We start from the raw sequence: 136,288 nt of genomic DNA, 5'->3' as shown, positions 1-136,288 counted from the left end.
GCCGGAGTTAGGTTTCGTGATTAAAAATGCCTACTGTAAAATCTTCTGGGAATGACTTCTAGTATTTAAAATTAGGGGTTTGATTTGTGTGTGATTTTTTTTTTTCTTCTTCTACTTCTTCTCAGTTAAATTATGCCTGTTTAAGTCTTGATGCAGTATTGGCTCATTCTGGTGTCTAGAGCCAACACAGAGGATCTGAAATGGGGAGTAGCATAAAACCTGCCTTCAGCATAAAGGATTTCTGCTCTTTTAGTAGGTGCTTTGTTAACTCTTTGAACCAATATCTTTCCGATACGTGTAACCTCTTGTCCTGTTCGTCTTTTTGTTGGCTAGAGCAATTAGATGGTTTTTTTTGGGGGGGGAAGAAAGTTCATCGTGCTCATTTCATAGGAATGAAAACCTCTCTGCATTGGTTTTATAGGGGTTTTATTAAAACTATATACCTCATTTTGGTAACTTGTTGATTTGATTTCTCGACTCTGCACATTTCTTATCGAGTACAGTATACTCAGCAGCATCCTGTTGTGATGTGAGCCACGTTTTTCACTGAGGACAGGACTGACTGTTTCCTTTTACCTCAGTGTGAGTCGTTAATCATAGGATAGCCTAGTGTAGTCTAGTCTAGTGGTGAAGGGGAAACAGATGATGGGAGGTGTCAGTAGAAGTCTTCAAAACTCTCCTTTTACATTGTTGTTCTGTAGCAGTAGTTACTACACAGGTCAATAAAGTGTGACTCAGCTGATCTGCATGCATTCACACAAGAACATGTCTGCTTGAATAGCAGCCTGAACGTCAAGAACACTTTCACTTAAGCCAGTCAACAGAAGCAGGGAGAAGGGCTAAAGCAGGTCATACATGTACCTCTCAGTGCAGACAGCCATTTAGAAATAATAGTCTCTTCTCTACTCAGGTGCCCCATCTTTACATGCAGTCGTAGAGGCTCGTTCCAGCATACACCAACTCAAACACATGTCATTTGTTGGCAAGCGAAGCCTCATTTTGTTCTTTTGGAAGCTAAATCAAGGAAAGTGTTACGCTCAGATGAGATATTTGTTTTGTACAAATAACTAATAACTCTGTCCTTCTGGCTTTTCTCTGTGCAGCGTGGTGCTTTGTGGTGAGCTGCTTTGTCCGGTGATGTCGCATTGATGTGTGTGGGGGTAATAGTTTGGCTTTGTTTTTTTTTTGTTTTTTGTTTTTTCAGTACGTCTTCTTCTCTGGTTTTGTGTACCAGCTCAGTCGTGCTTCTTGCAATGCATAAGTGAAGACTCAGACTCTGTGGTCACGCGCCACCAGCGACTCTCTACAGCTACTCTGTAATCATAGTGTGCCGAACAAGAACTAAGTCATGTCACAGGCGTTCCTGTAGAAGCAAACTGGAGGAGTGCCTCATAAATGAGCCCTTCGCCTTGGGTCACGATCCACTTTGGACTGTCATCCCTACATTTCTGGAAGTGGAATTTTCTTAGTCTGTAAAATGACTGATGGATTGCTCAGTGTTAGTCATGGCTACCACAGCCAGTGTTTGTGATAGAAACATAACATCAGAGGAACTGGTCAAATGATAAATAGTACTTGTGGGTTTTATACATTTCCACCATGTTACCATATGTGAAACTGTCAAAGCTCATAGCAGCTCTCAAGATCTCTGTAAATAAACAAGTAAGACTCTGTGTGTTTTTTGTTGGTTTGTTTTGCAGTGGTGGAAAGTAATGCACTGTTGTAATATTGTTATTTTTCATATTATTTGGACGAAAGTACACAAAGGTATCACTCAAGTAAAGATGCAAGTATGTACTGTATTTTAAATGCTATTAAGTAGATACTGTCGATGACATGAAGATGCTGCTTCAGATCTATTGTGTTCCTTGTACAGGAATTTGAATTTAAATACTCAAAAGATTCAAGGAGAAAACTTCAAAAACTTTTATTACTGACATGTGTGCTGTAAACTACAAACAACCTTTCAAAGTGATCTGGTAAAAAAAAAGAAAATGGCAAAGATTTCTCTAACTTCAGCAGAACAAATACTCTATTACACGTCTTGCATTGGAAGCACTGTTGATGTACAAATACATAACTAGTATATTTAGCATGAAAATTACCTAATTACCTAAAAAATTACTTTCACCAAAAGTGAAAGTAAAGTTATTGCATTCTTGGATTATACTCATTGATGCAGTCATGTGTGAACCTTGCTGATGGCAGCTGGGAATTGTGGGGCTATTTTTAACCACATTATGCTCCACCAGGTGGTCAATACATAATGCTATGTCAGAATCTATTAGTTGGTTATAATTTGTACGGCAAATCCTACATCTGGATAGTAACAAAGTAATCTATGAAATAATGAAGAGTAGATTCAATTTTCACAGCTTCAACATTAAAGTGAACATACTAATGCAGCAATAATTAGAATCTGCTTATCCAATAAACATTATTGTGAAAATTAATGTTGATTTTTACTTTAGATTTTTACTTTGGATACTTTTGCTTAACCACATTTGTAAATCTGAATTATTCAGGACAAACCTTTATTGTAACTCGTTCTGTTAGAATATTGTGCTTTATTACTTAAGAGAAGAAATGCAGAAGCTGGGTGGAGTTATTTTACTGTCCCAGCTCCACAAAATAACAATAATGCTAAATAAATTCTGCATAGCATAAACAACAGCCCTCCTCTGAGCCTCGGCCTGGTAAGATGCCCTCAGTTGCTTTGTGCTCCACCCTTTTCACTTGAGCACAGCAAACCTAAAGTTGTCATTCTTATATTAACCACTAGGGGGGAGTGTGGCCATTCACAGTGTTTCTTAAAGTGAAGTACAGTAACCTGGTGCCACTCCCACTAAGAGAGACTGGACCTCATGCCAGCATTGGCTATGAAATGTGTGCTAATGCATCGGTACCTCCTGGAATTTTTTAATCACATTTGCAAAATGGAAATTTGTGTGAACATTTGATCACAGTATAATCACATCATAAAAATGCACATGTTGGATAAGTGTAGGAACGGTGATACTATATCTCTGTATATACATACAGTATGTGTTTGTGCATATATAACTGCAGCTCTATCCATCTGTGTCCCTCTACCGTGGATACAAAGAAGAGAGACAGACAGACTTATTGAGGAGAGATAAGGGTGAGATGAGGGCAAAGAGTTAAGACAGGAGCACTGAGGCGACATCACATGGCACAATCCCCTGAAGAGTTAGATAAAAGCTCTCACTGAGCGACACAGGGGTCGGCCTCCCTATCTCCAGCCACTCATCACAGTTAATCAGGAGGTGAGGCTCCTCTGCAGTGATCTGAGAGGGGACACATGTGCGGAGACCCACACATGAGCACACAATATCACACACACTATGCACAAGTTTATAGACGAGCACTCATGCATGCGCCAATACTCCTTCTTCACGACACTCATCAATGCACCTGTATGAACGCGTGTTGCGTAATCTCGTGTTTCAGTCTTCCCACTGCAGAGCGTTGTAGCTCTGCGCTAGTTCAGCGTGGCTCATATTTCATTGTCGAGGCAGGAGAGTAGAGAGTCAGGTGAGGGCCGTACTAATGAGGTAGAGCTTGTTGCCTGTGGGGAAATAACTGTGTGAAGCTCTTGAATCAGCCCCATTCATTCTGGCCCTTTCTGCACCTGCCACCACAACTACTACAGCCTTCCTACTTCAGCTTCGGCCTGCTTTGTTCGCCACCGAAGAACATGCGATGTCTGACATTTCGCAGCGTACGCTTAGCTATGGATGATTTATTCACTACATGACATTTCAGTCATAGTAACTTTGCCTCCTTTCTTCCAGTGTCTTGTATCATCTTTACCAGACAAATAAACACCACAACCAACCAGTTTCTACATCTAAAAACATTATGCTAATATTTCTGCAGGTGTACTTTATGCACTGCATGGAAACCCATCTTGTCCCACAGATTATTTTGTGCATTAAGTTTGATCTAAACCATTGATCTATTTTCAGATATTGACTGGTGCAGTCTCTGACACTAACAGCATTACACTGATCACATTCACTTTGTCTTCAACTGATGCTGCTTTATATCCTCATATAAAGAGCTCCTGGTGTCTTACTGGGTGTAGGTGTTAGACATGTGGTTATGACATCATGGGTACAGGACTGGCGCATGACCTTAGCTGAATGTCATTTCATCTCTGCTGTCTTTCCTACAGCTTGCCTCTAAATAATGCAGAGAAAACAGGGGAAAATAAACTACACAGGAGTGTTATTGTAAAAAAATGTTCTTCCACATATCCTGTTCTAAGGTTGCTTAATATTCAAGTAATTTCTTTCATTTCTTTGGAAAATAAAGTAGTATTCTAATAATTTTCATGCACATTCTGCATACACGTCTAAACCAATAATCTGTTAGTTCTTGTTCCCCTGCGTTCATTTAGCCATTTTCTGAAATGATTGTAAGAAGCGGTGCTATGTACAGATAACACTTTTTCTCAGTAGCAGTCCTACTGCGGGTTACAACCTGCCAATCAAATATTCACTCAACTAAAGAGAAACGTGCCTGAAGAGGAGGCAAATGAAGCAGGATAAGGTTGAAGATAAATGAGCGACGTCATGGAGAGGGGGATTTGAGAGGACGATGGATGCAAAGGAAAGTCATGTGGAATCCTGTGTGCTTTGCACTAAGCGTTAATATGCCTTATGAAGTAGAGCACGGAGCCTGGCTGGCAGAAAAAAACAGAGAGCCGTCAGTAATGTCTGTGGACGGTCAGCCCTGACTTCTTTCCTCCCCTGGGTTCAGCGTGCTGCTCACCATTCACTGTTGACTGGCCACAATAGGACCCCAGAGGGGGAGCGACTGTAAAACTCGCTGTATACCAATTTTCTCCACTTCAACCAGGAGTAGGATGTTTTACTCCTTATTTGAAGTGAACAAAAGGTGTATCCTTCACTCCCTTGTCCAGACAAGTGAGAGCATTAAACGTGTGCTGCAGTGTTATTATTATTATATAATTCTGATTTACAAATGTGGTTATAAATAAACATGTCATATTGAAATTCTACTGTTTTTTCTCTTTCACAACTTTTGTCCTTCATTTCCATTCACTTGTATCCACTGCCCACACGATGCCCGTATGCACAGTGGGGAAAGCCTTGAATCTGGTAATGGACTGACGGCATGCCTGTCTCACTGGCTTTGCATTTGGCCAACAATGAATTGATTCAGCTGTAGTTGTGATCCAGCCATGGGACTGAAAACCTTCAGCTTTGAGTGGTGCATGTGGACTAAAGCCTGTGTGCTGCTGCCAGTGAGAGCTTGCTCAGAGTGAAATGCTGGCTCCTGGCCATCAGTCATCCAACAAGGTTTTTGCTTGCCCTTACATTACATCCAACTCTGACCTGATGTCAAAGCTCCAGGAGCTCAGATTTCTGCATTTATAACACCAGTGCTGGCAGAGTCATATAAACACAGGACACAGGTCCTCTAAACTCCAGCGAGTGTTTGTGGCTGTTAGCGACACTAACGTATGTCTTGTCAATACAAGTGACAGCTATGCTCATGTGGCTAACTTGGTCTGAAATGTGACTTACATTAAAGTTTGCTGAGCGATCCCGATTTCACTGTTTGCAATAGTCTGAATTTCTTTGCCCTTAAGTCTAGTGAAGGCTGAAGAAACACAACAGCAATAACACAAGCTGCTCCATTTACAGATATATGATAATGACAAAAAGTCATTAAGACATCCCCTGGGCCATTATAGGCTATTATTATTTTTGCCTCACTTAGTGATAATAACATCAGTAGAAAAAGAAAATCAACAACAAGGTTCAATTTCTACTGCACAAATTGAGTCTGGTATCCATTTATTAGTAAAGGATCATCAGGGTATACCAACTTAATGAAATGATATAATGTTGTTTTTATTTATTTCAATTGTATTATTACTATTATTACAATTTATTCATTTATGTTTTGCTAAATTGTGCTGAGAAATACTTTGCAGTCAGTGTTTTCTTTACACAGTGGAATCTCATGCACGTGTCGTCTTAACTTGTGTTGAAAATGACCAAAAAGTGACTGGAGTTCTGCTTTGTAAACAAATATGTGCCGAAAAATGACTCATTATTTGTCAAGTATCACACAGTACAAGGTGTTGATTGTGGCGGTGTTTGGTAGTGCAGCCTTGATAGCTGGGCCTGATGCAGGAGACTTATTTCCACATCAGTAAATGGTACAGGCTAAATCTCAGTGGGCTGAGTGACCCACTTTTCAGCTACAAGTATGTGCAAGCATTGTGCGCACACATCACACAGCAATAGGCTGTTATCTAGATTCACTCACAAGTCACTGCTAGCGTCTTGCGGCAAATGCCGGGGACGACAGCGAGACATGCCCGTCATTAATGTCATAACCTACATAACCCACAGAGTATCGAGAACATAGTCAGCTGTGTTTTTTCATAGATCTGTCAGTGTCGTTTAACTCTCACAGCCCTGCTGAAGATGTTCTGTTAGTGTTGCAGACCTAAAATAAAAAATAACAAGTCAAGTTGATAATCTGCAGCTCAAATCTAGTATTTTTGTCCAGTTTTAAGTCTGTATTTAAATGATGGACATTGGTTTTGCTATGATTCTGGCCTGCTTTGCTGCTTCTGGACCTGGACTGCTTGCAATTGTGGAGGGAAAAATGAATCCTCAATTTGTCAAGATGTCCTACAGGAAAATGTCAGGGTCTGAGACAGACAAATGGTCTGTCTCAGACGAAGCTGAGTAATGCAGCAGGACAATGACCCTAAACATTAAGGTAAATCCACTACAGAATGACTTAAAGACATAAAATCCACCTTCTGGAGTGGCCCAGTCAGTTATGACCTCAAGAAAACCGCTCACACCAAGTTCAATACTAAGAATATGGCTGAGCTAAAGCAGTTCTGTGAGGAAGAACTGTCAAAGTCCCTCCTGAACATTGTGCAGGTCTAATCCACAGCTTCAGGAAGCTCTTTCTTCTCTTGCTTTCACATGTCCTCTGATTAGACGTTAGACCTCTTCTCAGTGCTGTTTGGGGATGTACAAATTGATTGACACAGTTCTATTGTTGCACCTGCAAAGAGTCAACTTAATTAAGCTATTATCGTCACTTTTTTGGAACATCATCTAATTGTCGGTCAGAGTAAGATGTTACTAATTGCACTGTCACTGACCAGTGTGAGTGCACAGGGACCTTTACAATAATGAGATGTATGTGGTTAATCACTGTGTGCAACATGCAGTTGACCACTCTATACAGCCAATGGTAATTAAAAACTAATTTCCTTTTGCACCACAGCACTGTTCATACTGGATGAAGATGCTGTCCCCTTACAAGTATGAGTCGCCTCTCTAGCTTCCAGCCTGCAAACGCGGCCAGTTGCGTGCAAGCTGGAAACACATAATCCTAGGTCACTGCAAAGCTGGACATAAACTTTTCCTCTGCTACTTTATACACTTGACTGTTCATTTGGGAGCTCCTTGTCAAGCAACAGCCAGTTGTGCAGTTACATAGTAACATTTTATATTTGAGTCATTGTTCAAGATCCACTGAAACAGCAGTGGCCCATGCAGTCCTGAAAATCGTTTACTATTGGCCTTATTTACAAGAGAATTGCAGTGTTATCTGCATCATTATAAATATTGTTTATATATATATATATATATATATATATATATATATATATATATATATAGTAATAGTAGAAATAATGGAAGTAGTTCTCAACCTGAGAAAGCTCAGATGTTTGCCTCGCAGTTTCACAACAGTAGACCTCGACGCCATTTCAGCTCACTTGATAGACAGACACAAACATACTATATGAGTATAACCCCGAGCAAAACATCTGCATAAAAAAAGGTTCTAAAGTGGAAAAACCGTAATTGTCATTAAAGTGGAAGCCTGCTGAATTCAGAGCACTAAGAATGACGACAAGATGCTCAGCACCAAGAACAGCTGGTGCATTGTGTGGAAAAATACAGAATACGAGAGGCATAGGTTAATTACATGCTTCAGATGATGAGATTACCTATCCTGCGTTACTCTGCAACTTTTATTTTTTAAATACATTTTAAATTTGAGAGCCCTGAGGACGACCTTGAAAACAATCAGCACATGGGAGCCTTCAAAAGTTATTTCAATTTCATTTATTCTCTTCTAATTGGGAATAGGCTATTTACTGTTTGACAGCATCTGCAAACCCTAACAATTAAAACAGGGGCTGAATGAGTTGAATCATAGTTTTTGGCAGTGGTTTTCTATTCATCAGCTTTCATCTGCTGGCAATCTCACTGAGGCTTGATGCAGAAATGGCCTGGGCTTGACCCTCATTTTCTGTTTATGTTGTAAAGCCGAGATTTGGCTCCTGCCCAGCACCCTGGAGAAATACCCTGCACCTTGTTATCAACAAATCTTCCAGGGACGCTGCATTACACATCCTCTGGCTGTCCATTCCAGGTTACACTGCTAAAAGACACTGATATTTGGCATGCGCCGAATCTGGAAACATTCAGATCAGAGATGCCACGAGCACTGGCAAAATAAATTGCTTTCCTTTTCTTACTTTAGGGAAAACAATTAACATCCTGCTTGAAAGCATTTATACTAGTTTCCGCATTTGATAAATAGCATTCTGTGCATCTCAAATAATAACGAGAGAAGGCTGAATGTTAAGTGTCTCGTTGTAAGTTTGGACATAGGGTCTAAAGGCAAAACATTTTCTCTGTGGCGTGTTGATGGCTATTTGGAACACTGCAGCCTGTACATAAATCTCTGCCTCAGCCAGTTTTCACTGCAGATGTATTGGTTTCCCCCCTGACATAACCACCAAACAAGAGCAAGCATATCTGAAACGGCTGCTGCATAACACTGCGCACCACTGAGAAGAAACCAGACCAACCATAAAACCAGACACTGTTGCAAACTGTGACTAATATGTCAGTGGCAGGAAGTGCAAATTGTCAATCATAATATATTCTATTAAACTGACTTTCTAATATTATAATAGCTGAACCTGCACTGTGCAGCAATTTCTGCACATCTAGCATCTGTAAATGGCCGTGTAAAGGATTTGCAGAAGACATATTGAAATGCCCAGTTTATACCATCTCAGAATGACTTTCCAGGTGGAGACATTAACAGTATCACTGTCCTATGGGCTCTGACACACTCCCAGCCAAACAGATGACTTGTACCACAAGGCCATGAGAACACTAGCCCAGCCTGAGTGTCCTCAGCTGATTTATGATTTCAGTGCTCTGTCTGAGCTGAGATGATTATGCAGGCAGCTCCCTGGGCACCAAGCAGCATCACAGAGGCTATTAGAGGTGCTCTACCACTCCACATCCAGCCATATGGAGAGTTGGTGGACAGATGAGATTTTAACTGCCGCGTTGTGGCTTGAGTACCTCAAAGGGGCTTGGGATCACTTCTATACAGCCAGTCAGCAGAATTAAGTAGAGCACTAACACTTTACTTTCTCTTATGCAAATTTCTACTCCTAGTCTGAGCTTGGGTTTGTCACAGTACAGCCACTATCCAGTGTCTCTCCACCATGAACTTTACCAGCTCTTTGCTGAATGATTGTGTGCGGGGCCTCTTGGAGAGAACCAATCCCGGATTTAATCCATCACCTTCATGTAAATCCTCCCTGTATCTGTCATGCAGAGTGATTCTTTGACAGTTATATGTTTATTAGGACTGCAGCTCATTGGTCAGCCTACACCAATAACCTGTGGCTTAGGGGCAATCAACTAAGGTATTCTCAATGGTTCGTTAAAGGAGCCTTCACTTGGAAGACAAATGGTCCAATGCTAAAAGGCAATGAATCTCTGTCTGAACGACCCCTGTGCCCTGTCCTGAACTGTTTAGTGAAACTAACACGCAATCAAATCTCAGCACAGGTGGAACAAGGGGTTACGGGAATCCAACTCTTATTATCTCTTTTATTAGAACAATAATTGCATTAACGACATTGTGCATACATTTGTTTGTAATTTATTAAACATCTATCAGTTTGACCACAGTGTGAAAATGTTGTAATTGAAACTATACTGGAATTCTGCATATTATATTGTATTGGCTTTGTAGTGGACACATTTGATTTGCTCAGCTCAGTTGTTAGTGCTACTATCTTACAGTAGAAAGACCAAAAACATTGGGTTTTCAATCACTCTGTGTGTCGCTTAAATGTCAAATGTTGGCCCTTTGATCGGCTTTACTTCAGTTTCCTCCCAAAATCCAAAGGTGAAATGGCAACTCTACAGTATTTGTGTGATTACATTTATAAATGTTACTTATTAACACCTTTTGGGAAACAGCAGCTGTATGTAGGTTTAGTGTCTTATCCAGGGACAACCATATTGGGAACCACAAACCACCAACCCTGGGGTTCGTAGATGCCTGCTCTACGAAATGATCCATGGCTCCTGCTGAATTCATGTCTTGGCAGTGCTGGTTGACTTGTTCAGGATTTTCCCAGCACATGTTTCCGCCTTTGCTTCAAATATTTGTGAATTTGAGAAAGAAAGAAAAGCGATGTTGTGGACGTTTCCTTTTTGTCCTGCTATAATTTGAATGATCAGATAGCTAGACGTTCGGAGTTATTTTGACAGCAGGTCTCTCGGCTAACCTTTCTCAGCTTATCGTGGCCTCATTCCAAAGCATTTTATTATTGTGCAGCAGGAGCAGCCCCAGCTGAATACAACCAATATCTCTAACGACATTCTAATGTGCCATTACTTCACCAGCTGAAACAAACAAACCATCAGCCGTGCCGTCATTAACAATTCACCATAATGTTTCCTGTTGGGCGAGCTCTACGTGGCCTCGTCTCTGCAATGAAGCCTGGCAGAGTGTTTTTTTTCCACTGTGAACCAAATAGCATTTCTTTCTATCAGTTAAAACTGCACATGTTAAAGACCTTTGAGAGTAGTTTGTCTGTTTTTGTTTCTGATCGATACTATACTGTAACACCGATGGTGAGGGCAGCCTACCCTCTTTATGGCTGCAGCTGTTTTACTTTTCACGGTTATCACCAGTGAGAAAGATAACAAATTGGCAAGTACAGTATGGCTTGGCCTGGGTAAAGCTTCCGGGCTGCTGTTTCATTGAATCACACAATCAGGGGAATATCGGGGACCCTCGTTACAAGTACAAGCAACAGGGTGAATGAGATGATCTGTAACAAGGCTAAATGTAAAGTAATTGCTGCCATTAAAGAGATGGAGAATGCATGAAATGCACCATTTATTATTAAACATTTGATTGGTCTGTGTCATTATTATGGCATCAACCATTACTTTAGTTCCTGAACATCCAAGCTCACATCCACATAGAGCACAGCCACCGTGATGCTGTGACTTTCAGTCCTCTTTTTATCACCAGCTCACAGGCAACAGTGGGACAGTCACAAAAAAATTATATTTTTATAAAAACCAATTTAAAACAATTCTTAATTTTCCATTAGAGCCAAATAAATCACATGGAAGTCTACCTAAGCTTGTGTCCTTTGTCTATATTCTACTCACCTAGCCCTTAATTAGATTGATGCCAGTGGGAGCTTGTGTTTTGAAAGGCCATCCACCATCCCTCTACCCTCTCTTTTATCTAAAAACAATAAATTGATCTACTGGTTTGTTTCCCTCTCTGGGACATTCATCCAGGAATAACCAGCAAACCATGACCTTTAAATTTCCTCCTTTTTACTCCCTGTAAATTGGGCAATTCAAAAATTGAAGGTAATACTAGTTTGAAGTAATGGAACAGCTCTATAATGGTTAGTTATTAGCCTACTTCTGAAAAGAGGTAGTTGGTGACTTGAATTGTATTATTCCTTTCAGTCAAAGGGACAATTGGTTCTTAAGTCTACAAGGTGTTCAGGGATAAAACAACTGAAAGAGATATGTCAATAAAAAGACAAAGAAAATCTCAATTTACCATTTTTAGCACATATGCTTTTCTCTACTTTACAAATCCATAATGCGAGCATTTTTATGGCGCGTGTAAAGCTAACGTAAAGCCTTGATTGTTGGGTTTGTTCTCAGCAGTGGCAACATAGCAGGAAACAGTGGGCGAGCTGTGAACACAGACACAAAGCAAGCGAATTAGTCCAGGTACAGCACTGGTTTGAACAGGGCATGAGCTGTCTGAACTCGAGTGCTGGCATAACTACTTTCATGGAGCGATTACCATTTTCCCTGCCCTTCCCTGACATATGACACGCTCAAAACATGTTATCATGGCAGTTGGCGTGACTTTAATGTCCTCTTACCACCACTTAGACTCTCTTTGGCTTTCTCAGGCTCCATGTGGGTGTTCAGCGATTCTGTCACATATGGAAACTAAGACGAGTGTGACTACAGCCGGGCTGATGGTAATAATGCATCATGCAAAGGGGGGAGCCCTTTAACATAGGCTGTATACTTGCATCATTTCCTCTCTTTATAGAGATTAATGACCCGGGCATCCACTAAAGCCTATGGACGAGCGTACCACAAATCATCCGTCTTTCAACGCAGGTAAGTGCAACACATCCTCGCTTTGTAGACAATGCAATGCAGATCAGCCCAACGAGCTGTGACCCCTAAATCACCCAGTTGTCTGGCTGTGACACCGGTTGGTGTGTACACAGATTTGTTGTCTAATGCAGAAAGAGAGTTTTCTTCTTCATCTTCCATTTGCACAGATGCATGTTTAAAATAAAACAACATAATTACATCACAACTACTTAAAGATTAAATACTTTAGGAACCCCGGAGCAACTGCTGGTTTAACAAACCTACAGGTGAGTACAGTACCCACGTCCTGGCTAATGGTGGAACTAGTTAACACGTGCTAATACGATCAATCATGTTCCACTTATGATCCTTTTCGTAGAAGTTAGTCAGACACACTGTAAGATTTCACTGTTCTATTTAAATGCAACAGGGACATTACTTTGACTTTATGTTGTGTCTTTAGTTTTGAAAAGGGGAGTTTCCCAGCTGTGTCCACTCGCACACTGCAGTGTCAGTGTGACAGCTTGTCCAGGTCTCTGTCCCACTTCATCTCCCTGCGGCTTTCCCCTTCCCTCTCCTTCACTGGTGCATGGTTCTCCTTTTCTTCTCTCACTGCTTTAATAAATCAAACCAAGTGTCTGGAGAGGTGTGTGTGCGCGCGCACGCGTGCGTGTGTGTGCGTTTATGTGTAGTATATACAGTATTCGCTGTGTGAAAGATAACACTGTGTGACCTGCATGTGGATGTGCCGTCCCTGTGCCGTAGCTCCATGAACTTATATACTACGTGCTTAAATATGTGCTTTGTGTGCGTGTCCTGTGGGTGTACACTTGCCTCGCCCTCTCTCCCCAACCAATCTGACTGAGTGTAATTACAGCCCCATGTGTCTCAGTGGGCACATGGAGCCTGGTCCTCCTCCTGCCACCAAACAGGAGGAAACCAAGGGGGTAAGAGCTGCAGCGATTGTATTGTACAAGTGCAGCCGTGGACGGTACTGTGCACTTGTTGAGCACTAAGTCAGGCACCACCACAGTGGGACATTAAACTCACAGAGAGATGTCTGCAGCAACCTTTGTAATAGCATGAGGGACAGCCGCCCTGGTGTTCTGACCCTGATGGATGAGATGTTGAAATAAATCACGACCCTGAGCAGCCAACCGTTAGCATGTACTCCAGTCGGCACAAACAATGCTGTAATTGCTTCTGCTGGTTGACAGTTTTATAGCAAACACGCATGACATCAAGGGAGGGGAAAACATAATTTATTTCATTCTGCGATACAGTCATCTGGGTGTAGTTTTCAGTTGACTGCACACAGTTTCATTTTGTGGCTTTTGATTAAAAGGACGCGACTGCATCTAGAATCTGGTCACCAGATTGCTCAGAGGCAAATATATCAGTTTGATTTGACAAATGATTACATTTTAAAAACCTGGAGCTGTCCCATATCTCTATCAAGCACTTTCACATGGCCCGGGCTGCTGGAGAACGACTCACTCGACGACAGGAAATCATCTTATGTTTGATCCTAGACTGTTGGCCCTAATTAGGCTGCTTCTCGTGGCCTTTACGTAAAAGGTAAACCACTTCTCTGAGGGTTCCTTTCTGTTTTTGTTTCCTTTTCTCTCTCTATAATGATTTTTGCCTCATAAATTGCTAGAGTTGGACTACAATACGTTTCTGCACCTGTCGGCACTTGGCCGCTGTTACACAGTAAAAACAACATAGGCAGTATTTGTATTTCTTACTCATAAATCAACTGCGCGATTTCAAAGAGAGAACAAAGGATGCGGCTAGTGCAGTGAGCATCTATCCCCACTTCATCTTCACCTCCTGGGAGTCCATAGAAAGCCAGTGACACTGCACACTTTTTTCCCCTGCTGCTGCAGTTTGTGACTTTAGTGTTTAGTTAAACCTTAGAGCCGTTTTCCATTCTATCAATAGAAATGTGTATACGAGCAACAATATAAAACCTAAGCCCACTCCTACTCGCATACTTGATATTCTACTTGAAGATGGTTCTCCATGGCTGTTCAGTGAGGGCTTCACAGCAACACAACCGCCTCTCTATCTGTAAATCCAGCCCGCCAGCCCCACATTTACCGTGGACAATAATCTGTGTGCAACAATGCTTTGAGGGCGGCGAGATCTCAGTGCACTGCAGGTAGTAGGTCTGAGGGAAGGAGGGATTGAGGGAGGCGAGTCCTCCAGCAAAGCCATCTGTTCATGGGTAATTACAGCTTTGGGCCTCAGTTGGCTTGCTCTCTGCTCAGTCAGAATCCAGGGCCCCCTGACCAACCTTTACTCTAGTTGAGAGGTAAATGCTGGCTCTGCCTCCTACACTGCAGCTTCCGTGGTTTTAAGTCGGGGGTGAGCTGTTAAATACCTCTTTGGCTGACTGGACCTGAGCATGAGGGATATCTGTAAACGGAAAAGAGAAATACTATCGTCTGGCTGTGGTTTATAAGAGAGAAGAGGGAGCAGTGATAATGTCCTGCCACATTGGTTTATGTCAATATTTGACAAAATGGATTATTTACAATCATGTCTACCCACAAACCACTAAGATCCCTTCTTCTACTTTCTGTCAGGGCTAAGGTGGCACCACCAAAACCTGCCCATAATGTTTGCAGCGCCAAATAAACATCTTCGTAGCATGAGGCTGGCCAGCATATTACCTGTAAACGGCATGTGGCTTATAGGCATGTGTTGCCTCCCAAATCTACCACTAATGTGACATAGCGTCACGGAGTGGAACATCTTATATGCAGGCACTCAGCCAAATCTGCCCCAGTGACAGTTTGGCTATTAATCATAATCTCTGGAATAGAGCCACACCACCTTTCACAAGTTGCCCATTTGCACAGTGACACCGAGTATAATGGATTTTTGCATAAGTGTGTATTTATATATACATGAGTATATTTCTGTGTGTGTGTATTTGTGTGGCATTTAGGATTCAGACGGGCTGTCAGACTTGCTAATATCAGCAGTGACACTGGCCGAAGATACACAACTTCCTTGTGGCTACATGGCCTCCTCCGACCATCAATAACCTGTCAGGGATGCACTGCCCAACAAGGCAACCACAGTTTTCCCTCGTTTGTGTCCAGACTGCAAAGAATAGTGGAAAGCCCCGTGGCAGATGGTCAGAGAGAGGGTTTCATCACTTTCCACCGCGACAGAATCCCAAGCTGTTCATTCCAAACTCTACAACATGTCTATTTTCACACATTAGAATCGGAGCGTAGACAAATATATCTGACATAAGGTAAACTGAAGCGCAGTATTTTATCACATATGTGTTTGTATTATATTTACATGCTCCTAAGGACATCGAGTCGCTGTAGAAGTCATACATTAACGGTGAGTGTGTGAGTGTGTTCAATAAACACCATGACTTTTTCTTGTGACTCCATGCGACAAATGTACGAGAACACTTTCAGTGTTTTCATTGACTAACTTATTTATTTAATAGGATAGAAACTGAGTTTACAGTTTTGAAAGATGATTTTTCTCAGACTTCAGCTGCTCAACAGAACATGGTCGCAGTTGTAAGGGTTGATGGTAACATGCCTCGAAGTATCACTAAAGCATAAACCTGCACTTTGATGGTTCCTTCACACAAGTGATGCTGTGGGCACTGATTCATGTGTGGACTCAACTGATGACAACATGTTTCCGCTGTCTTTTAGTCGATCTAATTAAGACTTATATCTAAGCTCAGATATAAGAGAACTGGGCGGTGTTTCTGCACAGAATTGATCTGTGGCTTCCTCCCTATGTATTAAAGTTTCAGATTGCGTTTCTGGATGCTGCGCCACACTACTCAGTGGTTTCCACCTTTGACCTTTATACGCTGAGATTTTCAGACTCCATGAATCTTCAACATTACGTACTGTAGACACTGACAGATCTACATTTTTACCACTTTATACTGAGAAATATTCTATTTGAACTAGTTGATTACTAGTGATAATTCTTTCCCAAAGGTTTGACACAAAGTGATGAACCACAACCTTCACACGCATGTCTGCTTGCAAAGTCTGAGGCCAGTCATCATACTGTTCCCTATTTTGAAAACAGCTGGCTTATTAAACCTACCTTGGAATACATAAGAATGTGTTTGCTCTCATACGCCACATATGTTGTCTTCTTCTTTCAGGCTGGGAAGTTCTTGTTCCCTACGGATGCATGACGTCAGACAAAAGTAATCAATAATGTGCACCGATCACCAGTGATCGAACAGAATTGATGCATCACAAACAAGCTCCTTCTTCCTGTTGCTGCTTCTTTTTTCCATGTACACAGCACATAGACACAGTAATCACGCCTACTTTTGACAACAAATGCTGGGCCTAGGAGATGAATTACAAACATACAGTACAGCATAGTTTCTTATGCAGGTCACAAAATTAGCATTCATATGCAAACCTCCTGTGATAATATTTGTCATCTTACTTGTATTCTTACTGTATTCATGCAGTATTTGAACAAGTGTGAAAGGTGAATTTCCTTTACAAGCACTTGCGTCACCCCGTTTGGTACAGTGTATTGTGTACCTTTACTGGGATTTTTGATAGTGTTCTTTGTGGAATTGTGTTGCTGAATTTTCATTTTATTCGTTCATTCAGTCACTGGTTTGGTGACACGTGTTTCTATTATTTGCTTGTTATATCACATTAAATTAAACACTGATCTAAAGTGTGCATGCCTTACTTAGTAGAGAGACTTCGTGTTGCTGAAGGTTTGAAATCTTTGGCTGGTTTGAAAAAGTCCTGCCGGGAGTGAATAAGCTTTCCCCCAAGGTGAGCTCCATCAATCTTCCCCTTCACAACAGACAGCCCTCCGATCTGAAGGACACACAGAGTCCAGGTTGGATTCCTCATGTCTGTTACTCATACATCACAGACGACTGTATTATCACACAGATGGACATATTCCTGTAGTCCATAACTTCCAGATAATTTGTCCTTATCTCGCTCCTGTCATATGCTCAATTAACTGCTGCTGGATTTCAGGTTTTATTTTACTAGATGAATCCAAAGTATCATCAGTAAGAGAAATCAGTTCAGCTGCTTTCCCGCCTGACTATATACAAACACACACACACACACACACACACACACACACACAACGCGAGCACCATCATACCGTCAATTATATTATGTAGCTCATCTTGTGAGATCCTAACTTGCCCACCATTAGTTTGTCCTCAGGAATGTGCTGCAGATGACTAGAAATTCCCGGAGGTGCTGACAGTATACAAATAAGAGGTCAAGGTTGTAGAAGCAATTTTGCATCTTGGCAGCTTTACTGTAGGATGAGTCAGGTTAGTGTTTTCTTCTGTGTTCCCTTCGTTGTGGGAAGAAGTGAGCGAGAGAGAGAGAGAGACACAGACACAGTGTTTCCCGCCCTCTGCTACATTTGGCTCTTTGTTGTATGGTTTTGGTCCTTCAACTTCCTGGTTCCACTATAGATAAGCACACAGTGAGGAAACTTAACGTGAGCGGTCACGCACTCAGGATGAAAGAAAGAACTCGACTACTGAACTAAATCAGGTGGGGCAAGGGACTGAAGCATGTGGGAACTTTATTTATTTTTTTAATCATGATGCAACATCCTGCAATTGTTTTTACTCATTAATGCTGCACAGTTATCTACGTTGTATTTATTTAAAGATTTTAATAACTATAATAATATAAGTATAATTAATGTTGCAGATTTAGGGGTTAGTGATGATAAATGATCGATTAATGGGCGAGTCACTCAATTATGCTTCAATAAAGTCCTACATATACAAACTGCAGGTGATCTTATCTGTTGTATTAGATCATTTTAATATTTCGTGGCTTTGAACGACCTACACAGTCTGTGTCCACGTTCATGTCGATTGTGCCATTATAACACTGATCTGAATCATCTGTCCTGTAACTCCATTTGTCATTCAGATTGTGTATTTTTATGTAGCATGTGTCACAACATTACATCAGGGTTCGGCGTGTGTGGCTGTCTCCCCCCGTCCTTCAAGACTCATCTTAAATTAGCACATTTCTTTCTCATCCTTTATCGTATCTTGCATGTTTTTTTTTACTTGTCATAGCACAACTTGGTGAAAGAAGTTTTTTTGCTTGAAGATGGTTCAGTTCTAATAAGGTACACCACTTCATGGTATCAGTTACAACTGGGCTTTTCCGGCCAAAAAAAAAAAAAAAGATTCTTTATTGTTCCCTTCTGTGCTTTTCTGCTGATCTCTAAAACATCTTGTTCTTTCACAGCTCTATAGAAAAGATGAGGTTGACACAGATAAGTGGACTCATTGGTCTGGTCCTCTTAGCTGACCCCAGCTGAGTCAGTTCATATTGTAGTAGAGCTTGTTTTTAAAAATGTGCCCTTTTAGTGTGGACCTTTACACCCATTTCCTTAAACAATTATTTTTGATAACATAACATAACTTAACTTTTAACTGAAACTAGTTTCACAAAAAATATTGTTAGAAAATAGACAAACAAAAAAAACTTGTGTTAAAGTTTTGCCAGGTTTTGTTACACGTGCATTTCTTTCTTTTGGAGTCAAATGATGTGTCAGTGAGTAGAGCATGAAATCAAACTACATAAAACACTTGCCAAAGTAAATCCTTCATGTTTAGTGCAAAGGATTTACAGTATCTCTCCAGTATCTGTGGTGTTTTTATAAAGAATAACTAACAAAGGGCAAAGATTTCTCAGACATAAGCAGTCCTGTGTTAGATTATCTGTGCTGTGACTATAGGCCACTTGCAGACGGCACTAGATTCTTTAAGCCTCTATACAGTGGGACAGAGAGCGGGCAGCAAAGGTTACCAGCTGGACTCACCACACACTGTAACCTCTTTGGTATGTGACCACCTGTGTCACCACACGTACAGCTCCTAACACTGGATATAACACTTGTGTGCAAATGTTGTCAAACTGTCCCTCTTAAGTTCATGATTTCATTTTCTTTTTATTTCTATTTTAACTTTTGATATAAAACGCAGGAAGTCGTTGAATGTGAGGGTTAGTCCTGAATTTAGTGTCCTGACCCCCAGAATCCCCAGAAATCATAAATCCTTCCTTGTTAAAGGGAAGCTCACTGAACAATTGTTCAAAAGGACCCAGATGTTTTAACACATTTGCACATACTTTATGCACATTGAAGAAAAGTAGACTTTTGTACAATATCTCACTAAATATATTTACAAGACATACAATTCGCCATCAGTGCAATACATAGGAATGTTGCATATTTACCAAATGTTAGACTCTTTCCTTTATGAAGAAAAATAATTCCAATGACAGAAGCTGATATAACTAATGTGTAAAGTAACATGTGCAACTTTCATATTGGTTAACAGCTTCACAGGAAATAAAAAAAATAAAACTTTAGTACCACCCTATCAACAGTCAAATATTAAGCATTGAAAAAGTAATAGATCACATGTACATATATATCTCCATACATGTAATGGATTGCTTTTGTACAAATATTTTATATAACTTTGGCAGTTTCTCAGGAACAAAGTTATCGGAAAAATATGAAACAATATCAAACTGTCAGCAATGTCATGTAAGCTTGCCTTCCAAAGCTCATGTTCACAGTGGTCATTCAGAAAGGCTGGAAGCCGGTAGCCGAAAAAGAAAGAACAAAAAGCCCAAAGAAAAAGAGAACATTTCCATCCTTTCTGCCAAGACTGTTAGCACTGGAGGCTGTCATCATTGTTGTCATGGTTATAAAATTACAAACACCTATGAAGGTTTACATAGCAGTCATCGCCATTTAAGAAAACACGGTCTATTTTCAGGTTGACTTAAAATACAAACAGTTTGAAGGCAAGGGGACAGGACCCTGCTCGGTGGTCACTGCGGAATCATGGGAGAGACATGACCGAGAAGAGGACATGCACAACAGTGCTGTGTGTGGAAGAACGTGAAGCCAAAAAACGAGGGTGCAAAATGAAAGACTCTGCAACAATCCAAACGCCACACGGTCAGAAAAGGACTTACACCGGACAAAATTAAATCGAGCAAATTTCAAACATACTAAGTTCACCATAATTCATATAGGTTGGTTTTGTTCTTTTTTTTCCCACTGGTTTGGCACTTTATTGGAACAAATCTCTGTTCAAAAAGACTAAATGTTGTTGTACAAAAGGTATTTCATGTCTCATTAACATAACTCGTAGAATATAGTACTTAATAGTAAGCATACGGTAAGTAAACACTTGTACATACTGTAGTTTTAAAATGAACATTCCAACAGATGTTTTACACACATGCACAAAAACAAACAAACAAACACAGCTCTCTCGCTCTCTCTCTCTCTTTCTTTCTTTCTTTCTCTCTCGCTGACTCGCCACATTTGGGCTTCCTCCTCTTCTCTTTGGACAATCTCATTCTCCAGCCTCTATTCTGAAAGAACTATTGTTTGCCACTGCTCTTTTTCTCTCTACCTCTTAGTTAAGACAACAAAACTCTTAGTACTGCATTCTGGCTCCACATTACGACACTTCCTCCGCTGAACGCGTGTCTGTCTTGAGACGCACAAACTCTTTGGCCACCTCGTCGTGGGTCCTTTGAGAGAGTATCCTCATGATGGTGATGCCCGTTTCGTCCATGGAGATGCTCTTCACCAGGGGGTAGCAGGCGGAGCAGCTGCCCTTGTCCGCCAGCTCTCGCAGCTGTATGACCGTCATGCCGATGATGCGGTCCTCGCGGGCAAAGCAGTAGTCCTTTACTGAGACATGCAGCTCGTAGGCCTCTGGACCATGTTCATTACTTAGAACACTGGGTGAGAAGACAAGAGCAGCATGTGAGTAGGATGTGAAACCCGTGAGGTCAGACATGTTTGCATGATACAGAATCAGAAATTCATCGATCCTTGTGAAATACTACCTCAGAATTAACCTGCACAGGTAAATAAAACATTCATTTGGTAGGAATCCGTTCTGTCAAGTAGTGAGTCTCAGAAAATTATTTAAAATTTTTCACTTTTCCATTATTGTCTCACTCTGAAGATTTGCATGAGTGCAAACCAATTGCTCTTCTGGACACTGGCATTCGGCTTTGTTTGCAGCTGAATGTAAAGTGTCACTACAAGAGTCTGGCTGGGTGACATTTCCCCAGAGAGGAGCCGCCTTATTGTTCATGTGGCAGCGATGAGACATTTCACTCGTGTTGTGTGAGTGAAATGAATGTTTCTATTCAAATGAGCCATTGTCCTGAGTCAACCCTTTGCTAGGAAATTGAGGATTTAGTTACTGAAGAAACGTGAGTGTCAGCGTATTATTTCATAATTTATTTTTGGCCTCTTAGCATTTAAAGATTTGAGTGGCAATAGTAACTTTTGTGTATTGAGTGCCAGGTAATATGCACTTGCTTGTTTTTTGACACCGTGTGAAGACGTAGTGTTGCTGTGCTTGTTATGATTTTTTGTGTCCGTATGCTAAATGTTTTACAGAAATCTCAAATCTGTTTTTCTGTATGCATTTTGCTTGATTTATGTTTTTTATGTTTACCATTAACATGCCCAGGGGCTGCAGATGAACTTTAAGCCTTTTGGCTAAATCTGACATGTGTTTTTCCTAATAATTAAATATATTAATTGAACATTTGTCATAGTCTGTAATTTGTAATTATCGCTTCTTAAAATTCATATATCCATGCCAGGAGTGACTTTACAACTTTCACTGAGCACACTGATGTCACTACAACTCAATGTGAAATTACTTCAGCTTGATTCTGAGAATGACGGTGTTAAAGTGGGGATGAGCCTCAAGATTTGTAAAGCAGTCACTTGTCTTACTTTAACTGTTTCAAAGCAAAGAGCTGAGGTGCTGCTAAAGCAGCTGTATTGTATTCAGAACAACTGAAGGGATTTTGGAAAGTAAGGTTTTGCAGGTATTATTCGGTATATGGGTTGTGCAGGTTCTTTTGTAGTGTAAAAATAGCACGCTGAACACTAGGATCAAAGTATGACAGGATATATGACAGACTGATCCTGCACACTCTTTTGTGGACTGTATACAGGCACAAGTGATAACACACAATGACTGTAACATTAAAGTGAAGTAGTTTCAAACACTCCTCTCCACTTCTGTAACTAACGTGAAGGAAACTGGATTACTCACTACTGGAATGTTTCATTGTACTTTGGTGACCAATTGTTATTCTTGGTCTTGGTGCTGAATTTGCGCTTCTTGTCAGCCAGGTGTGGTCCCACGGCGTTGACCTCTACAAATGGACGGAACATGGCATTGGTCTGCCAGATGAGGTTGTTCACTGCGATCACTGAGAAATGCAGAGGAAATAATGATCAGCTATGACATACACCTAAGAAAATAAGAGAAAATCTAGGTTCCTTAAAAACAGTGTATTCCTGGCCACTTTTTTTGGGGAAGTGTATTTATCTTATTCCCACATATATCTGATTAAATGTGGATATTATGTCATATTACTGCCAGAGTAACTACAATAGAGTTTGATAGCAGAAACATTTCCACTTATCTGGAACATTAATGGTAAACTTAATCTTTGTGTCATTGCAGATAAATCACATCGCATGAGTTTCTTTTCAGATTCACCATTTTGTATTAACGTTCAAAAAAATGTGTTTAAATAAATCCAATGTGCGGGATACAAAGATACCGCCTGGTACAGTGGCACAGATAATAATGCAATAACAGTGTACAGCAACAAAAGCAACATTTTCAGTGCTTGGTTTGTATCTCTGCAATGGTTGCCAAGGGTAACTCTGGAAAATATAGAAAATGAAATCTAGAAATAGAAACTTAGAATATAACACTAGCACTTTGCTTCAATGGTTTCTCCTTGACTTAGATATTGTGCTGGCCTTGTAAGTCGCTTTGAATAAAAGTGTCTGCCAAATAAATAAAAGTAAAATATAACGCTATAATGCTTTGGGCTCATAATAGGTATTTAGTGCATCTGGTGCTGCTATGAGGGTGCAACAGATAACAATAGCTTTATCACCAAAGTTATTACAGCTCATGATGAGGTATGAAGACATAAAGCAGAGCATCGAGTGAGACATTTCACTCTAAATGGCAGAAGTCGACCTCATGGTGGCGCTGGAGAAAGGGTCGTGGGATGTGCAATGTCCTTAAGATTTGTCTTTGAGGGACATGAATGTCTGTGCAAATTTTCATGCCAATCCGTCTAAGAGTTGATGAGATATTTCAGTCTGGGCCAAAGTGGCAGATAAATTATTCAGATCTATAAATCATAAGTGAAAGGTTAAGTCACAACTTTTTATAGCCAAAGCAGGGTATATAAAAGAAACCTACAACACAACCCCAGTTGTGGTTGTGATTTTTCCGTATAATTACTTCAATTATGTCATCAGTAATTATTCAGATGATAATTCCATCATTGGCGCCTGTGAAAGGAGCTGCATGACCACAGAACAATGCTTCTGATCATGGTCCCAGCAGCGCTGTAGCACAAATGAGATTATGATGATGAGCCGTCCATGGCGTCTCTGAATAGCTGCAGGTGTGAATACACTTGAACAGAAATGACGAAAAGCATGTCTGAGTATAGAAAAACGCTCACCCTTCACGCTGACTTTGTGCTCTCCGGTGCCAGGGTGAGAGATGAGATTCACTTGCATCGACACCTCCCCCACCGATCCATTGGATGACTGACCTGGACACACACCAAAAGAGCAACAGGACAATTGGAAAAAGGCATAATGAATATCAGAGAGAAGGGAGCCGAGGCAGACAGGGAGCCAGGGAGGGAAATGGAGTGATCAGGAAACAGAAAACAGAGGGAGAGAGAGGATTAAAGGACAGAATCCAACACTGTGGGTTGCAGCTTTTTGGAAGATGAAAACCAGATCCCACAAAACACTGTGCAGTATAAACACCTTCGTGTGGCAAAACTAAAACAATGAAACCTAAGGGAAACAGTAGGGGAGCAGACGTGATGTCACCCCATGGCAGCCCAGTTGCAAGCACAGCCAGAGGTTCTTTTACATTTAGGCTGAACAAGAACAACAAAAAAAGAAACATGAAATGATGCCTGGTTTGAAGGCTGTGGAAGAGGCAGGTGGTGCGAAGTGCGCTAAACAAATCATGTTCTACAAGATGAAATCATGAAGTTGTTCAACACAGCAGAAATACAAACACTGGATTTGACTGCATTAAGGCAAGTCAAGTCAGAATGAAAAGTGTCAGAAAGAAGGTAGAGAGGGGTTGTAAAGGAGGAAATACACGCTGCACGGTTACGTCAGCGTTACAGTTTCAGTCGCACTGGGACATGTTCTTGCCAGGAAACAATTAGAATTGATTGCTGACCATGTGTCTCCCTTTGCCTGTTGCAGGGGAGCCCTGCTTATTCCAGCTGCCTTGTCTTTCAGTCAACCCAGGACAAACAGATGTTGGACACTGGAGGGCAAGTGCCTGTGTGGCTGATGAAGGGGCATGCTGATCCAATAGCTAATCAATATGTGCCAAACATGCAGCGCCTATTACAGCTGGTAATGAAGAAACAAGCCCTGTGATTTATTGTAATGATGCACTGAGAGGATGGGGGAGGCAGAAAAACATTGCTGCTGCACAATTAAGTCCTGGACTGTGAGAAATTAACACTGCTATGCCACAGTACATTTACTGCAGCTATAGGCTGAAATAATACGATGAAATAGCATCTGACGGAAGACAGAGGCGCGTTACTGTCAGTTCAGGCCGTTATGAAATAATAAACAGGCGTGCGCAGCGGCTGGTAGGCTGGGTAGTCTGAGGGACCTCAGAGAGCAGAGTGTGCATAAGATGAATGGCACATAAGAAAGATAAAGGAGAGCAGATGCAGATACAATTATATGTGGCAGTGAGGACGTCCAGAGGACTGAGAAAAATGTTAACTGAAGAACAAACAGCTATACAACCTCAGTCGGCTCCCTAACAGACAGAGAGACACAGGTATGCTCCCAAGTGCACGCTGGAATGAGCGAGTCTAGTGCATGCCGTGGTCTAAATGTGTCGCTGTCAGAACACAGCTGTTGGTGATTCAATGAAACGTGTCCACATGTGCTACATCAAGCATCAGCACATTTCCACACTGTTTACAGCCACCTCACTTGCAAGTATCACATTAGTCCACCTGACATAAAAAAAAAGACAACATGAGGGGGGGAAGGCATGGACGGAGATTTAGAAAGAAGGGAAGAAGAGAAACACATTGAGGTGTCCCAAAATAGCACACAGTGAAACGCTATGCGTCTATGCCCATCAGTGACAGCGGCGGCGCTGGTTGGGCCTGCTGGCTGCCTGGCTGACTAGCTCTCCCCTTGCCATTCTGTTTCCTGTGCCTGCCTATGCAGCGTTCTGCAAGGATGAACACACTGAGGCTAGCAGGAGTTTAAAGCTCCCTCTGGGCTGAAATCCCTCTTGAATCTCTTAGGACACCTGGAGGTATTTCCGCCTTGTTACAGAAAAAAAAAAAGTTTCATATAGAGACAGATGAACGAGACAACATAAAAGTGGGTCAGTGATGATAGAGAGAAAGAGGAGAGATGAAGCACAAGAGGGAATTCACAGATGTATATGACACATATATACATTTCTTGTGAAATCTGTCATGACAGTGTCTTTATGTGTTTCTAATGAGAGAGATCAAGAGATCAAAAGAGCATGAGAGCATTCGAGCCCTTCAGGGTATTTGATGAAGAGGCCTCAGATAACTTTTCTTATTTGTTTTTTAAATGCATTAACAGTGAAAGACACTAATGACTTATACAATGTGGGGATACATGCAATTACTGCAATGTCCATTGTGCATTTAAGCCTACAGAAAAAAGTGACACAAAAGTGAGTCAGAACAGAAATCCTGTGTTGCTGATGGGAAAACTGCACATTCTTTATGTTAAAACAATCCAGGACCAAAGTCATTTTATTTTCACATCAGCTCGACATAGCAGTAGACGCTGCAAGTGACCTGGACATAATAATCGCTCAAGCAGTATACTGTTTGGTTAGAGTACTCCAAGTGTGCAAACTGATCAGTAGCAACACAATACATTGTGAGGAAACCATGTCACCACTACAGTTAGTGAAGTGTAATTAAAATACGGTATGTTTAACAAATGGCGCCGCAGCAAAGTGCTAATGTGCTGCTGTACATTAGTATCAACAATCTGTGCTTTTTTCACAGCTCTCTGGACAATCCCACTATCTTAACATCTCTTCTTGCTTTTATAGCACCTTTCGTTTTTAGTTTTAACACACTATCCACGTGGCACAAGACGGCTCTAAACACATTTGTTTACAGTATTTGAGAGCTGAATAGAGCCCAGCTCTGGTTGCAGCTCCTTACCTTGAGAGGTTTGGGTGCATATATATTTCTTGATCAAGGCATCTGTAGGTTGAGTGTAAAGGCTAAGAGCATATTTGAGGGACTTCATATCAGGGCTCTTTTCGAGGAAGGTTTTCTTCAGCCCGTTGCCTCCAGCATGGAAGTATTGCTGCAAAAGAAGAAGACCAGCTCATAGTTATAGTTTTTCAAGATATAATAGACTTTGGAATTACTTTGGAACTTGATGGTAACCACCTTTGAGTCGACACACTAGAGCAGGTTACAGTTGGCTGAGAAACAGCCTGTGATTATGTGGCAGGATGCATTTTACAGGGAGAAGCATACACACAGAGACCAGTGAGACTGCACTTATAGTCACTCCTGTAGCCAATTACCAGGCACTTAAATGTGAAACCAGTACTTGGATGATTAATGGACATTTGTGCTGATAAGCCTGATTCTGTAGCTGAGGACAGACAAAGCTTTGCTTTCTTTTCAGATGTTGTCACCACTCCCACAGACTGAAGGTGGGAGTGTGGCCACAGACAGATCTTATTAAAAACAAGCCACTGCTGAAAATAAGTACTGTGTAATCAGTATTGGACAATAAAAATATTGTATTCTTTTGTGCTTGTTATGTGTTTTTACTAGCTCTTCCTTTATAACAAATCATAATTTTTAGGGACTAAATATGTCAAGGTGTCAAGTTGGGAAGCTGATGTGTAATTCCTTCAGATCTGTGGAGGAAACTAACAAACAAAACCCGTAGATAAAGATAGGGTACACATACTGTCTTCATCGGTTGTAGAAACTGTAGTCCTGTAGTCTGGGTGTTGGTAAATATGTGTTGACTGGTGTCAGGTCAGCACTTGGCATTGGCTTGACAAAGTAGGGGGAACTATGTCTCATTAATGACTTATGAGTCACAAAATATGACCGACATGTGTCTTTCATGAACTATACATCATCTGGTATGTCGGGGGTGAGTCATGGTTGGAGACCATCATGAGAAGGAACATAAAACATCCTACACATAATAAAAAAAAAAACTTAATTAAAAGCTAAGGGAAAGAATTCAATCTAAATATATTTTAATAACACAACGTACATACGTTTTGTTCTTCAGATAACTTTGTGTCTTTAATAAAAAAAAATAAGATGAAATAGATGGCATTTCACGGTCAACTCTCCGAAGGCATCACTGAACTGTGTTAATTGACTGTTCTCATTGTAATACTGATGAAAAGAATTCCAGCGACATGACTGATGTAAACCTGCAGGTAGTTTCCTTGGAGACAGCAGAATCAATTAGTTTCCTCTGCATTTTATGATGCAGCTTTCCCCTAGTGGCACCTCACCATAACTCTTATCCCTGTAAAACCGAGGCTTAGTCTCGAAATAGTCTCATAGTGACGCATTTCACACTTTCTTTTGCTGAGAGGTCCGGGGCATGTATCCTTATTCCGCAGTATTAATTCGATGGGTCTAGACTGGCATTGTGTCGTGTGTTTTTAAACCTATAATGGTATTTTCTCAAGCATGATGAAAGCACTCTTCTTGTAACTACTTCGCGTCTCATTAAGAAACATCACGATCTGACCACAGATTTCCAGGCTTCAAACACATTTACAGTGTTTTTAATTTAGAAAATGCTTGTGCTCATTAGCCATCCAGATGTCTTTTGCCGTACAGCCAACAGTATAACTGACACAAAACTCACCTTGATGGTGGGAAGCACAAGGTCCATGGCTGCACATTGGCGTGGAGTCAAACTTCTCGCTTCCTCTCGAATTACATGCTCCTAGAGGAATAACAGATGAAGTCAAACACTCCACAGCTGGTTAAACTGCAACACAAGTCACATTCAGGCACTCTGAATTTTAAGATGCCCCCTCAGGATAATAGTAAATGACATTAGTTGAACCATAGCACTCAACGTCGAGAATTTACTGCTTACAAAACAGCACCAGCTGTAGTCATTTAAACTGCAGTGTCTGATAAATGTGAAGTTCTTGTCTCACAATAGCATCCTAAAAAATCGATTAAATATTTATCTATATATAATCTATTTATATTTTGAAAAATTGAGGGAATTGCTTGGAGATTTCCTGATTTGTGAATTGATCACAGTATATAAATTCTAGCAGTGGCAGATTTCCCAGGCATTTTCTTTGCAGAGCATAAATGAAATGTTTTATGAAAGGGGGTTTGGCAGAAATTGAAACACCAATACAAATGCAGTTACAACTGCTGGTCCTAAACTACGCATCTTTATGTGTCTGGCCCGTTGAATCTATAAAAACCTAATCTGAATTTTTGCATGAGCTTGAAAGAGTCTTGTATATGTATGATATTGATTCACCAGGTTTGTTTAAAAGGATCTTAGAAACCTGGCAAGAAAAGAAAGGCACTTGAAATAAGGTGTATATTTTTATTGTGTCAGGATTGCACTGGCTACACTTGCACGTACACTTGATTTGTATCGACTGTGATTCAGTAATATTCCCATTTAGTGAGGACAATATTACAGTGAGCACCAAAATCATTAAAGGCTGCAGACAAGAAGAAATACTTCTCTCTAAGGAAAACCCTGCAATGGAGCTGTACAGATACAGACACTGAAACAATGACTCTCACTTTGGATTAAATTTCTTACAGTTGTTTAATCAATTTTCATTACTCGCATAGACATTTTCCCTTGATTTCTAATAATTTCAATTTATTTAATTGTAACATATTAGTGTAGACAGGTCACACTTGGCCTGCTTTATATGGCATTTGTTTGAAGGGTATTTTGGTAAATAAAGTTATACCCTCGCATAAATAGTTAGAATTAAAGTAAAAAAAAAAAAGTACATCAGAGAATATAACGATAATAACCTACATAAAAAAGAAGAGGATTATCAGTCATAATCAACCACTTTAATCCTTTAGGAGGGAAACAGAAACACACCCATCTGTGTAATGATGTATAATACAGTACCCAGATGTTACCTCAAAGAAAATCCTACACCAACAAATAAACACACATTCAGTTTGCATCCCCTGCATGACTCGGAGCTGAAATACCTCTCTGAGGTACTGTCATACCACAGTTGTTAGTAAAACCACAGTGTAACCACTGATCCATTCCAATGCTTCACTACACAGAGCTCAGGGGATTAAACATCCTCCGGTCACATCAGCAATTAGACACCAGCCTGGTTATGTTGCACTGAGCTGTACGGCACAATACAAAGTCTACAGCAGCTTACATGACCACGCTTCCAAATGATATCATTCATTCTTCCATAGGTACAAATATGATATGAATAGGTAAATATGATGTACGAGACTCACTAAGTATTGACTGAGAGTATACATTTCTGATGGTATCGTGTTTGTGTGGTGAGATATTCTTCTTGGTCCCATCCAAAAATTACCTTTAGTTTGGACAGCTGTCCCAAATCCTTGGCCGCACTGAAGATCATTTGGGCTCCCTGTTATCGGAGAAACACAGTCTTTTCAACAATGGCAAAATAGGCTTGAAAGAAAAATAGAGAAACACATACTGATAGTAACACGAGATGGGAACAAAGTCATGACATAAACTCATTACTGAAGCTGTGTTTTGAAGCTGCATCGGTTATTTTGGAAATTCAAAGAAGAGAAATGACAAAAAAAAAAACAAACAAAATGTATGTTTCCAAAGAATAGAACAAAAACTATAAATGACATATTCCTGAAAACTGCGTGTGTGCGTGTATGTTAAAAAATGACATGTTCGTTCTTCTCCCGTATGGTAATTTGTTTGGTATGAAGGAACAGGAGAGAGCTAAACAGATGGAGGAAACGAGAATGAGACAGGTGGACAAGAGGAGGGAGGTGGAGGACAGGCCAAGAGATGACAAGAGTAACAGAGAAGGGAAGGAGACACATAATTGATCGCACTCACACTCTGGTCACTCAGTGGAGGCAGAACTATTGTTCTCTCGATGGTATTCAGCACAATCTTCCATAGCTCTTTGAGGACTCGTTTCAGCACCGTCTTCTCACAAATTTTGGCAAATAACATCAAACTGCAAAGTGGCAAAACAATGGCATCAAACAGAGTCGAGTTAGTGCAAGTGATGATGTCTTCAGAAATAATAAGATCAAGAAAAGCACCTGTGATTCATTCAATACATAAAGCAGCTTTATGTTTTAATCTCACCCTATTGTGCGAGCAGGGTCTCCCAGGCAGTAGGAAGGATTTAGTATTTCCATATCATTAAGTAGATTCCCTATAATACCTCACTGGTCTCAGTGTTGCTTTGACAAATTGTTGAGAGTGATTCCCAGAGCTCAGCTCTTCTGTATCATCACTATGGTTCTTTTAGGAAAACCCCAAGAACCAAATGCATTCTCTAGATAGTATTAATTTGCACATAATGCACTTTTCTTTCTAAAAATAAATGTGAAATGGTTATGATTATTATGCAAGTGCATATATTTTATTGACACATTTGGAGGGTCTTGAATGAACTAAACTAGAATTAGAAATCAACCTCAATCTTGACCAAGTGTGATGATGAACCATCGTGAATAAATTCACCAGCTGCAGCCAACGAACAAACAAACAATTAAGTAAAGTTGAACCCGTTTTGGATTTATTATTCAACCTGGACTTCCTTTCATCTGTTTCACATGTGTTCAGTTTGTCAAAGGTGCATTGACAAACTGATTCAAACCAAGTTAATATGATATTTAAATCAATTCAGGATTCAAGATTTTTTTTATAGCGCTAGTTAACGTTCCACAAGAGCAGTTTAATTGCACATCAGAAGTCAGTGTTACATAGTTAATTCAGCCATGTTTGAACAATTGTGAACCTAGTTCATGAGAAAATGTTTTTTATTTTACATTCATAGCGTTAAGAACTACTATACAATATTTTCTTTAAATCGCCATACAGTCCAATCATCATGAGTATCTAAAAGCTGGTACTTGAATCCATCCATCCATCCATCCATTATCCTAACTACTTTTCCCACAGGAGTGCTAGAGCCAATCCTGTCATTGGGTGAGAGGCGGAGGGGTTGCTAGTCTATCACAGTGCTGACATATAGGGACAGACAACCATTCAAACTCACATTCACATCAATGGGCTATTTAGAGTCACCAATTTATCCTAATCGTAACCTAACTGCATGTCTTTGGACTAAGAGAAGGAAGCTGCAATACCCAGAGAAAACCCACACAGAAAAGACACGCAGCGGATCAGTGGATTTGAACCCAGGTCCTTCTAGCTGTGAGGAGACAGTGCTAACCACCACGCCACTGTGCCCTCTCGTGCATGCAGTATGAGCTGGTAAATACTGTTGTCATTTGAATGGTTGGTTAATTGTGGCTATATGTGCTCATTAATCAACTCAAAAACTCAGAGAACAAAACTGTGACTGTTAAAACTATTCTGACACTCTAGGGACAACACTTGAAGGCGATGGTTGATGGAGCCTATAGATTTATATAATGTACTTCAAAACAATGAATTTCAAATACTTGAGAGAGAGAGAGGTTCTTACTGGACAAAACAATTTTGCATGTTTGAGGGTAGACTCTAACCTTGCATTCAGTAGATACCCACTTTTTATCCAGAAGGTCCATAAGAGGCCGGAGGACAGTCTCTGCATCCATTGCAGCATTGCTCCCTTTGGCTTGCCCCTTCATCTGGACCAGCTCCTGGTTCATCTGCTTCACGCAGTCTTCAATCACAGGTTTGAAACTGGGTGAAGGAAAACACATTTTCTTAAATCATTCGCTCCAGGATCTATACTTTAGGCTGCATCAAAATTTAGTAGGTGCTCACACACCTGCTGGTCTTAGAAGTTAACTGAAAATGTGTTCAGACCAAAGCTGTCTTTGGTTCAAGCTGAAATGTTTAGCAACTTGCTGTGCTTATTAAGCACAGCACACAGCAAGAGTCAGTTACTATAATTCTCTGTTAACAGTGGCTTTTTTGTACACTTTGATGAAAGAACAAGACGTGAACCTTAGCGCATATTCAGATTCCATACAGACATACACACACTGCTGCTCACCTGGAGCCGAATACGCCACTGAGCTCGTCCAATACCGTGTTAAGTTTATTCTGAAGCTCCTTCAGCAGATCACTGGCCTCAGCATCCAGCTGTCAGTGGAAGACAGACAGTTACTACATCATTACATGCCGTACACTCACCAGCACTGACTAGAACTTTGTATCTCTGGAGTATGCCTCAATTGGGGTGGGCAAGTTATGGGGGAGACGACAGGCACGCAGAGTAACCTGTCTTGCTGGTGGTCTCCCACTCATTCTGTTGCCATCTGTGCCGAGCCATATTTTTAATACAAATAGACGGCTCACCTCCGTGCGCTGCAATGATGACTGCTTGCCGAGTCATGAGACATGGTGTCAGCAAGGAAGCAGACAGCAAGCGGTCTCTCAAAATGGAACATTTTTGTGGACTACTACATAAGTTAATGTAGCGAGGGTATGCTGTGAGCCAGTTATGTCTCAAGGAATATAGCTTACTATAATATATGCATAAACCTTGTGTCTACATACAGATGTTCACACACTAAAATCCCCCGACTGACTTACTATTCACAGGAAAAAAATTCACAGATGTATTCACAGCATTTATGTACCCAAGCATGGTATGCGTAGGGTTTCTGCAGAGCCATTAATATGCATGTGCATGTGATGGATGTGCAGGTGTGGCCAAGTTTGTGTTCATTCGTGGTTTTGAACATATTCCGAGAAGATGCATGGATGGTTTTTTGTGCCGTGTCCATGTTAGTGCAATTGTGTGTGTCAATAAATGCATGTGTGAGTGCATCTGTTTGTCTCAGTGCTTATGAATTATGTTTGCTATGTACAAATGTCCAAATACTGATGTTTTGGATGGGGTTGGAGAACACACTTCACTGAGGCTTAGTGCCTGAGATGGATGTGTGAGGCCAGGCACCGCACCACATGCATGGCAGATCGTCACATTAGACCAGATAAGCTTTAGCCATGGAGCAGCTCATCTCACATATTCTAATGCCGGATGGCTCAGCTGGGAAGTGGATGTGTTAACCAAGCCTTTTATATAGTTATTCTACAGAACTGGCCTCTATCTGCAGCACAAATGGAACAGATATATGCGTGTGAATACAATGAATGCGTTCACATGTGCACGCGTTCATACTTGACTCAAAGTGATTGCAGCATGGAAGAGTTTTGTCACCGAGAAAATTGCCCTCAGAGGTTAGAGGTGTTATTTTACTGTTTGAGTAACAGATAACATCTTTTCAAGTAATAGCAGAAACATGCTGTACCTTGGTCTTTTATCATTTGCCTCTGGCCTGGGGAAAGTTTTAGACTGGGCTGTAATCTCTTTCCTGGCAGCCTCAGAAATTGAGATTCTGAGGTTTTTTCAAAAACAATGTATCTTAATGGGAATGCTGGCAAAGGAAATTCACCTCGCTATTAGATACTGTAAACCAACGCATCTGTCAACTCCCAAGATGAAAACATTACATTGTCACTGTGCTACCTGATGCCCAAAGTCTAACTGAAGACTGCAGACCTGTTAAAAAGATGGTCACAGATATTTCTATGACTTGTGAAGTGAGTGAGTTCTGTGGCTTGAAAACAAAATGACACTACTAAGATAAGGTCTTAGATTAACCTGGGGATACAATGTCTAGAATCCAAAGATGAATAGACGCTGTGTCTGGTGTTTTGCACTGTCAGTATACTGCCAATATGTGAGTCAGTACCTCAACTAATACTAACACATTTAATGCACTTCACTGTGCTAACATTTTTCATTATGGCAATTAGACTTTATGCACAGGAAATATCAATTTTCAAATCTATGCAGCACCTGGCTCTTCTGTGATAGCTAGTTTACTAAACACTGACTGGCATCCAGGGTCCCATGGAGTGCACAAACTCTCCCTGGCTGACGGCCTATCAACTGCAGCACAGCTTTGCTTCCATTTGCCTGTTTCAACAGTCCAATATCTACTGGCTGGCAGATTGCTAAAACATAGTTTGTCGTAAACAGTGCCTATAAATGAAAGTTTAATGAATCAGCATCTCCAAAGTGAGAAAAGTGTATTAGCAAACAGGTTGACATCCAAAATAAAACCAGATATCAATCTGAGGAGATCAGTCCCACGATTATACAAATGTGGGCACTGTAAGAGATTAATGCTAATCTCTATTATTGGTAATGCTATGATAAAAGCTCTAGGTAATTACATTGGCTTTCTGGGAGTTAATTGCTGATAGGGAGGTATTCTGTAATGAATAGGCTCCTGTGCACACAGAAAAACTTTCACCTGAAATATGCTTCAGCTACTTAATTATTATTTAAGAGAAATTGCTTAAGATGTTTTCACAGATATACTGCAGCTTATCGTCCATTACCAGTAAATATCCACAATTAGACTTTTGGAAGGGATGTGAAGACTTGTCAAATAAAGACTTGCCTTTATTCTGCAGACAATAATGGACTGAAGGTGATTTAGGTCTAGATGTGCTGCGAGGAGGTAGCAGCACCTAAGCTGCCACAGCTGGAGGGATTTGTAACTGTTTGAGAAGCTCATTACACTTGGTTTGAAAAATCCTGTCTGAAGCATTTTGTGACTTGAGACTAGGGAATGGATAGAGATGATCAAAACCGCAGCAGGCAAGTTGGTGAGCCTCTGACTGTGCTCTTGCATAAGTAAAGAAGGGGTAACATCAGACTAAAATAAATATTGCGCTTCTAAATTAGGCATGGTTTGAGAAGTGGCAGAAATTAAAAAAAGAAGTAAGCTAAAAATAAAGATGGGATCAAGTGGGTTGAGCCACTATCCCCAGAGCGCAGGGGATGGTGAGCTTGGGCGGCCTGTCCAGAGGGGTGATGGGTAATTCAGTTTCCGTATGCTCTGTGGCACATGCTGCTGGAGGGGTTGGGGGGGGGTGAGAAGCATAGGAGCGTGAGGGGTGGTAGGGAGGCATGGGGGGAGGGGGCGTGCTTTTTCGTATCATTTGGTAAATGGCGGGAAGGGGTGTTGACAAGTCCTTAATCACACACCTTACAGAAGGACACAACCCCCTCCTCCTGGAGACAGAGAGAGAGAGCACAGAAAGGAAATGGGGGGGAAACAGAAGACACAACGAAGGAGACAAAACGCAAGGCAAGACAGGCGTTAGATACCGAAGAGAAACATGCATGTAAGTAACAAGAAGCAGTGGCGGCTGCTTCTCAGGTTAGACTGACAGGTTGACAGGGAAAATATTTAACGTTTCAAACCAACACAGATTTAGAGGACTTAACAAAATATTTAGAAAAATATCAAGGCAACACATGTTATAAACACAGGGGATTTGAAGTTGGGAAATAGTGATGGAATACAAAGGAAGTCTTTGAGGAGCTGCAGAAAACCCGAAAGGTGATATTAGCAAACTGAAACACGTCAGATTAGTCTAAAAGATGGTTAAGTACAGAACTGAGAGAAGGATTACAGCACATCATGGCTGGGGTCAATTCACTTTCACTTCATAGAAATGTCATCTGAAATGATAATTTACATAATCATGACACATCGTTTACTTCACAGCAGAGTGATGATCTGAGGACGGAGTCTTAAGTCTCCACATTAACTGGCATCAATTGTACTCAAGTGTCCTTTAGCAAGACACTGACGCCTTTGAAGTCCTGGGGACACTGTTCTTCAGCTATGCTCATGGTCTGACCTTCTGTTGGAAGGACGATCATAGCAGTACTGCTCTGTAATTTAGATATTATATGGCAAATATTTTCTCTCAATTCAATTGAAAATGCATTGCCTCCAACTTGACACAGCAGAGGACACAGATATGTACTTAGTTAGGCACAGACCTGTTTGCCTCCCATGGACTCAAACATCTTCTCCAGTTGGACACGGAGCTGCTGGATATTGTTGAGGAGGATGCAGGGCTGTAAAAGTAAAGTGAAAGTAGACTGTTTTGTACAGTACTGTGAGACACATCATAAAATAGGAAATATATCTTCAATGCTGATAGCATTCTGGAAAAAAAAAACAATACATTACATTTTCTATATAAAGTGTGTTGACACTGTACTGTACTCTAATGGTGTGTGAGCTTAGAAACCCATATGAAAATATCAGAAAAATCTAAAGGGTGATAACAGTGAAATCCATTAGTTTAGATTTCCTGACATATCTTCTATACAATGATGCAAGATTGCTGCGCAGCAACGACAGTCAGCAGGGATACATAATACAGCAGGGAGAGAAATGTCTGCACTGAATATGTCAGGCATTATCGATCCTCGGCTCTACAACAGGTTTAACAGATGACAGACATTATTCACATTGCTTTTAATGAAGACACAGTAATCCTTCAGAGTTTTCCGTCAGTCATATATCATGAACATTATCTGCTCAAAAAGCAGCTGTCAAATACACAGCATCCAAAAATTATGACAATGGTAATGTATAGCAGTAAAATTAGAATGCTGCGCCCCACAGGAGAAGGACTGGTGTTACAGGACAGGGTGAACTAATACGTGCATTGGATGTTTTATAATCGAGTGTATCAGTTAAATTGTGGCAGCTGCTGTGATATCGGTCAAAACTGCAGATAACAAGAGCAAAAGGCAGCAATCTCACAGTGAGACATAATGCTGTTTAAATAGGAATACCCCTAGGGCGCCTAAGATAAATCTGATGGTTCATAAAATGATCACAGACATTTGCCTGACAAAATTGGCATTTATCATTTTGACTTTTGAAACAGCGGTTGCCAGACGCTGATTAAAGACTTTACAAACCGTATAGCTCTAGATACTCATCTTTACTAATGATACTGCTCTCTCTTAATCTATGGTTCAGTATGTTGGGAACAAAGCAAGACTTATAGAGTGTTTTTTGGTAAATATGACTATGAAATATGAATGTCACAGTCTAACAAATATAAGATTAGGTTTGACTTGATGTAAAATTGCCAGTGGATACTGTAAGTCAATTTGCTTAAGATTTCCCTTTCTGCAACACTTGTCTCTTTAGTGCTGTCTTGAGTAGATGCATTTCATGTTTTCCCTGGGATAACTGTATTGAGCCTGTCAACACTGTAAAGAAACATCTGCCTCCTCTGCTAGTAGCCTGAGAGTTATCTCTCACTTTAACTTCAAATACCAGTGTGGATAATTAGGCCACTTACAAGGCTCTGCATTTAGTCATCTGTCACATTAAACAATGGACAGACAGCCCAGAATATACCAATGACTTTTCCCCATCAGCTATGGGTTGTGAGATGAATAATTGCATCTCGGTTAAGAGAGACAATTTGCTATTAGTGTATCAGAAAAGACAGGACAGGCCAGACATGTATGTTTTAACATTTGCATACTGTGAGTAGGCACTTACCACATTCTCCTTACTCAAATACAAAGGAAAGTCCTTAGATATGATTGCAGCGTACTGCAGAAGAACTTTGTTGATAGTCTATAAGGAGACACAGAGACAGTTTTATAAGTTCGTTTGCTTTTCTGTTTTTCAATCTGTGCTTTCACAGCCTAATAACAACATATGATCAAACTTAATAAATATATCAAAGTCTTACAATCAATGACAGGCAAGTGTTTAACTGTGAGTTCTCCTAACAGAAGTATTCAGGGTTCACTGTGGGGCCCTTCTAAAGAAACTGACCTTCGCAAAGCGGCACATGAAGTGAGCCAGAGCTTGTGGGTTCGGACACTCCAGCTTCTTGATTATCTCAAAGCTCTGGTTTAGTTGAGTGAACACGTCCACGACAGAACAGGAAAACAGGGCATGCTCCGAGGTTTGCTGGAACTGTTACAGGAAGTACAGTGGACAAACGGTCATGAGGGTAAGAGAGTATTGAAGGAGTTGGGAGACACAGAGTTGGAGGAAAATAGAAAAGAAGGAATTATACTTTAGTTGTAACTAATGTGTCTAATGTACTTTCTAGAAAAGACCTTTCACAGACAAAGTGATAGTAAGTCGTACACAGTTGATACAAAGAGCCTAAGATATCCTCAGGTTTAGACTCTGATATAGGTAAAAGCTTAAAAGTGCACAGCATCGTCACATAAATAGATTACTCAGGTGATACTTGTCAGTGTGTGTAGTACGTGCTGTGATTTGCCATCACTTGTATTTATCTGTTTTCACAATACCAATGACATGATAAATACCAAATTGTGTACATTAAAATGTTTAAACTATTAAAAATATCAGTGCATATTATGTATAGATGCAAGAATAAAACACGCCATGCATTTCTTTATTCAGATGCATTACTGTGCTGTAGTAACGTCTTTGCCAAATGTGTTCTGTGCAGCTTTTACACATTTCCCCTCATTATTTCTTAATATCCTTCTGTGCCATTTGCTGGATGTTTTGCTTCCTATTTTTAATAAGTTTTAACTCAGAGAATTTCATTCTCCTGTCTTGTGATGTCTCCAGGTGAGCAATGTTCCCCACACCTTCTTCTTATTGGGTCATTCTTGTTAATATGAAAAACGTCCTAAGTGGCTTTATTGGTTAGTTATGAAGCTATATATTGAGAAATAATTTCATGCAGTACTTACTCCATCTTTTTTATCCCTTTCCAGTGCTCCATTGAGGAAATCCATGGCTACATCCTCGTTCTCATCAAGCCACTGAATGACAAATGGCTCAAACCACCTAAAAACAAAAAGCCTTGTATCACTGAGAAGATTCAAATCCCAGATGGATGTATTCTTAGCATTTGATTCATTCCAACTGTCTGCAGCACAACATGAGTAATGGTTAATTATGTGAGAATTTAGATATGTAAATTCATTCATTCAATCATTTTAGGGAAGCCACTGTGTTTAGGGCAGATGTATGAAAAAGTATCCTGAAAATATCTGAAAGATTTCAGTGTGGTTTGGCCACAGTCATGCAGACACTGATATCAGGTTTCAGTTTGTGGGCAGATCAGTCTGCGAAGCTCAGACAGAGGACAGCAGAGGACAGGACAGGCCAGGACTGATGAGTTGGGTAAGCCCATTTGTTAGCAGAATAATAATGCTGTTCTGTCTGTTTCACTTTGCCATTTCCTTGTTTAATACAGTGCCAGAGCTCGTCCTTAACGCAGTGGATGTCCCCCCAAAACACTTTTGTACTCTGGCTAAGGGCATCTGCTGGAGGAGGAAAAGCCAATAAATAAGGTGGGTGTGGCACCAGAAAGAGACAGACAGGCAGACGAAAAAGCAAAAGCCTGTGTGTGTGTGTGTGATTGAACGAGTGAGTGAGTGAGTGTGTTTGTATGGTGTGTATGCCTCTGGAAGAATCAATCCTGCTGGATATGGCGTTTGATTGACAGTGCTGGAGAGGGGGAGGGTGAGTCATTTCTCAGATAGATGGGTAGGACTGGAGAGGGCATCATGTTCCCTGCCTGAACTCCACGTGTTTATATTGTAGCTATTCCTGCCTTGCCACATATGATTATGCATGTGCAATAGAAAACTGATACATGAAGAGATAATTTATGCTTTTTGGCTGCAAATTCATTTCCTGATCAGCTTGTTTCAAGACTTGTTGGAATAAATTGTGAGATTATCCAAACATGACAGTCAGCAACATGAAAATCAGTCTTAACCAGAATTCTGATCTGAATTCCCAATATTGAGCATTACTTTTTCCACAAGCTATAAACCACCTTCACACCCTTGGAGCTTTACTTTTGCTTTGTCTATGAAAATATTTTTTACTAGTTTTTTTTTACAAGGATTCTAAATTTTTGTTTTGCCAATGAAATGTTTTCCTCTTGGGGAGACAATTGTTCCAACTGCTTGTTTTCCAGGTAAACCGGGATAAGTGCCTAAATCCAGATGTATATATGTGGACAATATAAACCTTTTTCATATAGTAAAAAGTGTGGATGCATATGTGCATATCTCTATATGTATATGTGAGTGTGTGAAAATGAGAGGACACTTACAAAGAATACTCAGGGGGAACATCCTTGAAGGCTGGCAGTTCACGGACATACTCATTATAGAACCATTTGACTTTGAAGTGAAGATTCATGTATTCAGTACTCTTACACAGGCGGTGCTTGTCATGCTCTGTAATGCAGATTAAAGCACAATAAGAAAACGTTAACATGTATAATATCCACTCAGACCACAAGTCCAGTATACAGATAAACCTGCATTTGAATATTGAGTCAGCCCTGCAGTATCACAGTATCAAGTCTTTTGAAATACTAATTGTGTTACGCACGCACACACAGACATTTGCTAATACAGTGCTGTAAAAAATATGTAGACAGTGTCTCACACTGTGGACGTGTGTGTGCTCACCCAGAACCTTAGAGTCCTTTAGGAGATTACTGGATAATTTTACATCATCGTTATGCTTCAAACATACGATGCACATGTTGTCTTTGTTTTATGTTCGATTTTGTTTGAGGATCTGAAACAGTTTAGTATGAGATACAGGCAAAAAGACAACTTCAGGAGCGCTTCAAATATCCTTCATATGTTTTCCCAACACAGAGTCTTTCAGCACAAAAAGTACCTCAGTAACAGCGATTAATTTTAATATGACATCTGAAGGGTCTGAATTATACACAGCCTAGAGAATGAGAAATTAAAACTGAGCCAGTTATTGTGTTTAGATCTCCTCAAAGAAGAGAAGTCATTTAGTAAATGCAAACAAACTAAAAGCTGAAAAGGAGTAGACTACCATGTCAGCTGACATGGCTGCTGAGTCATTTAGTCCAACTCACTGTAGACATTTCACAACAATTAAGCATTTCCATGGGATCCCTGGAGGAAAGATGCATGGCAATGGTGCAAGAGAGGGAGAGAGGAAAAAAGAGATGTAGGAAAAGGAAGGAAGGCCAGTGAAGCAGAAACAGTGTGAGCGAAAGATCACTAAGAATAAAACTATTTTGTGACTGCAGTGATGGGTAAACTAAACTGTATTTAAACATTCCTGCAGACGGGAAAATGGCACAAAGACAAAGATTAAACAGAGCAGATGCAGGTGTGCGTCACCAGGCTCCCCAGAACCAGGTATGTTGTCAGCACTATACTATTATAATGTCATATGAACACAAACACATCTGCAGCACTTATTGTGACCCACTAAATGTTGTATGCGTATTACATGGTAAACCTCGTCATTACCCAAGGCAATCTCCTCTCTCACACCACCCTTTTCTACATCTCTTTCTCTCTCTCTCTCTCTCTTTGTGATTCTGGTGTTTTATTTTTTTCTTCAACATTTTCTTTCTCGTTTTCTTTCTACTTTCTTTTATAAAATGCGAATATACGTGCAACCCTTTTATCAATGGCACTGTGCAGATTTAAATTTTTGTTGGTTTTAGTAAAGATGGGGCAACATCTGATCACTTGAGAGAGTTTGGAGACACCTCAACAGTTAGATCTAGACAAAATTTGACAATATCTAGACACTCGTCCACGTAAGTCTTAAATAGGGCTACAAGCTACAAGCTTTCAAATAGAGTTTTTGTGTTTGTGAATTTGATAATTTACGTAAAATTTGTATTATTGTAAAAACAATGTAGTTGTATATAAATACCAATGTCTAAAAGCTATAGCATTACTCATTCAAGGGGGCGTATAGCCTACTTTTACTGGATTTAACACAATCGTGCTTCAACACATTTCATTTAAAAGTTTGATGGTAATTCTCGTGAGAAAATGTCTCTGATGCATAGACCTGTGTTACTTTTCAGCACTGCAGAAACAGTGGGTGTGAAGTTAAATACTGTTTAAGTGAAACTGGCTAGTTGCCATAGTCACACACCCTGTATCTTAACAGAGAGTCAGAAACAGAAAAATTTACTTTTTATGTTATTTTTTATGATCAGCATGCCTATCTAAGTTATCTCTTCCACTTGTGCTGTAAATACCTGATGTGATATTGGATAACTACTGTATATATTTTGACACACTGACAGATTACACATCTCAGGAGCCACACACTACGCCCGTTTAACGTTTTGCAATATGCTGCCTATTACTGATTTGAAAAGATACAATGTTCCTTGCACCTGACAATTATTTTCTTCTGGCTCACTGCTTTCATCTGCACCTAACTTTCAGATGCTTTGATGACTGAAATTTAGGTTTGCCGTACCTGGATTCACTTGGCCAGTGTTCGATAGAAGAAGCAGGCAGCTTAAACCTACAGTTATTTCATTTCAGTGACTGCCTAACATCTCAAACAGGGATTCACTGTGGTAGTGCAACTTTAAAGCTGGCACTGCAGGGCAAGTCGTATACAGTACATACAGAATAGATACACACTCCCAGTTTGTCAACCTTTCCGCCCTATGCTCTGACTTCACATACACAACCTGCCACACACTCGCGGTCACAGAGTCAACTAAAGGCAGCAGATGGAGGTCAGCTGGGAGACAGAAAAGCAGAGGTCAGCAGGTGTTTTGTGTGGTGCTGCCTGCCAGGTTCTGCTAGCTTGCTATATAGTATGTGTTTAAGTGGGAATGTGTGTCACCATTCTATCCAGACAAGCACAAGCACTGTGTGCATAACTGTACATAATCAATGTAATAAGGTTCCACTGCCCAAAATATATATTTGTTGCCGTTTCCAAAAGTAATACCTACTGCTTCACTAGAAACTGCTTCACATTTATTATTTCTATTATTATTTACATTCTCTTTACTCCCAAAACATTTCACTGATCATCCACAAAGCTTCTTTAGCCTGAAGAGGTTACCACAAGTATGCCTATAACATTTTGAATAATAAATATAAGTAAAAAGAACATTAAAAAAAAAAAACGTATTCACCCTAAAGGAGAAGGCACCATTGTCCTTCAATGAAATGGCTCATTGTGGCACCAAACATTACCATTTTCCATTCAAGAAAACAAAATCTGTGGTATGAAGATAGAAATATCTGTCAGAGCTTAAAAGAGTCTTACATTCCAGAAAAGCTCCCGTCTTTAAAAACCGTTTAGGAGTTACAGAGCTCATATTCTCCCTCTAGAAAATGAAGCACATAGAAACAGAATCTGTCCCTGAATGAAAGCAAAAGGATATAATTTTCCAGTCACTGGGCCCAATGTGATTGTTTGAATAAAGGAGAGAATCCGAGGGAAATGAGACTGCAGGGAGCAGAGTTTAAAAATACTGCAATAAAACATACACAAGCCTTCCGACTTCAGAGTGAGTCATCTGCTTTTTCTTTTTTTAGAAAATGGTTTTTAAATTTTTTATATCAACTTTCCAGATAAAATGTTGGAGTCAACAGACACTGACAAACACAGTAAGACCAGCTCTACAATGTTACTATTGGTGGTTGGACATCAGTATGATTAATATATCACTCTTTTATGAACTCCACATCCACATCTGTAATATATTTTCCTAGCTTTGCTAGCCGAAAGTGTAAAGGTGGCCGATGTGACGATCATTATTAATCCCCCATCTCACTTTTCAGGTGAATTTTTCTTTTCATGTCACCCTACCTACCCCCTAGGTTTATTTTTACTGCTATGTTAATATGTGGAATGTGTCAAGAACACATTGATTACACGTTCTTCAACAAGGACACTTGTTTCAAAATGTGCATGTTGTTGTGATTATAGCAAGAGTACTTACAGGTTGCAAAACATGCATGCAATTATCACTAACATGGATGCACTGGAAACACGCAGTTCACAAACAAATAACTCTACTCTCTGTATCTTTGTGCCTTCTCCATATTTTCAGGCTAAAAGTGGCTGCATGCGTCTTCACCTTCTTTTCAACGTGTTCACTGTTGCACTTTTAACAGTGATACGCTATGAAACCCATAACTGTTACGGGTTTGATTAAATTAGATCGTGATGACTCAAGAGACCATTTACGCTTCTTCCTTTCTTCAATCCTGCCTGTCTTTGAAACCACATAATAACAGATAATTTTCTGTTTATGTAATCATGCTAATGGATTAAGGCCTAGTGCATTTGCACCTTGCAACCCTACCCCTTGAACAACAGGAGTGTGTTGTGAAACTTATTCTCTGTCCTTCATTTGATGAGATATTTTCATTACAGGGCATTGTGATTGGCACAGCTTTTTAACAGATAATGTAAATAGCTGAGAAGGTAATGACCAATTACCACACCCATACAATTTATATTGCACTTCAACAGCACCTTTGTAAATACTATGCTGCACATACTGTACAAACAAGTATTAGGAGGGCCTGATTGGGCTCACATAGTTTACACCCACATGATCTAGCACTGAAATCATGATGTTAAAATAGGTCCCTCACATACGTGCATTCATGTACAGTATTGTTGTATGTGTGTGTGCCTTTTGTGCCCTACTGGTGGTGAACAGTATGGCCTGTCCTGAGGGAGGAGTAGGCTCAGGTCCCTTGTGAGGATGTCATCTTGTCTTATTCAGCCCAAAGGGACAGACTAATTCACAGGAGACTCACTCTCTGCCTCACTGATTTAAATGCCATGGATATTATTATGATTATTATTATATTATATTGAACTGTACTTGTTCACCAAGGCATTTTCAGACATATTTATATATATACACATGTAGGGGTGTGTGATTAGACAGATTTGCTCAAGGCAGCCACGGTCAGTACACTATAGTTATCTCTGTGACATAATTCCTTCATCATGGCTTTTGACCCTCTTCTGTCAAAGTGCCTCCTAAGCTGTTTCTGGGGGGCCTACTGACATAGCTCTGAGCCCAGGAGACATTAACTCTTCTTGATGTGACTTGTGACTCACTAAAGTCTGATCCAGTTCCAGTAAAGTCAATCATTGTTGTAACACTGGAGAACTCTCTTAAATTTGTAATTCCATTATTAATCAATACAATCACAACATACGGAAAATCAAGAAGTATTTTTATGGTTGTATAGGAGATTATCATGACTAGATGAACAAAATGTTGCAGTAGAGCACTGTTGTTTGGCAAGTGGCTGGTGTAGTGATAGTGCCAATGCTATCTCTGGCTCCTACTAGTAGTAGTAGACATACTTCAACAAAAGCGGAGCAGCTACAATCTGCCTAATCTGTCTAAGCGACACCTACTGTATAGACGCATACAGTACAAATGTATTTTAAATGGTGGTAGTAAGTGCAGAAATATTTATATGTGTGGACTGATTAATGCTATAATATACTGTACATAGAGAGAAGTTATCAGACCAGAGAATCGTGTTCATCACATTCTGAGAGTCCTTCAAGTGCTGGTTTTTGTAAACTCTGTGTGAGCTTTCATGTGTTATGCACTGAGGAGATGATTACACCGAGTCACTCTGCCATAAAGCCCAGATGGGTGGAGGGCTGAAGTGATAGTTGTCATTATAGAATTCTGTCCCATCTCCACACACGCTCTATACACTCAACTATCTCCTTTGTATTTTGTATTTTGGGCATATTATGACCTACAGGTAGACTTCCACAAACTGGCCAATCAGAACAGAGTGGAATGACATTGAAGGGGCTAAATCAAGTGAATTGAATTTAAATTGAATTGAAAATCATATTATCTTCTACCAGTGGACCCCCATAATAAAAGATAAAGCCAAAACTAAGCACAATATGAAAACTTTGAGGAAATTGCATCCTTAGTTCCCTGTGATGTATTGCGTGTTTTAGTACTTTCTGTTTGTTTTTTTTATGTTGTAGAGCATTTTAGTCAATGTCTGCTAATTTAAATGGGCTTATAAATAAACTTGACACCTGCAAACCTCAGTCCTATCTATCAACATAACAATCCATAGTATTATGTTTTGTGTAAGCCTGTAGTGCTATGCTGCAAAAAGAATTGCTAGAGAACAGACTAATTCATTAAAATCTATAAGCTCATGCTGCCACCACTAAAACAATTTCTTTCTGTGGAGTCAAAACTCCCACTGCTCAGGTACATTAATGGGAATTGAATTAAAATATTATGTTCAGTGAAGCTGTTCAAACAGGCTGAAGATTTGTTAATGGGCTGCTGGAGATCTTTAATGATAAGCTCCAGAGATCACAGCCATTAAACAGGTATAAAGTGAATCCAGAGTATGCACTATAAAACTTTACCACAGAAGTATTCTGAAGTTCAGAAGTAGCAGTGCTTTTCCCTTAATAATGAGTCATCCATTTTGCTGCTTCCACTGTGAATTTATTGATACAGTATGAAGTGTTGGACTATTTTGAATGAGGTGATGCAGAGGATTTCTTCCCTCTTTAGCAGCTAGTTACACCCACTATTTATTTGGCATTGAACTTCGGTGTGCTGGCTCCATACTACCTTACATCTGATATGATTTACTGATAGTTGAATTTAAAATATAATGGCTTTACTTTAGTCTTGCGGAATTTAAAATAAACAACTACAAGGTTGCCTTCTGAATGTTTATCATGTAGATAATAACAAGCTAGTTCCAGTCATAGCCATTTACTATCTCACATCCACCTTCTCTATGTCTCTTAGTTTATCCTCTGTCTTTCGCTCCTACAGCTTTTTGTTGCTCTCTTTCTTTCACACATTTGGCGATGCTAAAATTAGCAGCATCCATTTCTGCACCAGCAATGGCACCAAAGGCCTCCAGGAAGCAGAGGATGCATCAGAGACTTCATTAAGTAATGCACATGCACGTGTGCACACAGACGCGCGCACAGAGACTTCTTCTGTTCTCATTCATTCTTTCTTACTTGCATAACTGAACACACACAATTGTGATTTTACACTTGTGCAACTGTTCAGCATTTGTGCAACTGCACATTTCTGCAATTGTTCAGCTGTGCAAGTAAGAAAGAATGAATGAGAATGTGTGTTCTGTATGCAAACAAACATGAATGCACACAGAACACCCATACACACACAAACTGAGAAACACGTACGTAAAGCAGGATATTCTGGTCTGTCTCCTTCAGGGTGTCTCTGTCGCCCACCCTGCCAGTGCTGTGTGCCTTCTTACGTAAACAGGTCAGAACCGGAGTTATTTCCATTTGTATGAATGAGAAAGACAAACGGCAACCTGGTCTGGTTTCACTCACTTTCACTTCAATAATGTCATCCAATGTGTAGAAGGACATACATATACACACTAGAGGATGTTCATACAAGGTGCTTGTCAGTACTCAAAGTACTTCCTGAGTCTTTTTCATCATGTTTTACCAAGGATGCAAATCCTTGAATCAAAGCCTCCGTACCTGCCTTGGAAATACAGATGAATACAATCAAGTCTTGGTGTCTAGGTTTTTGGCTGTTTGGTGACTGACAGTACAAACAGTGGCTTAGTATTAGAGTAATTAAATGCCCAGTGGTTTTACTGGTTTCTTTTACATATAATTGTTCATGTCCACACATTTTCCACAGTATCTGAACTTTACAAATATACAGTATTGTGTATGCATGTCACACATTTTTCCACAATTGCCAGCAGTTAAAAATATGTTGCATTATAAGCATTTATAAGTTATTTTTTCATTTTATTTCATGAACACTGCAATAAACCATACTATACTCATACCCTTGGAATATTCAGTGTGAGTAATACAGGATCAAACAAAATGGGCTCTGCTTTCCAAGTGCATGTTTGCATCACACTATTTTGTGGTTTATGAGCTGCAATCTCTCCTTCATCAATAGCCTGTATTGGCCAAACCAAACCTAGAACTCTGACAGTCAGTCGAACAAACAAGAAATGAGCAATAATTCAAACAAATCAGTCCTCAGAGGAACATGACAGTCAAGACCTCCTCCTGGCACATGTCGCTGTGGGCAGGCAGTGAGTTACTGACAAGATCAGGCAAGAGAGAAGAAAGGAGAGGGGGTAAAGCTCAAGGAGACTGGGAAATGGTAATTTATATGTGAATGACTGCATCCATGATTCTTGTCTCCTTTACTAAGACAAACATGTTCAGGCAACACACCTAAACATACACACTGTCTTAACCTGAAGTGAGAGCTGTAAGTAACGTCCTAGGTGCATGGTCACGCACACAGCTCCTCTGACTTAAATAGGCAAATGTACAAACAGAGCTATAACTGCTTTCTATGTCTCTACAGTGTGCTGTCATTAATTTACATAAAGATACAATATGCAACTTAAGCTAGCCCTAGCAAAGACTCAATATCAATCCACTCTGCTCCGCCCAGCCCTCTCTGTCCCTGCTTAACTATGCTCTACAACCATCTACATTTACATTTAGTCATTTGGCAGATGCTTTTATCCAAAGTGACTTACAAGCAAGATACAAGGTACAAGGCAGGTTAAGCATTAGGAGGTCTTGCCTATGGACCCCTATTGCATTGAATGGCATTGTTACCACTACACTATCCAGCTGCTACTCCACCATCTACCGCAATGCCACGGTTTGAATAGCACATAAGTTGTATTATCAAATTGAAATGATTAAGAATTGTGCAAAACGTACTAATAAAACAGAAATGACTGAAATTAAATTTTATGACTGGTTAAAAAACTAGAAGTGAATATGTTCTAGTATGTAAAAAAAAAAAAAAAAAAACATTTTAAATATATAAAAACCTGTAGTGGTGTTAAGTTTGGGTATACAATTGACTGAGTTGTCTGTCAGGGATTTAATAACTGCCTGAATAAACATTTGCACAAGTGGATAGCATTTTGCTTCCTGAAAGTGATATATTGTCCCCTGGAGCTTACTTTTAGGGCAACTTTTGTTTATTGTAAAAAAAATATTATAAATTAATACACATCACTTATATTAATTTTGCATGTGAACGTGTAGCCTGAGTTAGATAATACACTTATAAAAGCAATTTAAAGACATCATGCTAATTTCATGATCTGTGAAAAATTAACATTTTTTGGATCTGCTCTTTGAAATATGCTGTTTAACACTGAATTAAACTTTTCATGTTTTGGAGTGGTAATACTTTATACACACATTGTAATAAAAACATTCATAATAATAATGTTGTGCCGGAAGCTCAGCTCTCTGCAATGTTTTAGCATCAGCTAAGGAACGAACCATTGTTCATCTGTAACACACATTATTTCTTGGCACTCTCCATTTCACTGGGGTTGGATTTTACGAAAAATCTCTTTGTTCTTCAACATTCTTCCTTGAGTACAAACTGATGAAATTTCAGGCGGTACTGCACTGTCAAATGAGGCAACATCCTTTTCATTTATCATAGGTAGATATTAAACCAAGTTAATCCCAAAATGTTCTTGTCAATTATGTTTTCCTGCTTTATAGCTGCTCACCACCTCACCACAGAAATACACAACTATGTGTGCACACACACATACCCTTGAAAACACACCTCATTAAAATGTGATGCATGGGCATATTTACATGCATTATACTACATATTCTGTATACTTCTCTGGCAAAGAGCAGAACCTATTTAAAAATCAAATAGCATGTACAGACTTGATAAGCTGCCTATATACGTGTGTGAAAGAGTGCAGTTTGCAGCCAATCTTCAATTGACCCACTGGTTGCCATAGCAACTCAAGACGGCTTAGCAAGAAAAAAGCAGCAGCTACGCGCAGATGCAGCTAAATCACCAATACGCTTGTTTGGTGCATCTCTGCCTTTTCTCTGACAAACAGTCTAAAGAACATTTCCAGTCTTTGACCTTAGTCAGCTCACCCACTTTCTCTTATTGCCTCCTCTCCACCTCTTTTGCCCTCATTATATCTCAATGTGGTTTACAGGTTCAACTTGAACAAGGCAATACATACGTACATAGAGCCACAATATGATGCAATGCATTTGCTCTAAGAATAATGTCGTAGACCCAAGCAAAGTGTGATACGGCACACAATCATTCTGTTCAGGAAAAGGTCTAACAAGGGACAAGGGAGAGAAATTTAGTACGTGACCATTGACCATGTTGTTTTGTGTACTAATGTCAAATTGCATGATTTCTGGGTAATAAACTCTGAAAGCATGGCTGCTCTTTAAAGACATAGTTTTAGCAATCTTAGTCCAGTACATCTTGAGAATTAATATTCACATGAAGCCATAGCCCAGAGTACTTCACTGCTGGGTCTTCAAGCACAAACACACAAACAGATGCACATATACAGTCATGTTGACATTCAATTAACTCCCTTTTACATTTTGCCTTGCCACTCTATACCCTGATATCCTGTGGGGTTGAGCCAGAACCCTCTACCCAAGCTAGCTCTGTAACCTTTTGGAGGCTTTTGCTGCCTTTTGGGAGATGAGCTGGAGAAAGACGGGATGGGGATAGAAGTTAAACATGTTACACATCTGTTAACAGAGAGATTTAAGATTTACTGCTTGATCACTGCAAGTCTGTACTGTCCCATATTGACCAAATCTATGTTCAAAATCTGAATTTCAATGTTAAGTTTCTATTAACACTAGGTACAACATGTGTATAATTAAATGACTGATTTGCTTTAGTTCATATTATATTACAGATTATAAATCATCTTCATTCATATGGGACAACATTCACTTTCAGTCTGCAAATTGTAGACATTTCATTTTATATTAGCATTATATATACAAATGGTGATACAGTAAGTTATATAGCTGTAATAGCTGCTGTGTAACTATAATTATTGTGTTGTGAGGTATCAAACCATTTTCCACACTCGAGTTAATGCTTCAATAGCTTTCCGAATCAAAACACAGAAATATACATACACAGAAAGACAAGTGCTGGTCTTACTGGAGCTGTGAGGACACAATTTCACTCAACACACTCCCCGTTACCCTATGAGATTGTGAGGAAATTTGATGGTACCGACTTTTTCCCATATATCCCCCCCACACACACACACAAAACCTAAGCCTAAGCAACCCATCAGTTTTTTTTTTCCTTGTGCCACTGATCAATAGTTTATCTTGATTAAAAGAAGTTCCAGTTTTGTCTGTAGTGATCAATAGAGTGAAATCAGGGAGGCGTAATCTAAATAGGCAGAAGAGCTGACCACAGCCAAACACAGTAGATAAACAACACTGTGACACCAGCCAATAAACAGCACTCACAGAGGTGTGACACAGCAACACTTTTCATGCCTCTAAATTGTTACAGATAAATGAGAGATTATCAAAAACAAATAGCCAAGTAGTAGTTAGTTGTGAAAACAATTACTCCTGTCTATATATTTCAACAGAAGGTGTGTGGGAAATTGAACTGTGGAACTCCTCCCACATTAAGACAGACATCCAAAATTTCTGGAAATGTTAGGAATCCATCTGATTGTCTGCAAGCAGGATAGTTTGATTCATTCAGGTCATTAATCTGGTGCCAGGACCCTGCTCATGCTGCACTTTAAGCAATAAGGAGTAAATAAAACAGTCAGACGTAATCAGGAATCCGGTCTAAATTCAGTCTGAATCCCTAAAATGTGTCGCTGTTTTTACACACACAAACATGCACAGATGGTGTCAAGCAAAAGATAATCGTGTGATCAGCAGCTTTACTGACCTTCCATTGCATACTTCATATCCTGGGCAAAGAGGGTCCACGTGATCTCAGCACTGATCTTGCCCACATTCAGCTCCTGTGGAAACCTGGTGGAATTGAAATGGATTCCAATCAGACTCATTTCCGTATAACGACACGCTCGACTGGATGGCGTGATGGCTTGGCCCAGCCTCAATGTCTAACAAGTGACTTAACAGATGTGCAAGAAGACATGGTTGGTGAATCTCATAATCTAATAATCCCCCGACATTTACAAACGTCGTTGAATTGGGGGCAGAATGGGAGAAAGATGAACAGGGCTTAAAGATGAGAGGAAATGCAGGAAAACCATCAGAGCAAACGAGAGTGAGAGTAGGTGGCAACCTATTTAGCAAGTAATCTGCTATTTTGAATGCCTATAGATTTTCAGTCAAAGCTTGAATGTGGAATGCCGATGGTTTAATTATCCGTATCTTCAGACAGTGATGGGAGGACATTTATTGATAGCATAGCCATGGCCGGAGAAAGGTCAATTTATCTTGAAACATTTTACTTTTGCTGAAGACCACCCTGTTTTCAACCCCTGTTTCTATTCCAACAGTAATCATCTGCTCGGTTGGGACACTCTTGCTGAATGCCACATCCATTCCTGACATGTGGCTTATTCTTTTGTGGAGCAGAGGAACAAACACTGAGACTAGAAGGCAGACTTGTGCTCCCAGTGGCAACTGAAAAAAAGAAACAATCACTGTCTCTTTCACACTGTTGCTCTCAGAAGCTTTTTCTCCTCTTTGATAATTCTTTGTTCTCATCTTGCACCACCAGCGTGCAGGCACCTACTGTGCATGCCTGTAGATGATTTACAATCTACTTCTCTGTGGTGAAATAAATTATGTTATGTGGTTTACAAACGACATGATGAGTCTTTCTGGAAATAATCTCTAAAGCTTCTTATACTTTACACAAAAACAACTGCATCATCCAATTTACAATCATGAAATAAATTCTGCAGATCAGTACCGGCTTGAAAATTTCTAGGCCAGAATACGATATAAATGTTTCCAGCACAAGCAACACGGTAACGTTTTTACCTCTGGCAGCGGCTCCCATTATTTAAAGGCAACAAGTCCACTCTTGAGCTTATTGTGGAAAAAACATTAGAGTTACTGTCACTCTGGAACTTGACCAGGGGAATGTGGAGGAAATGGGCATGAATATTGCAAATCTATCATTAGACAGTGTAGGAGAGAAAGCTCAGGGCATAAACAGAGTCTTAATAACCATCGTAAATCAGCAAGAGGAAGGAGAAAAGAACAAGGGGGAGGTGTGAGAGAGAAAAATATGCTTCATCTTATTTCTTCTAAGGCCGGCTCCACTCCATTCTCTTCAGGTTGTGTAATTTACTTGATAAGCCAAATCATCTGAAGGATGCAAACAAATACCTCACACCTCCCTCAACAGCATCACAGCTAGCGCCCCATCCTCTTTTCAACAAACAAATCTCTCATCTGTTATATAATTCAGCTAAACTGCCTTCCCTATTTATTCCTCCATACAATGGTTCACCATACAAACAAAGCATTTTTCACTGTGGTTTCTCTGGCTGCCTCACAGCCTTCGTGCGCGACATGCGAACACTATCCTTATTCAAGCCTCCACAATAAGTATAACATTTTTTTTTTTTTTTCACGAGCAAGTTGGCACGAAAGTAAGACAAGAAAAGTTTTGTTTTGCCTCGCATTTTCTATCTTGTATGATAAATAAATAAATAAAAATACAATAAAAATTTTAACAAATACACAAATATAATGAGTCATATTTTACAACAGCTCAATCAATTGCTTTGACCTGGCCTCATCATATAACAGCCTGCAGTTAAGAACCAACATCTACATATTTTGTTTTCGGTGTGGTAATTTGTAGCTACAGTAGTACAATTTGAATATATCATACACTAGTTACATACAAATCTAATTAAATTGTTTAACAACTTATGTTTAAAAATAATTGCTATCTGTTGACCACAAGTGCTAGCATAGTAACCAGCCAAGTGAATTTTAAACATGTTACCCATCATATTTATTGATAAAAATGTATAATAAAGAAGTACATACTGGTTAATCACTGGGGTGTAAGCTGTCCGGTCTTCATCTATTACAGAAACCATCAGAGTGATGACTTTTGGCCAGAAGTCCAGGTTCTTTATGGATGGACCCTGCTCCTCACGTTGAATGTCCTGCTTACGGCTCTACAGGAGAAGAAATGACGATGGTCAGAATTGGAAGGCAGTTTGCAGAGTGTGCTGCTCAGTTTTGCAAGAGATGAATTTTTATTTGTGTCCCATTTTATGCAATAGATACTTCTGCATAAGATACGCGAAGTTCCAAATGTGAGCAGATGTTCACAGTACGAGGACGATTAAACTGAGCAATTGAGGAACGTTAAATGAGAGATTGTTACCAGACTCCAACTAAGCACATATCATCCAAACCCCATTTCACATTCCCCAGGGTCAGCATTTTCTCAACGATTAAAAGAAAAACACTAATTATTGGTAGTGGAGTAGTCTGCTATTTTCATACACGAGCAATTTACAGGTAACTGTGCAAGATATGCAGTCAAAATATACAAATATACAGTACTGTAAAGCAGTTGCTCTGTTTATTGCTTTGCTAATGTTTTGCTAAAAAACAAACACAAAAAATATTTTCCTCCAGCTGCTAACAATAACAGATGGCATTTATTTTGAAATGTACAAGAAGTGTTTTTACCCACAAAACAAGACATGCTCATTTTCAGCACTTTTTGACACAGGGTTGGTGTTTGAAACGGCAGGGTGTAATGGGACAATGAGAAGCAGCCACAGAGAGGATCAGATCATGTGCATAGAGCATTTCATGGCTGGAAGAGGCATATTAATGAAGCATCTATTTATTACAACAATAAGCCCTGGAAACAGATGCTCTGGTTGCTTTCCTGCTGTGGAACAATAGGATTAAAGTTATGATGATGTTTCAAAATCAAACAGGGTTGAAATCCTGAAAATTACAATTTTAGAAACGGATCACCCTTCAGTATGTTTATGCAGGAGTGTGTGTGTGTGTGTGTGTGTGTGTGTGTGTGTGTGTGTGTGTGTGTGTGTGTGTGTGTGTATGCATGTGTGCGTATAAATCTGCTGTCACAGGGTGAAAGGTGTTGAATCCAAAACAACTCACAGACTACCATCTGCTCATCCCACATTGAGTGTGACCACACTGATCTCCAGTTCAGTCAGCAAGTGTCACAGTGCTTAACACTGCCATGAACAGGTTCCACACACACACACACACACACACACACACACACACACAGTCCTGTACATGCTGCAAAGTGAGGACTGAGTGGAAGGGCCGACAAAGTGAGAACCGGCATTTCTACTACTCCTGTCAACCCCAAAATAACATTTCTAGGCACTAGATGGCAATCTTAACCAACACACCCCATTAGATAACTCTGATCACCATGTTTTACAAAAAAAGTTTCTAACCATCTGTTTGAGGACCGGGCTGGGCACCTGAGTTGTACTGCAGATAAGTATACTGTTACTGTGGTAAGAATGGTCTATACAAATTAGTTTTTGTGTATGTACATATATGTATATGTATGTATCTATGTATGTATGTGTATATAAATAAATAAAATTCTGTAATTACAAATGTAATATGTTACAACTGATTGTAATCATCATTACAATTATTTATTTTTTTAAACATGTACTTAGTATTCAAACAAGCATCAGCATTCAGAAACGTCTGAAAGTGCAGTACAGTCCTTAGCTTATCTGTTGTAAACAGAGAAACAAATTCAAAGTTGAGTCATGGCAACTGGACTTCCTTCTGGACAGTCTTCTTCTGACTGAAGAAGCTACTTATCCAAGCTGTCCAGGAGGAAGTCCAGTTGCCATGACTCAACGTCCAGATAACTTCAGAAGTAACATCAGAAGTGCAAATTTCTAAATGTGCAGTGCAGTACAGTCCTTAGCAGCAAGAGTTTTTTTTCCTAAAAAAACAACAACAAACAGGAAAAAATTTAAATGATGCTTCCTTTTGATCTTGAAGATTTCATTGTTTGCAAAGTACTTTACGTCTTTCCATGTCCACAAATTTTGCCATGCATCGTTGGACTGCAGTCCTTTCCTCCTCACTCCAGGGTCTTGTTCCTTTTACTTTTGGAACTCCTATGAACCAAAAAACAAACTAAGTTAGATGCAGAGTTACAGGGTGTCCTGCCAAAGTGCTGGGGTCAAGCTGTCATCAGTGGTCTGAACAAAGCTGTTGTCCCTAAAGCTGAATGTGACCACCTCAGGAGAAAACCCGAGGCTGTGGTCTGCGTCTGTGTCTTTAGTGATACTTCCATAATATTTAGCTACATACTTGATTATAATGAATCTCCTATTCAAAAATGGGAATTCAAATGGAAAATGGAATTCTGCTGAAAACATGAGTTGAGTGATGGCAACTGGACTTCCTTGTTAGGTCAAAATTTTGCAATACTCATCAGGTAGACTGGAGAACCTACTTGGATGAGTCCAGGAAGTCCAGTTGCCATGACTGAACTTCCAGATAACTTTACCTAAATTACAGAATCTTCACCAACATTAATTTGTCGCATTAGCTTAGTCTCACATCTGCTACTGCAAAGTCCGCTTCACCTCATTTAAACCTTTCAATTAATAACTTATTCCTAAAATGAGTGTGATAAATATATGAGTTATGATAACCATTAGGTTGTGTCTTCTGTGTGTTTATCTATGAGTTCTGGTTCTAGATTCTGTTGTGCCTGTCTCCACCTACATCATGCATCACTGTTTACCGCTATGGTTAGGTCATCCTATCATCTCTCAATTCCTCCCTTTAGAAACTTTAAATCATTAGTTTTAGTCAAACAGTAGTCTGTCTAGCTTTCTCATGCCATGTTTCTGTTTTTATCTTGACTAGACTTGATTATATATATTACACGTATAAGCACCACCAACAGTACAGTTAGTATTGCTACTTCAAGTAGTTTATCAACTACTCTAGCAGATATTCAGATTATTTGTAACTTTAGTACAAATAAGTACTTCTACTATCACAGCCCATACCAACACTCCTGCAACAGCTACAAACATAGTAATCAAACAGCCCTGAAACATCCAACCTAGCAACTTTAATGCAACTCACAAGGATTAAGCAAATAGTAAGACTTTAGGACAATAACTCTGCAACACCATTTTAACAATGTAGTCAATCACCGTCTTGTGCATCACTCGTACTACAGTACTCTAATGTAACTACACTAGTGTACAGAAATTCATCTTATCAGTGTCATTGTGTACACTTATATGTGCAGCTTTCTTTTCCCCCTTGAGAGGGAGTGTTGTGGCAGAGTGACGCTCCTCTTCATCTAAGAAAGATAATATAACTTGTACAGTGAAAATACTAATACAAAGATTGAGAACACTTGTGTCTGGACTCACCTTTATCAACATCACCATAATTGTCGTCATCATCATCGACATACTTCCGTTTCGTCTTCTTTTGCCTCTTAATGTCAGGTTTTGTCGTTTCACATGGGCTCTCCTCTTCATCTGAGAAATGACACATTACAGTGAAATCAACTCACATAATCAATGTAGAGAGGGATAGTGGTGTGTTTCTTCTTCTGCTTCTCTCTGTTGCCTTCCATTCCACTGAGACGTGGCAGCTACCTCAGATGATATGCTGCTGCTAGGATTCCAGTGTTTAATACCAATCACAAAATGTTCAACAATCTTACTGTTCAAAACCTGGTCCTGACTTATTATTTTTCAGAGACTGAAGTTATTTCGCTCTCTGAGAGGATCACTGTACCGTTTTAAATTACACCAGCAACACTCGTTATTGTATTACTGTAGGTGACTAATAGGCAGACCTCAGTTGTGAACTTATCAAATACAGACAACATGTTACCTGCCCCACAGCAGAGTACACTGTTGCTCTGCTGCAGCTCTGGGTCTCCATTATTTCTGAATTTACAAAATCCCTACCTATAGACACAAGTATAAATGCTGTGAGCTGTGAGAACACATGGGGTGGAGGAGTAGCACCAATCCTCCACTCAAGTTTATTAATCAACCCCAGACCTAAATATTGTTTTAATTCATTTGAGAGCCTCACTCTTAGCCTCCCTGATCCTGACTGGAAAAGTCAAAAACCAGTCCTGTTTGTTATTGTGTACCGTCCCCCTGTCCCTTACTCTGAGTTTTTAACTGAATTCACAGATTTTCTATCCAGACCATCAGGCCAGGAGATAAGACTTCAACAAGGTGATGAGAACTGGAGGATTGAATCATGCTTCAACCAAAGACTTTTAACCATCAGTTTTTGCATTCTGGACATTTATGCTGTTCAACCAGCCTTATTCATCCACTACCAAGGAGTTGTGAGCAGAATGATAGTTATGATAGGGAAAGAATAAACCAATATGATTGATTTACTGTATTGTTGATTTTTATCATTTTAAACACTTATTGTTTGGTATTAGTTTTTGCTAAATCTGCTAAATAAAGTACAGTCTGCTTTATTTGTAGTGATATAAGGGTCCCTTACAGTGTACATAGCCTCTCCTCATTGATGTAAAAGACATATTGTGTGTGACTGAGCCAGGTTCACATGATGAGATTCTACTTGGTTTAGTGAAGAACCTAAAATTAATATCTCGTAGGCAGTAAAAGTATATTTGCAGCTTAAATTTTTTTCAGCAACCAAAACGACTACTACAGATACCAGTGTGGCTCCACTTGTATCTGTAGTCTCAGACTTATGCAGGTGCAAGTGCAGATGTAACAGAGGAAACACTGGGATGAAGGTAGTGAATGGAGCTGGATGAATCTCTTCACCTGAGCCTGTACCTCTGTACTGGTCAACCTCAGGCTGGCTATCGTAGACCACTTTTATGCAAGGGCTGGACTGGACTCCTGTACTGTGCCAGTTTAACAATTGTAAATAAACCCACTCATTGTCTTAAACATACCCTTGACCTTGTATTGAGTTTTCAGTAAGTATACCCTTTTTTCCCACAAATTTTGTATGCATAACGTCTGTATAAGTAATACTATGGGAGACACTACCTTTTCAAAACTGCAACCCTTTATGTTGAAAATGTTGTCTGTCAGAAAAGAGAGCCACTGAACTCCAGATATGCTGAGTAAGGTTGATACAGCAAAGGAAATGTGCTTTACAGTATACTTAACAGTGACATCTCAAATCCATTGTAATTAAACCAATATTTCTAACAGCTTCTAATAGAGCAACTTAGCCCAAAGTAAATTTGTTTTCAGAAATATTGATCACTTCTGCTTTACTTACCCCCTGCTTTATAAATCACATCTTCACAATGCTTTCTTTTGGCTGTCTTTTTTGCCCCTCAACCGGTGGTATTGTGGGGGTTTGTTCCTGCTCTCCTGTGAAAGATTAGTTTAGTAGCATGAAAGTGCTGCAAGAAAATTGATACCAATTACTGATCATTTTCTTTACATTTCTAGGACTTACCTCCATCAGTAAGGCTGTTATCTTCATTGTCTTGTCTGTCAGTTAAAGTCATCTGCTGACAGGCAGAAGATTGGCTTGGCAGTTCTGTGTCTGTTAAAACGGCATAGATTAGTATAGAGAAATGTTCACAGAATATGCCTAGCCTACTTGCACAATTATAAACATTGAGCCTCATTTACTTCTCTCACAAGATGTCTTTTAATCCAAGTAGCTTCATCACACTGATGAAGCTACTTGGATGAGTAGCAAAATGTTTCAACCTAACAAGAAGGAAGTCCAGATGCCATGACTTAACTTCCAGATAGAACTTAAAATCTGAACTGCAACAGCCTCAGATGGAATTTGTTAGATTTACATCATCATGATTTAAAGTACATTTATCACTACTCTTACCTGGCAGTCTGTCTGCAGCTGATGTCTCTCTCTCTTTGACTGCTGGTGAACCCTTGTTTGAGGTGCCATCATGTCCTTTACCTATGTAGATGTGCACAATAGGCAACATTAGAAATGTATGACATAGAAGACATAATACTCTTGCAAAAATGCACACAGTCTGATGGATCTGTTAATTAAACATATGATGATACACCAAAAACACTAAAAACTGAAAATTATAAATGAACACACCAAAGGCCACAGAGTCCAGTGGCTTCAGGCTCTTGCCTTTAAGCAACCCAGCTCCATGCTCCGTTGCAAAGAGAAGTTTTCCAATCTTGGCCACCTGAAACGTTTTGTCTGTTTGATGATAATAATCACAGTGGACTCTTATGTCATGTCCTATAAAACGAGCTACTTGCTCCAGTTCTTTAATATCAAGTTCCAAAAGCTGGCTTAAGGTAGCAACATGCTTTCTTAATTTTGCTGACGTAAGGAGCTTTGGGTTGATTACTTTGCTCTCTGCAGCATACTTCCTTAGACAGTCACAGCCACGAATGTTGGTTGCTGTGGCAAACCTGGCAAATAGAAATGGATTTTTTTCAGTTACGCTGACTTGACTTCGTTTTGTGATCAGGAAATCAAGAGAGGATTTTGTGCGCTCAAGGAGAAGAATGGGCACTTTTCTTCCTCTCTTTCCACGTGTCACTATCTGTGTCAGCCTATGGCTCAGTTGTTTTTCCACAGGTGTCAGGGTCTCATAAATGTCTTTATTCACAGGGCCAGTGTCTGCATTTAGATATGTCTCCAATGTTAAGCGTGATGCTTCTCCTTCTCGCTTGTTATTGAACACTATTATTTGGGCAAGAAGGCTCTCACTCAGCATTTTGTATGTTGCTGTGCTTGCATGCTTGCTTAATTCTGCTTTAGCCCCGTCCTCAATTTTTCTCAAGTAGTTCTGCAGAGTAATAACATCCTCTGTCAAAGATACACACTCTTGAATGTTCCACCTCCGTTGTTCCATTGTGGTATGAGCACTAGCAGACTCACTTTTGATGTGAGATGTTACATGATCTTGCTGCATAGTATGAATGACCGTTTGAATTCCTTCAGATGATTTTGTTGTTGGAATGAGTTGTGAGGAAACTTTTTGTACTCTTCTTCTTTTACCTTTTTCGCTTACCCCTTTCCTACTGCCACAGGACTTTTCATGTCTCCAGAGTTCAGTCCTCTTGAACATTGCATAGCAATGTTGACATGGCAAGTAGTCTTTTACAGAAACTTTCTTAGAGGGGCCGTTTCCATGTCACTATCTCACCATCTCCTTCTTCAAAAACCTTAACATTATGTTGCCAGTCACCCTTATTGCGAAGGGACTCTATTAGAGTCTTTCTTTGTTTGGAGCCAGGTGGGAAACTGATGGCATAGGCAACATCAGTTTCATCCTTGTGTTTTCTTTGCAAATGTCTAGCTATCTTCAAATTGGCCTCTTTACAGTATAAACAATAGTGGGTTTTGTGCCAGACTCTTCCTCCATCTTTTTTTTTTATTGTTTTCACAGTTATTTGTGGGTTATTTTTCTTCCTTATTTTTGATTGCTCAGTTGTCTGAATTGACGTTGTTTTTGCTTGGCCCTTATGACCTTATGTTCACTAGATAAGGGAAAGTCTTTTTCTAAATCACTGTGGCCTGAGGAACCTGACATTTCTGGGACCACCTCATCTTCATCAGAGGATTGTGTGGGTAATTGTGAGGGGTAGTAATCTTCATCAGAGCCACTGTTGCTTGATGACAGTAACTGTGGTTCCATTTCCTCATGTTTGCTGCATAAATCCTCCTTGAAAAATAAAAGACAGAAATCAAATTATTTACCAACCAAAACAAATTTACATTCAAAAGTACACAGATAAAACCTCTATTTAAAATAGGCTGCAACATATTGATGTCATATCACTGTGGGCACAGTTAAAGTGAAGATAATTTGGACACTGTGTTGACAATAACCATGCTTAGTTTATGTGCATTAAAACAGGACAGTAACCACCACCCATCGAACAAGCATGCAAAAAAAAGCAATATTGATACGTTTTGCACTCTTCCAGAAGGTTTTACACAAACAGCTCATTATTATGCAAATAGTGAAATTTTAGGATGAAATTTAACTGTATGTAGCACAACTGGTTATTTTATTTCACCCTAAATTTTTTTTAAATACCTGGAAATATTTTGTAAAAGTAGTAATTCTGAGACAAATGAAAAATGTCATCTCTCTTAACAGTGGAACTATCAGGCAGTGGTGACATCAACAGCAGAATCAGGATGACAGGATAGGAGGAATCAGTGATATTGACGGACGTCTAATCAATATGAAATATATTCACCAAGCATTATGATGATTAAGGTGACTATGCAGAAGTGGACATTAAAGCTTTAATTTAGTTTTATTTAGTTCATAAATAAGTCCTAATCATGTTCTATATGGTACTTTTCTTTTATGAATGGTTTTAAAGAATCATTTAGTAATAGCCCTAAAGATACCCACCCCTAAAGCTGGTTAATGGCTTTTCCCAGACTCTGGGAGGATGAGCAAATTACTGTTGAAATCCCTTTATTAGACCAGTGTTAAATTGTAATTACTGTTTTTATGGCTTACAGTGTGACATTAGATACTATAAATTGTGCATTGTCAAACACTACACGTTACATGACAAGGGAACATATATTGGCTATAAACAATATGTATCAGCTTAATTAGCACATGCAACTTTTTTGCAAGCAACCTTGAATTACAAGGTCTATTTATGCACTGAGCTAAATATTAAAATACACTGCTTCCCACACACTGCATCTATGTGTCACAGGTGATACAGTTTTTCTCTGCAGTTAATGCTTATGCTAATGCTTTATTTATTAACATGCACTATTACTAATTAAACCACTTTAATTGTGTGGCCATGCACGACGTGTTACTATCTCACGTCATGTCTACGTACTGTAACGACTTTGTCCACCAGCCTTCTTCCGTCATCATGATACTGTAACATTAAAGGTTGCATGATGACGGTTCGTATGTTTCCCCTCTCACACAGGCCATGACGGACACTGTCGTCTGCTCTTAACATGCACCGCTGCCTGACCACACAGCCATTTTTATCTTTTCGCCGCAACTCTGCATGTTAATGCAGAGAATAACTGTATGTCACGTTATGGCAGCTAAACCTGACGATTAATCCCCGGTTCACTTGCCTCCGCAACCGTGGAGGGTGACAACAAATAAACTGCGGTCTGTTACACCACTATCTGTCATAAGAAACTTCATCAAATTCATTCAGTTTTCTCGTCTTAAATTAAAAACCACCCGGGCCTCGACAGTTTACCGTTCCCTTTCTGATTCAACGCATTTCACCGTGCGTCACCGTTCAAGCTAGCTCTCGTTATGTCCGCGACGTAATGTTAATATTTTAATGTTGTTTTAAAAAAAACTGTACAGAAGAATAATCATTTAACAGTTTTGTCTGCTATCACACAACACAACGCCGCTATAAGGCCTCAAATAAGCGCACAGCATTTATCTTAACATCATGTTTTTAGTATCAATAAACCAAAAGTACATACCTGAGCTTTTTCAAATCTTCGTTCACATTTGTCGTGGTGAGTCCGTAAATTTCCAGTTCTTTTCTTAAATCTCTCCATCACTCCGGTCTCCAGTCTCCATCACTCCAGTCTCCAGTCTCCGCTCTCACACTCGCTGCTCGTCTGCTCCAAGTTAAAGTTCGCACCTGGCTGCTAACTCACGGAGCGCTCTGATTGGATAATTGGCTAATGGGCCATTCAGTCTGTGGGGGGACGGGAGGGGGGGGAGCAAACTTCTGCCTAGTAACAGGGGCTGTTGTGTGAAGGTTCTGTGACAGGCAGGAGTCACAAACCAAACTTCAAAATCAGTATCAGACTTTGAGGGATTTACGTTTCACACTTCCACTCTTACAGCTCCACTTCTTAATGCATGTGATAATTAACTATCACTACAGATTTACACGAGATGTTACATAAAGACAAAAGGAAAAAGAAAATGAAAATATATATATATATTTACATCCCTAATCCAATGTTATGTAGAAAATCTTATGTAGAACATCCTCAGAGCTTATTTTTGAATTCAAAGTCTCAGGTTTCATGCAGGCTGTAAGAGCTGCACTTCTGCTCCAAGCTGAACTTTCCACCTTGCTGCTAACTCACGGAGCGCTCTGATTGGATAATTGGCTAATGGGCCATTCAGTCTGTGGGGGAGGGGAGCAAACTTCTGCCTGGTAGCAGAGGCTGTTCTGTGAAAGTTCTGGGACAGGCAGGAGTCACACAAACCAAACTGACAGACTTTATGGCATCTACATTTCACACTTCCACTCTTACAGCTCCACTTCTTAATGTGTTTCTTAATTAACTATTAATATTGCACCATCTATTCCATAAAATAAAATGGAAAAAAAAATAATTAAACTACAAAACAACTACAGATCCTTTCCAGCTCTGAAAGTTAAAGGCCAGATTGAGGTGCTTTGGACATGCTCTGAGGAGAGATTGAGAACATTTGGATGCAATGTTGGAGCTGCCAGGCAGAAGGTCTAAAGAAAGACCAAAGAGGAGATATATGGATGTAGTGAGAGAGGACATATAGTTCATTGGTGTAAAAGAAAAGAATGCAGTGTTGGAGGTGTATTATAGTAATGCCATAAGAATTAAAAAAAAGAATCATCCTATTGTTATTATTTCACCTGTTTCTTAGCTACATAGGTGAAGAGGAAGGGAGGCAGAATTGTCCTCTGTGGTACATGTGTAATACATGGAAGTCTATGTGGTTGGTGATGCAGTCATGTCAGTCCATCAGTGATCATGAAACTCACAGAGAGTCTTCCAGTTTTAAAGCATTACTGCAGGGCAAACCATCTATTCCATAAAATAAAATGGAAAAAAAAATAATTAAACTACAAAACAACTACAGATCCTATCCAGCTCTATTACAGCGGATGGGAAATGTTTGTGACCAAACACCCAAAGACACCCCAGCACAAAAATTTGGCAGTGCAGTGATCAAAAGTATGGTTTACAGGTGAAATAATAACAATAGGATGATTCTTTTTTTAATTCTTATGGCATTACTATAATACACCTCCAACACTGCATTCTTTTCTTTTACACCAATGAACTTCATGTCCTCTCTCACTACATCCATATATCTCCTCTTTGGTCTTTCTTTAGACCTCCTGCCTGGCAGCTCCAACATTGCATCCAAATGTTCTCAATCTCTCCTCAGAGCATGTCCAAAGCACCTCAATCTGGCCTTTCACTTTATCTCCAAAACATCTGACATAGGCTGTTGACAGTTCCGTGTCTTTGTATTATTAAAGATGACCAAGTGGTGGAAGCTAAAGAATGAAGAAACTTGCGAGGAAATCAAGCAGAAGTTTAGACAGGTTCTTGGTGGTCAGGATGAGCTTCCAGATGACTGGGAAACTACAGCAGAGGTTATCAGGGAAACAGGTAGGAAGGTGCTAGGTGTGTCATCTGGAAAGAGGAAAGAAGGTAAAAACACTTGGTGGTGGAATGAGGAAGTACAGGAATGCATCCAGAGGAAGAGGTTGGCTAAAAGAGTGGGATGTAGAAAGGACTGAGGAAAGTAGACAGGAGCACAAGGAAGTGCAGTGTAGAGTGAAGAGAGAGGTGGCAAAGGCGAAACAGAAAGCTTACGATGAGCTGTATGACAGGTTAGACACAAAGGAAGGAGAGAAGGACTTGTACAGGCTAGCTAGACAGAGGGATAGAGATGGGAAGGATGTGTAACACGTAGGGGTGATTAAGGACAGAGATGGAAAGGTGCTAACAACACAGGAGAGTGTACAGAAAAGATGGAAGGAGTATTTTGAGGAGCTGATGAACGAGGAAAATGACAGGGAAAGAAGGGAGGAAGACGTGGATGTTGTGGAGCAGGAAATAGCAGAGATTGGAAAGGATGAAGTTAGGAAGGCTTTGAAAAGGATGAAGAGTGGAAAGGCTGTTGGTCCTGATGACGTACCTGTGGAGGTGTGGAAGTGCTTAAGAGAGACAGCAGTGGAGTTTCTAACCAGTTTGTTCAATAGGATTCTAGAGAGTGAGAAGATGCCTGAGGAATGGAGGAGAAGCGTTCTGGTTCCGATCTTTAAGAACAAGGGTGACATGCAGAACTGCAGCAACTATAGAGGAATAAAGTTGATGAGCCACACAATGAAGCTGTGGGAAAGAGTAGTGGAAGCCAGGCTTAGGAAGAAGGTGGAGATTTGTGAGCAGCAGTATGGTTTCATGCCCCGTAAGAGCACCACTGATGCCATTTTTGCTTTGATAACGTTGATGGAAAAGTACAGAGATGGTCAGAAGGAGCTGCATTGTGTCTTTGTAGATTTAAAGAAGGCGTATGACAGGGTGCCGAGGGAGGAGCTGTGGTACTGTATGAGGTCGTCGGGAGTTGCAGAGAAGTACGTCAGAGTAGTTCAGGATTGGAGTGTGGAAAAGAGGTAAAGAGGCGAGTGCAGGCAGGTTGGAGCGGGTGGAGGAAAGTGTCAGGAGTATTGTGTGACAGAAGAGTGTCAGCAAGACTCAAAGGAAAGGTGTACAAGACAGTGGTGAGACCAGCTCTGCTCTATGGGTTAGAGACGGTAGCAGTGAGAAAGAGACAAGAGGCTGAGATGGAGGTAGCAGAGATGAAGATGTTGAGGTTCTCCTTAGGAGTGACCAGGTTAGACAGAATAAGGAACGAGTACATCAGAGGGACGGCTCACGTTGTCTGAGTTAGCAACAAAATCAGAGAGGCCAGACTGAGATGGTTTGGACATGTTCAGAGGAGGGATAGTGAATATATTGACTTAATTTCTATGGGAAATGCATAGAATGGAATAATGGTTAAAGAAAATCTGTTTAAACCAGTGAATCATGTATGTATTTATGATTCTTACACATTTACTGTTCATGTACTGTTCTTTGGTTGTGTAAAGCTGCTTTGCGACAATGCCAATTGTAAAAAGCGCTCTACAAATAAAATTTAATTGAATTGAATTTTAAAAAATCATTAATCCCAGGATGACATGTTATTCCTGTTACAGTTGAAATAAAAGGAACAGCAAACAGTACAGATTGATGGCCACACGCAAAAGGGATCTCCTGTGGTTCTCTGTGGAGCACTTAATGTTGATCAACTGTTTCTCCTCTCTCTAGCCAACACACTGTTACAGACCCACTCTTAAAAAATTGCATTCAAATAGTCTTTCACTTGGACAAAATACTTAGGAGCATTCATCCAGTTCACTCTTGCAGCGGCAATGTTTTTTTAGCGTTTCAATATCAGAAGAAATCAATAGTCCAGGAAGTGCACCAACAATATAGGCAACTATCAAATATAGTAAATATGTGATTGGCTAAAGCTATTATGATTTTATAAGAATTTAAATGATTTACTAAGATTAATTCAAATGTATATCATAATTAAATAACAGATTGTCACATGTTTGTTACTACTCCACTATGGTGTATTTGGGTTGAAAACTTTTTAAATTTTTTCATTAATAGATCCTGGGAAATATAATTTCATGTTATCATATCATATCATGATATTATAAATAAATTCAGAGGTAAATTTAGATCAACTCATTCTTCATTATATATCTTCAGACATGCGTTTACTCTTCCTGGAAACCTAATAAATATGCAACTTTTAAATTTTGCAGACAGATTCACTATTTACAGAAAGTGTTTGATACCGTTGTAATTGACATAGATTTGCCGCGATTTGAAATGGAATGCAGCCCAGTTACGGCGGACTGTCCAAACAGGAGCCGAACGCACCCATAGCACTACGTCACACTGACGGTGCCCTCCGCTTTTCACACACAGATGTGAAATTGTAAAACTATTAGCGAATTCAGCTTGATCAGCATAATCACATCGTATCACCGTTTTAATTTTATGTGTTATGATGTTGTCTATTAAGATCTTTGCGTTCTGTATTATAGGCAGAGTTCCGCCCTCTCCATGTTTATTATTAACCATGTACGATGCACATTGTTAATCACCATGACTACATTTGACAAAATGAATTAATCTGCAGCTTAGCAAGTTTAATGACTTGTCAAAGACAAAGGCAAAGGCAGGGGATGAACATAAATCTAACTATGAAAACGCGGTCTAGGTATTGACTCGCCGCTAATAAACATAATTTAAAAAAGTATACAACTGATGGTCATCACATAAACTCACAGTTAGGTACCGACATAATTACAATTGCAATTAATAAGCCATCTGCTTTTTTCTTTTTTAGATCGCGAGAGTGCAAAAGATTAATAACTAGTAATTTCCCGTTTACAAATGTCCCGTCGCCGACAGAAATGCGTCTACATGCGCTCGGATATTTTACACCATAACAGAGAAAGGTTTGTGTCCTGGTGTCCTATATATAACGGTCTGCGACGGCATTTACATCAGTTCCCAATCATGTCTTCACCTGCGCTACAGGTGGAGGCATTATTGGTGAACTTATATAACCTACTTTCCAGATCTTAATATGCAGACATCTCCGTGTCTCAACATTTGTAGCAGCCACAGCGAAACGCACTAATTGATTTTTATTATCATCCACTCTGACACAAGACGTATGTTTAATTAACACTATGACAACACCTGGAACAATGCTGCGCTACTGATGTGCACCGTAGTCTACGGAGCGCGCATGCGCATAAGAGAGACAGCGAGAGCGGATTGGTATTCTAAGTTTTGTGTGCAATTACACTTATACCTACGATATGATTTGTTCTGATACCGACTCTGCTATTATACTATGATGATATCACATATTCAGAGTTAATCTAGCGTTTAGCTGTGTCCTGGAGCTAGCGAATTTGTTTTGTCAAGTAGCTGCCCGTAAATAGCTCTGCAACAGGAAGCGGTACAAAATAAAAGCACAGCACCGGAAACCCATTAATTTCAAAGTAAAAGATTTCTTTGCCTTTTAATCATGAGCAGATGCAGAATCAAGGTTTATTCGTAAGTATATTGACAGACACAAGGAATTTGGTTCCAGGTGTTTGTGGCTCTCAGTACAGGCCAATATAAACACTGTTCTTTAATTATAGACAAGCACTACACACTACATATACAGTAGTATTCAACATTCAATAACTATACAGTTAGTATAGTTACAGATTAAACAAATAATCTCTCTCTCTTTTCTTTCTTTCGAGAGGTTTCTTCCATTAAAAGGAAGTTTTCCTCTCCACGCCAAGAACTAGAGCATGTTGTGCCAAGGCGGACATCACCATTTTAATTATATGTGTAATGATGTTGTCTATTAAGATTTTTGCGATCTGTATTATAGACAGAGGGGCTTCTTGGAAGTTCCGCCCTCTCCATGTTTTTTTATTAACCATGTACGATGCACATTGTTAATCACTATGACTACATTTGACAAAATGAATTAATCTGCAGCTTAGCAAGTTTAATGACATGTCAAATACAAAGGCAAAGGCCATTTTGTTATACAATGTAGACCACATGAGTGCCAGTAGCTACCTCAAGCTCTGCCTCCTGTCTTCTCTTCAGAGCCACTGTCTCAAAGCTGTACAGCATCGCTGATCTCATCTCCGCCTTGAACACCTTTTCTTCCATTGTCGTTGACACTCTTTTATCACATCAACATGGGGTCTTACTATTACAATAAAATTGATGTGAAGCAAACATATAGTGGTCTGCTGTGCAGAAAAATGTAGGTGGCAGACACTAACAGGTTGAAATAATTAATCTAGATGTGGAGCTGGACCCTCTATGTGTTGTAATTGAGAGCAGTATGCTGTCCAACCTCTTTTCAATCCTGGACAATCCTTCTGACTCACAGCAGTGTGCTTCTGGACATAGAGCACATTCAGCCAGAAACTGATCAACATGAAGTGTGCCACGGGAGATCCTTTTTGTCTGTGGCCATAGAACTCCTGTAAAACTCCTACCCCTTCTGTAAGATGGAGGTGAACTATCATCAGAATCAATATTTATTCATATATCACACATTGTTTATTCATATTCATTTATTTATCATATTTGTTAGCATTTTACCTAGATTTATAATTATTGACATATTTCCATCCATCTTTACATATTTTGTGTATATTTTGTCTTTTTTCTATTGATGCCATTTTGTATTTGTGTTGGTGTGAATCTTTTCTGGTTGTAGTTCCTTTTCTTTCTGTCTGAATTGAGAGCAACTGTAACAAGACAAAACAAATTCCCTCTGGAATTAATTTTATTTTTAAATCTTGATAACAAATAACACTTTCTCTCTTTAAAGAATGACAGTTTTGATGACACTGTTCAGGCTTTTAGGGATACAGAAGTGAGTTAAATTTTAATACACAAGGCTTATTAACATGTTAAAAGCTATATATATGGCTATACCTCTAAGCTCACCTTAGTAGCACAGAATTACATACTAGGTGTAATATCACATTGGGCCATAGGGGTCGCCCTAGAGCAAAAGCGGCACAGAGTTACATAATAGGTGTAATATCACGTTTTTGACGATATGGGTCGCTCTAGAGCAAAAGCGTGTGAACAGACAGGTATAAAAATCTCAACTTGGGACTGAAGTGAGGACTTTGTCTAAAAAAGAGAGGGTGGGTTTAGGGATCAATTTTAATACAAAAGAAGCGAGGACCGGCTAAAATGTCCTCACTCCCCAAAAATGTTCTCACTTTGTTGGTTAAAAACCCGAGCTGGTTCTCACTATGTAGTAAGTACAAACACACACACACACACACACACACACACACACACACACACACACACACACACACACACACTTAGCTATACTTACAGATCTGTATCATACACACCCATGCACTTATATTATGCACCCTGACACCGACAAATGTTATAATACTATCTATAAGCACTTCTGACCGGTAAGGATGTATTTCTGAGGATAAAAACTGTGTGAAGAATGAAATACGTTCAGATTAGTTACTGAATAATTTAGGTTGAATTATTTAACAATCTTGAGCATACAGATTTTTTTGTGCAGCCCACAGAGGAAACGTTGCAGGGAGAGCTGGGGAAATGGAAATGCAACACAAGTCCATTTACAGTATAATTAATCCAATATTTAGAATCTCTTTGCTTCCTGCTACAATCAAATGTCTGATGATGTTGAGTTTTGTTTAAAATGTTTGGGGATACAGAGCATGCAATATTGCAGACACTGCAGCTGGAGAAGCTTTGGAATTTAATCTCACATAAACAATAAACATCAGGCTTACAGCTGACTCTGTGACAGCTTTAATCATTTAGGTCTGGTGCAGCAAAAGTTAAGTCTATAGTATCATTTAATGGGTCATGGAAAGAGATGACTACCAACTACCAGGATCCAGCTCAAGAATATTATTAATCTCAGTACACTCTCAATACACTACTAATACCATCTTCAGTCATGTTTGCTATGTAGTAAGACATAAGAAATCCACTGGGTTTCACTACATTGGAAACAGGGGGATGCACTCTGAGCTTAATGTAAACACAATCAAGACTTAAAGACTGTGTTGGGACTTGCAATTCTAACTAGATCTTGATGCATGTTAACGCAGGATGACATGTATCCAAAGGATGTAGTATGTGCTACAAGAACCACTGAATTAAGGCAAGCAGCATCAGAGTCACATTTTCTTGGTACATTAATTATAAAATAATAATACTGACATTAATAATGGCCAACATATGAATTTAGATCAAAGCTAGCAGCCTGCAATTCATTTTGTCCCCTAACCCATAGTTAGAAATTTGCAGTAGAGATGCTCAGTTCAAAGAACAAGGCCTGATATAAGTGGTTTGAGCCATCAACTGAAAATGGCCTTTACAGCAGATGAGTCAGCTATGAAAGACCTGTCTGTATGTGTACTTATATATATATATATATATATATATATATATATATATGTGCATGTGCGTATGCTGGACTGTATGCATGTATAAAGGACACTGAAGGTGGTGCCATTCCTAGTAAATCTGCTGCAGTATGCATCCCAGTAAACATAGGCTCCCTTTACCCATCTGTATTCACCTCAAGTTGGTACAAACACATTGTTAAAGGTGATTAAGTAGCCTGCTCTCTTTCTACAGTCCACAACACACCCATGGGCTTCATTCTCCCATACCAGGAAGTGAATACTATGCTGAACTAAGAGGATAGTAGAGTTTAGCTATTTCCAATACACATGTTGGGGGTAGTTGCAGCAACATTCAAAGAGTAGCAGCCCATCTCTCCTCCAGAGGGAAGCTAGCTAGTGGTTTATGTTTATTGTTGAGCAGTTTCAGTGCCTGTGTGGGAAACAGGCATTAGCATACGAGGGGATACTCATCAGTTCTCACAATGTGACACAAATTACAGAGTGTCTGATTGAATGATCCTCTCTCTGTGAATGTGATCAAATTCCCAAGAGAAAGAGCTATGGGTAGAACTGAAGCTGTTGTAATGCATTTTAAAGAGTAATGAAACAGGTTGTACTGTATTTGTAAATATTATTCTTTAAACAAAGTTAAACTGACCATTTAAGTATTTGCCACTGGCAAATATCTAATCATGTCAGTGAATTACTAGCTTAGTAACAAGTAGACAAGTCCTCAGGACCCCTGGGGCTCTTCCCACAAACATGCACAGTGGATCTCTGCCTGTGTTGACCAGCCTCCCTCTTTAAATCTAGATTGTTTTTATTCTTCTGTCTACTTATGCATTAATATTTGCATAATGCATATGCATGTCTGAATATATATGCAAATGTATGGTCTGTGCACCATCATTGCCTTTTTCATTTACAATAGATGAAACAAAAGAAAATGATGGTTGATTTTCCCTTTTGTTTTGTTTTTTTCATGATTCCTTTGCCCTCTTTTCATTTCCCCGTTTCTTACATTTTAAAATCCCCCTCTTTCTGCCAGGACTTAAGGAACTCCTAAGCTAGATTCCCCTCTCCCATCCCTCCCTCAGTCATTTTACACCCTGGCAGAAGCAGTGAGCTTTGTTGTTGTGTTATGCAAGATGCCTCGTTGTAGCCGGGGTATTTCACTGCCTGCTTGGCCACAGTGTCAGCTCTTGTATCGCCACACTCAGTCACTGTTAGCAACTGAAGAATTGGGATCTGAAATGCTACCTAGTGCATTTGAACATAATTTATTGTCACAGTGAGGTTTTCTTTGGGGTGAAGTTGATGTCTTTTTCCTCTGCCATGAAGGAAACATTGATAGAGAGGCTGCCTCCTGTGAAACTGTGTGGACAAAGATGTAATTAGTGAAAGTGTCTATCTCTCCGGTTTGGTAATTGCTTACAACCCCTCAGGCTGTTTAAACAAGGGAAGCGTATTATTCAACTTCTGAGCGGATTGCACTCTATTATGACCTAAAAGACATTATCTTCTGTGGTGTGGAGGCCATTCTCCTTGGCAAGTAAACCGTATAATAATCAGCTGCCTGTTGCCTTATTATTTACTCAGACAAGACTGTGTTCAGAGGGGCAAAACATAACTGAGGACTGATGATGCTCTGTTTTGTATGTCTGTAAGCTCTCAATCTGAGAACATGCCTCCAGCTCCTCATTACATGTTAGAGGTGCATTAATTCATGAGGTAGTATCCGCGTAGTATCATGTTAGTTTACATTTTCTGTTGAGGTTATACATTGTGTGTCCAGATCCAGAAGACAAGCTGATTTGGTTATTTGCAGAGCTGCCTGATATGAGGCTGTTCATGTTTGCAGTAGACATGGTGTACCTTTTTATTGTCTGGTAAATGTCACTGATGATATATAGACCATTGATTTCTAACCATGCTGGACTGAATTTATATTTTCCTGGCACTCTCACACATCAACACAAAGAACATCATTGCTAAAAAGGGAAGCGTGATGTCAGCTGAAGGTGACACTGTAAAAGACGTGGGGTGACAGAGTGGATGTGTTTACCTTGAGTATGTGACAAATGGATTAACAGTAGCGCTGAAGTAATAACTAGTTACTAAAAAGGTATAATTATACCCATACTAAAGTACAGTTTAACAATTTTACTAAGAAACGTACGCTTTCTGCAATGAAGAGGACAGCAAATTCATGAAGACTTAATTCAGTGCCATTCGTGTCATTTACTTTGTTTTGCCTTTCAGCCTGGCCAAATACCAAATGTTAAGTTGTGGGTTTGTAGATTAAATGTGAACTAATTTGTAAGTATGCTGCAAGCTGCTCTTATTAAAGGGGTAATATTATGCTCTTCATCTTCGAATGTTCCTTACATACTGTACTTTTGTAAAGTTGAGCACTTTGGTTACACATTGTCACCAACTCAATGTTGAACATAATGTACAGTATGTTGGCATGCAGGCTGGCAGTGAAACACCCGGGTTTCAGTCTGGCTAATTCATTTGGTGAGTTCTTTCCTACGTAAGAAAATGCCTGATGTCAAGTGTTGTGGAAATCCATAACTGTGCTCCTATACACTATGCTGTACACTGTCCTGCCCGTCCTCTCAGGTTAGATTCACTAGCTGTTGTTGCTCCAACTGTAAGTGGGCACCATTCAGATCTAACAAAGGCACTGCCTTTCATGTTACAATCCACACTTGTCTTCTCCACCATCATATTATGGATCAGATTTTAGTTCAAACACATACAGCTGGACTTACAGAAGCTGATATATCGAATGAAAACCAATACTGTGTATTGGCATGAAATTATACTGCTATAGTTTATTGTGACAGCATCCAGAGCTGACGAAGGAATGGTGCTGAAAAACAGATTTTGGGCATAGTTCAGTTGACAGGAGGCCTTCTGAAAGCTGGCCAATCAAAAGTAGGATAGGGTAAGTGGGCCTTAAAGACACAGGAGTTCAAACAAGTTATTTTAGCCTCCAGACCAGAAGAAAATTTTATAAAGAGGTGTATTAGCACATTATCAGCTTTAAAACTTGTACCTAAGGAGCCTTGGAATAATATATAAAATATTAAATTAAACTAAACAACTCTTGCTCATTTGTATTTACTCATCAAATCATAATACAGAAATGCAAAAAAGACTAATCACCAAAGAGCCTTTACAATAACTGCTTGGTTACACTGCGTCCATCCATAAAACGCTTATCTCTACAGTATTATAATGTTGTTTTTTGAGTGTTTGCTTATTTTGGGTCGGCCAATAGTGGGTTGGGTTATGGCTTGTCACCTTAGAGCCATAACATTAATAGCCATAATGAAAGAAACAAAACAACACTAAAGCTTACCAGGTGGCAGATAAATCTCATACAAAGGGGTCGAACACATGCATTTCTAAAACGCCCATTATCCTTAATATGGAACCTCTTCAACATTTGTTCTAGGATAAAAAAAGATTGATGCAGCTTCAGCTAAGAAACTTTAGATGACCAATAAGCACTGAACGTAGAAACAGAGCGAAGTTAATGAAGTTGCTCTTTGCAACTGCACCTCACTATTGTTCACAATAAAAACATCTAACCAGTTTGTCAGTGGATAAACATAAACAGCAACATCATCCACTTTGCATCTTTTTTGACTGAAAGTGATCGGAAAACACTCAAATAAGGCTAATATGTAAAAGTACAGAAACAAACATGGGAGAATACCTCATATTTAAACCACAGAGATTCTGCTAGAAGCTTCAAAAGTACTGAAAGATGAACACAGAAAGACTAGCCAGCTATTCACTATGTTTGCCTGTGCAACAGATGACAGGCATTCATGAGTGGAAAAAGCAGGTAAACAGTAATAGTCATCTGTGTTTACCTGGTCGAGGAGCTGGTTGTACAGTTCATGACAGTTATCAAAAATGTATTTGTATGTGGAGTCCAGGCACGCTTTCACACAGTCCTTCACCACCATACTGGCTCTTGGTGGGCTCTGGAGCTCTTGTACCTAAATGGACACAAAGAAATATTTCAAGACTTTCATGGTGAGGTATTCTCCTTCGTCATACACCAGTTATAGCAGATGTTAACAAACCAGATTTGTATTTAAAGGCCATCAATGTACATTACCGCCCACTACTAATTTCTTATAGAAAATAAAGAGAAAGCTACCTGCATCTCTAATGTTTATTGTAACTGACACGTGGCCATGTGCACAGTAAAATGTATAGCATCACTGTAGCTCCTGAGAATGAGCAGCGGTGCGTATACACAGTAAAGTTTAGCATGGGCATGACACAGAGTGAAAGCTTTGGTAAGTTAAAGTGACAGTTTTCATTCCTTTGCTCACAGCTGCCATCTTAGCTATGCCTCAGTACTCCAGTGCTACACCCCCATCCTTGCAAAAAGAGCTGAATGGATCCGAGCTATTCATATAGCGGAAGAAAAGTCAGTGTACTGCTGGGGTGGAAGCATTTTACATATAAATGCTTATTGTAGTACGCAGGTCAACACATACTGCACAAGCACGCCCCCACAGCATCATTCAGTTTTGAATTGTCAGTAGTGTTGTGAGCGACAGGTTTTCAGGAATTAGGAGTTTGAATTGATTTTAACAAAATGAAACTAAAATCAATCCTGGTCTATGTTCATATTGTGTGTGTTGAGATTTTGCAACCATAATTAGTAATGAAGGTGTCTCAGTCAAGGGCACAATACTTTCATGATGACAGAAAGGACATATTTTCGAGACATATAATGGTTATTTACCATTGTGCTCATCTTTGTTTTTATTGTATCTGTGATGCTGCCCACTCACCTTTAAATTGATCCTCAATCATGCAATCTAAAAACACTCACTCTCACAAACACACACACAAGCTACCTTCATCCTGAAGAAGGTGATGCTGGTCAGTAGATCAACAGTGGACTTCAGATCTTGAAGGCGCTCTGGATTTCCTGCAGGGAAATTATCCTGGAGTAAGACAGATAGAGAGGAAAAGAACATGAGGACATGGGGCATCTTGTTGAAAACACAGCCACCTACCACATCATATTGCTTAGTCCAAAACATTGAAATTGATTACAGAGCAACGCCCAGCAATCACAACAAAATGACTGTTTGTCTAATCGTTTAGTGGACAGGGGAGGTCTCTGCTGATGAAAACCTCTATTTCAGGGCCATGAAGCCATCAGGCAGTGCAGAACACCATGACAGGGAGCATATAAAGCTGTGGCAGCCAGGAGGAAAAGCGTCACTGCCCTAAACACACATACATACTGTTCTTCTCCTACTCTCTGAGGGCACAAACAAACTTTAAATATATTGTCTATCCTACTTTACTATGTCAATAAACATATATTGGAGATCAGGTCAAATCTTCATTGTGGTCTGGTTCATGTGTTTCAAAATCATTCATAATTAAAAAAACAAACAACTAAATATTTATTAAATATTAAAGGTGATTTAAAAAGCTTGAGCATCCCATTTCCTTCAATCCCCCATCAGATTCCTTTAATATAGGAATTTCCTTGCAACTACACAATCCACAGTATGGCCCAAGAGTGCCATCAGTCACTCATCCTGCTCTCTCAGCTGGCGTTGATGTTTCTCTTACAATAACCTCACATATACGTAGCCTTCAGACAAAAGAGAAGACATCAGTCCTTTAGAAACGTGGATTCTGCAGCCTCCAGTGCAAACGTCAATGTTGCCAACTGTACACCAACTAAAATCATTGCACTGGAACAATTAATGCAGCAGCTCAAAATATCTGATCTGTTTATTTTTGGTGTAAAAATCTTACAGATTAAAACCAATGAAAATGGCTCAACTGTTGATTTTGATGCCACAAAGTATTCCTAAATAAAAAAGTAGGTAACTCACTGTATACCTAAGGTAATGTCAAACAGATATACAGTTAGATTACTTGCCTTCCAATATGGGCATTAACACCTCTCTCTACACATAACTCCACATAAAATATGGCCAGTTTTCACTACTGCCCTTCTGCAATTAAAATGCAGTTAAATAAAATTAGGAATTTAAAACACTATTAAAATTGTATGTTGCATACATCTAAATGGAGAATGCTTCACATTATATTATTTTCCATCTGTCAACTGGTAGATTTTTGACATCAAAAGATAATCTGTGTAATTATGGTGATTATAGTTGAGTAGTCAAGTGCTCATTGACACTCATTACAGCTGCTGCAAAGGGCTAGGTAGATTTCTTACAAAAACATACAAAATGTTATGATCTCTCCCAATCTAATTTGATATTTAACAGCCTGTTTTGATTGCAAATGGCAAAGGTTCAGAAAAGTGCATTCATTATTAACTAGTTCATTACACATCAAAATGCAACTGAATGGACTTTACTGTATTTAAATAATCACCACAGTTTTAGCAGGTAATGAAAACAGCAGATACTTCTCAATTGGTAAAGAACTGCAACTGTAATTCAGATTTTCTCTACTGCTGACAAATAAACATGATTCATACAGGCCATAACTCAGAATTGCTGATTTTAACATATCAATATATAGATATCACTTTCTTCTGGGGAACAGTGCTCAACATCAGGTGTTCCCTGAAGCAGTAAAATGTCAAAAAGAACATCCGCTAAACACCAGACAACTAGAAACTCCTAATTCAACAGCAGAAAAAAAGCCCAGAAGCAGGGAAGCATACTAAAACAGGAGAGCATCCATCACTGAGTCAATAGTAGAGACAACATCAGCACTTCGTTCCAAAAATGACAGAAAGTCCATTATGAGATGGGACGAGGAGTGAGTGATGCTGATGAGCTTTTAGTTCTTTGTCTTTGTTCTAGTCTAGATTGAATATTATGTTGGACCAGTACCTACACTGACTGCAAAACTCCAAATAAGAAACTGCTTCTCCTCAAAATAAAAAAGGTCAGCATATTACTTTGGTATGAAAGCAGTGCAAGAAAACATCTGCTAAATCTGTCCTTACTGATGTGTCACAATAATGGCAAGTCCTTCATACAACACGTATGTACTGCTTTACAATTCTTACACATGTTTTACAACTTCTGGTAATATTCCTCATGTGTGTAATTTTAAATTAGAGTGGACTAATGTTATCCTGGCTGTTGTGTTCATAACAATATGCACTTTACACACATTACAGAGGCTACATAATGGTTAAAGAGTTCCTGGTCAAATATCAGGCACCAAGCGTAGTGAGTGCAGGTAATCATGAGAAAAAATAGATCAAAAGCAGGCATGTGCTGAAGGGCACTAGACCTAAAACTGCCACAGGAACATGCCCTTGTCACCCTGCACTGCAAACAGCCTGAGTAAAAGCACAGACCACTGAGTGTGTGTCAGTGTGTGGGGATTTGTCTGCTGAAGTCATATGATTAATATAGATATACTGTTACTTAATATAAGTATAGATTTCAGTTTTGTTTGAAAAGGGGCATCTCTATTATAATGTGGAACTACAGTATGAATATCAGTGCGTCCTTCTTGTAAGTTTAGGAGAGGAACTTCATACATTTGTGACTTTGTGTTCTTTGCCCAGTTTTATCTTCTGCACTCCGTTGAAAGGTGATACTAGCTTGTCTGCTGTGCTTGGCTTGATTTTCAGAAGGGTTAGTGCAGGATTATGCAGGTTTTGCTCTGCATAGAAAACAGGATTAATCCCATATACTTGTAACAGTGCAGATGCTGCTTTGTTCTCTAAACATTTTTTTTTTTTTTCACCAGAAACTAGAAAATTCTATCACTTGAGACATTTCAGGATGATAGAGGTGTGGTAACAGTGTCCAGACTGCACTCTAGAGAAACCTTGTAGAAAATTACCCACTTTTTGTTCATGTGAGATTTTCTCAGTCCCCATAACAGCTGACTATGACACAATTCTTCTTGAACAACCTACAGGCAGGCCATAGGACAACTACTCTACTCTATGCATAGAATCACGTGTCCTACACAAAGCAACACAGCAGCTGTTTGCATTAAGCAGCTTTATCTCTAAATGCCCACTGAATAATATTTTAAGTGCACAGCTCCCAGGGGTGCTTAGTAAACAAACATCACTCCACATCAAACCTAGTCCTAACTATCAAAACGCAAATCCTTTGCAGTATACTCAAAATACAAAGATTTTATGTTCAACCCATAGAAACCTGATAATCCCAGCTGGGACAGAGTGGCTAAACAAAGTGTCACCGCGTATCAGTGCTAGGACAATAAAGTTTAACATGCCTATGTAGCAAAATATAGAGCAGCAGCTGCGCCATGCCCTCTGTTTTACAAAAGCAAACTCAATCTCCCTCAGAATATCATTAAAGGGAAATCCATATGGTGAATGAGCAGAGCAGCCAGATCTGAATCCTATTACTGTCCAGTAGTGGCAGGCTGGCTCTGTGGGACATCTTCAGAAAGTAAGAGAGTGAGAGTATGAACCGTGCGCGTGTGTGCGTGCGCATGCATGAACCACTGGTCTGTGGCAGGCTTGACAAGGGAGCAGCAGGGCACTGTTGACAGGTGAAGCCGATGTGATATTCTGTGACTGCTCTCAGTGAACGTGCCATCACCAGACAGCCAGGCCATCTGAAGATAAAAGTGGCAGTCTCCTTCATTTAACCCTCTCTCTCCTTCTGCTGCCCACCCACCACGTCTCCTTTCATTCTCTCATCTATTTGTCTTCTCTTTCCGAATCAATCTCTCCTTTCCTCCATCTCTCTCCCTCTTTGTCCAAATCCCTTTCCCTCAAACTCTCCCACTGCTTGTTTCATTCACCACTCTTTCGAAATCCTCTTTATCCCTCCCTGACTATTTGCAACTTCATTCTGCCTCCCTCAAGTCCCCTCTCTTTCTCAATATCTACTTACTGTCCTTCGCTGATCTTCTCCTCTTTCCTTCACAGGAAAACAGCAGGATCTGCTACTATCAGGGTGTGTTCCCATAATCACACGTGGCTTCACACAGTGAGCCATAGCAAAGAAGAGGGGAACTAAAGCAATCGCCCGCTCAATGACACGTTGCCTTTTGTGTCACATTAAAGGTGAGAGGTTCATCTTTTCGCTATAGTTCACTGTGTAATGCCACCAGCTGGGAAGAAGGGTGTGTGTGTGTGTGTGTTGTGCTGCTCAGGTGCACATTTCCTTTATGTGTGAGTCAGTGAGCAGTTGCAGTCATTCAGCAGTGTGGATGTCTCTTTAAATTCGGGAGACTGTGTGCAGGGGTTTGTGTTTTTCTGATTATGTGCAAGTAAGTAAGAGAGACATTAACGCATATGCCCACGTCTACAATTCAGGGTACATTTGCATTATATTCCCATAAGCTTATGTGTATAAGCTTATGTGTCGTGATGTGTTCTGCTTTGATTGTTCTGGAAAATGTTGTGCTGCATGTTAGAATTTATATCTGCCTACCGTAAGTAGAATACAGCAGCACTCATGGTGGCCAAAGAGTGGCAGTCTTTTGGCAATCATAGATTCATTTCTGATTGCTGATTTAAGATTTCAGCAGTTGCTCTACAAACATACATCAGCTGGCTTTTTATTCTACCACAGAGAGCACCTTGGTCATGATTTATACTGTGCCTTCTCACCCCTGGAAATTGAAACCTTTTTTATTATTAAATGATAATAAATTAAATTAGTTTTTTTGTCTATAATGTTAAGACAACATTCATTAAGTTGTTACAGATTATTTTGAAACAACATTTACAACAATATTTGTAATAGCCAATCTCAAATCAATCTGTAGGTGCTATAACTAAGATGTAGAGGGAGTAGATCTTAGTTCACAGTTAACAAGGTCTACCTCCCTGACAGACACACACTCCCTAAAGGGTTAATTTACTGAACCATGAACACCACTATTACTTAAGGTACCGATGGGCCCCTCAACACTGCAGGCTGATTATGTTTATGTGCTTCACTACACCACAGGCTACAGTCTGCTGAAAATTGCAAACACCCTTTGGTCATTTATCCTTCAATTAATTTTAAATGAAATTGGATTCAGTCATTTCTTTATTTGTTTTTTGTTGAACAACAATGTATGGCCTGAGGTATGTCAGTCTGTCTCTGTTTATATGTATCTACACTCACTGGTCGCTTTATTAGGTATACCTATACAATATAATCTAACCCAGTACAGCAGTTCTACCATAAATGTAACTTTTGAAGTGACAGATGCATATACAGTACAAAATGTAAAAAGCTCATACATACCCGATATTTAGAGAGGTCGATCCTCAGCGAGTTGTGGAGCTGGTCCAGTAATTTAACAAATTTTTCCCTCTGTCAGGAATAGAATAAAATAATCAGTTCAGGGTGTCGCCACACCCAAAGCATTGTGCCTAGAAATTTACAACACTGTGTGGTTGTTAGCCTTGCTCTCCCTGCAATGATTCATTTTTACTTCCTAAAACAAAATTTAGTGCTTCAGCTATAAAGACTTCGCTTAGTGCCTGGAAATATTAGTTGATGCCTCACAACATTAGCTTATTAAAGTTCAACTGGAAGGAGCTGGCAACCTCTGTTATTTTCTTGATTTCAAGTGCACAAACTTGTTTTAGACAAATATGTTTGAGTCTGCTGGCAAAATAGTTATGTCAGAAGTTCAATATGAAGATTTAGAGCATTGGATCCATAGATAACCAAGGTTTTTATTGAGCAACCTATGACTGTATATCACTGCTGTCAAACTGCGAGACGAGAATAGGTGTACTTACCCCAAAGTTAGATGCAGCAAATCGGTCAGAAGCAGAGGCAGTGGTTGTAGTGGTGGTGGTGGTGTGGGCGAAGTAGGCATTGATATTAGCAAGAAGGTTGCTCATCACTGCCGGCACACCGGGACACATGTATTTGGCGGATAGACAGGAAAAATGCCTGCAGAGGACAATAAACACATAAGGGCATAAGGGGCTAAGGTGGAGCCATTTTGGGTAGATAGTAGGAAATTCCACAACTAATATACAATGGCAAGAAAAAGTATGTGAATGTGCAGTCCATTCTTTCTGCAGAACTGCTTTAGCCATTTTTTTTGGACATCTCATGTTTTTTGCTCTCTTCAAGTTGTACCATAGCATCTCTGTTGGCTTGAGGTCTGGGCTCTGATCTGATCACTCCAAAAGGTGGATTTTGTTTTTCTGAAGCCATTCTGTTGTGCGCTTTGGGTCACTGTCCTGTTGCATCGTCCAACTTCTACAGAGTTTCAGCTGACGTACAGACATTCTCACATTATCCTCCCCTCAATCACAGCAAAGCATCAGGGCCTGGCCCTGATATTCTAATACCTGCTCCTCCTGTCACATGCCGAAGTGTCAGTATCTTGGGCAAGATGCTGAACCCCATGTTCCCCCCGGTGAGTCAGCTCAGGTGCATTGCAGCTCTCCCATCTGTGTGTGAGTGTATGTGTGCTTGCGTGTGCGAATGGGTGAATGAGACGCAGTGTAAAAGCGCTCTAAGTACCAGTTAGGTAGAAAGGTGCTATATAAGTGCAGAACATTTATCATTATATTTGTTAAAACTTTTGACTTTCTAATCACATACTTTTTCTTGCCACTTTAGTTGCAAAATTAACACAACCTGCTGCTATCTATTGTTTGGCACTTTAGTAACCACAACACTAAAAACAACCTCAGCAGATATATATAGCAATTTCACCTTTTGACTGCTGAAAGAGAGAGCGTATTTTTAATGCCCCAAACGTTTATTTGTGATGGAGGAGCTAGTACAAAAGTAGTTTCCCAGTTCATGTATTACAAAAAGTGGCTTCAGTGACTTCAGCACAGCAAATAATGTCGTAAATCAAAGCTTTAAAACCTATACTATTAACAACATAAGGCTCCAAAATAAAAGATGGCGTAATTATAATGGTAAATCAAGGGATCCTTTGGGGGTTTAGATATATCCATCTCATATCCAGAGGAGTAGAGGAGAGGAATGTAAAATGTATTGTGAGAACTCCTTTGTTTCATACTTCACCAAATATCACTGAGAAAAACTCAAGCACAGTATTCACAGTTGCCGATTTAAGTGTTTTCCACTGAGGTGAATCCACATGACAACCCAGCATGAAACTAGATCTGAATGTGAAAGATGACTTTTGCGCACTTCATGTTTTCTGTTTAAATAACCCCTGTCTCCTTTCTCTTGTCTCCAATGACTTTATACCTCTGTGAACTTAAAATACACACACAGGATTTGCCCGTGCCTCTCTCTCTCTCCCTCTCTCTCCATACGTAGACACCAAATGGCAGCAGCACTATCCAGCAGTAATTAAGTGCTACAGCCTGAGAAGCTGCTTTAAGCAGGGATCGTTGACTGAATGAAGAACATATGCTCCTTTTAACACTTCATACAGCTGCTTCACAAGCTATGTGCAATGCTTCCTACTAAACACAGGACAACAAATAAAAATGTATCTCCATGCCTACTTTAATGCAGCACAAGGAATATCAAGCATACACAAGGACTCGTTATTAGCCTTCAGTGTGACCTATAGCAACTAAATATTTGGATGCTCATTACAGTAATGGTGCCTGAGAGCTTAAAGTAGAAAAAAGTTGGCTGAGCAACTATAGCAATGCTAATTCTTAAACAAAAGAACCATAATCTGCTATACTGTTGTCAACAAAAAGTCTAATGTAATTAATTTTAGCCAAAACTTCAAAAAAATAAAACAAGGACATTTGTATAGTTCAAATTAAGATTTTGTGGACAGACACATATTATTGGATAATATAAACTAGCAGTAATTGAGCACACCGATTTTGAAACCAAGAACATCTTGGCCAGTGAGTCACTGTCTCACTCATAAAATTCAATAAAGCATTTGAACATACACCAACAGCCAGAGGAATAGTTACAGATTTACTTAGCTTCTACCTTTACTTTACTCTCCTATACACAGCACACACAACACACAAATAAGAACATAAACATGTTTTGTCAGGAGACCTATTTAATTATTATTGCTTTCAGCCTCCAAATTACCCAGGAGCGCTTGGGGTTAGGCAACAAAGAGAGTGATGATGGCGTTGGCCAAATTCCCATGGTGCTTTTAGAGCTGAATCACCTGAGCCAATTTTCTAGAGGGACATGTTGCTTTTTCTACTGTTACCCTGCCTTGGTCTCTACCAGTGGATGAAATGGAGGGGTACAGAGAGTGGTGACAGAGTAAGATGAAAATGAATAAATCAAGATTCTATGACAAAGAAAATGGAAGGGCCTTTCATAAAAACCTGATGAAGCATGAGTGCTGATGTGAAAATGACAAACTTAAAAAGGTTCAAGCCCAAAACATTAACTTCATCTGAGAAAGCTGATAATAAGGCCAGTTACTGCTCCACTTGTCTGTACTGAACTAACCCTGCACTCCTTCATCTGCCTCTTACTAACTCTACACTCAAAAGCAGCATCAGAATCACAAACATTTCAGCAATACTGCTGTATGCATGCTGTACATTTATTTTGTGTAGCAGTTGTACTTCTTATGTGAATACAATGGTGTTTGGGATCTTAAAAACTCTTTAAAACAGCTAAACAACGCTTTCTGTTTTGGGATATATGAGGTTAAATCATGACCACTAGAATCAGAAAAGGGGGACAGCAGTCAGTGGGGCAGACAAACATGGTTAACATACGGCCAAACACAAAACATCAATCAGAAACAAAGACAAGCTAATTAACAAGTCATCATCGTTTCGACTTAACAAGAAGGAAGTCCAGTTGCCACGACTCAACTTCCAGATAATCTGTTTGTAATTAGCATCTGTTTTACTAAAGCTAACTACATAGTTACTGTAGCTACTGGAAGTACCCAACAAGCGCGTTCTGCAGAGGAAAGAGAGCTTAAAAAACAGTTTGGCGATAGCTCAGATACACTCATTAACTCATTCTTACTAATCTTACTCACTGAATTTTGCAATTAAATAAAAGTTGTAAGCAAAAAACGCACTAGCAATAAGCAGCATAACATAAAGCTACTATCTTTTAGGACATCTGTAATAAATACTTAGTCTAATGTAATTGTTGATGAATAGTAAGTCAGGAGTTTGCATTTGGACTTCATGATTTAAACATGAACTGCTGAATGTAATGTTTTAGACTAGAAAGAGGAAAGCTATTGATACAAATCTGACGTCATTTTGCAAGCACTTTAAAGACTTTTAAGGCTTTATAGGCAGCTATCTAGAGTTAGCCCCACGACCTCCATATCAAATGATGCAAATGTGGGGCAACAACAGTGTGCACGCACACAGTCTTTGGCAATGAAAGTGGATTTCAGGATCTCAGACATCTTGCTGAGAGGATTACCAAACATGAAAGCAGCTGGCATCAAAACAATGTGGTAAAGGCAGAGTAAACAAACAAAATACATTTCACAAAACATTAAACAAAATGCCTGCTTTCCATCTGTCAAACATGTCAGCAGTAGTAGTTGCACCCACCCCCACCTCGCATTTTCCCATATGAAAATGCCAATGCCTGCAAGAAACTACAAAGACCACACCAGACAATATACTGTAGCCTATAACAAAGCTGCTGTAACTAGTGATAGACTACAGTAAGAGAAAGAGTCGTTAGTGGCCCAGAGCAGATGGACAGTGTCTCCAGTGCCTTCTAAGTAACAGTAGGCAAAAGCATATGGAAAATTTCATTATCAAAAACTGCACTCAAAGATTGAAATAGTCCATGAACGGCTTAGTGAATGTGAGTTTAAAGCATGAGTGAAAAAAAACATCCAGTCATAATTCCCTGAATGCTCTTTGTCTGGTGTTGCATAACGGTCAACATCAGACCAATATTCTATTCACTACTCAAGCAGACGCATTTCATCAATCATATCATCGAGACAAAACTGCATGTACCACAACAGTTCTGAAAACATAATAAACACAGAAGTATTCTTGGGTAAGAAGAAATCTATTTTCACAGTTTAGTGGGTAGTGGAATGAAATATTACATATATGAAACGTGAAATGAGGTGCACCGGACTCAGTATATGTGGCCCTAAAGTGGCTAGAGTGGCTAGTAATATGTTGAAAGATACTGGCCCATGTAAGGTTGGATGAATAATGCAAACTTTTGCAGTGGTAGAGAATCCAAGAACACTATAAACTCTAACAAGGTAGAGCATGATCTTGAGGTGGTGTGCCATGGCATGTGCTGATGTGTGCATGTATGAGTGCCTGGAAAACACAGGGAGACATTTATGGATAGACGGGATCATGGAGAATCAGAAAGACAGAGAGGTGTGTTTCCATGATCAATTTAACCAAGGTAGGTTACTGTTTTCATTGATGAATCAATCACACTTATTAGCTTTATAGTCTTCCAAGCTGTGATTCTGCTGAGAAGACACCTTTACAACTCCATTTCTCTCTCTTCTCTTTCTGTCCTCCACTCTGCCAAATGAGACAATGACAGACTGGTGAAGTAAAAGGCCATGGATCAGGGTGGTACTAACGTCATAGCCTGATAGATGGACTCCACGCCGTATCTCATAGCGAACTCATCCACTATCTCCTGAGACACATCATCAAAGTAGACCTTCCACGCATCATCCCCTTTCACCTGCGGGATCTTCACCACCCCGCTGTTCTTCACCTCGGTTAGGTAGTGGAAGAGGTTCTGTGAATAGCATGTGAGATACAGAACTGGTTGATGAAGCCCGCACTGCTACCATCATTCTGTTAATTTGCTTTTAAATGCAATCACAAAAGAAAAAGGTTTTCTTATTTACTCTTCAACTTAGTTCCCAAAAGAGAATAATTACTGGAGTTGAGTGAGAAGTCATTTTACTTAACATGGCATTATAATGGTTACCTCGTGTAAACAGGTGTACTGGCCATGAGGAGGAACCACGTTCTCTTCCCCTTTCATCTCCACGCTGATCTTCAGTTTAATGGCCCCAGATACAGCAGATTTGTCTGTCCTCTTATCTGCAAAACACAACTTAGCTTGATTAGTCATAACTGAAAACTAAAAGAAAACTACACATTGCACACATGTCTGCTAAGCAAATGCTGGTAAACCTATCTCAAGCCCAACCAAAAACAAATTATTATTACAATACTGCAGTACTAATTTGCATTGTGTATTACTTTTCAAAGTATTTTCTTTCTCCCAGGCAATGCAATGCAGCTACTATGCACCGGGAAGACAAGTGCAATTTGGCATTTGTTTTGTTTCTAGAAATTCTTCCACCTTGTGGCTCAATGGGTTGGACGTCAAATTGTTTTCACAATAGATTGTCAAATAACTGACTTATCAGAGAACCAAATAATTTTCTAAAACTTGTATAATATTTAGTAAAAAAAAAAAAGAAAAAAAGGACAATTTCAAGCACATAAAGATGAAGATGATGAGTGAAAAGAAATGCTATTGTTATGTATTGTAAAATATGAATGCCATCATATCTATGAGTAAAAGTTTGTTCTGTACAGTGTACAAGAGCACACAAAGCATTAACATGATCACTGGCTATGTTGGACTGTAGGTTGGAGGAAATTAACCTTATTCTGTGCATGTAAACATTAACATATAAACACATATAGAACCCCACCCCCACCCAACATGCTCTTATAATCTTAATTCATGTTTTTTGTGTCAAATGAATGAAATTTACTGCTGGTCAAGGGACAGACAAGTGAAAAACAATAACGTGACAAAGCGATTAATTCTAGTGCTGTAAATGCAAAAGCCCAGATTGAAGAGGAGCTGAAGAGGCTTAGAGAGGAAAGCAGCTGGAGTGGTGGACATCCACACCAGCAAATGCTTGTTTAAACATTTATTGTGAGCATTCACGCACAGAGCAGCAGCAGTGGGCAGGGGTCACTATCACCACAAATTGCTTCTTTTTAGCTAAAGAGGCAAACAAAAGCAGCACTGCTTGTCATAATAGTTTGACAGGAGTGGGAGCTCCCATTAAGCTGCCATTCAACCACATGCATGCATGGTAAAACCAGTGATGTATGTGAGCAGAAAAGGAATTAACAACCAAACTGAACCGCAGGTCTCTTTGGTTACTTGGTAGATGGACAGTAATGATCATCTCAACTGAATCACACTTCATAAGACCAAGAATTTATTCTCATAACCTGCTCGTGGTCACTGTGTAATGCAAGGATAAAACAGCTATTTAAGTGAACATGTTTATGTCCATTGAGCTGTCATCTTACCTGACTAAATGCCATAATAACTGCCGCCACAATTGAGGCAAAAAAGAGGCAGTAAAAATAGGTAACGCACCTAGATTGTACCAAACATCCATCTCTCCACTGAGAGTGCGGACCTCGATGATGGTCTGGCCAAGAAAATCATCTGACTCTCTCTTGAAGTGCTGCTTCACCCGTGATTTGATGTCATCATCCTCGTCCCACACTCGCACCTTGATGCGGTCAGTGGCGTTGTGACATTCACTGCAAGTTAGAAGATGATTGTGCCGGTTCAGAACAATCCCAGCACTAACAACAAAACGCACAATTCAAGCAGAAATATAAGTTCAGATAAACACGCATTTCGTGACCCCTTTCTACGTAACAGCCTTCCTAAGTAATGAGAGAATGTGTGTTTTTGTGTGCAGCCATGGGTGTTCATCGGCAGTGAGCATGCCAAGAATGTAAATGCAGAGGAGAGCTCTATTCAGCAGAAAGAATTACCCCAAGAAGTTATGTGACCTTTACTGTGCATCTTTATATGGTTACTTTCTCTGAATGCATGCAAAACGTATCAGAGAGGAGCTGAATGTTTCACAAGAATGACTGTGTAGCAGTTATAGCACGGATTATTTATTTGTCAAAGCTTTATGTTTAGGTTCCCCTTCGCATCAGTGGAGCTGACAGACGTTTCAGAATCATGTCACTGCTAAATAGAACAGAGGTGGCCAAAGCACTTAGCTTCAGATTGGGTCAGAGTGTTCGTCCCTGGAATTAAAACCAGCAGATTACATTTTGTTCTAATGACATTTTGGGTGCGACAGCCAGAGAAGCAAGATCTGCAGTATTTTATTTATTTTTTTTAAGTAATCCTTTTCCGGGGGAAAGCACTGGCTGATGCTGCTGCTCTAGTCTGGGACTATGCTCGCTGCCAAGTACACAGTAATGCATCGCACTATTAATCTACATCCCTGTAGTAATGGGAAACAGTTTTATTACAGCCACCACTGGAGTCTCATTACAGGTGCAGAGCCTTGTCTGTAACTGGCATAGGACACGCAAACACACAGAAAATCTCAGTAGCACACACGTGTCCCTAGGAGTTTGTTTTAATTATTATTAACTATTAATAGAGAGAAATGTTACAACCATATTTATAATGTAGAACTGTAACAATTATTTAACATCAAAAATGATGGTTTCTTATATGCATATGATCTAGGAACACACTGAGAAACCTGCAGAGGAATGATGCTGCAAAATCCAGTGCTGGCAAAACAGCCATTTGGTGCTCTCTATTTGGTTTAAATCAACATGACGAAACCCTCTCTAATCCTTCAGCAATTGCTCACCAGTGCTTCACAGAGAATCCCAGTTTTAATCATTAAAAAGAGCCAAAAAATAAATAATAATGCAAAGGTTTGCTGATGCCCAGTGGGTCAATCTGTATGTCTGAGTTCTACTGCTTTTAAGAGAAAACTGCCTTTTCCTTTAAAGCCCGGTTCTTATTTATTATTTTTAAAGTTACTGTGCTAAACAAAGGCAATAGCTTCCCTTGGCCTAAACATAGCAAACCACATGCAGGGCTCTCAGAGGTTCACATTTTGTACATTTTCTAAACTACTTCTTTATGTTTGAAGTAGTTCCTTTGAAACTGAATTACTATAATTCATTGCAACCTACTTCTTGTTAGATTTGCACAATAAGCTACCAACTGATTCATAAGTGCCCCACTGCCACAATTTTATTTTTCACTGTGCGGGAGTAAAAATAGTAAAAATAAACAAAAAAAGAATTCAGGCAGAGAGGTAAATCGAGTGGTGAAATTCCTGTGGGTAATACATATGTATACTGACCAAGGAGAATAACCTGTGCTAAAACAGCAAGCGACAGACGCGTGATCAGCATGATGGGAAAGCACAGAATGACTAGTCATGTACTTCTATAGGATCAAATGAAATGTTTTCTGTTTTGTTTTGTTGAAACAACTGACCTGTGTTGTCTAACTGATTAATACCATAGTAAAGTATGTTTAGCAGAGGCTACATCTCCAAAATCTCTGCAGTGCAGCTGGTGTATAATATGTCATAACAGATTTACTAAGCTATTAAGTATGAGCCTGCAATAAAACAAAAATCTGAATTGTCTGTATCTATTTACTAGTGCTTTGCAATTTCCCTAAGCAGATGATGCTTAATCTTTATGGAGATAATCGGTTCAGACAGAGGGCAAATGAATAGAGACCACTCACAAGTAGAACTTCTCGTCCCAGACTGGGTTGAGGTTGCCAAAGATGGTCTTCGTCCTGCGTTTGGTTTTGCCCACCTGGACGGTGACATAGGGGTCACTGGAGCCAGTTTTGTCCTTGGCCTGTAACCCCTGAGCACACATGACTGGAGACAAAACAGAGTTGGAAAACAGTAAGGAAAGTTGTGATACACAAGCAACTCATCTGACCATTTTAATGTCAAGATTTAATTTTTATACATGGAACATTACTTGTCCCAAACTTTATTACATCATTAATCACCAATAATGTGATTCACACCATTTGCATGGGCATACTAATTTAGGTGCCAAAAACAGGAAGCACTGCACTGGTGGGTGAACAATATCAATACCAATCACGAACCCACTTCAATATTTTATTTTGGTGCCTCCCAGTAAGTGAAGTTGTCTCAATTTTATGTATTTGATCCTTTTGTTCCAATGTAAGAATACAGGGCTTGCCACTGCCTCCACCAACTTTGTGCACTTGCCAACAATTAAGGCCACAAAGCAGCTTTTTTTAGTTTGTTCTCAACAGCTGTTAGCTGTTCATCTTTTTTTGTACATGTTTAGTACGTCTATGATTTATCTATTCCTACATCCAGGCTGAGGGTGGATTCCACCCCCCTGTGTGTGCCTACTGCTACAGCATGTCTATACTGAGCCAAGCCTTTGCTTCAAAGAAAGATCAGTGATTCATAATTTTACTTCACCACACATACAGTAGAGTAAGGTGAAGAGAGAGACAGTAGTATTTCACAGCCCCATAAAAGGGGAAAAAGGACACTGTGGCATTAAATATGCATAAATGACAGTCTAAATAATTCAGGGTACATATATATCCCTCAGCTCAATGCTGACAGGAGTTAGTGGGCAGGATATAGAGGTTTCAAGAGCCATGACCTGCTTGCTCCAAGAGTACAAAAATCAAATGCCTCCAGGAGTTAAAGGAGAGGTCTGAGGCAGCAACAGATAGAGTTGCCAACATGCTTTAATAAAGTGCTTGCTCCATAATCCAAACTAAATTCTAGCAAATGTGGAGACAGGACAATCACAGTTTTATGCAATATCCTCTAAGCATGAGTCAACTTTTTTGCATCTGCGCCTTATGCTAATGTAGGAGGGAGAGGCGTGGCTTATGTCGTAAAGGTTTGCTGCTCATTCTGGGATGAATTCAAATTCAAATCTGTTCAGACAATAGAAATAGAGCAAATAGGCCTTTGTCTAAAAAAATCTATTGCATCTTTAATAATTTGTTCTTTTCCATATGCCATTAAGACTAAGATTTATGTATTTAAAGCTAAATTAAATACGTGTATCACCTATGGATGATAAATATGTATAATCTATAGTCTATGATTTAAGAGGAGGGGTATCATTTTACATATTGCACACATGGCAGAGCAGCGTTATTTCATTAATTATTCATTATTTTTATCTCTGGACATGGCAACAGCACTGGGCTGGATCTAACAGTAAGTCATAGTCTGTAGTTTTTCTAACCAGTCCTCTGCAATTACCTCTCCTGCAAATCAACTTTACCTGTTAATACATGACCTGACCTGACACATTAATTAAATAAAGGCTCAAAGCTGCTGCTGGACGGTGAAGGCGAAAACTCTGCAAGAGATAATAAATGGTAGAGATAAATAGAAAACACTGATGTGCAGAGCAGACTGCAAAGGCAGAAACTTCCTTCATAATCTCACTACATTATGTTCACTTGTTTGTCCTTTTTGTTACTTTTGACAAGAGAAACAATGACAAAACAGGACTTAATGTTAACTACACACAATTAGGGTGCTTGATGATTGGAAATCTAGTTTATATCAGTGCCCCCTGTGCCCTGCCAGGTTCCTTACCATAAGTGATGAACATATTGTATTTTGAAAAAGAAACAGTTTGTTCTTTCATATCAAAGATTGGATAAAGACCATGTCTTACTTCTTTCATGCTTGCAGCAAACTATCTGAGTTTATTGGTCAAGTCATTTGTGGGGATAAACATCAGCGTCTCTCCCTCCACTGTAGCATTTAACAGGGATGAGAGGACCTCATATGATTGGTCATTACTGAAGCTGAAGCTTGCCCAACTCGAGATGCTGATTCTGTTACCCTCCCATTCCACATTATGCCCAGCTATACCTAGTTCGTGCCGTTGCCTGGGGTCATTAGAAATTGAAATAAACTGTTGGTCATGGCCATTCAGCTTTTGACTGTGCAATGTCTCAGGATAATAGAGCTTTAAGAGACTTGCTGAACCTGGTGTGTGTTTCACCAGCCAGGAACAAAATTAATTCTTCTTAAATTGTTGATATCCGAAATATACTTTAATTTAATTACCATACTGCTGGCTTGGCTTATTTTTCCATTTGTGAAGCACAAAATACACTATAACACAAGAACTTCACTAAGGACAAAAAGCAAGAAAATGAATTTCTATTGATTAGAGAGTAGTAGAGTAACAGAGAAGGCATACCCAGAAGCATAAACAGATTTAGTACAGTGTGAAGAATGGTCACTAAACATTGAGAATATTCCTAATTAACACATTGACCCTCAACAAGGTTATATTATTTAAAATAGTAATCTATAAAAAAAAATACATACATGTGTATATACACACACAATACTGTATATGTATATTTATATATAATGATCATATTTAGTGCTCAGCCTTGTAGTGTGTATATTCACCAGATCCACAATTTGGTCTGAGTGCTGCAGAGTGAATGCCAGTCAATGTTTATTTAATGCATGATGAACAATTAAACTCAATAAACACATTCCAAAATAGGACGTTCAATAAGCCTATGTGAAATTCACTATGAGTCTTTCCAGTGTCTCTCCTATTCCTGTGTCATTTTGCTTTCTTAAATTCTTCCTCTCCTCCAGTGTTTTCCATCTCCAGTCTTATCCTGCTCTCTTCCCTCTCTGTTTCCTCTCTCTTCCTATCCTCTCTGGTGTATTGACACCACAAGAAATGCAAGGTGGGCAATAACTGAGCTGGACCTGGCACAGGTACCAAAGAGATGGCCTGTAGTCCAAGGTTGAGGTAACAAATACTACTTTGTGACTTTCTTTCTGTAGTCAGTTAACCAGATATATAATCAAACAAATACAGTGGAAAAAATACATAAATCCAAACACACAAAGAAATTGGGTTGTGTGGCAGTAAACAAAAACTAAACAAGAACAGGGATAGAAAATGGTTATGTAATCAAATAGGATACAAAAATAACTCCAAAATTATACTTAAAGAAGGATATGGAAGAAGCCTTTATTTGTCATATGTCACATGTACATGTTACAATGAAATTTGTCCTCTGCATTTAACCCATCCCCCTGGAGCAGTGGGCAGCCACATACAGCCAGCGCCCGGGGAATATGTTAAACATGGCATGTTAACACGTGAGCAACAAATGGACATAAAGACCTCAGCTGCAGCAAGTAATCTTCAGCTACTGCATAATAAGAAGCCACTATGGCCTATTACAGCCACTATTTAACGTCTGCTCCGTGTATATCATGTTTTCATTAGAGCTACATGTTATTCTGTAGCTCCTATTTAAAATTCTTAATGTAAAAAATATAGATTGCAGTGTGCTCTGATTTCCACTTGATATACTACAAACAACAAAACAGTGACGCTTTGTGGCATGTGAACAATATACTCCATAATTTGTCATAGTGCTTTGGTATGAGGATGACATGTAAGACAGTTCTGTTGATTTAGTGGTGAAGAATCAAGGGCCAGGCTTACCTGTGATGCTGATTTTGGCTGACCACTTGGAGGTCCCATCAAGCACAGCCTGCTTGGCTGTTTTCAGATGGCTGGTGAACTCCTCTTTGGAGACATGGAACATCTCCTGGATCAACTCAAACACTTCAGGACGGTTCTTCTCTCTTATCTTCATGCGCTCCTTCATAGCCATGATGATATTCTGTGTCTTGTCCTCGGCCCCATGCTTGGAGCTTTTCTCCACAGCCCCTGAAAAAGCCAAGGGTTACATAGTGTGGACCCCACACAAATACATGGAAATCATTCATTTGTGTGTTAATGTCAGTATGAACAATCTGTGCGTAATAAAATTATGTTAACATGTCAATGTAGGACTAAAAGTGAACATATGGCAGTTAATGGTTTTCATCTAATCACAGTATCATGTGTCTACATCACAGTACAGTGCTTTCATGAGTGCAGTTTAAAATGGGAAAAAGATGAATTGCAGTGTGAACCATAAAATACTGTTATAGTATAACTCGTATAAAGCACTGAGTTTGATAACAGCCAGAGTGTAGATAATCCATTTAAGTGTGTGAGGATTGCCGTGAGGATCATCCCGAAACCTGCACATCACATTATTCCTATTAGTTTACACTGTAACAACAGGAGTGTGCCCAATTGAAAAATCTGATTGGAGACTGGAATCACTGCCAGTAACTGGGCGAATGTACCACGTCACTTGTAGAAATAAGTGTAAGGGGATATATAATATATATTACATAAAACCTAGTAGCAGTATTCACATGGCTCGACTGTGGATACATTTGTGAGGGAACATATCAGGGGAAAAGAAAAGACACTACAATATTATTACAGAACAAACCAAATGTTTTATGGCTTAATCAGATTTTTTTAGTCATAAATGCATAAAATGTTTGATTATTAGTCAGGGATGCAAAGAAAAAAACTTCACACAAACACAGACATATACATCCATGTCGTTAAATTCCTTACTTTGTAAACAATCTGCATTAAGCAGGTCCTGGCACTTCTCGTGGCATTTAACGCCACACTCTGAGCAGCGCATGCCCTGGCGGGCAATGCCCCACAGCAGCCCCTCACACTCATGGCAGTATGTTGGTGCTGTCGCCGTCCAAACTTCAAAGTTATGGGGTGTTGTGGATGATATTGGGTAGATCAAGGCCTGGAGGGTCTTCTTGAACACATGTAGTTTCTGACAGGAAAGAAACACAGGTGGTACAGATGGTGATGTTAAATTGTCATAGCAGTTCCAATCCAACTACCAGGTGGAGAAAATGAGATTTCAAAAGGGTCGTAACAAACTCACAACTTAATGAAACGTGTTTGTACCTAAATTGCTCCCAAGAAATGTTCCATACATGTTGAATGCGGTATGTAGAAGAAAAATACCTGGGACCAGTTTAACTGATCAGTTAGTTTAAAGGCATGCTGATTTTGAGTTTAACACAAGCATAATCTCACTAGACCTCATTTAAATGGACCTGGAATCTGAGCTGGATGAACTGCACAACACATTAAGAGACAATTCTGTATTAATACTGGCAATTATAGAATCTACTGAACTACAGCTATCATTCTTCTGTACTGCAGCATTTTTCACATTCTTTTCTTGGAGAAATTAATCTGACACAGATTATGTTATTCCGGCATAGGAGGCTTTGTTGATCCTTTTCTGATTACCTTATAATCAATGGACAGGTCAAACGTTTGAGAGTAAATCAGCCTTACGTCTCGTTAAATTTAGATTAACAGCATCCTTAGTGCACAGGCTTTGTTCACGTTTAGTGGTTTACCGAGTACAGGTTCTCTAGACCAAATACTAAAGTCTCCTAGAGGCCTGTCTAGAGTGATTGCTGTGTAACAGAAGATCCTTCAAACTGAACACTTTACTGCAGCAGCCCTGCCATCCACAAGGACTGGAAAACGAGCCAGGACTTGCCAATTCTTGAAGGCAAAATCAATGCATGCTGTAAATAAGGTTTTTAAAAGTGAGCATTATCCAGATTGGGAGAGAGAAGGCTAGCGAGAGAGAAAGTGACAGGAAAAGAGAAGGAGATGTATAGTGGTTAAATAAATCCTCAAGAGGTACTTTCTTTCTACTTTGACTGCAGTCCACTCCTCACCCCTTCTCCTCAGAACCCAGGGTGTTGACAGTGCACTTTAACACCTGAACAGTCGCCCTTCACTTTACCACACAGACTAGAGCACTGTTCACCCAGACACACATTCAGCCACAAGCACACCCACTTGCCGAGATGATTAAATGACACCAGACGACAGGACAACAAGGCTATCTAACATTGTGAGACTTCGCTGATGCAACAGAGAGGCTGTTGAACCCTGGAGGACCTTTAATGAAACAGAGAGGGAGACAGAGTGATTCCTCTTTTAATCTGAGGATGATGAGATGAAGCAGATGTTTGAGATTTATCCAGAACATGCACACGAGCCAGCCCAGGGTCACACCCAGAAGTTTTCTCCTCAACAAATGTAATAATTAACCATTTAAGGAAATGAGTAAGCCAAAATTTTCTTTAAATTTACATAGACCTCTCAGTCTCCGTTTTTCTCATTGAGTTCATTTGGCTGGTCTATTTTTAAGCCCGTCTTATCAGCAAACTAAATTCTTTGAATAGTACTAAGCATGTTAACCTCATATTAAGCCTTGGCATGTTTTTTTTTTTACCATTGCATGAGTAATTTCTTATTATTTTCATTGCCACAGCCTATTTCCATCGTTTTCAATCTCGGTCTGCCTCTCTCTGCCTCCTCTCTTTCCTCCTGACAAAGCACGTCACACTGTGCAGATGTGGGAATGCATGCGTGAGTCTCATGTGTTACACTGTGAGGTAACCCTGGTGATTATGTGCAAGACACTGCTAGAAGTGATTGACAGCCGCAGCCTCTGACTGAGAGCAACATGACAGAGAAGAGTCTCATCTCTCCTACAGCTTTCTAATTTCACCACCTGTTGCCCTTGTCAACCACTTTTTTGCCACCGTCATCCCTCTGATCCTGTCCCAGCATTCTTCACCTCTAATCTTTTGCCTTAACTAGTGTACAGTTTCAACCCTAACGAAGAAGCCATGCCTCTTTCTTCAAACAATCTGATATAGCAATCAAATTCAGACAATTGCAATTATTTCAAATGAATCCCGTGTGGCAAAATTTTCAAAAATTATGCAAAATTTACATGTGTGGAAACGTTTGAAATCATGTATTATATTTTGCTGCCTGTCTGACATTATCTAAACTGACTTAAAGCAACACATCACATCTTATTTCCAGATAGCTCCTGACCTATGTCAGATCGTTGTTTCTGTCTTCCTTTGAGCAACTAAGTCCCTGCCTTTGTCTCAGCAGGTAAGCATTGGCCCCGGTTCATGTTGACAGTCACTGTTAAAAGGCTCTGGTGCTCATATCAAATGCGGCTCAGAACATTGAGCAGACAACACGGGCCGTTAGCCGGCCCACACATAATGTTTCTTTCTGCTCTAAAAAGCAAATACATAGGAAAGATGATGCAGAGAGAGAATAGCATAGAGTAAGAGTGGTCTATACGTCAGAGATGACAGAGTAAGACATGTTAATCAAATTAAAATGCATGAAAGACAGATTGCAGAGTGCTGATGAAAACTAAGGCAGGACAAATACAGCATGATTTAAACATATCTCCAGGGAGCAGATGCTAGATTCAAGGAGGCTAGGTTATAATATGGCTGCCTGATCAGTGCCATCGAAGTCAGGAGGTAATGGTGACAAGTCACGCTCTGCTCTGATTGTCTTTTCTTCTATTCTCATTTCCGTCCCTTTCTCATGCTCTTATCTCCCTCTTCCTTTCTCCTCTTTCCACTAACTGCTTTACACTCTTAAACAGCATATGGTAATTTACTGAGTACTCTGACAGTCCTCACAGGGAAGCACTCTCCTGGACTTAATGCAGCAGATAAAGCTCTAACATCTGCTTGCCCCAAGACTGGACAATCTGCAGCTTTGGTTAGGACTCAGCTTAACTCAACCACCAAATATTTAACTTAACTCTTTGCTACTCATCAGTATATTGGACATCTATCCCTCAAGTTTAAGTCCTTACTTAACACAGTAGTGCAATCTCCAAACTAGGGCAAGAATATTCTCTCTTTGTACACCAATATACACACTATATCCATCACGTCATTTCTCATTCATCTGGGCCATGAGTTGTTCATCCCTTAAGCTCCTTTAATCAAACCCACAGCCATTAGTAAGTAGTCAAGACCAAGTCACTTTAGGACAACTAGCCATGTGGACCAGGAGGACCAACCAAGTCAAATGTGTATATGAATCTGTATTATATATATTGTATGCACAAACCACTGGGTGCATCTATTTGAAGGTACAGACAACCATACAGAGCATGTTTTATTCTAGTAACTTTTTAGGTTTAAGCACACCTCTGTTGGAAAACATTAGCTATGAGACAGACTGCTTGGTTGTCTTGCTGAAAAACTGCTTGGTCCTGTTGTTGGCCTCCTCTAACACCATCTTCCATTTGAGGGGGAAGACTTGCAATCAATGAATGAAGAGCAAGTTCTGGAGGTCAACACAAAGAGCCTCTCACTATCGACTGAGCCATTCTGCCCTTTCTCTATAGCTGCGCCTCTGACAATTGTTAATAGCAAGGCATTGTCTAAATCAAATAAAAGGACGATGCTTTAGTTTCTGAACTCAGTCAAAAGGGGCGCAGCAGAAAGAGTGTGCAGCTGTGTATTACAGGCAGACAGACAGATTATAACATGCTATATGTACATCTAAACAATAAAAGGCCAGTCACGAATGCAATCCATCAAATCCTCATTTTAAAACAGGCAACATGATTCCAGAACCTTAAGTACGATGGCTGTTGCAAACAACATAGCTATAAAAGCTTGTTAGTGTTCCAGCACCGTCCTCTCCAAACACCGCCCTAAAAAATAATGCAAACATGCGTCCAGCGCCATAATGCCTTTGTAGAATCCTTCATTAGCTACTAAAACTCTACAGCAGCTAGTCAGGGATTTTAATGCTGGCGATGCTGGCGTGTTAGTACTCACCAGGTCTTCATTATTCAGGGTGGACCGGTTCACCAGAGCGAACGAGATGCCTGCCTTTCGAGCAGCGAGGGTCTGTTAGATAAAGAAGCAAAGCAATATGAAAGGGATGAAAAGAGATAAATTCACTGATCCATTTTATCTTCATGCAGTTTTATCTTAAGGGAAGTACACAAATGCAGTACAAACTATCTATATAGTGTCTGGGAACTTTTAAAAACATATTTTGCCCTGCAAACACATAATGAAAATTTATTTGACATTAAAACAATATAACAACAATATAAGAATGTGTTTAGTTTAGTGTTCTAAATTTCAGTAAATTAATAGATTAGGTTTTGGTCATCTCTGTACAGATACTATTCATATGTTGATTTTATCTTGTGCACAGATGGAAAATACTCTTACCAAAGCCTGTGATTTCCAGGTAGCCATGAACAGAGAATGAAAGAAATTGAATTAGACAAGGAGTGGGAGGGTGAATGCTGAAAGCACAAACAGCAGAGGAATTGTTTTTTTTTTGTTGTTGTTTTTTTTGTTTTTTTTTTATCCATACTGAGCACACAGGTGTCTCAAGTGCCATGCAGGACTGCTGGTTAAGGCACAGAGCTCTATAACTACTCAACTATTCATCACAAGATTATTCAGCTTTTGCATGATTCTTTATCCACTCATGCACTGGAAGTTACTAAACTGCAGTCATGCTTGGCATTTATGTTCACTTCTCTGTTGGATGAAGCTTTGATCATATTTTCTGCTGTCTGCTCTGCACATTAGTTTGACACAAACAGAGAAACACAAGACACACACACACACACACACACTCGCGGATGGGTGAAGCCAGCTGTACGGCACAACACCAACTTGCACTCACACAAACACGCACACACATCTGCTCAGACATTCGCAAACGTATTCAAACATAAAACAGAACACACACACACACAAACGGGCAACACACACACACACAGACACACACAGATGTAAATTGGCTGTTATATTAATATCCACTGAGTCTGGGGGACCAGAGATTGGTAAACATTTACCCCATACTGGAGGACGTTAGGTAACAGGAATGCAGACATGGACAGCTGACAATATTGGATCAGTCTTTACCACGACCCTCTTGTCTGTACAGCGCAGCTATGGTAAAGATCCATGGAAGCCATGGAGAATGTAGTAGGGAACGTGACCTCTACATGAACTGTGAGTGTTGATGTAAGTTTATCAACATGCACCAGCACTGCTGAGGTTGCTGCGGGCAATACAATTTGACCCTGTGTCCAGATGTTATCTATTCAGCTATAATATAGCGTTCAGTATTTTGTGAATCTATTTTGAGCTCTTTTTTCCTCTTTCTTTTTTTTTTTTTTTTTTGGTTTATGTTTTTGCATCCCTCCATAATATGGGGGAACCCTGCTGTCTGCTGCCCTGAAGCAATCACACAGCAAATGGGGGACATTGACAAAGGAGAGGCATGAAAGGGGACCAATTAGTTTGCTGATTACTGACTTCATCCCACGTGTAAAAGGCTTAGTTTGTGTCACTTTTACATGATTTAAAAGCCTCACACAGTTAAATCAGAAGTCAATGAAGTCTCCTGGATATATTTTTGGGTTGAGTTGTCAACATTTCAAGTTAAATACAATTTCTCGATACCTGCCGAGCAATAAATAGAGTGAAGGAAGAAAAATGATCAAGCAACGGCGAGGCTGAAATCTGACAACTCACTGAAAAATATCACCCATAGCTGTTATGGGTCTATGTGGGAATGGCAGATATACACGCAGAATCCCAAATAATGTATAAATTAAAAACGACAACCCATACTTACCAAGACATTGTTGGTTATTAATTTCATGAGAGATATGGACAAATACAGCATCAACTCATGTTGTTCACTGTGATATAAACATTCATCAGAATCTATGTGTATGACATCAAGCTGCATTATCATTTGCATAAAATGCTAATTTGTATTTTAAAGAGTAAAATGTTTCAAGATTATCAAACAAGAGACTTAATTTCATAGAGTTGTGATAATATTTCCATTGTTCTGACTAAAATACATGAAGATGAAAAACAATCAACAAACACAGGACAGACAGATACTGTGCAGAACACACTGGACACACAGTTACAAACAGTCATGAACACTATTGGCATCGTGATAGTCTGTTGTCTTTCAGAATGGCTAACCATGTGGCACAGTGCTAAAGTGGACTGCACTGCAAAAGGCCTCTCTGTGGGATATGTTATGACACATTATGATGCAATAAAAACAAATGGGGGAAGCATCACTGTAGTGCAATATCTTAAACACCCTCTCTAGGGTAATTAATCAAGTCATAGACTTACAGCTAAGGTTACATTTAGCTTTCCCACAGTGCAGTGCTCTACACTATATCGTCTATACTAGACTATATTGCTCCTTTTATTGCCAATAAACTCTTTGTTCAGGCTTGTTTTTTTTTTTTTTTTATCACAATCAAAGTTTTTGCATCAAATATCTGTTTCATATTGCATAACAGGTCTACATATGTATGGTAAGTGTGCTGTAACAAGCTCCAGTTATATTTTATTAACCACTACTGTTGCAGAGACTTTAGCTCAAAGGAAGTTACAGCCAGGTATTAATGACAAAAAACCAGCACTGTCACTCTAAAGCTGTGTCCCATTTTAACAGGTGGCCAGTGAGGTTATTGTTGTCCTCAGCAGGGGTCAGTACTCACACAGCACAGGATTCCACCAGTGTGGTATAATGTGGGGTCACTCAGATAGATTTGACATAAATCACACATAACCTTGTTGAGGCAGATGACTCACCAGGTCTCGGACAAGAGGCACTGTCCTCTTGCGGCGTAAATCTGGCATGCTGTCAATACCATAAAGAATACTGCCAGCCCTGAAGAAGCAGACAGATTTAGGATGTATTAATATCATAATAATGCCATGCTGGGGGAGACATTACTGAAAGAGGGGCCTTGATTTACACAGCTGGCGAACACCATGGATCATGCCTCCCACCCAATCGCTTTCACCCCTTGCTTTTCTCTTCACGTGGTGCTGACCACCTACACTGGAGCTCCTTGTAGTCACTCGCAAGCTCTGCTGTTCCCATTGCTGCAGGAATTATTATTGATACGTATTAACCTATCACTGGATTTATAACACACACTACGAATGCTGAATATGAGATTCAAGGTTTAGACCAGCAAAAACTGAATCCAAGTCTCACAAATATTACTCTAAAACTCTAAAAGTTGTCTTGCTTTCTACATCTTCCAACTCCCTCATGCACACTCGTCAGCTTCCCTGATGCCTTCGCACCAGTCTTGTTCCTTTCCCGTGGGGCTCTCAGTGGCATCACCTCAACTGTCACTCAAAGCCTCTCTAATGACCTCAGCATTGACATCAAGGCCCCAATGCCTCCACACAGATAAAGTTCCTCAAGCTTTCCTGTCAGCCCTCTCAGCAACATCAGTGATATGACCCTAAAGATACACAACGTGACGAGCTGCACAGACCCCAGGGCCCCAGGCTCTGGCTCCCTTTACGCACAATGCATGATGCAGATGACTGCATAGTCACTGCATGATCTGGGGTAATGGAGGATAAATATGATTATTAGCTATTCTTTCGCTCATAGCATGGGACAAAAGATGGATTCATTACTGATCTCAGAATACTTAGTTCTGTTGCAGATGTTGTGAAGGCATCAAACATCTTGTAAAAGCATTTTCTCTCTGTGGTGTGTCACAAAGCATGGAGCACGATCCCTTAATTGGGGCTTTATGCCAGAGAATCAGCATGCCTGTAAAATTTCTGCTACATGTGCCTCAGCATGGGGGTACAAAACAGCACAGCAGCTCAGATTTGTGTTATTGTGAACCAGATCAGGATCTGATCGGGAAATCGGCCACTACTCACCCTCCAGACTGCAAGCCGAGCACTTTGGGATCCAAAAGACTGCGAGGCTACAGAGAGAAGACACACACAATGTAAAACAGCCAAGGTAAGGTAAATGTACACAACTAAACTCAAATCAAACAGCATCTAAAGTAAAACAAAAGGCATTTCTACTGTAACTTAATGTACTTTGGCAGCAATGTAATAATAATACAACTGAACAAATAATCAAATACAATAAATAAATACAATACAATTGGAGGTCAGTTCAGGAGAAGATAAATGATGGGAAAGGATGAGTACAGCACAGAGAGATGAGAGGGAAGCACCACAGGCAAAAGATGAAATTATTCCACATCAATGTAATTTGTGGGCTCAAGACTGAGAGTTTTGCCGCTCTTAGTGCTTCAGGCCAGATTTGCCTATTGTGTAACGCTCCCTCCTCACTGACCAAAATGTCCAGTTTGAAACACAAATCATTTTCTGCAAAGAGAGGAATAAAAGGATAACCACCAACAACATGACAGCTAGATGGCTCAAAGACACATGCTGCACGCTCTTTCATCCCTTGAAATATCAATTCAGTTTATCTATCAAAGATTTCTTTTTATATATATACAAACATACAGTAAATGTGAACAAACAAACACATAACATACAACACAAACACATGCACATGCAAGGAAATCACAAGGGTTCACATGGTTCATATGATAACTGATAAACAAGGACGTAAAACCTGAGTATCCAAAGCACTGGTGTCTGAAAGGAGAAAATGGTAGGAGGGCAGAGAGTTAGAAAGAAGACGTCTGAAAGCAAATTCACACAGTTAGGACATTAATCTACTATTAGTGCATGATGACACAATTCTGTTTTGCTGAACAATTTATGTAGAGTCAACATGTGCCTCAAGGATAATGACTGTTAAAGAGGAGTACCATATACAGAAGAACCTGTACAAAGGTCTGTTAAATAGCACAAGGCACTCAGTTAAGGTTACACCTGGACAATATTTCAAATCAACAGAGCACAAATGGAAAAATGATGCCTATGATCAATAACATTACCAGTTAACGCTCATAGCTATGGAGACATGGGACATCGGTTAAGCATAAGTGGTTGCTATCATATTGCCATTTTAGAGACAAAATGCAAGAGGGCGAGCCCTTTAAACAAGCAGAACTGCAGAGGTGTAATTACTGGGCTATTGATCCATGGGTGATAAATGGCAGCATAATCGTGATCTAATGTGTTACAAACAGAAAACAGCTGTTCACAAGACAAAGCTCAAACTGCTGCTCTGATTACAACAATATAATACACTGCATATTGTTGACATGCACTTACTACACTAAGACAGCATAAGGCATGTAGTCTCTTTCTTTTTTTCCCCATTATCTACTTGATTCTGTTTGGTTTACTTGGAAGTTGACAATGTCAAACTTTACACAACTGATGACCATTAAAATAACACAGAACCTTTTGCCTAACTTGTAAACCTGTGCATAGTACACACATTATTTTGTAGATGCTATTACCCAAAGTACATTATAGAGCCATTAGTGTTCACCATAAGTGCATATTGTATTATGAAGAGTGGTCCTCATAGAGGTACTGATGATTATAAAAAAAATACAATCAGGATGTACGAACCTGTTTACAAAAAGGATGAGATACTGTGTAAAATGCTAATTCATTTTTGCACATAAAACATTTATGAACAAATAAAAATCAACCAAATATGTTTCTATCAAATACAGATTTTAAATTATTTGTAAATCATTTCATTCTGTTTATATAGACACTTTACACAGCTCAGTCCAAACATTTTTGGACAAAAGGGTGTATATATTTTGTTGTTTTTGTCTATCACTGGCCAAGATGTCATGAAAAACACAGCACTCAAAGAGCAGTTGAAGAGCCAACAGACAGAGCTGTCTACCAGCAGGTCTACAGCACCTCTAAATAAAACCAAACTAGAAAGTCTACTAAAGGCTACTGATAAAAAGCACATTTCACAGGTGCCCTTAAATCTGTGGAACAAAAGTGTAATTGATGTGTGCTATGGGCAGCACTGACATAGCAACAGTAGCAATAAATCCTGCATTTTAGTGCTGACATAGGACGGTGTGTTGGCAAGAATCTGGCAATACGATATGTCTCAAGATACAGAGGCTACGATTTTACATGTGGTGATATACTGCTATATTGCAAGCAAGGAAAATATATTGTGATTTTTTTTTAAATATACTTTTAGCAAAACTGAAGTAGCATAAAGAACACGCCACCATATGCAGTACGAGTTTTACAAAACTTTACTGTTTTTATGTAATCAGAACATCGACTTAGTGCTTGAGGGTTTAAACACAACACAAAATGAACCCCTGTCTTCCACAAAACTGCATGGAAACTCTTCAAAAATCAAAAATCGATGCAGTATTTCGGAGATCTGATTTAGTGTCACAAATTATAATACGACGATAACCAAGCATATCAATATTTTCTTTTACCCTAATGACATACAGCAGATAGATCACCTGGATTTGATGCACTCAGCAAATACCAGAACCGGCTCCAGCTGCAACACACATATACACACATAATTGTGTTCTTAAGATTGTGCTCTCAGTCAGACACTGACAGAGATGTACAGAGATCATCATTGTGTATGACTATATGTACTCCCATTGGCCACTTTATTAAATACACCTGTACAATCCGATTCATCAGCTTTGCCACGAATTCTAGTTTTACAAGGTAATAATTTCTCAGTTTTTGTTCAAACTGTCAGAAATAGGATCATTGTACTATATGTTATTATTGAGGTCATAGTGGGTGACGGAGTCGCACTGAAGTGCATTATAACATGATATGGTTTTAATGTTTAGACCAAAAAGGAGACCTGGAAGAGTATATGGACCAGAACTATTCCCAAATCCTACAGTATTGTACTGCGAAACCACTGGAAGGTGAACCACTGAAAACCCAAAACAGAAGATGGAGACAGATGTCTACTGACTTTACAAGGTACACATCCAAAAGCCAACCAGTGGTCACCAGTTCAAGCCTTTTAGACACACTTCACATGCAGTACAAGTCCCAATATGCACAGACCAAATAGAAATCTAGATTGACACATACATAAATACCTCAATACTTTCATTGTGAGTTTCTGTGCTTTTGACCAGAAGAATGTAAATAGTCTACATTAGTTTACATCTGTCCTTATTCCCACTCAGGTCTGGTGACTATTCCCCACACTGACCTCCCATCGCGGCTTGTTGTCAGTACACCTAACCCTAACCTTTCGCCATCATTACTGTGATTTCACACCTTTTCGTGATAAATGCTGCTTTAAAAGCAAGTCGCCACATCCGCAATGTTACGTTTCGTACTCGACGTGTCGGTACCGAAAAAAAAAGGAGCAGCACACGGGAAAAGCCTGTTGCTTAATATTAGCACAACAGCTAGCGTCCAGTTAGCCAACATGGCGCTAACGTGCGCGGCTCTTCTCCCATAACTTTACCCTCCACCGAAGCACCGGTGATGAAGAACCGAGGTGAACAACCTGATCACCTACCTGACGTCTGCTGTGAGGACAGAACATGTTAAAAGATCCACTTGATGGAGACAGGAGGTCTGTTCGCCTTCTTTTCCCTCCGGACAACAATCAAGAGCGGTGGTGACGAGTCGACACCGAGTGAGGACTCAGGTAAAAGTGCAAAATAACTGGTATAAAAGTAAAGGTAGAGTGTCTGTGTACTAAATAAACTAAAATGTTTGGTATTTAGTACCAAAGGGAAGCACTCCACCAAGAAATTGTGTATTTGATTTGATGCTGATGGGAATTATTATTATTATTATTATTATTATTATTATTATTATTATTATTATTATACTGGATATTGTGTGTATGCCATTGACAGATTAGGTCCCCTGAACTGCTTTTATAAGCATTTATTTATTTATTTATTGTATAATGCTGGATTTTCATACCATGCACTGTTCATTTGTTGTAGGTTATTGTAATGGGCATTGGGGCGTCTTTTAGATCATGAAGATTATTGAAAATGTGATACTACTGCTGCAAGTTAACGCCAAACTTGATGTTCCACTGAAACTGGTGTGCATTGACATGGACGTAAGGCTGAAGGATGTTATGTTGTCACGCGTAAGCCAATTAAATGCTGCACTTTCTTTATAATCTCACAAATTACATTCAGGAAGACAAGTCTGCGACACAACACGAGAGAACAGGAATAGGGGTGGCAGCCCTCCGGGCTTTGACGTAATGAAACGTGGTAGCTCAGAGTGTGATGTGAATGTCCCCGGCACCTGTGCTACCTATTTGTTTACCACTTGTCCCTCTGATGACTCATCATCATGCCACATGACCCCAGCATTTCCTACTTTAGAAGAAAACACATCAATTACAGTACACTCGGTTGACACTCTATCACATACACCAAGTTAAGATTAATGCAGTCGTGAAGGTTATACTTAGTTGTCATTGCAACTGTTATAGAGAAGTGTTTATTCACTTCAACGTGATTATTGTGAAGTTGAATCGTACATTGAATAGAAATCACATTTCTGTTGTATTAGACTGTACAACTTTTAGCTTGGTGTACCCAATAAAATGCCATGTGCAAATTAGCAGTCACTGTTGCCCTCAGGACACACATTAGTTCAACTATGATTGAATGTTTGGGATTGTGTCAGGCTGAGGGTTTATCTAGTTCAGTTGAAAATAAAATAAGAGAGAAAATAATCAGAAGTATTAGGAAATTGTGCAAATGCAGTCCAGTGGAAACAATGTAAGCATGATAATGACAATATCGCAACACTCATCACAGAGGGAGGTCTGTTTTTTAAGTTTCTAATCTGAAAGCCAAACGTAAGGTATCGCCAACCAGAGTCAGACATCCCCCTAGTTGTGAGGTTAAACTGTGGGGTAGAGGCTTTCCCTATTTACAACGGCGAGATGAAAACAGTGATATTGAATCAGTCAGTGCTTTGAATAGCACGGCATCACCGAGAACAACAACAGAGCCTCCTACATCCCAGCATCTGCATTTTTCATATCCACGCTTTCCCAAGAAATGGTGCACTAAGCATAAAGAGGGTCTACCTCCTTTGCTCCCCGAGGAGCAAACAGCAAACTTCACTAGCAGCAGACCTCTATAAATATTCCAAGCAAGGCTGACCTGGTTACAGAATGCCCTTGGGAGTGTGAATTAGCATTTGAATACAGACGCTGCTGTAGCCAGTTGAAGACAGGCCTGCCAGGAGTGGCAGTAGTGCTGAGACTCCCCTCACAGCTCCCACACAGGCCAGCCAGCATGCTTCAGAGCACTGGCATGATGAGCACACATCAGCTACAAGAGATGAAGGCATAAAGTTAATGAGGGGAGTGTAGAGTATGCATGTGTGTGCTTCCAACTATGGCTCTTTCCCCATCTGTAGCATAATAAAGACAAATACACAAATGCTCCAATTTTCATAAAAAAGCACGTCAGATGTGTTTCCATCAATTCTGTTAATGACAGAGCTCTCGAGCAAATGTGTTATGAGTATTTAGGATGATAGTGACAGCATGTCAGTCAAATTTAAACACGTCTAGCTTATATATGATTTTAGAATCGTGTGCTCGGGCAGCTCTAATCTTTAAAAGGACCTCTTATTATTGTCATAAGTGAAAGTAAAATTAATCAACAAGCCTGGGAGGGGACGTGGGGAAAATAAATCATTGTTGACATTTTTTTTTTAAAGAACATGGATTTCTTTCTACTCCTGGGCTTTATAGAGTTGCCATAATTTGTGGACAGAGAAATTGGAGTGATCGCCAGGTTATGTAATAAAAAAAAAACTTCTCTGTTGGGTCAAGTGAAAATGAATAGTGGCTGTGACAACTGGACAGATACACCACAAGACCATATAGAAACACAAGTGCACTTAAGTCAAGGCCACAAATTGTCTCTGGAAAGATGAAGACCGTCTAGATGCCGTTTGGGACTAACAGTAATTGGTCACACTACTTTACATCTCACCTTGCACATACACAATTCAAGAACCAGTCAGTTGGTCACAGAGTCTGTCAGATCATCTTTTAACTCACTTTGAATGGAAGTCCAGCAAACCAACAGTGTAATAAAAAATGCACACTAGTCAAAATTAGCAGTACAAAAATGCAAAAGATGTTTGAGATGATAATATTTTCCTACATAACATTTTGGTTGCCATGAAATGAACTGTACATCAGAGAGAACTGATAAGTAAATGTAGGTCAAATTATTTAATAAGGATGCTTGTTTATGCTTTGTGTGATGTAAGCAAATATAAGTCATTGTATTGTGCTAGATTGGTTTTATTCTCAAAATATTGTAAAATTATAAGATCGGGAAATCCATTATTGATTTCTGGTGCATTCTTTTTGCATATCTTCATTGTATTAATGGGTGAATTAGCAGACATTTAAGAAACAAACAGGTCTGATTTTAAGTTAGCGTATGGTGTGTAATTTGTAAACTAGTATCACATAAGAGAAGTCCTTTAAAGGCTTGCTAGGCCTGATCAGTTTGAACTACTGTATCTAAAAGACAAGAGGAAAATTGCTTGTTAGTGAAATGGTTCAGTTTCATTGTTTTAGTTCTGATTTATTGCTCTGGTGAAATGTGGCCACTGACGTTTGCAGACATCTTTTAGATAATCCCTGTATTCCCTGAACTACAGTGCCTTCCTCACTAGGCTCTACAGTTGTAGCTACTGTATGTAGGTCAAGAGCTTTTTTTTAGGCTAGAAAGGAAATTCCCTGGTCTGGTCTCATTTCATTCCAGTTAAAAGAATACCTGTCCTTCAATGAATCAATGCATTTGTACAAACGCGTTGATTGTGAGGCATCAAAAAGAGTGCACACAAGGATGTAAACACAAAAGCCAACACTTGGCCCAGCCAGCACTAACGCTCTTCCCCGCTGCGCGTTACTCAACGTGTGCTCTGAAGTATCTGTACAGGTAATGAAGCTCTGTCCACATGGTGGTGATGCAGGTTACTGAGCGCTCAAAGCCTTTCTGTTACAATAGTAGTAAACAGCTCGTGCTTGCGTCGCGTTAGGATGTTTCAAGCGACACACGTGAATGCAACAAGTAAGCGCTGACTCGCTAGTTATGCATTGTTTTGATTTTGTGCGACTACAGCGGTGAAGCAAAACTATAATACAATAATAAAGTCAGCACACTATTAAGCTAGATTCATAGATTACAATTCCAAGACCTCAACACGGCAGGCTGCAAATGTCACTGACATACCAGTGTGGTAAATCAGCATGAGCATACTTCAAGTTCACACTTTGACAAAAACAAAAAATGACACCTAATAACAGGACTGTAGCTACAGGTATGTCTTCATTCATCCTGAAAAAAAATTTTAGTTTTCAAGCCCAGCTATTAAGGTCTGCTAAATTTTGATATATGATAAAACTCAAAACTCAACCAAAAGCATGTGTGACAGTTTTATCGTTTGAACCACACTCTGCTACAAGAGAATCCGATATTGTGGCATAGAAACAAAAACATACAGTCTCTACCACTAATAAGTCTGCTATCCACCTTCAGAGTGAGTCCCCTCTTCAGTTTTCCATCTAAAAATACATTATCGATTCAGAGAGACATCTTTCAAGTAGATCCAAGGTTCCCATAAATCCAACCCTATTAAACCACCAAGTTTCAAATCTTGGGCTTTGTCCCCATCACATAACTGAAATTTACACACAATGATTCAGACTAGCAACACAGAGAACCCGAGGTGTGTACGATTAGCCATACTTATGGTTTTGTATGCTTTAGGTCATTAACTAAAGATTTTGCATACAATGCAATACGTCCCGTATTGTGCAATATGGTACAAAAGTCAGCTCAGAAAAACATCAAACCTGTACGACAAATCAATCATACCATCTTGTTGCTTCTTGTTACTACTAGTGTATTTGATTCTTGCCTTGGTGCTTGTAGTGTGTTATAATACAAGTGCAGCAATATGTCTGTTGTTTAATCAGCACTGTGTTCAACATACAGGAGTTAACTCTGACACTTAAATATGTTGCTCAAGCATGTGAACAACACGACATTATACTTTCACATTATTCTTTCCTGGTGTTCATTTTAGTCATGTCACATAGTTGAGGTGCTGTAAGTTTAAAAGGGTTTTGCAGTGACAAGTTGTTACCCTTGTTTCTATTAAATAGTACAACTCAGTTATGACCTGCCACGCATTGACAATGTAGAGCTGTAAAACTGTATGAAATCAAAATGACACTGTGGCAAACAAAAAGGAGTGAAGAATCTTACCTCCTGCCAGGATCTGCTGCTCCAGTTCAGCCATCTGTTTCCTGTAGGCCCTCAGAGCTGCCTCTTTAAATGTGGGTCGAACACGCTTCTTGGGTGGGGCCTCTGCGGGCTTCTCCTCTGGAACATTTTTGTTTTCATCCTCTTGCTGTTGCTCCACTTTTTCAGACACATCGGCGACCTCATCTATTATTTCCTCTATCTCCTCTAATTCCTCATTACCCTCTTCCATCTCTTCTGTCACATCATTGTCCTCTGTCTCATCTGGTTCTTCTACGTCTACATACTCCACCATGGCATCAAATTCAGCAGTGTCTCCAGTGAGCTGAGTTTCATATTCCTCACTGTACTCTTCATCATACTGCTCATCCAGACTGCAGTCATATTCCAGAACATGTGACTCTTTACTTGCCTCATAGTCTTCTGTGGCCTCAAAATCGTGTGAGGCCTCAAAATCCTGAGAGCCATCATTCTCTTGAGAGGCCGCAATGTCATCAGACACATCATAATCCTGAGAAGTCTCACATTCCTGTGTTGGCTCATCTGTTTCATCTGTCTCATTAGCATTATTTCTGTTCTCTAAGTTAGCCAGTACCTGTTCCATCACTTTAACATAGTGGGTTTCACTGTCTACTGATTGTTCCCCAGCTTCTGCCTCTGGAGCTGTTTTCGCTTCCTCTGCCTTGTAGAAGACAGGCTCAGTGTAGACATCTGAATCTATTGTTGTACTAGAGTTATTTGCAGTGGACGTGGAGAGAGTTCGGAAACGACCCATAAATGATGAGGACGAGTTTGTGGGTTCCTCAGGAGGAGCAGGCGTACCTTGAGAGCCAGACTTCCAAACAACCTCTAGAGCTGACTTAGCCCTCTGCAACGTAGATCCAAAGCCAAAACCAAAGGACTTCTCACTGAGATCTATACTAAGCCTACTGCTCCAAGACTTGGGAACCTCCTCTACCTTCTCTGTTCGAATCTCACTCTGACTGCGATACATAGTAGTAGACTTATTCTGAGACTGGTGAAAGCTGTGGTTGACATCAAGTTCAGGGAATTTTTCTTTGGGAATTGCTTTAGAAGTGTCCTTAGGTGCATCTTTAGAGGCTACTTTAGGAGCTACTTTAGGGGCTTCCACTGGAGTATCTTTTGTGAGAACTTTAGTACTCTCTTTAGAGGCTACTTTCGGGGTTTCTTTAGATGGAATTTTAGAACCCTCTTTAGCTGGTTCTTTACAAGTCTCCTTAGATGCTACTTTAGGTGTCTCTTTCAGGACCTCTTTTGTGGGGAGTTTTGCAGTTTCTTTGGTAACCTCTTTAGCAGCAACTTTCAAACCATCTTTAGATGCAACTTGTGGAGGTTCTTTAGTAATAATTTTAGGGGACTCTTTAGGAGACTCTTTAGGGGTCAAGATGGGGCTCTCAATTGGAGTTATTTTTGGGCTATCTCTAGGTGATTCTTTAGGACTTTCTTTAGGGGTCATTATCGGGCTATCTTTTGGGGTCACTTTAGGAGTGACAATAACAGCCTCACTAGAAGTTACCTTAGATGTGACTTTAGATACCTCTTTAACAGTGGACTTTGTGACATCTTTAGGTGTGACTTTAGGACTGTCTTTAGGTAATACATGAGAGGATTCTTTTGCTGCTGATTTCTGAATTTCTTTAGGCGCCTCTTTAGGAGCTGCTTTAGAAGTCACTTTAGGGGAAGCTTTAGCAGATACCTTGGGACTTTCCTTTGGCAATATTTTCATGGGTTCCTCTTTAGGGGACGGTTTTGTTTGTTTATGTGTCACCTTAGCAGTAGCTTTAGGGACATCTTTAGGTGATCCTTTCGTGCTTTCTTTTGTGATAGCCTTACTTCCCTCTTTAGACTGACGAGCAGATGTTTTGATAATGGGCTCACGCTCTGTGATGGGAGGTATAATGTGGGTGGTTATAGGTGGTAGAGAAGATTCTCTGTCAAGCATCATGAATTCTTCATCTCCTTCAAACTGTAAATCAACCTCCTGACATTTTGTGATGTTCTCAGGAAAACCAGGAATGGTTGATGGGTCAAAGGGACTGCTAACCTCTATGGAGGCTTCCAAGCCAGAGTCAGCACCCTGCTCCAGATGATGCCAGTCTTTCCAGGGTGACAGATCACCTTGCAGAGAGAGCTGGGAGCCACTGTAGTGACTTCTGTCTCCAGACATGCACACCAGTCCATTGCTCACCCCACTGTCAACTGTTTCTGTTGTTTCAACTTCATTGTGTTCATAGGTTTGATTTTCATGGCTGAGCGGGTGACTGGGGCTAGCATACCATGAGGAGGCCATGTCTTCTTGTTTTCTCTGCCACAGCTCCTGGTCTGAGGAGGAGAGCAGTGAGCAACCATTAGCCCGTGTAAAGTACTGATTCTCTGAAAAGTCTTCAGAATATGACTGGCAAAGTTTTGAGCAGTCAGACTCAGAGCGGCTAAGTTTAGGTGTGGAATAGTCACTCTGCGACAGCCAACCAGGGGTCAAATCAGAGTAGTAAGCCTTGCCGTGCTTGTCTGGGTCATAGTAAGAGTCATCGACATAGTGAACTGCGCCTGAGTAGCCTGCTTCCTCTCCTGATCTGCTATGGTCATGGGATCGCCTCTTCTCTGATTTGCTTTTGTGAAAAGGCTTTGAAATCACCATTGCATATTTATTTCTGCTTAATTCATCTAATTCTTTGTCACTGTCCATTGAGTCCCAGTCATCGCTTTCCACTACTTTATCCTTTCCTGAGACCTTTATATCCATGCTTTCATAGGTTTGCGAGGAAGACATTGTTTTGTCTTTTCTCTCTTTTCCATCATGAATTAAACTGTCAGTAGATACTGTAATTCCAGTACCTTTAAGTTTATAACATTTTTTCAAGACCAGATCTCTATCTTGGGGTGTTGCAAAAATAACAATAATGGGACGGGGTTTTGCATTAGAGCATTCTCTTTGCTGCCCTAACCTATGAGCAAGCTCAATTTTTATTGTTTTGTGGGCATCAATGAAACCCATTTTGTCTTTTAATATTTTATATATTAGATTCTCTGTTTTCTCTGGCTTTTCTTCAAGAACATTTAGGAAACGCAGGGTTGAATTATTGGCCTGGTGACTAATTTGTTTAATGTAGTCATGGATATCACGTGTTTCCCTTCTAGACTGGACAAAGCCTGAGCGCAGCTGCTCAATCTCACTCTGAACAACTTCCACACTGCTGGAGATCTCATCAATGGAGCTTTTTAGGGCATTTACATGGCCACGCAGCTCAGACAGTTCCGTCTCTATCTGGCTGATCCCTTGAAGCTCCTTAAAGATCATCTCCATGACATCCTGGGTCTGGCTAATGCAACCTGTGGAGGAGGAGCCAGGCTCCAAGGTTGAGCTCTTTTGCTGACGTCCAGCACGGTCCAAAGACTTGCTCCGGATACCCAGGGTTTTCCTCCAATTGCTCACCTCGGAGTCTGAGGAGACACATTCTTGGCTCTTTTTCCATTTTCTTAACTTGCGAAGGGCACCCAGCCTAAGTGTGTGTAGACTGGAGCGTTCCACTCGTTCACCCTCAGAACTACCATCAGAGGGAGCCAAACTGATGAGGCTCTTCCTGTTTCGTCGAACTGGCATGGTGTGTGATTTATGCTCATCCAGTCTCCGGACAGGTTTTGTCTCACTCAAGGAGTCAGAGTAACTACTATCAATTGAAAGAACCTCAGGAAAGATACTTTCATTATTATTTAAAAAAAGAGAGTTTTTTGGGAGTCCATTTGCTATAGCTACACGATAACTGAAAGTGGGGGACAAAGATGAGCAGTCGTTCTTTCCGTCGTCTTCTTCAAGCGATATGTTACGTGCCGAAGAGCATTTGGAAATCTTTTTAACTGTAGTCTTCAGTGTGGTAGAGAGAGTTAGATTGTGTGCTTGCAAATCAGTGGTCAATTTGGGTTCTTTATTATCACTTCTCTCTTTCTTCTTTATTGGGTTTGCCAATTTCTTTGTAAACATTCCTTTGCAAATCTTTTCAATGTAAGATGATATAGTCTTGATTAGGGCAGAAACCATGGATGGCAATCCTGTGGACTGTTTTTTATCATCTAGTGAAAAGAAAAGTTGGCTGATAATACAGTAGTAGTGAGCCAAGCACAATGAGCCTGAGCTTGACACTGGCAGCCCAGCTCACAATAATTAAAACCACAGTCCACGTAGAGAATCACTAATACTATTAAATCCAGTGGTCTTCCTCCATAAAAGGGACATCCCTCTGTAAGACAAAAAAAAAGAATATTCACTTCACCTTTTGTTTGAACATACATAAACCACCCATGTGTGCACTTATTTATTTGTGTATGTGTAAGTCAAGGTCAATAGACCTACTGGTTACATCAGTGTATCCAACGTATCCAGCTTCTACAGCATGAGAGAGCCAATTATTCTAATTGCTTTAGTGCTACAGTACTGCCAGAGCGACTGTGGAGCACAAGGAGCACCAAATAAGAGCAGCATGAGATGAAGATCATACTTCAGCAGTGTCACAGAGATTTTCATAAATAAATAAAGCTACCCCTAAGAACCCCTATAACATTTGAACTTGATACAGAGGCAAAACTTTACTATTGCTTCCTTTTTATTTTCATTTTCGACACATCAGTTTTTAAAAAGACAAAATCAGCTTGATTATTTTTAATATGTTGATGATGGGAATGGTGGATGTCATATATTTAAGATCTGTGTTCGTTTGGTTTACAGTATATAGCTGTATAGCTACAAAAAGGAACAAGTTGCGATCTTGGACCTATGGAAACAACAACCCAAGACCTATAGAGTCTTGCCACATAATATTAAACTTTTACCTTTAGGAGTTTGTACTCTGAGAGGTGTTTTGTTTTTGTTTTGATTAGTTTTTTATTTTTTGTTTTTTGTTTTTTTTTTATATGTAAAGTGCAACTAACCAACTGAGTCAAAAGAGAGATGTTTACTGTGCAGAGGAACTAACAGCTGCTCCACATTAGTGCTGGGATTTAGAGCTTGATTTGTCTACAGTCTCATGACCACAGAGACATGCTCACTTCAAATGAGCTGTGAAACACAGCATCACACTTAGCTTTTATTGCTTGCCTCTGAAGAAGGACCAGGCATTAGCAAACAGAGCTTAAGGCTAGGTTGCCAGCAAAGGTGTACTTCTCCCAGGACTGAATGAGGAATGAATCCAGGAGCTGATTGTTTGTTAACTGGGATGAGGTTTGAGGCAGGCCAGAAGGTGCGATGTTTGTTCAAAAACACTTTTTTATCTTTTTATCTTCCAACTTCATGTAAAGTTGGAAGGTCTTGTGCAACAGAATTTCAGTGGGTGAGCTGCAATTTACTAATTGCAGTTGTTAAAGCACTTTAACCTAAGATGTCATTTAAGTGCAAATAAGACTCTTTTAGACTTTAACAAGCCAGTGTGACACCAGTCTGAGCTTGTGTTGTGAAAATAAGGAAAAAGATTTGTCATTACAGAAATGGAATGACGGCAACATGAGGTGAAGATGGATTACAGGATATTTTACGATGTGACTCAGCTCTCTTGAAGACTGGCATTAAGCCAAGAGCAGCCTTTTGCATCTGATGGGTCACGACCTAAAACTGTCCTGCCATAAGTAAATCACATCAAAAAAAAAATTTTCAAATATGTCATGACTCTGCTGCAACTACTCTCACTGACATTTTCAGCTCACACTTAAACTTCATACTTATATGTGCATGTAGAAACTAAGAGGTGACACATTCAACGTCAGTGAATCCGTGAGCAGTCAGAGGGTTAAATGTCTCGCTCGAGTACATTTTTTTGTTCAACGCAGGAAAACATATGGCTTATTGCCTTACGCCACTGAAATGTGACATCTGTATGAAAATGTTACGATTAAATAAAGATGCCACACACATCTGTTTTTTTATGTCTGTGGCCCCTTTTCATCTTCTTTGTAGAAGAACTACATATGTTTTAGTCATCTGCGTAATGTACATGATTGATTCATGATTTCATTGTCTGATTCCCCTGCATGTTAATTTTATCTTTCACTACACGTTTTTCCAACTTCGAGATTAGATAAGTTTGAGATTTTCTTCCAATAATTTTTTTGTGCTAGATGAAGATGTACATAAAACAGTTGGACTGTTGTCGATGTGCTGGACCGAAAACAGACCAAAGGCAAAAAACAAAGATCTGCACACTGCATCTAGGGCTTCCAGCAAGTTTAATAATCAAGCAAGGTTTTGTTCTAACTCAGATCTGCAACAAGCAGAAAAAACATGCATATATAGGCTGCATACATTACTAAGACGATTCTTATCTGGATGATAAAGACTCAATCTATTAACAATAAGGACCAGTCAAACCAGAGCCAGATACTCCCATACAGGGAGTATAGCAGGTGCAAATGGAGGAAAATATGTAAAGAGCCATTATGCATTAACAATAATGTTGGTAATTTGACTGTCTCCTTCAGTGTTATATGGCCTTTCCAAGACATTGGTTGAGGTTGAGGTTAAGGTTCTCAAGCAGGTGGAGCTGGATAAGTTCTTGCTCAGCTCTGAAACAGCTCCAGTATGTTAGCGATGGTGAGCCTTCACCAGGTGTGGCTGCTGTATTTGTCTGATCTAACAAACATGTGTTGCCTTTTGATAGATGCATAACAGGGGATGCTGTCTGTGGGTGAGCCCAGACACAGTCCCTTAAGGTTGCAGAATGTGCTGCTAATCCACAGATGAAAGCATTTTGCTCTGTGGTTCTCGAACCCTGGCCAGATATGGCTTCAGAAATAGCTTCAACTCAACTAAATTATCGACTGCAATATGTAAAAAAAAAAAAAACAAAAACAAAAGAAAATGTGATTAAAAACACACCAAAAAATAAAAATATACATATTACATAATGAATATTAGCACATGCAAAGTCGTGTGTCAGATGTGTCATTTTGAAAAAAGGCTTCGTAATCCAGCAGAAATGCTAAAACAGACAGAAAGGTCTTCATTACTGGAAATGGAAATTTTCAAATGTGTGCAGTTGACTAATTATCTTAATGCAGTTGTGATGCAATTTTCTAATGTAGTACTACACTAAGCTACAGCTACAATCCTGTCTGGCGGCATACGGGATATGTGTGTTTACTATAGCAAACACTGGCATGTCAATGACATAAAGCAGTGTGATGCACTGTGTCTGCATCCTGTCTGGACAAATCCCAATAAAAGTACACTAGTGTTTAATGAGTGTTGATTATCAATTAGGAAGCTGCGTTTCTCTCCAACATCCTGACATCTGCATGTTAAGGTTTGACAAATGATGCGTTTGTGCTCTTCCAGAGCTGGAGTTGATATGCCAATTACTTGATAATGCCCACAAGGTATCGCCTGTATCGTCCCATTAGAGCATAATGACGCAAGAATTAGGAGCAAAGGATGATGGATAACTTTTATCAGTTTGATCGCAGAATCTGCAAAGACATGGCCGTGTGAGCGCAATCGGCAGCCACGAATGAGATGATACCCTTAATTCAAAGCCCCCATGAGGAGTTCATGTGAGAATGACATGCTGGTCTAGCTAGAGCTACATAATCTGTGCTATTGTTCTTTACTGCAGTCTGTATACTATAACCAGATTCATTCATCCAGTGGCACCTATAATACACACACACACACACACACCATAAAATAAGACTCTGTCTGGTGCAAACACGCACCAAAGGACATAGTTATTATTGTGTTATTACGTAATATGACTTAGCATATAATGTTATTGGATTTTAGACATGCCCAAGCATCTTATATGTTCCACATGCGTGTCAAAGCTTATCGAAATATAGTATTTTGGCTGTTTGTCAGTGTTTTTCTTTCTTCATACACCACTCCTTCTCCCCAATTTACAATTCAGAGGCTACATGCCTTTGAGCAAGGCACCGAACCTCCCACTGCTCCCAGTGGTCTTAGTATGGAACTAGTTTGTAGTATGTTGTAAAATAACTGGTTCCTTTATCAATTTGAATGGTCAGGTATAGGAGCATCCGTTCCTGACTACTGTGACAGAACAAAATTTGGGAATTCCTATGGTCCTTAGTTGGAGCCCCTCCCGTCTGTGAGTCAGGCTAGAGAAACCTCCAGAGAAGGGGGGAGCACCTCAGCCACACCCACTCCCTATGCTCTGAGCCACTGTTACCCCAGGCTCTGCTTTAACGTCCAGGGACCTAATTCTCCCCGTTTTCCTATAATGCATCTGATTTGCAGAAGTCTCTTAAAAACGCTCTCTTCCTCAGTTGTACAATTTCTGCCATTCTCCTTTAATGAAAATGGGTGTCAGTTGGAGACATGCTAACCTATTTCTCACAATAGTACAATCTGCTCTTTCCTCCTGATGAAAATGCAAGTATGCCAATTTGAGGTTATTATGCTGCGAGCAATTACACTCCATGCTATGATGTGCTGTTCATCCTCTTATCATTCTGGATGAGACTGAGGAATACATAGAGCAAATCTTTTTTCTTTTCTTTTTTTTTTTCTGAAAGTAATGCATATAGATGAGAGATGCTCCTGTTACGTCATGTCTCCGAACACATGATTTTGGATTATGGCCGATAGTGGATTAGTGTAGATGTGGGGCCTGTGCTTCTGTGTGTGCAGCCGTGCGTGCACACACATGTGGGCCACGCATGCCTCCGTGCATGAATGCTCTTAAGCGTGCATTTGCTGTTCACAGAAAAAGAGCGCAGCATACCAGTGGGGGATTAGCGTGTGAGGGTGTGTGCATCCTCAGATCATATTGCCCTCACGCCCATCCTCAGCTCCATTCTGCCTCCTTACTTCTAACCTGTGCATTTCCCAACAGTGAAATATCTGCCTGCAAGCCGTAGGAAATCAGCCAACATCACAACAGATTGTCTCCCCTCGTAAATCAAAATATTACCGTTTCTTTGGCCAGCATGACGAGCACCAGTCTCCTCGCGTTTGCTCAGTGGGAAACAACAGCATTGCTCACATGCGTTCGTGTTGTGCGTTATGCATAAAAACATGGGGAAAGGTGAGAATGAGAGCAACTGGGACATTTGTGGAATCGACTATGTTTGTGCCAGATCTGGCTTTTACTATAAACAAGCAAAAAAAAAAATAAATTTAAATAACAGTAACACCTTTGATTTTTTTTTTCTTTCTTGCATTTTTCACCTCGGCTGCATCGACAGATGATGCCATCTATGCCGTCATTCTCAAATAACGTTTCATTAATCCACTGACAGGGCCACGGAGGGAGGGGATGGGGGAGCAACAAGAAGATGTGGGATGAAGTCAAGCAGTCAAGATCCCCGCCACCATGCAAACACGCATCTAGCGCCAAAAATGGGGCTACGCCGCTGCACATACCTGGTTGTGTCAAATCCCCGTGCAGGACGCCAGCGGTAGTGAGCACAGCCAGGCGTGTGGAGCCGATTCCCCGGTTTCAGCGAATGGCCGGTGCGAGGAGAGCGGAGATGTTGGAGAGGGCAGGGAGGGCGGGGAGAGAGCGGCGCGGTGCGCAGCTGCCTGCTAATACCAGAGCTCACAGCATCTCTCCGCGTCCGTCAGACACCACATCCCACAGCCGTGCCTCCGCGGAGAAGCACACACACACCTCTCCTCCATGCCACCCTCTGGACTCCCCTCCCTCACTCCTCTGCTGTGCGCACCCCTGTTCGCGTTACGGGGGACCGTAGATGCTGCCTTTTAATGCCGCAGGCTGCTGGGTTTTATTTGCTCCACCACTGACGCTCACACACACACACACACACACACACACACCCCTGCTCGTAGACTGTGTCACCGCACGGGGTGTCTAATCCAAAAACGGGATGCAGACGGGTGGTGGTGGTGGTGCTGATGGGGAGGCATACAGTGCTGCTGCTCCTGGCTGCCCAGACTGAAGCTCTGCTCCCCGGTTGGAGAATGTCTGTCCCTCCCCTGTACAAAACACACACACACACACACACACACACTCTCACTCTCTCTCTCTCTCTCTCTCTCTCTCTCTCTCTCTCTCTCTCTCTCTCTCTCTGTTGCTGTGCTCACTGAGCCTTACTGAGACAATTGAGCTCACAGACACACACACACACACGCACGCACACACACACACACACACACACACACACACACACACAAGTTACCCCTAAACACACACACACACACACACACACAGGCGCCTCGATGGAAGCAAGAAGTGAACAGGGGAGGTTTGCAGGTAAAATAGTGCGTGTCCGTGCAAATTGAACAGTTGCCAGATAGCTGAAGCGTTTACAGCCCGGTTGGAGTGATGTAATAGGTCAGTAAACTTTGAGCTCCAGCGTTGGGCTCCAGAGGCAGCCTCTTTCTTCCACTTTTCGTCAGGGGTCGTGCGTGCGGTTACTTTCATCTCTTGCTGTCAACACACACAAGACTCACAATCTCTGCAGGAGCCCGTTCCCATCTGTATCACGCACACGCACACACACACACACACACACACACACAGAAAGTCGAGCACCGCGCACATCCCATCCACGCATCAACCAAAGTGCGTCTCTCACAGGGAATTTCGTCATACGTGGCTCATTTGCGTTGAAGATTAGTCATCAGTGCACTGTGGTGTTTCAAAAACGCCACCAGCCACAGCTTTATAAAAAAATAAAAAAAAATCTATTATTTGTAATAGAAAATACTCATTGCAAAGAAAAAGAAAGCGATGTAGGAGTTCACATTAGCTAAGTGCTTTAATCAGGCTTGTGTGGCATTTGGCTAATTGGGTCTTTTACCTCAGTTTAACGTGGCCAAATGATGATGGACAAAGCGAAATAACAACACTGCAGGTAGAGTGTCACACGATAGGCCACATAATTGTCCTGACTCATCCGGTCTTGGTGGTGATTAAGCATTCAAAAACACATATCCCTGTGCCCCCCCCCCCTTATCTCTCAACTCTCCTCCCGCCCTGTGCGTGAGTCTGCCTCCCTCTGTCAGCCCCGCTCTCCTCTCTCAGCTGAGATGTGTGTCATGCCTTTCTACAACAGCCACTAATTGTCTGGCCTTCTAGCGAAATCACATTTCTCCCCCCCCCCCCTTTTTTTTTCCTGCGTGTGTCACAAGGGGGGAGAGGTATAGGATGGAAGGGAGATGTGTGCGCGCAAGCGCGTAAAGAGGGAGTCGGGTGGGGGGTGGTTGGAGGAGGAGGGCAGGTGGTTGGAGGATGCCGCGTACGGCTCCTGCTCGCCCCCTGCTAGTGTTAAAAGCAACTGCACCAAGAAAGCTCGTCTGCTTCTGAGCCGGTTTGACCCACATGATCCCCTCTGATTGGAGTGCGCCTGTGTTCAGCCAAAGAGAGCAGGGCAAATGCTGATTCACTTTAGCATTTGATCTGTTCGCTTCAGTGTGTCTAATGTCATCTAAGAGCGGGGTAAATAAACAAATTGGTTGGGTCTGGGAGAGATTAAGGAGTGTTTCAACTGTCCAACATGTAGCTCGCTCTTTCACATGCTTGTCAATATAAAAGCCAGTTACCACACTGTTTGATTTGCCCCTCGTTTGTTCCTCGTTCCCTCTCGTGTGTTTCACCCTCATGGAAAAACAGACCCTTCCTCCTGTTCGTGCATTCTGTTGCCAAAGCGCAGCTAGCCAAGAGTCCTTCTCCATTTCCACCACCCCCCCCCAAGCCTTCCTACACTTGTGCTCTGGTTCTTTCTTATCTTGTGGATTCAGTTAACAAGGCGGGAAAAAAAAAAACCTGAACATTTACTCTCATTTACAGTTAATGCTTTCAGACCTTTTCAGCAAATTAGAACAATCTGTCAAACTTACAACCATGTGTGTCCACCCTGATGAGCTGGTAAAACAGATTTAATGAGCATCGCTTCTCCGCCTTTAGCCTCAGCCAACTTAAACGTGTCACTAAAAACAAAGACTGTTCCACGTGTCAATCATTCTCCACGAAGATACGTACTTTCAGGCGAGCCCAGTGCTGATGGATAGAAAACAAAGCAAAGCTGATGTGCAGCTGTTATTTCAGAAATAACTCCTGGCTTTGTGCAACCGTACGTTTAAGCATGTTTGACCTGCGTACTTTTGTAAACGGATTGCAACAAAACACATTGTTTTCTGTTCAAATACTGTTTTAAGCGTCAGTTTATGACCAGCATATTTGATCAGTTTTCTCAACACACGAAGACAAACAAACAAAACCAACATTGTGTCTACAGAAAACAGAGTTTCCTTTTTTCCAGCGATTGTTTCACTCAGGAATTCCTCTTCTAGCCCATGAATGATGTCAGAACGATGCCTACACTCCGATATGAGTCCAAAGAACTATAACAATATAAAATACAACCTATAGTGTCTGTAAATGCCCTGGACAATCTGGAAAACTATGTTTTGTGATGAATTCCAATCTGGACAGTGAAAAATTCAACTCAACAGAACCTACTATCCTCTCTATCATAAATGTTTGTAGTGGATTGGATGCTTCTCAATTTCAGTGCTGCCTCTAACAGTATTGATCCCTTTGTATAGGTTGGTATACATTAGATGTATGTCTTTAGAACTGATGGTGTAGTGAGTCCTTGTCAGCTTCTTTGGTGTACCCGAGAGATCAGCACTTGGTCCAGTCCTGTGCTGTGTATATTTCCACAGAGGTCACATCATCTGTGATGTCTCTTATAATTTTGATGCTGATGATATGCTGTGGTAGTGTAAATCCAATTTGACCGTAGTTTCTCAGTCAGGGCTGCACCTGACCTTGCTGCTTCCTCACGCTTGCGGATGTGTAGATAAATTATAGTAATTTTGATGTAGTTTTATACTTTTAGTTGGAGGTTGATTTGCAACCAGTCTCATCATTTGCCCATAGCCGATCATATCGGTAATCAATTGTGAAAAACTGACCCTGCAACTGCCATTAACGATTCACTCACATACTGTATCTGCTGACATCTGTGAGACAGTAACAAGTCTCTGTTGATGCATATCTCAATTTAAAGGATTGAACGCATCTTTATTGCTATGTTCTTCAAGTGTCTCTTTTTGTGACGTCTGTTTACATACTTACTCGCTTCCTAGTCAAACTACATTTGTGTTCTGGTCCCTTCTCTGCTGGCCAAGCTCCTGTGGTTATAATGATCCCTATATATCTTTTTCTACAAAGGCCTACCTCCTCTCATTAATCTGTTAGCTAAGCCCACTGCTCTACATTGAACAGAGCCAGAGAACCATACCTCTGAGTTGCTTTGTGAGTGTATACTCACTGTGTTTGTTTGTATGTTTGTTTTCTGACCTGCAGAACTTATGTTGTGCTGGTGTGTGTGTTTTGCAGATACTGTATAATATTTGTATGTTTAAGAAAGGTCTTGGCTCAAGAGTTGAAGCTTTCATATAAACCCAGAAGAATCAAAAATGTCATTCAGTCATCTCCCGCAGGCAGACTTTTATCCTCTGGGGGCAGAAACACAGGGAAGGTGGCACTAATGAGAAAGGCAGATGGCCTTTACAGTATATAACCCTTTAGAGATTGAAATCACTCTATTGAGGCATAAAGGGCTAGCCACAGGGTAATATAGCATTAAATCTAGCACATGAACATCAACTTGTAGGAAAATGTATTTTCATTTATAGTCAGAAGAGAACAAGCACGTTAAACAAGTGTGTTCAAATGACACAACCGTCGACACACAACTCGCGGGACATTAATTCATGTCACATTCAGCACTATAGGCAAAGATTAACATTCATTTTATCTTATTAGCACACAGTGAACCTTGTGCTGGGGGTCTACAGAATTAAAAATAAAAAATGGTATGGATTAGGATGGGGAGATTAATGGCAGTAATTTTTTACACCCTTCCATATCATCTCTCCACTGAGGATGAAGTCTGAAAATTATATTTAGTAAATTTCTGTGAAGCTTTACTTTATTTAGTGCTGCTGTAAATTTTAATTTTATCACACTAACATGTACTTTAGGGCTGGACCCTACCTTTGCGCATCAGCCACTTCAACCATGTAGCAGTCTTAGGAAACAAAGACTGCTACATCGTGGATAAGACCAGAGAATGTGAACAAACTAACCTTCACACATACACTGCCCGTCCAAAAAAAAAAAAAAGTCACCACATGGATTTAACTAAGCAAATAGAAAATAGTCTCCCATCGAATAGTTAATCCATAAATTGATTTTTTTTTCCATCTGCCAACAAGTTATTTAACCCTAACTGAAGCAGTGAGTAGCTTCTCATTTCTTAAACAACCATGTCCGAAGACACATCCTGTGGAAAAGATGTTAATCTGTTTCAGAAGCGTCAAATTATTGACATGAATCAAGCAAAGAAACATCTAAGGAGACTAAAACTTCTACAACTGGGTTAAGAACTGTTCAATGGAAGAAGGTCATGTGGTCCAGATTTACCCTGTTCCAGCGTGATGGACTCATCAGGGTAAGAAGAGAGGCGGGTGAAGTAAAATGAGAATGACCAAAAATATATTAATCCAGCAGAAAGAAGTAATCTTCCGATTGGGTAGACGGGTGGAGATTATGTACTGGTAACCTAATGATTATTGCACAAGCCACATACGCACAATGTTCTTGACAAGAGAATGATGTTGTTTACTTAGCACTGATACCTTAAGTTAAGTAAAAGTTGTGAAGACATCCTGTGCCACTGCATGTTGGGGTATATACCTGTTGTAAAAGAAAAAGGAAAGTACTACAGACCAGTGTTAATAAATGTTATAATTAGACAAAATGTTAACTACACCAAACCATTGAAAAAATATTTAAAATGTAATGTTTTTACCAAAAGTTTTTTTTATTTTTTATGTTTAAAGCATCAGTATAAAAAGCTGTAACAAATGACCCTGCTGTGTAGTCATGATAGTGCCTTTGATACAAGTGAGCATAAAGTGGTTTTGTTGGATATAGTTTTTGTTTTAGTGAAACAAATATGGATTTCATGCACTCCCATGTTTTTATGCCATGCATAATCACAAAACAGCGTCAGCTTATCTCAAATTCAGTCTATAGCTCGAGAAGGAGAGCGGTATTTGTGTTCGCAAGACACTGAAGAGATGCTATGGATCAGTCAGAGGATGTTTAAATGATCCCTGGCAGAGTCACAGTCGTCTTCTCAGTTTGCCCAGCTGCTGCATTGCAGATAAAAATCCTCCTCTGCCAGACATGTTTTAGACACACCAGAGTCCAGCGAACCTCTTAAACTCACAAAATCAGACATTATCAGGTTCTTCTACATTGACAGTGGTGAAAATGGTGTCCTGCGGCACCCATAATCTGGTTAAAACATATGCTTCATGCTGTCAAACATCCACACTGCTAATAATGATCTCTGTACACAGTAGCTCTGTGTATTTGTCGCATCGCTATTAAAGCAAATAGTTTCTTACTTAACTAGTCCTGCTCATTCTCTTGATTAGTTTATTTAACTTGTTACATTCAAGTCACACCTGTAGATGCTTGATATAGTTCTCCATGTATTTTGTATTAAATTCTCACATCTACAATAATTTGCATTTGTACAGTACATTTATATCATATTATATTTGATATAACTATCTCGTAATTGTCACTACAGGGTTAGTGTTTGCATTTGCACCAAATAGGTCTGGCGTGCACGTGGCATCAGAGTAAAATGCTGTGTATTGTTCTGTAGCCTGTATACCATAGTATACAAACCTGAAAGATCACTGCAGTGAAATGCAATAAACATGATCGCAGTGAAGAACTACAGCTGCAGCAATAAGAATAAGAATAATAGTAACAACCCTGTACAACATCCTACTGGTAAACTAAACCATTTGTGTAAGAAACTATGACGCAACACACTGTAAGTGTTTGGGTTTATTTCCCTTGGGTTTCATAATCATGATGATGCGGTTTGTTTAAACTTCTATTTGTCACCATGAAGTCCTCCCATGCTGTAAGTGGCGAGAGTCTTTAGCGTCCTGTTTGAATTATGGTTGTCACAATGCAGATATGGCAGAAACCTCTGTGCGGCTTCACCAAGCTAATTATCATCTATGTTGGTGACTGCGGCAGGTAGGTTGGATATTTCAACAGAGTGAGTGAAGCTCAACACGTAATGGGCTGAGAGCTTATCCTGGAGAAACAGCGCGTCAAGCCCCGGGCGACAAACTGTCCTGTTCTTCTGAAACCCTCTGGCTTTTTTGAGTGGAATATTTTATAGGGACAATCACAATAATTATTCTTGCTGCTCACGTGGCTTCGGCAAAATTGTCTCAATTACTGCTGCTGTTTACTCCCTAACTAGCTGTGATGAGTCATCAGTGTGGAGCTGCAGCTAATTTGTCAGACTACAATGACAAATGGTAAATAAATGATGGTAACTGCATGTGGCTTTGCAAGAGGGATTGAGACTGAGGTGCTGTTTGACACTGTCGCAACAGCGGGTTCTAACTCTCACCATGAAAGCCAATAAGCTTAGTTCCCAAAAGTCTATTCCTTTTAAAAAATAACAATATAATACAGAACAATACTATAAGAACAGAACATTTTCTTGTCACTTCAACATTTACTAATCCAGTAAACCTGATGTGGAGGTACAGTATCTGCTCCGCATCAGCAAATCAACGTAGATAATATTTAACTTGATGGCAAGGCTCCAAATGTGGCTTCATGTGACCCAACAGATGAGGACCTGAGACACAATTTGAATATAATCCCTTTAGCCCAGGATGAGAATGTAAAATTTGTAGAGAGACTGAGCCATACCTCCGGTGCCACTGAATGAATCAGTCTCATTCGGAGCTAGGAGCGACCCATCTCTCTCTCTCTCTCTGTCTCTGTGCGTGTTTCTCTCACTCTCTGCCTCTCTCTCTGTTCATGTGCGTGCCTCATGCTCTCGTACACACCACACAATTACCACACAACATGGAGTAGCCCAGAGGTGACAACCTGTTGATTTCCATTTCTGTCCTCAGTTCATCACACTTAGTACTTGCAGCTCTTCTGTCTCTCTCACACACACACTCTCTCTCACACACACACACACACACACACACACAGCGGCTCAGGAGTGGATGCCTGATGCTTCAACAATGAGAGAGAGTGTAGGTGATTATCATTAAAATTAGCTCTGAGCGCAGCAAAGGCTCTCTACAGTAAAGCGTTAGTGGCATGGATGTGTCAGCACAGTACTTCCTGTTTACTGTTTAGTCCCAGAGAAGGCTGCAGACACCAGATAACAACAGCACAAAGCATGCTGGGAGATAAAAGAGCCACAAAATGTGCTAGGGCCTCTGTAGTGCCTGTTGCTGCCTGATGTGGCTGTCAGTGTTACTGCTGAGAGTGGTACTCCCTCAATCAACCCTGCATGACACTTCTATACGGTACAGCTTGGACCGTTGGTTGGGCTCTGTACTCACATTGCCTAAGGAGTTAGATCGAGTATCAGATAATTGGGCTGATCTATTCGCTTTATTTCTGCTTTCACAACATGTGCTACATCATGCACCAGCACCAGCACCTGCAGCATGCTGGTAGACTTGACTCACAACAACAACAAGATACAACTCAACAAACTTAATCAAGCACTTCCGAAAGCATTATGCTAAAGAGCACACTGAGCTCCAGCAGGTGAAAAAAACAAAAGGAGACAATATGACAAAGCTGTTTACTTCTGTGGATGCACACAGAGGATGCAAAGACGTTTTTTATTTCAATTTTATCTGTTGTATTACAAACTAATAATAAACTACATGTGCTTTGTGATGTGCTTCGTCTAGCAATGTTTAAGTCAGGACTGATTCCTTTATTGTCGTCCATAAGATGAGGGATACAGCTTATTATTCAACAACTGGATGGGATCGGTATCAGGAAGTGGTTGATCTGTGTGCATCCTTACTCCAGACATCAGCACATACGTTTATGGTGACGATCTGATATATATATACATATGGATGCTTTGCGAGTGTCATGCTCGCCATCCTGTGAGCCTCCTGTGTGGACAGCATGCTGTAGCATCAGCAGCAGAGCAATAGTAGGATAATTCTTCCTCCATGATTCTGCACAAGAGGCGTGTTGAGTGTTAAGTTGTAGCTGACCTGCCGCACTCACATTGTAATTTATAATCACTGTGGTGTTAACAAGTGTTAAAGTGAAAAAACACACAAACAACAAAAACAAAAAAAACAAATTGGACTTGAATCATAAAGAAATCCACTTCAGGGCATGTTTATGAGTGAGTAGCATGAGTAAAGTGTAAACCGTTATGCAACCTGTGGAGAAAGCTGGATTGATTAAAATCACTTCCGCCCGCTCTGTTCCATCAAGTGCATGTGAGGCAGAACAACTAACGCTTAGACACAGTAGAAAAGTACAGCTGAGGCTGATGGGGAAGGCCAAGTAAGTTATCAGAAACCTGAATACTCAACTGAAATGTAAACGTAAATTATGAACTGATGCTCAAACTGGATCATCACTGTGCTCCACTGGCTTCATTAGAGGTGAATCCAATCCACAACCCGAACTCAGAATGCCCTGACTTTGCACATCCCCATGTCCCCACCGAAGTCCAATTAACACACACACACAGTGCTGCATGCATACAGAGGTAGACTGAAAGACACATACTATCAAACCTCATAAACCAAGCACGTGCGAGTGCACGCAGCGTAGCGTTATTGTAGTATGTGTAGTTTAATAATGGTAACCTGCTGGATGGTTCCTAGCCAGGATGAAGCTGTGAATATCTGCATATGTCTGTCGTTGGAGAATATGCCCGGCCTCGCTACATGCTAATTATGTTTCAGCCTCAGTGATAAATACGACTGTGCTTTGATTTAGTTGCGGCTGCCATTGGTGCATTCATAGCTCGTCTTTTCCATCTCTCTCTCTTTCTCACACACACACACACGCATGCACACCAAGTTGAATTCCCCCCCGAGAGCAATTATCTAGGAGTTGTGCCGTATGTACTTGTGTTATTAATCTCTTCGCTGACTTTGCAGTAACAATACAACACTTTCTGCGGTTATTTACAGAACAATTCTTGGTCGATGGGTTTTACTGGAGCCTATAATTACAGACACAAATAAGCTGACGTATAGGAACAGCAGCGGATTCAAAGTGTGAGTTTGCTTCTCATTTGTGCAGGTGGGATGAGGAGTGGGGGTAAGACTATCACATATTTACATGTAAGAGCAACACACGTGGTAATGAAGATTTCAGACTCCATGTTAAAGTAGAGCACAGTGTAAGTGTTGGTTGTTTATTCCAGCTATAGTCTGTTTAACTGTTTAGCTAGAAGATAATCAATGTGAACATTCTCAGTCCGTGTCACAGGACTACTACAACTCCTCTGTTGTAGTCCTGAAGATGGATGACCTGAAGAACTGATGAAACAGCACAAACATACCAGCAAATCTCATTGCCTTTTAATGTGACATCAATGCTAATGAAATGGCATGTAATAAGATTTTGTTCACCTTTCCACACGTTCACATTGAAAGTCAGCCCTCATTAGTTACATCTGTGGTTTTTACAGGCAGTCGGTTCTGTAGTTAGTCCGGTCATTGGGAGATAGGACGTGGGAGGCTGTGGGAGGGTAAACAACAGGGTTTTGGAAAGGGAGAGAGAGGTGAGGTGTGATCAGAACAGATGGCCCTTCTCTGGACTTCCTCCATCGATTTCACGAACACACATAGTCACAAGCACATTCGCAGCCAGGTTTCTAGTACCAGAAAACCGCCTGTTGGAGAATCACAGATGACCAGGATATGTAGCTTCCTGTTTGTTAGTCTGCGGACTCTTCATTACAACAATACAATCACTATTCTTAACCCTAAAATAAAGAAATAAACCATCATACCTCTTCTTCTAATTATTCCAACAATAGCTGATTTTCAATTCTACATGTTACCTTGAGCTTTAAACCACAATCTCAGCTAGTCTTAACTAGTTCGAGTGTGTTGTTGCATTATTCTCCTAATTCTTCCATTGAGTAGTTTTTTTTCCCCCATTTGCCTGCAAACATAAAACAAGAGATCTAAGGCATTGCACATAAGAGTAGAAAGCAATTAGCTTGTTCACTGAACGTGTAACCTCCCCTTGTTAAGATGTACTAATTGTAGGCCTTGTCTTAAAGCTCTTGTGTATTGTTGCAGAAATGGAGAGAACAAAATAGAACGCTGTTTCCCGTTGAGGTTGAAAGATCACAGTAAAGGTGCCCGGCTGAGCCTCTCACTCTTTTCAGACTGTCTGAAGGAGGAAAACTATAGGGAACGCTCTAAATTATGATTAATCATTTGAGAACTTCTTTGCATTTTAATTAAAAGCAGTGGTGCGTGAGGCCACAACAAAATGTGTTTTTGCCCAAAGAAATTTGTAATCATTATCTGAAACAGAAACAAATTCCCTCGGAAGTTTTTACAACTTTAACTCATCACCAGAGGTGCTTTGGTAACAAAGTATGTTTTTTAGTTTGTAACATTTGTTTAATTACTTCCATCAATTAAATTGTATGAAGTATATTTTGGAAGACAAAGGTCTGGCACTCGCTGTGAAGCCCCTTTTAAAAACTCCTCCACTTTGGCTACTTCAATGAATAAGCACATATCAAGACATTTGATCCGTTAGTTTGGTTGACACCTGTTTTGTTGACCCCCCACACACTGCTTTAGAAATTATATTCAACTACATTTATCAACCACAATCAAACAGTTTAAGTATTATAGATTAAAACCTGGCTGGTGGAGTAAATAACTAACAGACCCAGCTGACAAATGTTTTTTTTTTTTGCACTGACTAATAAGCTTAATGGATTCATTGAATATGATGAATGCATTTGTACTGTACTCTGCAAACTGACCTTGAACCTCCACCCAATCAAATATCTTAGTGCCCAGTCCCTTCATACCTTTGTATGACGGTGTTTGATTGAAAACCTTGAACAATCAATAACAGTGTTTCTAACCTGTGTGGTGGTGTGTTGTACCAGCATCTCAGATTTCATATACTTATCAGGGACTAACTCATTTAGCTCAACTTAGATTAACATTGTCAACAGAGATACTTATACGTATGTATGTATGCTAACTTGTTTACACATCTGTATTTGTTCAACTGTAAATGCTCCACAGTGATTCACTATAATTCACACTATGTGTAGGGAGAGATCATGGCTTAGGTTAAAGTAACTATTTACCAAAATAACACTGTAACTAATTGTAACTGACCATCAATTAGAAATGGGAAACAAAGAGAGTGTCAGTCCTCTGTCAGTCAGCCATCCTTCCTGGATGGGCCTAAGTGCATGACTGTCACCACAGATCCAAGTTTGACTCTAGATGGTTATTTAATGGAGGGATAACATTTGACAGTGAGTAGTTTGAAAATCATACATTGCAGTTATGTCTATTAGTAAAACAACATATTGCTGATGTTTTTTGTTTTTTTTTCTATTCCCTGTAGTTTCTGTGGTGTTTTCAAGTGCAGCTTAGATCAGCTATCAATCTGGGGAACACTGACAGCAAAAAGCCACAGTGTGTTTACTGGCAACATACTGTAAATAAATAATCCAGCCAAAACTGATACTTGAAGGGACTTTATACTGAAATCCAATTTTTAACCATAAGTCATCTCAATTATCAACCCTGATAATCAGAAATGATCTGATTATCACTTATATCATTATAAATTTTTATTTTTTTCAGATGTTACCAGTAAAATGACATCACTAATCTAATCTAACTTGTTCTTGTTTGTACTTAATGGTTTAACAAAAGATAAAATTAGGTAGAATAGCTGAAGAGAGATTGTAATCCAAGCAAGACGAGACTTGTTTAAGTATAGATTTATATACAATATATAAAACTTTAAGGAGCATGTTTTTTCTTTTGTCATTGTGTAGTTTCTCCTGTCAGTTTTTGAGAAATAGTAGAAACAGCCTACTTGTAAGTAAAAGGCTATTCTTACTGTACTAATTTTGCATGTAATTTTTGTGCTTTGCTTGCATTACTTAATGCAGTTGTGCTGTTGAGGCTCAATGCTGCCTTAAAAAATACATTAAATCATATCTTGCAAATCCCATAGCTATACATTTGCTAGGTCAGTGGGTTCAAGTATCAGGGGATAATCCCCGCTGTAGCATTTATACAGATTACTCCATATGCTTCATTTTACTGCTGGGTTTAGGTTCTGGCATCTCTTAGTCCACCTGCACCAGTATCTGCTTTACACAACCTTAGGCCCTCTTCATTTAGAAAGAAATGCAAACACATACATGATCAAAATCCTCCCCTGTAGAAAGCGTGTTGATTCTCAATTAGAGCAGACAAGGCTTTTAGTGTATTTCATGGGAAGTGGAAGAGTGAATGGCCTGACACAAGTTTCCTTTGAACAGAATCAGTGTGCAAAAGAAGCAATGTCAAGCAACACCAGTGATGCAGTGCCAGCTGTGGCTACTGATTTACAGTAATTAAGTTACTGGATAAAATCTTTCAGACATTTAAATTAGAGAAGTTGAAAGTTTCTGCAGTTTCTTAACATCAGTACTCCGAACTTCATCAAGCTTTATACCATCCACTTAAAAAAAAAAACACAATCCATAACAAGAAAAATACAATAAGCAATGTAAGCAGTGAACAGTGTGCAGTGGCATGACTGTGAGCTGTCTTTCTTGATGTAACAGGGGTAGTGGTGATGATTCATGACAGTCAGCGAGAAAATAGCCTAAATTGGATATGATATTCAACCTGCATTTTTCTGCTCTGGAGCACAGGGAAAACACAGATGACTGTCTTAATAAAGATTAGAAAATAAAATTGAGAGTGGTCTGGTGGAGACTAAAAATTGTATTATGATAAGCAAAATAACAAAATCTTAAGTCTCCTGTGTCAGAAACCAGCATAGCCCTATGAAAAGGACGAGCACTGTTGATTACCAGTCGCCCATTCACACATGGGGGATGAAATACTAAACACACAGAAGGAGAAAAAGATAGAACAATATGAACACAAGGGAGAAAGAAAGGAAAGAGGCTGAGAATCCTGGAGTACAACGATCCAAGTCATCTGGAATATAGCACCAACAGGCAACAGAGGGAGACAGGACCCAGGACAGTTGATGGTCCAACATACTGAGCCAGAGTGAAAAGACAGAACAGGGAAGAGCCAAAAGAGAGAGAGAGAGAGGGGCTCACAGCCTGAAATCTCAAGTGTTTGATAGAAAACTGGCTTAAAGTGATGCAGTTTTTCATAAAGTCTGTAGTGATTTCAACAGCAGGACAACATGAATGGTGCTGTGCCAAGAATAGAGCCATGGGGTACTTTGTATTTCACATCAGAATATATTGTTTTAGTAGGAAATACACTGGTCATCACTACCCTAAAAAAAATATATCTGTTTTTGTATAACTAAACTACATTCACATATGTGTTTTTGTAGAGAATGTAAAAGCAACTGGATTATTTTTTTTATAAACATAAAGAGGGTATGTTTACTATAAATGTAAATTAAATGTCGCAAGTACTGTTGATAGACAAGAGATCAATTATATGTACACAGACAATAGATTTTTTCCACTATATTATAGTAAGAATTAAGTGTATAAGCTAAAGTCTCCAGTTTGTCAGTCCTGCACAT

The 136,288-nt window shown here is 39.9% G+C and overlaps 1 protein-coding gene across 2 annotated transcripts; it reads right to left on the bottom strand.

The window, feature by feature from the left end:
- Window positions 1-19,719: 19,719 nt before the first annotated feature.
- Window positions 19,720-122,167, bottom strand: LOC113174510 (protein unc-13 homolog C). Of its 2 annotated transcripts, XM_026378567.1 has the most exons (33): window positions 122,047-122,167; window positions 112,665-116,917; window positions 105,059-105,081; window positions 104,341-104,387; window positions 103,237-103,315; window positions 100,819-100,824; window positions 100,414-100,485; window positions 96,314-96,533; window positions 95,336-95,563; window positions 91,557-91,698; window positions 89,400-89,569; window positions 87,975-88,090; window positions 87,616-87,779; window positions 82,874-83,030; window positions 82,371-82,439; window positions 77,034-77,123; window positions 76,029-76,157; window positions 54,383-54,516; window positions 52,290-52,375; window positions 40,821-40,947; window positions 39,442-39,538; window positions 38,537-38,680; window positions 38,255-38,332; window positions 36,724-36,801; window positions 32,902-32,990; window positions 32,448-32,585; window positions 30,777-30,900; window positions 30,265-30,321; window positions 28,563-28,643; window positions 26,864-27,011; window positions 24,101-24,193; window positions 22,657-22,816; window positions 19,720-21,313 (listed from the first exon to the last, which is right to left on the bottom strand). In XM_026378567.1, the coding sequence occupies exons 2-33, from the start codon at window positions 116,716-116,718 to the stop codon at window positions 21,028-21,030; spliced, it is 7,686 nt and encodes a 2,561-aa protein (XP_026234352.1). In that variant the 5' UTR covers window positions 116,719-116,917; window positions 122,047-122,167; the 3' UTR covers window positions 19,720-21,027. The 2 variants fall into 2 exon arrangements, with proteins under 2 accessions (XP_026234352.1, XP_026234353.1); XM_026378568.1 differs by lacking the exon at window positions 100,819-100,824 and having other exon boundaries at window positions 100,414-100,467.
- Between the last annotated feature and the right edge of the window lie 14,121 nt (window positions 122,168-136,288).

This window comes from Anabas testudineus, chromosome 3 (assembly GCF_900324465.2).
Source record: "Anabas testudineus chromosome 3, fAnaTes1.2, whole genome shotgun sequence".
NCBI classification, from domain to species: Eukaryota; Metazoa; Chordata; class Actinopteri; order Anabantiformes; family Anabantidae; genus Anabas; species Anabas testudineus.
Note: the sequence above shows the minus strand (reverse complement) of the source record. Positions and strands in the feature narration are given on the sequence as shown.

Excerpts from the sequence above, each read along its gene's own strand:
- LOC113174510 (XM_026378567.1), bottom strand. The coding sequence starts at position 116,718 with ATGGTTTCTGCCCTAATCAAGACTATATCATCTTACATTGAAAAGATT. Across the intron at positions 96,534-100,413 it reads CCCTGAATAATGAAGACCTG|AAACTACATGTGTTCAAGAA; the intron begins GTGAGTACTAAC and ends CTTTCCTGTCAG. Across the intron at positions 91,699-95,335 it reads AGCCAAAATCAGCATCACAG|TCATGTGTGCTCAGGGGTTA; the intron begins GTAAGCCTGGCC and ends TTTTGTCTCCAG.